Below are 144,179 nucleotides of genomic sequence, written 5' to 3' on the forward strand. Positions count from 1 at the left end.
CAGCCCCACAGTATAAGGGGAAAAAGCAATCGTACCTCTGTGACTTAGGCGATTTACTCAAATTTTCTAGAACTCCTCAATGTCTTCATCTGTATAAAGGAGATAAAAAGGCTTCCCTTGTATGTTGGTAGGAATTATGTAAGATGATATTCACAAGTGCTCTATATGTAGTTCTTGCTATGTAAATGTTCATTTCTTCCTTATGTCTGTCAAACCCACAATCATTTGGTGATGTCAAGAAACAAATGAAATATAAGAGACTATTTTAAATTGATATTTGTAAAATGTGCTTCCTTTATGTAGCTGGCAATAAATCCAAAATGTATGTCTACCCTCAAGAAGGATTTGTCTGCATTACAGATAAAATTGTGCCATAATTGTTTTCTTAATATAACTAGGGATTAGGCACATGTTACTAATCTTTTTACTTGCTCTTTCAGTAAATCATTTCAATTATCATTTGCTTTTTAAGAGGTTACCCCTAGTTTAAATACTTAGTAAAAGGCAATATAGTATATACCATTTAAAATGTTTAAAACTGCAATCGTGGCCCTTGTCACTTTTTAGGGGGGCGTGTTAGGAGCTTTTTTTATTAAAGAATCTGATTCCCTTAAACATTTTAACATTTAAGTGAGCTATCACAAACAAAAAGAAAAAGTAACATTGAAAGTTTCTGGTATAAGGGGAAAAAACTTGATTATGAATATAGACATTTTTTCTTTAGTGAAACTAAAATGCAAATTAAAGGATTCATATAATTCTTTTTATATGCAAAAAGAAACCTTACCACTGTCTCCCAAATACTGCTCTAACCCAGAAAAACCTGTCTGTGAATTTTTTTTCTATAGTAACACCAACATCCATCTCAAGGGAAAAAAAAAAAAAAACAACAACATGAATATTGCTCTTTGCAAGAAACCCAGAATGCATTTAAAGAAAGAAAAGAAATTACAGACACACACACACACACACACACACACACACACAGCCTCAAAAACAGAAACGAGTACACAAAAAATGGCTAAATGCATTTAACCAATCAGGTATTTTTAAAACATCCAGTGAAATTCCCATGGTGAGAGCTTCAATAAGTGTATGTATCATGTAGCAGAATCTATCATTTTACCCGGTCTAGACGATGATATGGAGTTTTCCACATGAGAAATATTACCTGTTTATTGACATGTACTACATTTTTGTGTGTGTGTGTGAAAGTTGTGAAGTTGCAAAAAGTTGTCAAATAGTGCAAATTTTCTTTAACACCCTTTAGGAAACATATCAGCCCTCCAGGCGAGCATCCTGCCCAAGAAACTTCACTGTGGTTCTGCCTAAGGGCCCCCAGGGTCTCCGGCTTTGGAGCCAGCGCCACCTTTCTGGGCGTTTACTTAGGCTGTCTTATGGTCCATCACAGCCCCACTCTCAGCAGCCAAGCTTTCGGTCACAGTGAAACAAGCAAGGCTTTGAAACCAAATCCATCCTTTACTAGTCTAAAAAGGTGAGGACCTTAAGCACTCTGATATCTAGTTTCCACATCTAGAAAACTGGCATAAATATTCCTACTTTGTAAGATTGTTTTAAGTGTTAGGAAAAAAACACAGGTATAAAGTCCCTGATACATTGTAGCTACTCAATACAAAGTGAGTATTATTATAATTATTGTTGCTATAGTGTATTTGCCACATTCAATTCTTCTCTTGAACAAATACTGTCATTTTAAACACTATATTAATGTATTTTAAAATGTCAGTTGCTAAGTATTTAGGGCCAAGTAGGGCTATTAATATACACAGAATAGCAGAAGTTCATTAGGTTCAGACACTAGTTGGACGAAGTCCAAAGAAAGTAAGTTTAAGGAAGAAATAGAAGCAGAGGAAGGAACTGTGAACTCTTTCCATCATCTTAAAAATTACAAAATAATAACAACTGACATGTATTTCAGCATTCCACTCCAGACGTAATTCTAACTGCTTTATGATATTAACTTATTTAATCATCCAAGCAGCCCTACAATGTACTTTTTATCATTATATCCATTTTACAGATTAAAAAATGAGGCACAGAGGAGTTTGTTTATTCATGGATAATGGTGAAAATAAGAGCAAAATCTCTACTCTCACGAAACTTACATCATATTCAAATATAAAGACAGCAAACACATAAACAAACAAAATATATATAGCGTTTGAAATAGATAAGTTCCAGAAAGAAAAAGAAAGCATAATATAATGACTCTGAGAGTGATGAGGGTGCTACAGAGACTAGATTGGCCAATGAATGCTGCTCTTCTTTTAAGTCTATACTCAAATGAAATCCAGAGTCGCGTGAGGGGACAAGCTGGGCAGATCCCAAATGCACGGCATTGTGGGCAAAGGGAAGGGCAAGTGCAAAGATCTAAGGCAGGAGTGTGTTTGAAGAGAGCAAGGAGTTCCTGTGGCTGGAGCAAAGTGAGCCAGAGGTTGTTGAAAAGACTGAGATTAGATTAAGGAAAACAAAACAACAACAAAAAAAAAACAAAACAAAAAACAAGAAGTCCCATCATGTAGAATCTTGAGTTCACTGAAGAATCAGGAATTCTGTTTTGAGTGAGAAGGCAAGCCATTGAAGCCTTTAGGGTGGAGGAGAGACTGAATCTAACTTTAAAATACAACTGGTTCTATCTGATAATGTAATGGTGGACACGTGTCATTATACATATGCCAAAACTCGGGGAATGTACAACACCAGGAGTGAGCCCTAATATGAGCCATAGACTTTAGGTGACAGTGATGTGGCAGTGATGGTAGCAAATGGACCACTCTGTTTCGAGATGTCGATGATAGTGAGGGAGGTTGTATGTGTTGGGGTGGGGAATATGAGAACTTGCTGTACTTTCTGCTGAATTTTGCTATGAACCTAAAACTGCTCTAAAAATAAAATTTATTTTTAAAAACGATAACTGGAAGCCTTGTAGACTTTAAATAATAAGGGGAAAGATACAATCAGAAAGATGATTTCAGAGATTATGGCAATATTCCAGGTGAGAAATGATGGTGTCTTTTATAAAATGATAGGCATGGAGGTTGTGAAAAGTATTAGATTCCGGACCTATTCTGAAAATAGAGCTGACGGTATATATTTTTTAATGGGTTGAATGAGATGTGTAAGAGAAAGTGAGGTGTTGTTCATTCAACACATGATTTTCAAATGTCTTTTATGTGCAGGTATTGGGAATATAGCCATGTAGAAAATCGACAGATATCTCCGCCTTCACAAAGCCCATATTATTGTAGGAGATGATGAAAATTATACAAAATAAGCAATATTTTACTTGATGTTAGACACTATTAAATGCAATAGAGAAAAAAGGAAACAGAGCAGGTGTACAGGGAAGGAACATTGTGGATGGCAGAAGTAGCAATTCTAAGTAGGATGAGAAGAGAAGCTTTCCAGGAGAAGGTGACAGATGAAAAAAGACTTAAAATTGTGTTTTACTGTATAAAGTTGGTGAAACATACAATAGACTCTGATCTTGGAGTCTGACTGTGTTAGAGTCTACACCCCACTGGGTACCGTGTTATAGTTTCCTCATTCGCAAATCAGGGATGGTGGTAAGACCAATCTCTTCATGTTGAAAGGATTACATGAGATTTTAATAGTACCTCCTTGCAGCAGCCAAGAAAGTTTATTTTTGTTATTTTTGTTAGAAAACTATAGCAGATTTTTTGAATGTTAATGTTTAATGCTCATAAGGATAAGGAAATATCTTGGTAAGGATAGGGCATAATTAATACAAGTAAGGGGAAACTTGTGTTAGGATGCTTTCAGGTCCATGCAACTGAAATCCCAAGTTAAACAATAAAGAGGTTTATAAACACCTGACAGGGAACCTGGATGTAGGACAGCAACCAGAGCTGGTTTACGTGGAGGTTGGGGATGCAATTGCTTCTCTTTCCCATCCTTGTGGTTGATTCTTTCTTAAGACATGTTGCACAACGGTGACCTTATATCCAGACATGATGCTCTCTAGAACTGTGCTCTTCAATAGGATGGCCACTAGCTACATGAAACTATTTACATTTAAATTAACCAAAACTAAATAAAATTCAAAATTCAATCCCTATATTGCTGATAGTATGAAAGAATTATAATTATTTTGTCTTTTTTTCTGTTTTCAGTTTTTCTTTTTTTAACTTTTTCTGATCTATGCTATATTCTTAAGGAAATAAACATTAAAAATACACATTTGAAAAGTACACACATATACACCTATATACTATATATAAGATAAATATGTGTAATTGAAATTATATCTTCTCAGCATGTACAATATGGAATAATCATTCTTAATATGTGTAGGAAGAATATTACACATTTCATATGATTACAGCAGAGAAAAATATAGGCATAGAATAAGACTGGAAAGAAATATATAGACAGTTAACAGTGATACTTTCTTAACAGTAAAATTGTTAGCGATAATTTTTCCTACCTTTCCTGATTTTATTAATTATGTATTATTTTTATGCTGGAAGTTTTTAAAAGGTCTTTAAAAAGAAACAAGTGAAGAGGAAGCAGGTGTGTATTTTAGGAATACTGGGCTTTACACTTCCAGGCTCATATGCAACTATTTCACAAGTAGCCTCCTGCCAATCCTTCTAGTGTGAAGAACAGTAAGGGAGAACCTTACTCCCTTAAATGCTGAACGTACATTATCAATATTTTGTGTTGCTTCTTACATGTTATAATGGATAGACCATTTCATAACTAAAGGTTTAATACCTTATAAAACTTAATTAACCTTTTCTAATAGTGTTGTGTTTTAGTAAGGTACACATTCGCATATAGATCTGGGTTTTTGAAACTCAAGTTAATAGAAGCCTAGGGCTTGCTAGGAAATACTTGCAGATCCTTAGAAGAGGACCAGCCAGACCAGCTGGAAAGGGGAAGGAAGGGCTTTGAGCCTCCGACCACCCACTTTCCCCAGAGCAGCTGTACTTTCATCTGCTGGCTTCTACATTGGATTGCTATGTAACATATTATCTATGTCTCCATATGCAGAAAGTCACTGTTTTAAATGGCGGAATGACTACCCAATGATCAAATTTCTGTCTTGCAGGAGGAGTGTTGGGAGATTATTTGGGGGAATTCTGTAGTTCTCTATGTTCAGCATGGTGTGCAGCTTTCTCTGTTTATGTACAAGTCAGACCTTTCTCCTCTGGTTACTGGAGACATCAGCTTCTGTCACAAGGCAATCTCATCCCTCAGAGTCCATTGTGGAAAATGTAAGGAAAGAGGCGAGACCTGCTTCTGGGCTCTTTTTAATGAATACACTGGTGCTCAGCATCGCAACCAATGTGGGATATACAAATGGAACAAGGCATGACTCTTGCAATGAACAGCTTACACTTCTCCGACTAGGGTGAAGAATTTAGGGCAGCATTAAATGAAGAGCTAGTTTATATTAGCTAAGATGTCTTAAATAAATGCAACAGAACCCAAACCTAAATAATAAAGAACTTTCTATAAACACCTAAGAAGGAATCAGAGTTAGAGTCATCAGGACTGGTTTGTTTAGAGGCTCAATGCTGCACCAAGGATGTGGAAATTTTTCCACTCCTCCTTTTTGTCATCCTCAGTGTTGGCTTCTGTTACCTGTTTGTGGCATGGTAGTGACCTTATATCCAAGCATGACACTATCTAGAATGATGCTCTTCAAAATGGTAGTCACTAACCATGTATGACTATTCACATTCAAATTAACTAAAATGAAATAAGAGCAAAGTTTAGTCTTCCAGTGGCACTAACCACATTTCAAATCTCAAGAACCACATGTGGCCAGTGGCTATTGTATTAGACAGCACTGAATTTTAGAAGAAAGGGTAATCATCTTCCTTTAGTTCTTTCTTAAGTGCCAGGACATCTTCCCCAATGCATCTGAGAAGGCCTATCTTTACAGATTTTTTTTTTAACCAGAATTAATTATTAAGTCCATTCTAGAGCAAAACTTTGACAAGGCAATGGGAATATTGTTGAACCCATCAACCCACCACAGATGCAGGGGTAGAGTCGGTATCCTCCAGGTGACATGGATGAATGGTGTGGCTGTGTTCCCGCATAACTTTATTTACACAAACAGCTGTGGGCCACATTTGGCCCTCAGGCTTTAGTTTGTGGACCCCTGTTTTGGTTCATGTGTCTGAAATTAATAGTGGGAGTTCTTTGGTTTACATTTTAAAGGTAAATAACTTTCTTCTTCTTCTGTCTGTATCTTGTGATACATATTCAATCAGAATTTTGGGCCATGGTTTTCAATTAAAAAATCAAGAGAGATTTGAACCCCAGAGCATACACGTTTGTTGAATCATACACATTCGTTGAATCATACATGGGCTCTGGAAAGAGTATTCTAAAAATTAATTCCTAATGAGAAACAAATAAGTAGTGTATATAACCATGATTTAAAAAGATAAACACAAGCTATAAGTTATTTTACCCACTATACCTCTAAATAACTGATATTAAGAAAAGCCATATAAAATCACTGTTCTGTAGAGAAATATTGGCAGCATCATAAGATGTAGCCTATTACTCATAATTGTACACTAGATTTTTTATTATGGTTTCTATATGCAAATACCTGGAGTAATGCTGACCTCTGAGGAGGTGGGTAAACTGATTCCTGACAGCAGCTGCACTTGTGCATAGGTGTGTCATGAATTTACCACACCCAAGAACTTCAGTGAGGGTCAATATCCCCAAATCTCTAAGAGAAATCTCTAGGAGTTCTATTGAAAAGCAAGCACACTCCATGAGCTTGGCTTCTCTAGCTCTTTTTTGGTTTGTTTTCATGGGATGTGTATTTGTGAAGGAGCGTCATAGGTACGAGGCAGGCTAAAGCTTTCATTCATTTAGGGAAAGTGATGAGAGAACTATGGAGAGAGGCAGTGAACGCCATGGCAGGAGGAGGGAAGACGGTGCATTCAAACATTCTCTGCAAATTTTGCAGCCAAAATAACTATTTTTTAGTTTTTTTCTAAAAATAAAAGTAAAAAAAATTGTGAAGCATGCCTACATCACATAAAATTGCAAATCATGACATATACTATAATATAGCTCATCTTCTCTGTGGGGCAGAATGTATATATCATGTTGCTTTCCCAGAATATTTATAGATTTCCTGAGAGTGACTAATTGTTCTCCACGATTATATTTTTAGTTGCCTTCTCTGTATCCACAGCTCTAAGAAATGTTAGACTGAAAAAAGTCGAGGCCTGCTGGCGCAAGTATCAATGAACTTCCATCTGTTGCTAGTGGTTTCATTACAAAAATGTGTGCATCTCTAGAAGAAAGTTTTTAGAAAGAAATCATGTTAGCTCCATGTCAATCGATAGCTTTACAAGTTACCCGTCATAGTTTATTTTCTATGAGCTCGGCCCTTTCAGGAAAAAAAAAGTAATAAGCCCTTGAAGCAATCTTACAAAAACTCTGGTAGGATATTGTATATATGAGAAGACTCTAAGAATGCAAACCCGGGAACTGAAGCTAATGAATTATCTATGGGTCCAAGTTCAAATTTCCTAGCTTTACTTGGGAAGATGAATATATTCAGAGAAATAAATGCCATTATTATTTGTCTGTTAGCAAATGGCATTATCAATAAATTTTACTTTAGAAGATGTACACATTGCTTTACCTAGGGTAGTCAAGAAAAAAAGTAATAGTCAGAAATAATGTAAATCCCAGTAATATATTTATGAAATATATTGTTTCTGTCAGTCTTTATTTATTATACTGTGCTACAAAGTCTAGACAGAATAATAGTGCATTCTTTGTATGGGCATGGATTTCAAAAACCATTGAATTTGCTGTAATGCCAATCCCTGAGTCTCATTCATGAATTTTTTACAGTTGGTTTTACATTTCTATGGAGAAAAAAATAATTAGCAGCACTTTTTCCCCTTCTAATTCAACTAGAATTTTGCCTTCAGTATTAATAAGTAACCTTTAAATTGACCTCTTAGCTATGTCTTCATTTTTTCTCTCTTGCTTATTCCTCACATTCCAATTTATCATGTAAATGTCAACAATTCCAAATATTTCCTTTCTAAGAACATTTCAGTGATACAGCTTGTGCCACTGTAAAAGCATCCATTTTCAAATCCTAATTCATTGCAGATCCTCATCTAGTTGCTGAATAAAAGCTGCCGTACCTCTAACCCTGAAGTTTTATTGTCCATTAGCTTAAATCCAACCCGATTTTTTTAAATGTAAAAGCCATCACTGAAAAACCTAAGCTTGAGGAAAAACAGAACTAGCGCTTTAAAAATCTGAAAAGACCAACTGACAGAGAATGAGGAATCTATTAAATCTTCAAAGATCTAGTTTTCTGCAGCCCCAACCTCCTTTGCTCTGGGCAACTCAAAATATTCGGCATTAATCATGCATTAGTTCCTCTTGGGCCAGCTTCCTCTCTCTTACCTCCTGAAATGCAGCGTGACATTTTCCGCCATCCCTGGAACGGATTCAGTGCACACTACCACTCAACAGAAGAATCTATATTTAAATTATGGACTCTCCAATAGTTTAAACATGTTTATTTCCCTCCTGCCTTGCTCTTGGTCTTGTCCAGAGGAAATTGATTTTTGCCTGACAGCCATCCATTTGTAAAAAGATGCTTTGTACAAACTTCTTTATCTTCTTTGCCGATGGCCTTATTTTCTTTGTGGTCTATTTGTCTGTCCTGATATTTTTCTGTGTGATAAGAAGGTTATCTACTAAATGGCAATAGACTCACTGCCAGTCGTGGCAGCTGTTCAATTTTAGATGATCTTCTAAATCATGTTAACTTTCCCGGGGAAAAAGACACAGTATGTGTACATTAAATGTGACTATTTTAAAATTTACATATTTCAAATATACAATCAGAACTTTGGCTTTCCATCTGAGGGACAGAGGAATAACATCTCCACAAGGAAAGGTCCTATTATCATTCTCATAATGTACCTTCTTGAGAAGCCTGAGCGCTTTGAATGCTATCTCCACCACTTATTTGAGTTTGGGAAGAATACTTAATTTCTATGTCCTCACTTTTCTATCCCCAAAGAGAAGATACAAATATTACCTTCTTTGCAGTATTGTTGGGAAGATTAAGTGAGTTAATATGTGTGAAGCTCTGACTTTGGTGCCTGGCATGTAAAAGGCACTCCATTAATGTTGGTTATTCTTATGATTGCAACAACAATGTTGTCTCAATGGCAATCAAAAACTTACCTTGGATTTTGTCCATGTGACTGATGGATTGGCATTTTCATTATCTTAACCATTATTTAGGATAGAATTGACTCAATTGTCTAGTGATGTTATTAAAGAAGTTGAGTGATACCCAAAAAAAGTCTGCCCAATATTATTGAATAATATTGAAGAACCACATCATCCTTTACAGTCAATATAGGCAACCAGGAAACTAGAGGGACCTTTTCCCAGGGATGTTTTCCAGACTGCATATGTGGTACAGTGCAATTGGTACAACTGTATGTGAGGATGTGGGCTCCTCACTATAATGTTAAATATAAATGTAAGTATAGGAATGTAAAAAACATAAAAGCTATTTTAATTGTGTGGGTGTGTTACGAAGGCATTCTGACAAAAATCGGAAACATTACTTTTATTCCATTAGTCATAGAAACAAGGGAAGCAGCTCTATAAGCAATTCTATAAGCATGGTGTTTTGAGATATAAAAATCTAGAAAGGAACACAGTATCATGTGAGTGCTAGGAAGAGGGGAACTGTCATCGACGCCTCTCTTTCCCTCCCACACCTGCTGCTGTCCTACCTGCTGTCCATTAAGCCGTGTTGACCCTGTGCACTAAATATCTCTTAAATCCATCCCCACTGTGTACTCTCAAGGATGAACCACCACATCCTGAGCTTGGATGACTGCAGCGGTCTCTCCAGTGTTGTCCAAATTTGATCTTCTCGCCCAAAACCATAACCAGAGAAATGTTTTAATACCTATCATTGAAGCATGGTTCTTCCTAGATTCTTAAACCTCATTGCCTACCCAGTGAGGTACCCAATTTTCACCTTGACGATGGGACCCTGCATAATCCAGTTCGGCTTCCTGTACAGCCTCATCCTGGGTCATTTCTTGCTCTATTCACTCAGCCATGTTGGTCTTCTTTAGGTCCTGGGATGCGGCTCACTCTCCACAATATTGATCGTATAATTGCTACCCACTCTTCAAATCTCAGCATCAACACCATTCCTTGCTACAAAGCCTTTCCTCCACACACCAGCACCCCCGTCACACACAGGCACACCTGCTATTTCTAATTTTACCAATCTGTGCTTCTTTTGAAATGTTCACCCTACCTGTGACTACTTGTTCACATTCTCCCCATTAGAATGTGAGATTGGTGGAGGCAGGCATTGTATGGGTCTTGTGGCAGCTGCTAGCCCCAGACTGAGCAGAATATCTGACATATAATTTTCCATGCTTGTTGAAAATGCATAAATACAGAAATCTAGAGAATGCCTAGGCAATTTTAACACCCAATTACTATATTGTAAAAGTGGCTTGAAGAACTAGTTTAAATTTGGATCTGAAACATGCCAGACCTATTCAACTAAATGAAATTTTAAAAAAATCAGTTAGGTTATTTGACCACTGAAGGGAAATATAATGGGGTTATTAAAAACATTGTCACTGTGGCTGGAATGCTACATTCAAATCTTGTCTGTGTGACTTAGATCCATCCTTGGGCTAATCACTGACATCTCTATTGCCTCAGTTTCCTCACCTGTCAAAAAATTGTGAGAATTAAATAAACAAAAATATGTAAGCCACTTAGAACAATGCTTTGTAACGAGCATAATAAGCCTAATAGTTTAGACACAATCATCTAGAAGGAAAACTCTCTCCTCTTGTCCTCCTATTAATAAGATGCTTCTCTAACTTGTTCATTTCCAAGCTAAAATATTAGGTAAATGAGAACTCTAAAATTGTACAAAGTGAAAAGTCTGAAAAAAAAATCTCTGTGACCTTTTCTTTGACCAAATAGCCAGATTGGTCTGGTCTGGACATTTTAGACACATAGAGTCTGTGACCATATGGCTCAGATGTGTGTCACCCAGTCAGATGGATGGGATGAATTTATGTTGGCTTTATCAGCCAGAATAGTGGCTCATCATGGATTATCTTTGCTCTCTCCTCCTGACTCACTGAGCTGAGTAGAGATATTTTCTCAGACACTGCCAGATTGCACGTGGCAGGAAATTTCCCACCAAGAAAGCAATGGGTGACCTTTTGAAGAGAAAAATCAAGCCCTTTGTCGGGAGTCCTGATAATCTGCCATTGTCTGGGCAGAGGTCCTCCATTTTAGTCTAACAAAAATATCTATGTAAACCTATTTCCATATATTTTTATGTGATAAGTTTATATTCTGCCGCATTAAGTGCTCAAAATCATCTTTCCTGGAAAAGTGACAGGAGTTTAACAAACATCACATTGATTTATAGTTTCTGAGTTTTTTAAAGAACATAGCTTCATCAGGTTCTTCAGTATGTTTAAAAAAATTAATGAAATGGAATCATTACTGCTTCCCCTTTTGCCCACCTCAGACTGCTTTAGAGAGGATGTGATCCATTGCCATGCTGCTAAAGGGAAGACGTGGTTTCCAAGGTAAACTTGCTCTTAAGAAATAATCAGATTTCTCTGGATGAATTTTGAAGTCTCTATATTTTAAAGAAGCAGCATTTCGAGTACAAAATTATAATTGGCTATTTCTGTCAAACAGAAAAAAGGCCTGTCTACATCGGTAATTAATTTTAGATATATAGTGATTCAAAAAAACTTCATCTCTTAAATTAACTGCATATTAACACATTTTGGTCAATGAGTTTATTTTTCTCTTCATTTCCAAAGATGCATTAAGTAATAGAAAAAAGCTTTTAAACAGTCTTAATTAACACCCTGAAACGACGTGATTTATCGGCATGAATTGTACATATGGCTGAAGTTCTTCCTGTGCCATATTTTCAATACATTAAAAATATTTTCTACATCATGATGTTTTATAAAATAATTCTCAGCGGCTCCAGGGAATAGAGCTATTATATCCTTAGGAAGATGAAATGATCCTTATTCCCCTGGGACTTTAACAGTGTTGAAGAGGTTTATAAGCAGTAGAAAATGGAAGCTAAAACCATTTACCTTAATTTTCTCCTGTGCTTCTAATTAAGCATCATAAAAACACAAAAAAAGAGCAGACACAGGAAGTAATAAATGTAAAAATATTGTATATCTTTACTGTACTTCAAATGCATATTGACCCATTTTGTCTTTAGAGTAATTGAACTTGGGAAATCATTTTATATATATATATGCACACACATTTTAGATCTATAAATATATATATACTTTTAGGATTGTCACGTTGGAGGCTAATAAAGGGCTTGCTACTTCCCTGAATTATTACTGCACACATTTTAGAACAAAATAAAGTAGATTTACTAGTGATGACATTTTAAAACAGGAACATTTGGATGATTTGGAAAAGTGAACCAATTCTGAGACTCAACTATTACCATGGTAATGCCATAGTTCAGAAGTCTTCATTTGGAGGTAATCATTGGGTGCTTTCAAGTAAAGCATAGATGATTTAGTCCTTTTTTTGCCAGAAAGGTTAAATGAATTCTATTAATAAATTGGAAAATGGGAAGATAGATATAATGTGCCAATAGGGCCCAATACCCATGAAAACAGTTATTATTAATGGTTCATCTAGTTTAAGTCTCCTCACCAATGGTTCAATTTGCTTCAAGCCAAGAGGGGCAGTTATTTTCCCCATTTCTGAGATGGTATATTGTTAACCTTCCAAAAAGTGAAGGATGCTAATTGATTCCTTTATCCAATTTTACAAATCATAACTTTTACTAATAAAGGAAAATATATTCCCTACTTATCCACCCAAAATGTATATGCATCAGAAAGGGAAAGAAAGGGGTAACCATACGTATTTCATTCTCTCCCTTGGAGAAGGAAAGTAGGAGGACAAAAACAAAACAAAGCAAAATAGAACAAAACTAAGATGCTTTGACAAGGCTCCAAGGAAATTTTATTGGCCCAGGAAATTTTATTGCCCTGTCTCTAAGTCACCTTTGAATGCGAACACTTTGCTTAAAGAGAGTAAAATAAATTCCTAATATCTTCCTCTATTTTTAGGGTTAAATATAAGATTTCCCATAGAAACATATAAATGTGTGTAACTCACAGACATCAAAGACATGATACCTCTGCTGGTGGTGGTAGAAGGGAATAGAGGCTTTTAAAAGCAAATCTGTGTACACTCCGCTCTTGATTGCATAGTATTTCCAGCAGACCTTATCCAATAAAAGGTCTGAGGAAATTTTGTAACTGTGTGTTTAACGTTTTAGGAGAAATAACCATAGCCTGAGTGGACATAAGCACATCACAACTGGATTGTCGTCTTCTGAGTGAATCGTTGTCATCCTGTACTTTCATAGACCAGAAACAGAGATGATGGTTAACAAAACTTCTATATATAACATCGATAAAGGATTGAGAAGAGAATAGGAACTGGAGTTATTGAGTTTACCCCAGTGGCATTTGAGAGGGTTTAAGACTTGCCTTCCTCTATTCTACACACATCCACTAAGAAACCCCTGAGTACAATTGCAAGGCAGTTGTAAAAAAAAAAGAAGGAAAGAAATAAAAATCAGATAATGTTCCCTCTGTGGCCATCTAGAAGAAAAGGTGGTCACCCCACATATAAATAGGCAAATAGTTCATTATAATTATGAGAAGTGTCTAAAATAAAGCTTTCTACAGGAGCAAAAATTACTGTTAGTTTTAGGAATCAGGGAAGGAAAAATACTTTTTATACTTGGATTCTCTTAATCTAGTGAAACACAACTATCTCAATCCTAATTAGAAATATAACAAGGCCTTGTGATTACTTCTTTTCATATTATCACATGGTTGCTATGAGTCAGGAATCCAGAGAACACTTAGATGGGCCCCATACTCAATCCAGGTGTCACCTAGGCTGTATTCTCAACTAGGAAAGAATCCACTTTTGATTTAATTTCAGGTTTTTGGCAGAATTTATTTGTTTGACTGAGAGCCCCAGCTTTTTACTAGTTGTTGAGTAGGTGCTGGTCCTCGTCGTGCGGGTGCTTCCGACACGGCTACCCAGTGCAGCCAGTCAGCAAGGAGAGCCTCCCTGCAGTCTACTAAGATGGGGCCTTATATAATGTCATGTTAAACCTGATCGATAAACTAACATCCCATGGCTCTTGCAGTGCTCTATTGGTTAGAAGTAAGTCAATAGTCTAACTTGCACTCAGGGGGGATGAATATAGAGGGTATAAACATGATGGCCACCCTAGAATCTGTTGACCACATTGCCTACTATTATATTTTACTGCAAAAAAAAGTCTGAAATAGTGGCTGGCCAAAATTTACACATCAGAAGACAAGCCTGAATTTAAACACTGGTCTCCAGGACTCTCTCAAGTAGACCTCACCTCCCATGTAGGGCATAGAAGATGACTTTGAATCCTGACTCATTGAAAATAGTTAATGTCCTCACAAATTAATTACTTCACTCTCCAAAAGTCTTCCAATATAGATTATTGGGGTTGCACTATCAGGGAATTGGAAACACTCAGCTTTTTAGTTCATATTTCTTTTTATTATAATGGATTTGGTTATACATATGGCTAACTTTTCAGATAGAATTACAGCCAGTAAGCTGGAACTCACTGTGGCTGAGACCAAAAGTTATTAGTGTAAAGAGAGTAGAAGTGGGGTTGACCATGTAGTATAGAAGTTTTTAAAATTTTGGTTGCCAATACCCTGCTATAAATAAAATTGTTGGTAGGCTCATGATATGTAAGTAAACATAATTCCTTATTCATTTATTCAGTTAACATATTTATTGAAAGGGACAACTCTGACTGACACTTCTGGGGCACTAAACTTGAACATGGTCTCTGGCCGTTAGGATGTTTGCATTCTACTGAGGACACAGGCCATAAACAGCATATAATGGGGTATAATGTGTGTGCATGTGTGTGCATGTACATGTGTGTGCATATGGTTGTGGGTGCGTGTGTGTGTGTGTGTGTGTGTGTGTGTGATTTTAGGAAGTTGTAAGTTATCAGAAGGAAAATAAAACGAGGTAAGTAGATAGACATTTCTTCGAGGGAGGGTAACCCTCTAATTAGAAAGCTGAATAAGAATATTCCTTTACAGAAATAGCATTTGAGCAGAGAGTTGAATGAAGCAGTGCTAGAATAACCTGTGTTTTATTCTGGGCAAATAAATTGCAAGTAGAGGCATTTTAAGCTTTTACCACCATGAAGAAGTAGAGAGAAGTGGAAACCAAAGATATAGACAATTCTTTTGTTTTATGTTTTATGACATAAAACATTCTACAATGTTTTATGACATTGTAGAATGGGAAAGGGTTTGTATAAGGAGAAGTTTGGCTGATATTGTTGTTCTTATGATGAAATGTATTATGACATATGTATGAAGTTAGAAAAACAATTCCCAAAAGAAAGAATACTTGATAAAGTAGTAGAGCAAGTGAAAACTTCAAACACAAAGGCCTTGAATAGGCAGAAGGAGGTGAAATCCACTTCACACATGCTATTGGGTAAGGATACAGGAGTTTACTTGCTGTTGGGGAAGGAAAGGTACAGAATGTATATGGCTCAGATACACGTAGGTTGGAAGCTTTGGTGAAAGGCGATTACTGGATCTATCCTAAATGCTTCTGCCTTCTCAGTGAAATAAGAAGCTAAGCCATCAGCTGAGTGTGAGAACAAGGAAAAGGTGTTGGAGACCAGAAATGTGAGAAAAGTTGAGAAATTGTTCTTTAGTGAATGATAGACCAAATTAAGGTAGGATTGTTGGTCAGAGCCAAGGGTGTGTGTGTGTGTGTGTGTATGTGTGTACATATACACACGATATATATATACAAATACACACATACATACATTCCTGACCAGAAATCTCAAAGGTGATCCATCAGAATGGTCGAGTATTTTTTCTGTAGCTGTATTTACCTGCTCTGGTCTCACCAGGGTGGTGCTTGGCCAGGCTTGTCCATCAGAAGGAGAAGGGACAAAGATGCTATGAGGATTTGCATGGGAGAGATTAATTCGAGCAGTGACCACTTGCTAGGTGTGGGGACACCAAAAACAAGGTTGAGTCAGTGGATTAGAGGTACCGAAAGGCTTGAGAAATTGTGGGAGAAACTTTCTGGGGTAAGTGAGTTGCAGAGAGGCCAGTAAGGAGAACCCTCAGTCTGCCCATCTTCCCTATACTGTCCCCCACGAATGGGGCTATGCAGGACACTTGGAACTGTCTGTAGGGTGGAGGTTACTTTAAATACTCACTTTAAGATAGTGAGTTGGGTGACAGCAACAGTAGTTAGTAAGAGGGTGCATTGCCTCCTGTGAATTTTAAAACAATAATAGAACCATCCCAAATCTGTTTTAAAAGTAAAAGAGGTAAAAACAAGAAAAAATGATTTTATAAATGGAATATCACACTCTCTTCCCTGTTATTCCACCATTTCAAACACCTATTAGAGATTACTTGTCCAGGGCAGAATAGGCCAGTTACTTTTGAGCAGAAACATGAGGTCACGTCACAGATATAATCAAATCCTGTTATTATCATGATGTGCAAGATACATGCACACATGACAAAAGACAGAGGTAAAAAAAAAAAAAAGTGAAATCTCAAAATTTTAGCATCTAACTGAGGAACTTACTAGTTCTAAGAACAAGTCTTTGAATACATGGAATGTTGATACATAACATATGGATCTGAATTTCAAGGGAATTGTCAGGGCTGCATTTCAGAACCTTAGCATGAAAGTCATTAAATGGTAAAAGACTGAATGGAATTAGCATGAAAGGGAGTGCATATAGAAACAAAAAGAGGCCCAAAGACAGAGTCTTTGGTGTCCCCACATTATAAGAATAAAGATGAAAAGAAGAAAGGAACCTGAGAAGAACCAGCCAGAAAGGTGTGAGAAGAATCAAGGCAGGTGGTGTCTTGAGACCAAGTGAAAGAGAATGTTTGAAGGAAAGAGAAATGGGGTAGGTATTCTTCTTTCTCCTTGCAGACCATTCCTCTTCCATAAAAACACTCACCTATGTTCAATCCTCCTGACAACACAGAAAGATGAGATATGTATATCGATTTTAGGTTTTAGAAATGTAGAGGTTGTTGAGTGTATTTATAGTAATAGATTTAACCATGGAGTGGAAGTGAATTTGATTAAAATGAATGTAAGAGAAAACCAGGAGGGAAAAATCAAATACAAATAACTCTGAGGCATTCTACTTTGGGGGAAGTGGGGAAGATGTGGGCTGGAGAGAGAAATGGGTTAAGTTTTTTTTTTTTTTTTTAAGAATGAAAGAAATAATAGCATGTTTGTACTCTGATGGGAATGACATTTTAGTGAAGAAAAAATGTGTTTATGCAAAGGAGATGGGAAGACTCACTTGAGCTACGTGCTTAAGTGGCCAAATGAGACAGCGTACAGTGCATGTGGGAGGCTGGGCCTCAGAGAAGGGCATGGCCAGGCCGCCCCCAGCAAAAGGAGAGGAGGCAGAACAGACAGGCTCACATGCAGTCGGCAGTGGGAGCCTGTAGGAGTCCTTTCTGACTGCTTCCATTTTCTCTCTGAAACAAAAACCAAGAACCCAGAAAAGTGTGAGAATAGTGGAGGCTGTTGGAAGTTTGAGGAGAGAGAAAGATGAGAAAGAGAAACATAAAAAAGAGAAAGAGAGTGAAGGCACTAGGAAACTACATTGTGGTTATGACTGACAGGCAGAGTAAGGGCTTTTTGGGGGTTTGTGATCATGAACTTAAAGTAGGATTTGCCAGCGTGGATGTGGGTATTTCTCTAGCCACGGTCAGTTCCATAAACAGTTGTGCAAGCATAAGGATGGAGGAGACAGAACATTGGTTTTACCCACACCAGAATATGGTTTTTCCAAGTAATTGTGATGGAGAGAGGGGAGGTTAAACATTGAAAGTGTCTACCAGGATGTGATTATGCTGATTGGTCATGGAAATTATTCTCATAAAGGGAAGAGAGAAGCAGCAAGGGAGAGAGGAAAGATAGAGTAGAATGAATGGGTTGCAGGCCCCCATGAGGTCATCAAAACATAGTGGGAACCAAGGTCTTAATAGGAGTGAATTAGGAAGATGGTACTTGGAGAGAAGGATGCTTTGATCCTTGGCCACAACCAGGCCCATGAAATGACCCCAGGAGGAATGGCTGAGTTGATGAGGACAAGCTTATTATAGGACAAGAATCCCAGGAACTGAGAGGCCATGCTGTTGGAAGCATCATCTACACAAGAGTTAAAAATCACTAAGAATAATAGCAAGACAAAGAGGGAACTGATAGTTGGTCAATCATGACAACAAGGAGTAAGAGGAAGCTTCTAATATGATACTCAAAGCTGGGTTTTCAGGAAAGGGAAACTGTCGTGAAGTGGGCATGAAAAGTAAGAAAACCATGGGCCTTATCTCCAGGCTGGGTAAATGCATGTAGGAGAGAAAAACAGCCCCCACAGAGAGGGCTGCTATGGAAGCGAGATCTTGCTGCCCATCTCACGGCTAAGGTTCCATTTCCTCTGCAACCCCTAGTTCAAATTCCTGGAAAATAAGAAGTGGTTGTCTAAATGCTTGTTTTGAATGTTGCCATGGCAGCTTAGAATTAGTGACTCCTTTGTCATGTCTTCACCCGTGGTCCATTTGTCTGGAGTCTGAGGTAGGAGATGGGGGTGGCTGGGGTTTTATGAGCACGTATGATTTGCTTATGCAAACTATGGCTCCCTAGAGACCTCTGCAGCATGTGAGATCCTGTTCAGAAAATAACTACAGTCAGGAAGTTATGTTGCATGCAAATACACTATGAAAAGTATTCTGTATTTTTTTAGGAAAAATACATCTTATTACAATTCTGTTGCACCCAATTAGTATCTGGCTGACGTGAAATTACCTTGCTCAAAAACAATTCTGTAAAAAGCAGTATGTGAGACAACATATTTGTAGTCTCTCCTCCTCCCTTTGTCCTCCTAATGGGACTTTCTGCATGCAAAATGTTTACCTTGGCTAACCTTTCAGTAGTAGCTAGGCCTAGTCAAGGCTGTGACTCCAATGCTTCCAAAATACTATGACTATTATGGAGCATAAAGACAATCACATTTAATTTGATTTGTCTTTCTACAATAGTGAACCCTACCTACCCAAAACCCAAATAACCAGAGCCAAATGCAATTGGAATAATTTTCTCATAATATACTCTTAGCAGAAACAGATAATTACTACTTCAACCAACACACACACACACAAATGTGCACATGCATGTGAATATCATATCATACACATACACACACAAAAATTTAAATAATAAAAATCAAACCAATCAAAACAGGGTAATTTAATTATACAGTTTTAAGTCTACTGTATGGCACAATGAATCTTGAAACCCAGAACTAAGGTTCAGGTACTTAATCCTCAAAAAAGATAAAAGTATAATCACTAAATTTTAGTTGTTTAAGCAGGAAAGTGAGCTAATTAAAGTAAATAAGATAGAAACAAACAAAAATGTTGACTTGTATTAAATCATAGTCCCCAAACCTTCTGTTTCTTTAAGTTACTGTGTTTTAATGCAGGATATTGCACAAAAAATGTGTTTTATTATATATGCACAGTTAAACTGTGATAAACGTTAATGAAGATAGTACATAGAATTCTAGCTCCCTTCCTCCTCATATATTTGAAATTCTTTGCAAAATTACAACTTATATTGGGAAACAGATTATCTGTTTTGGTATAGACTTGTAGAAAAAAGTGAATATTTATGCAGTATTTCTTTACTGACAAATGGTGCATATAACAAAAAGTCAAGAGTTTGTGTATGTGGTGAAGATGGAAACTTAGAGCTGGTGGTATAGATGCCAAATATGTGTGCAGCTCTGATTCTAAGTGATGTATTCTCCCCATGCAGGCTTCATGGACTGGGAACTCTGAAACTCCTCCAGCAAGAAGTGAATTTGGAAATTATGTCTGTTCCTTTCTGTGCTCATCTAGCACATATCCTTTACTCCTCTTAATTGTAGTCCAGTAGTAAACCCAAGTGAATGCAACCTTGAATCAAGACCAAATTGTCATCCTCACCAATCTTCACACCCACATAAGTTGCATGTTGTTGCTCTGATCTCATTCGTAAAGCAAATTAAATATATATGCAGACCTTTAGCTTAAACTAGTGGGTTTTGAACATTTTACAAGCAAGTGTCTGCTGATTGCTTCAGGTGTTGTGGAAGAATATAATGGTAGCAGGGTAAATATGGGAGAGCACTTCCCATAATGGCTTTGAATGATGATTTTCTCTATGTTGGATGAGGCTGAAGCATAAACGTCAAGGCTCTTTCTCTTTTAGAGATGGCAATTTGATCTTTGTTTTCTACTTATTCTCTAAGAAAGTTGATGAAATGAACACATGAATCACTTAGTACCATTTGTTTACATTTGTCATTGTGGTTGTAGTTCACAGAATCTCAATAATATTTTCACCCATTCGCCATGGGGCTTTCTTTCTCTGCCAATATATACCAGCAATCTTTTCAGTGTGTTTGATTTGTAAACATGGACCTTTGTCCTGTGTTTATGGTGTTGACTTCTATGTTAGACCAAAAGGCTAATAACAATAGCTGTTCCTTTTTAATTAACTCTTTTAATTGTTCATTGAAACTATGGCGATAGTTAGATTCAATAAATTTAAAACCACATAACATTTCCTGGCCGGGCGCGGTGGCTCACGCCTGTAATCCTAGCACTCTGGGAGGCCGAGGCGGGTGGATCGCTCGAGGTCAGGAGTTCGAGACCAGCTTGAGCAAGAGCGAGACCCCGTCTCTACTAAAAAAATAGAAAGAAATTATCTGGCCAACTAAAATATATATAGCAAAAATTAGCCGGGCATGGTGACGCATGCCTGTAGTCCCAGCTACTCGGGAGGCTGAGGCAGTAGGATCGCTTAAGCCCAGGAGTTTGAGGTTGCTGTGAGCTAGGCTGATGCCACGGCACTCACTCTAGCCCAGGCAAAAAAGTGAGACACTGTCTCCAAAAAAAAAAATAAATAAATAAAAAAAAAAAAATAAAAATAAAACCACATAACATTTCCTGATGTAAAACAGTAAGGTCATCCCACTACTATCTACTTCATAAATGTGAAACCTTCACCCTATGTGGTATCAATGAAATGTAAAAAATAGATTTTTTTTATAATAACTTCTCTTACATGATTCCTTTAATTGTTCATCTAAACAGTTCAAGATCCAGACATCAAGGTACATTCAGACAGCACAGAAAGTCTTTCACAGCAAAATTGCATGCAGTAAAATACTCCTTACAACAGAAAGCATTTAAGCTTTCAAAGAGAATCTCACAGTGCTTAATTCTAATATAAGTAAAAAACAAAATCCTAATTTTTATTAGCAACTGACAATGTAAAAAAACTTACATTAACAGAAAAGACTCTGATTTCCCACCTCTGTCTCCCAATTCTTTACAAAGGAGCAAAAAGAAGCAAAATACTGAAGCTGATCCCCTGCAGGAAGACATTGTTTTATTGGGTGATTTTCCAAAAAGTCCCTGCAAATATGTGGCCTGAAAAATTTATGACCTAAGTCTATTAATTAGAATTGGCATTCCTGAAGTTGATTCTAAATTCACTAATAAATAAATGCATATTTGTCAGCAATTTCAAATTCTAAGATGTTAAAATGTTTTCAATATACTTAAAGAGAACAAACTACCCATGTTTCCTCATCAGTTGCCTATATACTTTTGCTAATGAGAATATTTTAGAGGACAATGAGAAGATTGTGCAGAGACAAATTTCAATGAGTTTTTTTCCCCACCTGTGCCAACAGTCTAGGATTTCTTTTTTGTGTCCATTTATTTGGCAAAAGATACTGATTTTATTTGTGCCAATTCTTTTCCATGAAGACCTAGAAGATAAAGCTATTCCTTAGTTTTCTCATTTGCAAATGACATCCCATGAAGCGTTAGTCAGGCACTGAAATGAATTTCAAAGACACCTGCCATTATTCTTTTTCTGCTGTCTTTAAAATGAAATAACCTTCAAAGTTGCAAATACTCTTATCCAAAATGGGATGCAGATTCATTACCTAATCAAGAGAGTAGTGAAATACTTAAAAAGTGCAAAATATATATATATGTATATCGAGGCTGCAGACATGGTGTTATCCATAATAGACTATTTAATCAGGAATGAAACAACCACCATATAAGAAAGAGCTTTCCAAAAGCTGTCAGTACAAGATACATCAGAAAGTGACAAATTTACCATCTTACTGGAAAAAAAAACAATAAAATGACTAAAATATATAAAACAGTGTTTTACAAAACACTTTATATCAAGCAACAAAGGACAGTGGTCCTTTGAGAGGCTTATAAATAAGCATGAGAGCTACAATTTCCCCACTTTACAACATTAAAAGTTTCCAGGTTGTGGCATGTGGAGGAGGAACACAGGCAGAGTTCAGAGAAATTTTTGAGTTGAGGAGGAGATGACCAAGGTAGCTAGAAATTTCAGGACAGTGTTCTAGACAGAGAAGAACTTGCGAGAAAGAGAGAGAACTGTTGATATTTGACAGGGTTCTCCTTGGTATTCAGCTGAGTACTAATCAGCACTTGCATGAGAAAACTACCAAAGGCAAAAGAAAGAATTATCTGAAAAAATTAGAGGAAAAGTTCCCTGCAGTCACAGAGAAAAGAATAGTGCTTATTGTCAACAGCTAGACTAGAAAACCTCATAATTCACTGTGTATTGGTGAGAATACATAGAAAGGTCTTCCCTCATTAGTGATAAATAATTAATCCTCAACTGAGCACTGCTCCAGATCCACCTAAAAAAATCATATACACAAGATCTAAAATGTTTAATGTATCTCCAATTAATTTAGATTAATTCAAGAATAAAGGTCATGAATATTAATAAGAATACAAAATATACAGCACTCGCTCTTAGGAACTTTCACAATGTATGTCATTCATAAAACTATTACTAGGCATGTAGAAAAGGAGGAAAATATGACCCATAATAAAATTCATCAGCTGAACCTAAACTCAAATGACATAGGTGCTAGAATTTGTAATAAAAGATATAAAACAATTGTTATAACAGTATTCTATGTGCTATCAAGTTAGATGGAGATGTGGAAGATATGAAAAAAACCCACATCAAACATCTGGAGATGAAAACTGCACTGACATAGAAGAGAAATTTACAGGATAGGATTAATAGCTAGTTAGTCATTGTCAAAAAGAAAAGTGAACTTAAATACATGACAATAAAAGTAATTTAAAATAAAACTAAGAAAAAGAAGATAATTGAAAAAGTAGAAAATAATGACAACTTCAACTGGCTTTATATATGTGTCACTGGAGTTCTTGAAAGAGAGGAAAAACAGGGGTCGGGGCACAGAAAAAGTGTTTGAAGAAATGATGGTCAAAAATTTTCCAAACTCGATGAAAACTATAAACTTACAGACTCAAGAGGTTCAAGAAAATCAAGCAAAAGAAAAGTGGAGAACATGAGAAAATACATAATACTCAATTTGCTAAAAATAGTGGTAAAAGAAAAAACTGAGGGGAGAAAAAAGACGTGCCATGTAAAAAAACAAAAATAAGAATGACAGTAAATTAATCATTGGAAACAATACAAGTGAAAAGAGAGTGCAGTAAGCTCTTTAGAACACTGAAAGAAAAGTACTTGTCAGACTGGAATTCTATATCCAGCAAAATTTGTCTTTAAAAAATGAAAATGAAATAAAGACTTTTTCAGACATACAAAACTTGTTAGAATTTATCACTGGCACATCCACACTACCAGAAATAATAGAAGTCTTTCAGGTAGAAGAAAAATTAAATCATTGGAAATCTGGATCTATGCAAACAATACTAGAAATGATAAACACATGGTGGCATTAGCACCGAGTTTGGGATTGAAAAAAAGGAAGTCCACTATTACAAGTTCTTATTCTATGGGAAACATAATATAATATTACCTAGAAGTAGATTGTGATAAATCAAAGTTGTGTATTATAAACCCTAATACAACCAACTGAAATCACTTAACAAAATGTTATATTTATTAAACCAAAAAATGAGATAAAATGTAATCATAAAAATTATATGCAATTAATCTAAAAGAAGGAAACAAAAACAAGGAAAGATAAAAAAAAAAGCACATGGGACAAATAGAAAACAAAGAGCCAAATAATAGATTTAAACAAAAGCATATGAATAATATCATTAATGAAAACAGTCTAAATACTTCAATTACAATGGAAAGATTGTCATACTGCATAGAAAAGCAAGAACCAACTACACTGCCTCTAAAATACACTATATATGTATGTATATATATCATTTATTTTTTATTTGCCATATCATAGTAGTGCATCTTTTGGGGATACATGTGATGTACTGATAAATGCATACAATGGATATTGATCAAATCAGGGTAATTGGAATATCCATCACCTCAAACACTTACCTTTTCTTTGTGTTGGAAGCATTACAATTCTTCCCTTCTAGCTATTTTGAAATACACAATAAATTATTAATTATAATTTTCTTACTATACTATCAAATAATAGAACTCATTTTTATCCAACTGTAATTTTATACCCATTACCCGACTTTTCTTCATCCCTACTTCCCCTTCTTCTTTTCCCAGCCTCTGGTAACCACCACTTTACTCTCTACCTCCAGAGATGTAATTATTATTATTTTTTTTAGCTCCCACTAGCAAACAAGTGACAACAAGCAATATTTGTCTTTCTCTGCCTGGCTTGTTTCACTTAACATAATAAGTTCCAGCCAGAAAAAAAAAAATAAGGATAAAATATTGTCCTTGGATGGAACTGGAGATTTATATATATATATACACACACATATGCCATATCAATATTAATAAAAATTAATCTGAAGTGGCATATTAATATCAAATAAAAGTAGATTTTGGAGGAAAGAATATAACCATTTATTAAAAAGTTTATTTCATAATGATGAAATAGCTGAGTTCATCAAAAGAACATGACATTTTAAATTCTTATGCATCTAATAACTGAGCTGCAAAATACATTATGCAGTGAATGACATCAACATGATTACAGACTAGGAAGGTACAGGCCCTCCTTCCCCTCAAATGACACTGAGTTAAGAACAATATATGGACTAGAACAACTCTTTGAGAGCTCCAAAGACTAGTTTGTCAGCTACAAAATCCAGGCAGTTGTAGAACAATGATAGGATCCCTGTGAAAGAGCTAGAAAATATTGTGGTGTTTGACATACCTCTTTGTGACTCTCCTCCTATGCAGCATTGCAGGGAATAACTAGGAGGAAACCTCCACACTAGGGCTCCTCCCTCGTGGAGTAAACATGATGCATCCAACATTCTGGCTTGCCTCTAGTGGCCCAAGTGACTGGTTTTTGTCTGGTTTGAATTGAAGCACTGATGGGATTGGTGCCTTAGTTTAAAAGGTATTAACAAGCAGCATGTTGGAGCTGCAATTCTGCCGGCAGACATCAGGGGAGGGGCACAGGAGCTCAGAAAAGATTTGAGAAGTTCTAGAACCTCCATCCATTTTTATGAGTGAGGTCATTCCCTGAACAAAGCCAGTATGCAAAAACAGGAAAAGGTTTATATTCAAATGCCCAATCCAAGTCAAAAAAAATTACAAGGCATAAAAAGAACAGGGTAACATGGCATAATAAAAGGATCTAAATTAGACCCCAGAAAACACTTATGAGAGTCCACAGTTAAAATAATACTCAATTGTGAAATCCTGAAATATTTTCCTATAAGATTAAGAACAAGGCAAGGATATTGCCACTTTTATTCAACTTAATATTAAAAGTCCAAGCCAGAGCAACTAAGCAAGAAAAAGAAACAAAAGGGATCCATTTTAGAAAGAAAGAGTAAAAATGATCTCTACTGACAGATATCATGATTTCATATTTAGAAAACCCTGAAAATTTTACACACACACACACACATACACACACATGCACACACACACACAATTGTTAGAAGTAATAAATGAATTCAGCATAGTTTTAGAATTCAAAAATCAACACACAAAAATGAGTTGAGTTTCCATACACTAACAATGAACAATCAGAAAAAGAAATTAAGAGAACAATTTCATTTACAATAGCATCAAAGTGAGTGAAAAACTTAGAAGTAAATGTAACTATGAAGGTGAAACTCTTGTACACTGAATACTACAAAGTACTTCTGAAAGAAATTAAAGAAGACGCAAGTAAGTGGAAAGAAATCCCATGTTCATGAATTAGAAGAACTTAATATTGCTAAGATGCCTATGTTACTCAAAGAAATTTACAAATTCAATGCAGTCCCTATAAAAATCCCATTTTTTTTACAGAAATAGAAAAATCCATCTTAAAATTCATATGGAATCTCAAGGACTCTGAATAGTCAAAAGATTTTTGAAAATAAAGAAGAAATTTAAAGGAATCATACTTCCTGATTTCAACACATATTAAAAATCTACAGTAATTAAAACAATGTGGTCTTGGCATAAAGACAACAAACAGACCAATGGAATAAACCAGAGAGCCTAGAAATAAACTCTCACTTATATGGACAAATGATGCTTGAGAAAGGTGTCAAGATGACTGAATGGAGAAAGGACAGTCTTTCCAACAAATGATGTTGGAAAACTGGATATTCACATGGAAAAGAATGAAATTGGACCCTTATCTTACACCATACACAAAAATAAACTCAAAATGAACTAAAGACGTAAAACAAAACTATAAAACTCCTGGATGAAAATATAGGGGGAAAGCCTCATGACATTAAACTTGTCAATAATTTTTTGGCTATGACACTAAGAGCACATGTGACAAAAGTGAAAATAGATAAATGTGATGACATCAGATTAAAAACTTTTGTGCATTAAGGGACATAATCAACAAAATGAAAAGGCACCATGTGGAATGGTATAAAATATTTGAGAGTCATATATTTGGTTAGAACATAAAAAAAACTACAACTCAACAAGAAGAAAATTAAATAATCTAATTTAAAACTTGGCAAAGGACTTAAATAGACATACAAATAGCAAACAAGCACATGAACGAATGATCAACATTCTCACTAATCACTGAAAAAAGCAAATCAAAACCACAATGAGATATCACCCCATACTCATTAGGATGCCTACTATTTAAAAAAAAAAGCAAAAGCAAAACAAAGAAACAATCAAAAACAGAAAATAAGTTTTGGTGAGAGCGTGGAGAAATTGAATCTCTTGTTTAGTCTTCATAGTATTATAAAGTGGTGCAACAACTATGGAAAACGAGATGGAGGTTCCTCAAATTCTTAAAAATAGAACTTTCATAATGATCCAGCAAACCCACTTTTGGGTATTTGTCCAAAATAACTGAAAGCAGGGACCTGAAGAAATATTTGCACACCTAAGTTCATTGCAGCACTATTCACAATAGCCAATATTATTCAGCCTTAAAAAGAAAGGAGATCCTTTCACATGCTACGACATGGATGAACCTTGAAGACATTATGGTAAGGAAATAAGCCAGTTAAAAAACGTAAAAAAATATTGTATCATTTCACTTATATAGGTATCTAGAATAGTCAAATTCATAGAAACAGAAAGTAGAATGGTCATTACCAGGGCTTCAGGGAGGGAAAAAGAGGAGTTGTTTGATGGTTATAAACTTTCAAATTTGCAAGATGAAAAATTCTGGTGATCTATTTCATAGCAATGTGAATATATTTAACACTACTGAATATACCTTGAAAAATGGTTAAGATGGTAAATTTTATGTTATGTGTTTTTTACCACAATAAAAAAGTAAAAATACATTAATAAAAACTAATAGAATTAAAAAAAGAACTAGATGATTCTACAAATATGTTTTAATATTCCCTTTCAATTACTGATAAAAAATAGATAGAAAATCAGTACGAATGCAGAAGACCTGAATAACTATATAAATCAAATACTTGTCACTTACAGAACACTCTCGTCAACACTTGCAGAATTTATAATATTCTCAGGTTCACCTGTAGTATTTACCAAGATAGACCATGTTATGGTCCATTGGGATGAGGGTTTCAGGATCAGGAAGGTCCCAGAGGGAGGATTTACAATAGGGCATGAGGGGCCGGGCGTGGTGGCTCACACCTGTAATCCTAGCACTCTGGGAGGCCGAGGGGGGGTGGATCGTTTGAACTCAGGAGTTCAAAACCATTCTGAGCAAGAGCGAGACCCTGTCTCTACTAAAAATAGAAAGAAATTAGCTGGGCAACTAAAAATATATAGAAAAATCAGCCTGGCATGGTGGCGCATGCTTGTAGTCCCAGCTACTTGGGAGGCTGAGGCAGAAGGATTGCTTGAGCCCAGGAGTTTGAGGTTGCTGTGAACTAGGCTGACACCATGGCACCCTAGCCAGGGTGACAGAGTGGGACTCTGCCTAAAAAAAAAAAAATATATATATATATATAAACAAACAAACGAAAAAAATACAATAGGGCATGAGGAAACTTTTGGGGGTGACAAATATGTTCATTATCTTGATAATTTCAAGGGAGTAAGCATATGTCAAAATTTATTAAATGGTACATTTTAAAGATGTAAAATTGAGTTTGTATAAATTTTTCCTCAATAAAGCAGTTAACACAAAGATAATTTTAACTACTTTTATGGCAATATTTTGGACTCTGGCTCCATAAACAATTGCCAGAATTATGGCTTGAAAATCTCATTTTAGCATGTGATAGAATGAAAAAAGATAGTAAATGCTGCAACATGTGTGCCAATGGAGAATTTGTAATTCCTTCCACATAACTGCAATTTAAAGTTCACAAAATATTTGCTGTAAATGAGTCATAACTCAATGATCTTTTAGAAACATTTATATTCTTATTCATTCTTATGCAGTCATCAAATATTTAATTATATATGTGCTCTCTGGAAGGATGTATGTATATCATGTTCAAAAAATCAGATGTAAATTGTGTCTTCATGCCTTCATAGAAAAGAGTGTTACACAAGATAAGTAAAATTAACTAAATTATTCCAAATGCTTAAAATACATAACACAGAGCTTGATACTTAGCACATAATAATAGTAGCACACAATTTATAAATAAGGAAGAGAGTGATAAGTCATAAGAAAAGATCAATCCAATATCATGGGGAATTTAGAGCAAGAAAAGATTTCTCTCTCTCCCTCCTCAATGTGTGTGTGTGTGTGTGTGTGTGTGTGTGTGTGTGTGTGTGTAGGAGGGGTATGTTTGAGTGAGATGTGAGTATGCAGAATGCTTCATGAATTGGATGATTTTGAAAAATTATTGAAGGTTGCCCTACAGTATAGGGCTATGGGTCATATGAAGATAAACTCAGATAAATAGATGAGAAAAAGAGGAAAAAATGTTTAGGTCTGAATTTCATATTTTTCTTCTTTTTTAAATATTATTGATTTTCCCCCTCCTCTTCAATGCCACTTTTGTTAATAGGACAGAAAATGTATTGAAAATAAATAATTAAAATGCCAGTCTTATGGCCTACACCAAAAAATGGAGGTTTGGAAGTCAAATATATATATATATGAAATAAATATATATAGGAAAAAATATATAAAATATATATAATTGTATATATGAAAAAAATATATGAAATAGCCACATGCTCTTTAAAGGGGGAAGAAATTACAGGCACAACATAAAAGCTTCCCCGTACTGGGTTTTCTCATGCCTGCCATGGCTTCTTCCTGTCATCTGGGTACTCATTCTCCCACCTTGCTGACCTCAGTTCATGAGGCCATTTATTGAGCACAGTTTCTAGCTAGAAACTATAGATTACAGGAAGAGATTCACATTACTCTGGGAGTTTTGCTCAGGAGTTACCTTGGGTTTAAGGTTGTATTTTATTTTTTTACTTGCAGGTAATTATAGACCTCCTAGTGTGTGCAAAGCACTATTCTAGGCACTAGATGGGAAATGTCAGAACACTATAAAATATTCTCCCTATCAAAGAAGACTTCAATAAACAAAATGGATGATGGAGATAGTAGACCTTCTGCATCAAAGTAGTGAAGTACAGTAGAGGGGGAAAGAAACACTCAGTATAGAAGAGGCTTATCTCAAGGCCTGGCAACTTGTGGCTGTTAAAATTCCTTATGCATCTCCCTAGATGCACTGTCTAGATTATACATATGTATGTAGCAGAAATGGCCTCATTGAAGGGCCTTCTGAATACCCTCCTACCACTTTCTTACTTATTTCTTCTGAGGTGGAAACAAGATGCTCCAAACCACATTTCCTCTCCCATTGGCTCCATCCATCTTTCTCTGTAAGTTTAATTTTCCTAAATTCTTGAAACTATTTCATCGTTCTTCAATTTTATGCTTTCTTTAGCCAAATATACACAGCCATAGAATACTGAGGAGTAAAGCAAAGAAGAACAAAGTCACACACCTTTCAAATTCATCCACACCGTCACCTGAGTATTTCCAGATTTTAATGGAATGTACCAGGTTCACCCACACCTTGGCTCATGCAGGTGCCTCACTTCAGCATGCTCTCACCTCCCTTGTCTAGCAGGTTCACCCTTGTCACACTTCAAGACTTGTCCCTCTTGGGCCAGCAAATCTGGAGAATTTCTCCTCTCCCTCCAATATATGATGTTATTGATATGTGTTACCCTATTAAACTGCCAGGTTATAACTTACATTAGCATCTGTGCCTGGCACATAGCAGGCATTCAATAAGTATTGCACTGAAGTAAAATAAATACTATTTTGATAATCAAGCACCAAGAAGAGTTTTTAAAAGCTAAATAATTTAATGCAATCATCTGCATCATACAGAGTAGTGAAATTTTTCTCTAAAACATAATTGATTATTACCAGATAACCTCAGGTATACAGTTCAAGTAGCCGCCAGAAGATCACAAAGGTAATATTGTAAGTAGTTTCAAAATATTATTTTGGCTTACTGGAGAGGCAAATGTTTTTTCAAGGACCGCAATGGAAAAGGAGGTAATTCCAGATGCTTGGGGAATACCCTCCCATGTCCAGGGAAATGCATCAGCATAAAACCAGGATGCAGAGATGGTACCAGTATTAGGCTGCCTGAGTGCTAACCATGTGCTCTCAGTTGAGTTATTTAGACTTTTTAAACCTCAAATTCCACAACTATAATGTGAGAGGAATAATAATACACAAAAAATCAGCTGTTGAATGGATTAAATAAAATGACCTATATAAAGCAATTAGCACAGTACTGGTACATTATAAAATTTAAAAGCAAAATGTTAATTCCTGTTTTTATGACAGGGTTGGCTCCACACAATTTAGCAATCAATGGACCCTTCCCAGCTCCCCAGAAACTTGCTATTATGTGTCCCACAAAATCCAGTATCAACAGGACACAGAGTTAGAGCCAACTGTGAGGTCATAGCTATGTGTTCACACTAGTGAAATATGTTTCATGCTTTAGTTTTTAGAGGTGGGTCTTCTTTGCATTTTATCCCATAGAATGATAATAGATCGCATGTTGGAGAGGTCTGGAAAATCATGTCTTTCTATATCTAGCCCTTTGGAGATCTGATAATTTGAATGCTTGACATCTGCTATCTTTCCACTTATCTATCCCTACAATAATAAAATATGGGATTAAAGTGGCTCTTATCTCTAGTGAGAGTGGATATATTTTATATGCCAGTTCTTTAAAAGGGAAACTCTTTCAGGGCTTTACAAAATATCACTGAAGAGTTAAAAGAGTGTTTAGAAAGAACATGTCTGAGTATTACCTATTAGAATTACAATTTTACTGCTTTAAAGTAATTATAATTTTCATTGCAGGATCTATTAAAAAGGCTTTTACCTGACAGTAATTTTTCTTGTACTTACAGGTCATTATTATAATGAAGGGAAGAAAGGAAGGCATGAAAGGGAAATGGGACTATTTACCAGGTGTATCTGCAAAGAGGAAAGGAGACAAGAGGAAGTGCTTAGTACCTTAATTCCTACAGAGTATAAATCATTTCATAGGCATAAGAATTCTGCCCTGGCTTCTTAGAAACCTATGCATGCAAAGGATGAGCGGTTAATGTGATTTTACTTGATATTGATATTTCCTTATTAGATCACTTTATTTCAAATCTAATCTTAATTTTCACTTAACACTCTGAATAGATAACTATTTTTATATTATCATTTAGTCATGAAGAATGGGGATTTACATTCCTTTCTATTCTTATATTTATATAAACAAATCGGCATCTCTAAATACCAGATACCGTACAAGGCTCTTAAATTTATATATTATTAATAAATATCCTCATGATAAACATTTGAGTATGTGTAAATATTCCCATTTATACATGGGAAGAGAGATTTGAAATTAGGCAACCTTTCCAAAGTTGCCTGAATATTTATAAAAGAAGTAAACTCAATGGTAGATATATCTTACTCCAAAAACCAATGTTTTCCCCTGCCATAAACACTGCACATTCATAAACATGAAAATTCCCTGCATTTTTTAAATAAATAAATAATCCTAGCTTAGTTTTAAAAACCTTCCAGAGATCCACCATAGACCAAATGACCAAACATAGTCAGAGGTGTTTGCATGTTTGTTGTGGTCTTAAAGGAATCTTCAAACTACCCTAGAGCCTTGTGTATCCAATGAGTACAGTCTGGAAGTTAAATGAATGGTGTTATTATAATTGAGTGAGTAAGAGACTAAGGAGTAGGAACAAATTTGAGACTAAATAATATATTAGGCTTCTGAGGTATAAAATGGGAGGGCAACTTCCCGGGGAAATTTAGGTACAATGTCCTTCAGGCTCAGGAGGTTTTACATCTTTGTGTCATGGAATAAGCTATTATTTAAAGAAATAATGTATCAGCAGCAAGTGTTTCTAATATAAGGAAATAGCCATAGTTTCTCAAATTATATCTAGTATCATTGTTAACTAACAAGGTCATCCTTTTTCCATGCATTTCTCCAAAAGGAAATGTAGTAGACAAAATAAATATGGGGCAACTTCATGTACAATCATTAATGTTTGAAAGACAGTTACTCTAATTGATGAATAATCTAAAATATCATTTTGGTCATTTGTTTGAACTCTCTCATTTTTTATTTTTTAAAAACAAGGCTCCCCAAAGCAGGAAACTTAACACCTTTCCTCCATCATTATGGAGGTACTGGTACTTATCCCACTAAAATTAGGTGGCAGAGTGAGAGAGGAAGATACAATGTAGAGGCAGTGTGTAAGCTGGATAAACAGCCTCTCAGTTATCTAGAACTAGCTGTAAAACTCTGCTGTTGGCTCCATTTGTAAAAACTAAGATTTGTATCTAAGGACAAAAATTTTTCATTTGCTTAGCAAGTTGTATGCATTTGAGGGACTTATTCTTAAAAGAGATTCTAGAATTTCAGTTGAAAATGTTTTTTGAAGTAACTCAGTATTGACTAGGGAAGCCAGAGTGAGTAAACCACAACACGAAAATCTGGAAGATGGTCTCCAATTTATGTTTTCTGCATATGACCTACATTAATGAGGAAATAATAATCATGAAATTAGCTTTTATCTAATGATCTAGAACTTGGTTATGAAAAGTGTTACTGAAGACAAAGGAAACATTACCTCATGCTGGTGGCTGGGAGCCTCATGGGAACCGAAATGACCCAGGGCTGAGCAGCTGGTAACCGAAACCCATCTTGTCAATGTCAACTGTAGTCCCTCTTCCTAATTCGCCAGAGAAAACATGGCCACACTTTGCTTACAGTGTCTGGTGTCAGAATGACCAAACTATTGGCTGGCATCCCTTTAGGATTGTGGAGAGAAAGCCAAGGCACACAAGCAGGAGGCCCACCCTGTCAGCTGCGGGACAGAAGGAGTTGAAGAATGCTGAAATTATGAGTCATAGCTTTGAAGTATTCAGAGACAAAAATAGGACAAATAATTTTTTTTTAATTATTAAAAGAAGCTGAAATTATGCTTTCCTGCATTTTAGTTTTCAATGTATGGAGATCAAGGAAAAAAAAAATTGGGAGTTTCACCTTTTAAACTTTGGGAAAAGACCAATAAAAGCTGTTCTCTTAGTAAGCTATCTCCAAGACTGATTTCCTCAAAAAAGGAAAACAACTCAAGATAACAAACAGCTAATAAATGCTAGTGTAAATAAGATTAAGGGAGGACAAAGATAAAGGAAACTAGAACATATCAAAAAAAAAGAAATAAATGAGCATTTTCCAGAGCCTGAATACACAAATGGGCAGGCACATCAAAAAAGGTTCAATGAGAACCTAGCACAATGAATGGAAAACCTTGTACTTGGAAACATCACTTGAAACTGCAGAAAATACCCACAAAGAAAAATCTGATCACCTACAAAAGATAGGAGTCAGAGTTCCATCGAAATTTTTCTTAGAAGAGAAGGGCACTTCACTTTTACGACTTTCTTCCCTCAAAACCGGGACCCACGTCTCATCATGAGTAAACATCCAAGGCAAAATAAGGATACTTTACAAAATACCTGATCAGTATTCAAAAATGTCCATCATGAAAAACAAGGTAAAACCAAGGAACTATCACAGGTTGGAGGGGACCAAGGAGCAGTGAAAATTAGATGCAACGGGGTACACTGCATAGGATCCCAGAACAGATAAAAAAAGACATTGGTGGAGCAATTAACAAAACCCAAATCAAGTCTATATTTTAGTTCATCATGTTGTGCTGATGTTCACTTCTTAGCTGTGGCAAATGGAACATGACTACGTACGTAACATGCTAACATTAGGAAAAGTTGAGGGAAAGGTATACAGGAATACTTTGTACTATCTTAGAGACTATTTTTTTTTTTTTTTTTTTTTTTTTTTTTTTTTTTTTTTTTTTTTGAGACAGAGTCTCACTTTCTTGCCCGGGCTAGAGTGAGTGCCGTGGCATCAGCCTAGCTCACAGCAACCTCAGACTCCTGGGCTTAAGCGATCCTACTGCCTCAGCCTCCCGAGTAGCTGGGACTACAGGCATGAGCCACCATGCCCGGCTAATTTTTTTTTTTTTTTTGTATATATATTTTTAGTTGGCCAGATAATTTCTTTCTATTTTTTTTAGTAGAGACGGGGTCTCGCTCTTGCTCAGGCTGGTCTCGAACTCCTGACCTCGAGCGATCCACCCGCCTCGGCCTCCCAGAGCTAGGATTACAGGCGTGAGCCACCGCGCCCGGCCTATTTTGTTAGTCTAATATAACTTCAATATGGAATTTTAAAATTTATATTAAATTTTATCAGAAACACTGGATGCTAGAAGACAATGGAGGAATACTTTCAAAATTCTAGAGAGAAACTGATTTTCAATCTATCATCACAGTTTCAATCAAGTGCGAGGCTGAAATCATGATAGTTTTATAATATGGAAAACTGAAAATGTATCTTACACCAACATTTTCTTAGATAATTACTTTAGGATGTGCTATAGCTAAACAGAGGTACAAACTAATAAAAAATATGATATGGGATATAGAAAAATTAGAAACAACTTAGAAAAATAGTAAAGGGAATTCCCATGTAATAGCAGCATAGAAATCTGTTTGGATTGGAATAGAAGATGAAGTCTTTCAGGAATATTGCCTCTGGGAAAAAATAAATACAAGAAAACATTCTGATAAGCTACCAGATCAGATAGAGATGTGACAAATCAATACTTATGATAAAAGACAATATTAGAAAGAAAGATATAGAGAAAGAGAGGGAGGAAGGAAAGAGAAAGAAAAAAAGAAAGTGAAAAGCAATGAGAAATTCCAAGAAAACCAAAAGGTTGTATAAAAATGAAAATGCTATATGACCATTGTTTCCTTCTTGGCTCTTTCAAGAACTATATTTACTTAGCCACCCCACTGAAATCATTATTCACCGATTTTAAGTAAACTGGCATTGGAAGTGTGGTCGGTCCTCTGAAAGGACAAGCACCAGGTCCTAAGACAGCTACTGAGCCTAGACTTGAAGAATCAAGAAAAGCTTCCATCGGAAGTGATACGTAAGCAGAAACCTGAAGACTGACTAGGATGACAAAAGGATGTTGCCATGGAGAGTATTTAAATGAGAAGAGAGAACATTTGAGGAGATTCAGAAATGAAACATCTAATGTTTAAGGTACTGAAAGAATTTGAGACTAACAGGAATGTGGGGAAGTACTGAGTAGGCAAGAAGTACAGTCAGGGCCATATTATGAATTAACATAAATTTCTAAAGTTTTTAACCTTATTTTAAAACTAATAACAGAGTGATTTCAGCAGGAGAGTTGCAGTTATATAACTTTCAGAAATATTATTTAATACTTTGAATGCAGTGTAGACAGTGATTGGAATTGAGAAAGAAGGACGGTAGAGAAGAGTAATGACTTTAACAAGAAATAGTTTGGCCTAGATTAGAATAGGGCCAGTAAGAAAGGTGGAAGTGCAAGGATATAAGGAGTCCTTAGGGTGGAGCACAGGTAAGACTATTATTATTATTACTTGGAGGACAGGAAAATGGAGTGAGTAGTAGAGAAAAACTGAGTTGCTTTGTAGACGGAGGCGCCAATCACTCAATTCAGACAGCATAGGCTAGCAGTGGTGTTTGGGGGAGGAGGGTGGGAGAAGCTAGTGAACACACTTGTGGATGTCTAGGATATCCAAGGTAGGATTAGATTAGACAACTGAATATATGATGTCAAGCTCAAATTAGAGACATGGGCTGGAGATATACTTAGATAGCATCTGATAATGATTAGTGATTGAAGTCCTAGCAATGACTATTATGTCAATGTTCTTTTGAGGGTCATATCCTTCTATGGCTATCTGATATTTATTTTATGGGATAAAACAACTAGTTTTGAGATAAAACAACTAGTTGAGAATTTTCTACAGAAAAAATTCAGCTACAAATACTCACCATTTCTCTTTCATGTACAAACTATGTGTTAAACACCCACAGTGTGCGGGAAAACATAGGTAAATAATCCAAGGTGCCTGCTGATAGAGAAGACCCACATAACAAACTCTATCATGACACAAGGAGTTAAATTCCCCAACACAGGGATGCAATGTGCTCTGTGGGAATATGGAGAAACAAGGAAAAGGCAAATCTAGGCAGTATTATTCCAGTTGGTTATTATTTCATAGTGAGACAAATTTGCCGAGTATAAGCTGTTATATATTCTGCTACAAATTTAGATGCTCTTGGCCATGGGTCATCTTTACAGCACACCTATAGTGAAGTTGTATTTAATCTACCCGTTTAGAGTATTTGGTTCACAAAAATGTTTAACCTACCAACAGGAAATACCATATGCCTTGGGAGAACTGGCTCATTAGTTGATGAGCCTCCCTACCTGTTGCCTGGGCTGAATATCAAGGTAAAGTGATATGGAAGTCGATGAGGGGGCATTCTTCCAGGCAATACACTTGCTTACCTGTCTTCAGTTGAAAGAAGCTTCCAGCAGTGTTCTTTAAATTTAAATATCTTTTCTTTTGGGCCCAAAGATATGCTTGTTTGACTACATTATAGCTAATCTTCTAGAATGTTACTAACTGAAGTTATTGTCAATATCATATGATAGCTATTGAATGACAATATGCTGTGATGGTGTGTACTAAATGAAACAACTAATGAACCTCCTTGACTTTTACTTACTACTAATTAATTACAAAAGAACCTTTATTCAAGGGGTTTTAGATAGGGAAAAGGCCAACAGAGGAATGGATAAATGAAAATATAAGAGCACATAAGTCCATTTGGATTTTAGACTTAGGTCATGCTGGGTGATTAGTGAGATGGGAGTAGAATGAAGTCAGCTCAGGAGGCATTGTTGGGAGAGGAAGAAGAGGCTGGAGTGGAAGGTTCAGAGGATTCAGACAAAGGTATGTGAGGGAAGTTGAGGAAAATGGAGGGCTGCAGTTAGTAGGTGTGGGAAGGAGACTCGGAAGATGAAGAATGGACTGATTTGTAAATACATTGAGGCTCAAATTGTAATGTGTTAAGAGAAAAAGTTAAAAGCATTTAAAAATGTTGGTAGCTCCTGAATTGCATTCAAGTCTAGTAAGTTGATGTAAGAAATCATGAGAAAGCTCTTGATCTGTTTCAGGGAAAGGGTTGTGGAGATAATGGAATAAACATGATTCAGATAGATGAAGAGACTGGTTTTCTTCTTCACAGGAAGCAACTGAGAAACTGCTGAAAGAGACAAGGTTTGTTAGAACCTAAAGTAGAGCTACAGTTATAAATCATTATCAGGCAGACAAATATGAAATTATGTCCCAGCAAAAAAAAAAAAAAAAAAGGTTTTTAAAATAATATATGCACAAAAACATACATTGTAATAAAGATATGACTATGTTTATTTCAGATGTGAACATTTTAACCACACAGAATCAAAATCACCTTATCTGAAAGCAAGCTTTATTCCTGTAAGAGAGCATTTAGATTTGAAGCAGTTGAGTAGAGAAGGCATCGGCAAGGTTTGGAGGAAGACTGACTGGCTTGGCAAGGCAAAGGGGTTTTGCCATGAAAGTTATGTAAATAATGTCGATGTGGAATGGTATAACTATGGCAATTAGTTACGAAGTAGCAGTACAGGAGTGGAGAGAAATGGTTCAACACAAATTATTTTTTTAAAGAAAAAACATGAAAAGTGTTGGATGAAATTTTGAAAAAAAAAAAGAGGATCAGAAATCATGATTCCAAAGTATACTGCAAAAGCAGTGACACCATAGCACACATGCAAATGGATTATTTAAAAGAGAAACCAGGTTTTGGAGAAAGATGATGAGTTTGATTTTGAGCACATTGGTTTCAAAGTGACGATCAATCATCCAAGAAAATGGCCGTGTGGACAGTCAGCCAAATAGGACAGGAACACAAGATGTGCAAAATAGGGTCAAAGGTACTTCACAGAGTGAGTTAGCGTGTATACGTAGAATGTAGGGCCTCTCACATGCCAGGGTATTAAGACTCAATGAAGTAGAAAGGGAAAGTTAAAAAGAGAACAATGAACTTGGGAATTTGAGATCCACAGAGGCCAAAGAAGGTGAGATCTGTAGGAAGTAGTCATCACTCAGCTGTGGGAACTGACACAGGCATGATGGTGGCCAAAAGAGGGCCACGGTTGGGTGTTCCAGGGACCATCAGTCCTCCAGGGGCAACTGAAGGACACAATGAAATGGGAAAACAGAAGCTACGAGCGTCAGAGCTGCGGGGGAGCCAGCAGTAATGCTGGGACTTTAGAGGAGAAATTCTTGTAGGAGACTTCCCTACGTTTCCATCTTAGGCCAGAAGTTGTTCAGGACATGTTAGAGAGAAAGATAGATTTAAAAAAATGAGTAAAAGAGGTTGACGTTCCAACATTTTTGGCAAAGAAAGGTTTAGTTTTAGAAGACCAAAAATTCAACAGCAATATTTAGCACAAAAATAATATAGTATAGGATGGAATGTTTGTCAAGTTTCTGCTGAATCTGAGGAGCCACACCATATTACAGCTAAAGCTTTTTCTTTCTTGAATAACTGGTGTTCATAATACAGTGGTCCCCTTTTATCCTCAGGGGATACATTCCAAGACCCCCCCAGGAGATGCCTGAACCTACAAATAGTACAAAATCCTATATATAGGTTTTTGATCTATACATACATCCCTACGATAAAGTTTGATTTATAAATTAGGCACAGTAAGAGCTTAATGACAATAATAAAATAGAACATTTATAATAATATACTGTAATAAAATAATATGATGGGGTTTCCCTTTCTCTCTCAAAATGTCTCATTGCTCTGTACTCACCCTTCTTCTTGTGACACAGGAGAAGGTACAGTGCCTATGTGATGACATGAATGAGGCAAGTGACCTGGCATCATGACGAGCCAGGACTACTGTGGACCTAATAAGCAGGTCGGGTCTGCAGTTCGGGGATGCTGGACAAAGGGATGGTTCATCCCTCATCGAGAGACTGAGAGGGATGGCGGAGATTTAATCACACCACTCAGAACATCACACAGTTTAAAACTTGTGCATTGTTTACTTCTGGAATTTTCCATTTAATATTCTCATATCATGGTTGACCACAAGTAACAGAATCCACCAAGAGCAAAACTGTGGATAAGGAGGGGACTACCATATGGGAGGAGCTAGCATATTCTTAGAGCTGAAAAGTATGCCACTGGAATATTATTGATAGTTTTACCAATTAATTAACTAGAACACCATGGGTGGCATCATTGGGAAAGATGGTGTAGTTTCAATTTAAATTTATGCCTTTTAAGGAAGAATAGAATGAGTCCCCTGCTATGAGGTTGGTATAGAAGGGTGTTGTAGCTGTCAACAAAAACAGGAGAAAATGAGTGGTTTTAAAATTACTCAGTTCGCTATTGATATTTTTATGTATCCAAGAGGATATAGAGAATTACATTCCACATGTCATATCAAAGTCAATCCAGTTGGGTCTCTGTGTAACAGCAGAGAGCTGCCAAGAACCACTGTCAAAAACTTACAGGAAGAGTCTCAGTGTTTCTTGGGACTCTCTGCACCCCCATTTCCTGTCTTGCTTTTCTTGACTTCCTCCTTCCATCACTCCTTCCCCACTTTCCCCAGTTCTGCAGATTCAGCCCTTTGATGTCTCCTCAGTATTTCTATCCACAAGACATTGCATTGTTTCTTGGAGGAGAAGAGGGAAGCCATGTGGAGAAACTGTGGTGCACTTCAACTCTGTCCCTGCCTCATTCATCACTCCTTGCTGATCTCCAGCCAAGAGGCAACCTGGGGACAGGTAGGAAATCCTTCAGAAAACAGGAGTATACATGTGCTCCAGGGCAGACAGAAAACTCATACAAGTCATTCAGCACAGCCTGTCTGTCCCAGTTTCAAACAAAATCTTGTTTCAAGGCACACATAGAGAACTGCACTGCTTTTTGTCAGCTTTGTGTATTTCATTCATGGCTCAGAAAGTTACTGAGCAGTGAAAATCGGTATTTGGAAGAAAAAAAAAAAGGAACTACTCAGAAAATGTAAAAAAGGTTCAAAGAGGTTCCATTTTCCTCTGATTCTTCCTTTGGAAAAGACAAAGGAGTTATGGTCTTTTGGTCTGGCCAGGATGGCTACTAGGAAGTCATAATTTATCCGTATCCATCCCCAATGTGCTCAGTATTTATCACGCTTTTATTCAAACATGATGCTATTATTATTTTCCATTGGAATGGCTTTTAAAGCCCAAAGCATTCTATCAGGAAAGGCTAATGTGTAAGGGCCACCACAAACTCATTGAGGAAAAAAGTAACAGTTGTTTCTAAGACATGAGGATATCATTTGGAATAATTTCTCTTCCATAGAATTATGCTTCTCTGACTTGGAAAGGTGATTTCCCCTCAAATGGGTAGAGTGGTTCTATTTATACTATATAAAAATAAATACAATAAAATAGGCACAACTTAAAACATCCCTTCTTTATTTTGCAGCTATAAGCTGGAAGAGATAGTGATCCCAAGATCTTGTGGGAGTAAGAAAACATTTTATTGAGTGTCTTCTATGTACCAGACACTTTGCACAACCTTACCATATTGTCTGGATTTTATTGAACACAGTCTTTCCCCTATTCAGTGCCAAAATCCTGAGGTTTTTTTCAAGTCATACTGGTGCTGCATGAGATCTGGCCCCCATTAGAGAGACATATATGCATATATTATGTAAGTGTATGTGCATACATACACTAACACACATCTTTTGCATTTGCAATTTTTTTTACCCAGTTGCCTCATAAAAGATTAAAATGGAAGATTAGGCTCCATTCAGAATTTGACAATGCCTCTATAATAAATCAGTTCTCATCATTTGAAGAAGAACTATGAGGTGGGACAAAAGCTGATTTGGGATTCATACCGTTGTATACCTACTCTTTAAAAAAAAGATGCAATTTACACATCTGCAAATCTTAGGAAATGGCTTAGCAAATTTGCATGATTTGGGCACATGAAGCCATTTTAGCACACAAATTCCTTCCTTTCATCTATAAAGGGTGCAGAAAGGATATAAACATGTTTTTTGCAGATGATGTGAATTATTGACTGGCATAAATAGCAACTCACACTAAATGCTTCAGAAATGTGTTTTTTTATTGAGTGAAGATGGCATCCAGAAAAAAATAAGAAAGAAAAATTATATTTTGTGAGAGCTAAAGATATGGAACTCAATATACTGTTTGTGTGCGTGTGTGAATGTGTGTGTGTGAGAGTGTGTGTGTGTGCATGTGTGCTGTAGCTGTCATTAAAATTTTAGGGAGATCTTTGTTGTCCAATTAATGTTTATAGTATTTGTTAAGTCATTTATGGTCAGTGATGACAACATAGTGAAACAGACAAGTCAGATAACCTAGAAATGATTCACTAGACCTTCACTATTTATATTAAATAGATGAACCAAAAGGTAAATATGGATTTTTACCTACTAAGAGAAACTACTGGAAATTTATTGCATTTTAAAAATATTATTCAGTGTATTTTAAAATGAACCCAATCAGATTTTCTCTTAAAGGACTGCATTAGGATATCGTAAATAGTTTTCCTAAAAGTGGAATTTTTGCACCACAATTCAAATAATGCCAGACTGTAAGCTATAAACTGAAGTGTGACATGTGAAAGCTAGGAAAGCCCTTAGTGTTCACTTGGTTCAATCACTGTTTTACAGATGGAAACTGAACCCTGGAAAGTTTCAACAGGTGATGAAAGACCATGCAGGATGACTGTTACAGAACCTGGATTAAATCTGGTCTTTGCGAGTCGCCTTGGCCAGGGTCTACTGGTAATAATGTTCCACCATGTGTTATGCTACCTCCATAGGATGTTAGAGTTAAACTTTGAATCACTGGCAATCTGTAATATACATATTCTTGGTCATGAAAGGTTATTTACCCTCAGGACCCTCTCTGACATAAAGACTAGTTTGGGGTACATTTATAGGGAGTACATGGAATAAATAGTTCAGTTGATATAAATGCAAGAAATTATGATGGGATTGATTTTTTTGTCATTTCATTTCAAAAAACAATTTGCTACAATTTGTTGTAGCAAATCCAGTTGGGTCTGTGAATGATAGGAAATTTAGAAATTCTAAATCTGTTTTTGCTTTTTCCTCTTATTTAATATAGTGAATCAAACTGTTGGATTATAAACTCCATGAGGGTAAAAAACAGGTACAGGTGGTTTTATCATCCTATCATCAGGACTTGCACAGTCCCTAGAGCATAACAAACTCCTCTCTCTCTCTGTATATATATCAACAAACACACACACATACATATATGTGCCTACATATATACATACACACATATATACACAATAAATAAAAGCTTGAATGTGTAAATGACTAAATGAATAACTTATTTAGTAAAACCTAAGGATATGCCACAGTTTTGACATTTTATTTTCCAGAGATGGGATCTCACTGTATCACCCAGGCTGGTCCTAAACTCCTGGCCTTGAGCATTCCTCCCAACTAAGCTTCCCCAGTAGCTGGAATTACAGGCAGCATGAGCTTCTACACCTGGCTAATTTTTAAAATTATTATTAGAGACAGTCTCGCTGTGTTTGCCCAGGCTGGTCTTGAACTATCGGCCTCAAGCACTCCTCCTGTCTCAGGCTCCTTGAGTAGCTAAGACTACAGGTGTGAGCCACCATGCCTAGCTTGAAGTAAATTTCAAGAATCTCCTACAACCCAATAATTTCATTACAAGGTATTTATACACCAAAATTGTGTAAATGTATGTACCAAAAGACATGTTCAAATGTTCATGGCAGCATTGTTTGGAAGAGACCCAAATGGGAAACAGCCCAAATGTCAATCTATCAACAGTAGAAGGGATGAATTGCATTATAGCTATAGAATGGAACCTTATACAGCAATTGAAATGAATGAACTATTGCCACACCCAACAACGTGAATGAAACTCAAACCTTCTTGAGTGGATGAAGCCAGACTATGTAAGATTGCATTCTCTATAAGAACATTTACTTAAAATTCAAATAGAAGAAAAACTACTCTGTGGTTACCTTTAAGGGTTAGTTAGTGTAACCTAGAAGGGGCAGGAAGGATGCTTCTAGGGTGATGATGATGTTTTAACTCCTGATCTGATTCTAGCTACACTTGGAAAAATTCATCAAGCTGACTGTGCCCTTTCTGTAAGTTAACATAAAAATTTCAAAGAGATTCACTTCATGATTGTGTTACTTTCCACAAGTTACTCTCCTTACTTGTGCCTCAATTTCCTTATTTGAAAAATGGAGAAAATAACGCATACCTTTTAAGGTTGGCAGGAAGATTAGATTAGCAAGCAGAAGATGGGCAAAATCACCTGGAATAATGCCTGGAGCATGTGTTCAGTATTGGATTGTAGAAACAGTTGTGTTCACAAACAACAGGACACTGCAGTAACATCTGTTAATTACCTAACAGTCTTTTTAGGCCCACCTGGGGATTTTAGATAGTGATTTTCATTAATACCACCTACAAATAGCAATAAAACAGTGTCAAATTTACTGACAATCAGAAATTGTTTCTTTTTTATTTTTTTAATTGACAAATAAAATTGTGTATATTTACCCTGTAAACCATGATGTTTATATATATATATATATATATATATATATACACACACATATATATAGTGTGTATGGCTAAATGGAGCTAATTAACATATACATTATCTCACATAGCTATTTTAGGGGCTGTGTTTCTAAAAGTCTCTAAGATATATTGATTGACACTTAATATTTGACTTATTCATCCATTCATTAATTCAATCTGAGGATTTTTGGGGAGCTAGCTTTGTAGCATGTGCTGTACTAAGGGCTGGGATTACCAAGATCAACAAGAAATAATTTCTGACACAAAAATACATGTGAGATCTTAAAGAGAGAACACAGATACACAAAAAGTAGTATAACAAAATATATAGAAGAGTAAGACAAATACAGAGGTTTTGGTAGCACTGAATGAAATACTTACCAAGTCTAGAGATGTTTAGAAAAAAATACATGCTGAGATGTCTTTTGGTTCAAGATTAATTAATTGATTAATTAATTAATTTTAGCTGTGGTAAAATATATAACATAATATTTAACATCTTAACCACTTTTAAGTGTACAGTTCACTCTTATTAACTATATTTACATTGCTAGGCAACAGATCTCTGGAATTTTTTCATCTTGCAAAACTGAAACTCTTCGCCCATTGAACAACTTCCATTTCCTTCTCTCCCCAGCCTCTGGCAAAGATCATCCGACTCTCTGTTCCTATTACTTTGACTATTTCAGATATCTCATATATGAATTAAGTAGAATTAAGGTTTTTATTTTGCTTTTAATTGAGCATTACTTCCCCAATTCATATTAACGCATATACTTGTTTTATTATTTATATCATTCATATACTTATATATTTAATTATAATGCATTATAGGTAACATATATATAAACGTATGCATATGCTTATAAATGTGCATGCATATTTATATATTTAAAGTATTGGTTTCCAGAAGGGTTAGATAAATCTAAGGTTCCTACTGCTATATTGGACTTCTGGGGAAATCTGGATAATTGGCAAATGTTTCAATGTGAATCCAGGAGAATTCCACGTTCTCTCCGACCCATCTGATGCCTCTTTCAGAAACCCAGGGCTGGGAAGCTGCATTACAAGCTTGACTCATTCTTTTTAACAATGTTTATGTTTTTATTTTCTTTTTCACAGACAAAATAAAAGCAGAGGCAAAGGAAACAGCTAGACGTTCCCTGGGGGATTGAGAACTCTGAAGGCTGTGGAGAGAATTACCTGGAAGAAAGAATCCGATGAACTCTTCCCATCTCCTTTGCTCCTGCAACATCTCTTCCCTTCTCCTTCCTGATCTCACCATCAAGAACGACATTTGAAAATTTTGAGCAGCAGAAGCTTTTTTATCGAAAGCAAAAGTCATACGTACACCTAATCACATTAGGACCCAATACAGAAAGTTAACAACCGTAGCTTATTAGTATTTTTGTAAATTCAAATGCATGAAATTTCTTTATTTCAAAGTTATTTGATAATTATTATCAACAGACATTAATGCCAGTAATATTTTTTTACATGCTGAAATTTGTTTTATCACTCATTGGGGAGCATCTGAGGTATTTAATTAGATTTTTTTAAATGTTCCTTATGTATAAAATACGTTGAAACAAAAATCTGAAGACAACTTAGGAGTAATTGTGGAAGTTTTGGAATGGCGTGTGCATTGTAAGAGCAGAGTAGGGGTTTATTTATTCAAAGAAGAGGGAAATGCAGTTGAAGGAGTAAGGATTGAGTAGGTACAGAGAACTGCAAACAATTAATTGTTAGGGCATTGTGAATCTGACATTATTATCTTGAGATCCTGGCTGGAGAGTAATGTCATCAACCAAGACTTTAAAAATTATAGTAATAGAGGAAATGCATTTGAAGAAAAAATAAAACATTTAGTTTGCACACGTATAGCTTAAAATGCCTATGGGCAATTCAGGTGGCAGTGGCATATGTGAGTTTGAAAGGTGATGCAGATTTTAAGCCTAAAAGTTTCTCAGCATGGACTGCACATTAGGAAACTTACTTTTCAAGATTACTGAAGCTTAGATCCAACTTCAGATTGATTAAAATAAAATTTATTGAGGTGTGACCTGGACATTTTTAAAATTATTTCATTTAACAAAACCAAAACAAAACAGAAAAACAACTTCTGAAGTGATTATAGGAGCGGCCAGCTTTGGACACCACTGGTCCACAGTTAGTGTTAAAATCCTCATTGTATGGGTTGTAGGTGAAAACAGAGGGATGGACGAGGACATGTTATACCACTTCCTGCCTTCTGTTTGGCCTTTCGTGTGCTCTGGCCCCCAGAACACTGACCTGAGTAGATTGCGTCCATGGGCTCTCTTGTCCATGGGGTTTTGGTGAGCAGCATCTGTAGGAGACACTAAGAGAAAATCAAAGGCAGAGGAAAGTGGAAACAGGTGTTTATTCCCTGAGCTCCTTCCCTGCTGGGTCAAGGGATCATCAAAGGTAGAGCATCATCCTCAGTCAAAGGCCACAGTTCCAGCAGGTGTATGTCTTCATACAGCCCCTTCTGGGACCCTGGAGCTGCTTCAGGCCTGGGGAGGATAAAATCTCCCTACTGTTGCTCACTCTATAGTTATGAACAATCTTCAGTTGATTTCTCTAAACCCTGCTTACCCCTCCGTAGATAGTACCTTCATTAAACTTGCCTCGTTAATTAAAAGGCGGTGGCAGTGTGCCATCTGTTTCATGCCGTGCTCCTGCCTGATACAGTAGCATGAGAAGAGTTGTGGGCTGAAGATGGAACCCAGGGAGATGATGACCTTTCAAGGAAGAGCTGAGAGTAATGAGGGGCCAGGAAGGTTGTAGCCAAGGAGTCCAAGGGAGTAGAGTCTTTAAATGTAAGGACAGAAAAATGCCCATCGTATTTGAAAGGTCATGAAAGGCTTCTTCCTGAGAGAAGTTTTAGTGCTGTGCAGACCGCAAAAATCAGATGACGGGCCAGGGTGTGAATGCAGGTGAAGAAGTGAAGAGCTGTGTAATTTGGCAAATTTGACGACAGGAAGAGGAAAGAGTTTGGAACTTATTAAAAAGGAGCTGCAGAGACAATCAGTTGATATTGTCAAACCCCTATATGAAAATTAGTTATGCTCTATTTCTATTGCTTATAACAGACTACTAATAATGTAACCAAGAGACTTAATAGATGCAGTGCAATATACACAATTTGTGCTCTTAAAATTTAGATTTTTGTTAGCTACTCAAGGAAGAACACAAAAGAGTTAAGTCTTGACTTTTAACATAAGCAAAGATATAAAGAGACAAAATGAAGATGTACAAATAATCAGAATGTATGAAATGATGGTCATTCTTGGTAATTAGAAGGTTTATAAGGCAAACAATGATATAGTTTTTACCCTATAACTTAATAAAGATTTCAAAAATTGTAAATAGCCACTATTGGCGAAGTGAATAAACTCATTCATTCTCATTCAGGGTGTCAATGTATGCATCTTTTCTGAAGTCTTGTCTTTGGTCTTTGCAGGCTGACATTTAAAACAAAAATTAATTGCTTCACCAAAGCTCTGCTTTCATGTAGCCATATTCTCCTGCCAGGTTTCTTTCCCTTACGGATGCTCATAAGCACTTACGATCATGGTGATTTCAATTTTTAAAGTTTCTTTAATATCACTGGTTTTTAAAACAGGACTGATGGAAAGACCCATCCTACATATCCATTGAATCACTGAATACTATATTTTTAAGGTATCTTTGTATGACATATATACATATAGAATATCAAATTGTTTTTACTGATTCTTCACAAGTAGGTGCTCTTAAATAAAAGACATAGATACTTATAAAATGATGGCTAACATAAATCTCTGCTGTCATGCTATCAAATACCCCTAAAGCATATTTAATAAGTATTAGGAGGAGCATTATTGAAAACAAAATGTATTGATATTAAAGAATAACTATTTGCAAAACGGTAATATCATGAAATGTGAATATCAAATGAACACATCAAATATTTTATTTACCTCTTTAACTAATGAGAACACTAGTAAGTTGTTACAACCAGTTCAAAGTAGAATTTGAAATACTAAACACACACATTTATAGATAAATAAAGAATGCGGAAATAAATTTACAAATAGATGCAAAACTTGCTTTTTCCATGGAGGGTGGGGGGTGTTCCCCAGGACTCAGTACTTCTTTCCTGGGGTAGAATTCAATCGCATTTTTATAACCAGATGTTATTTTAATTGCTGTCGGTTATCTACAGCTTATGAAGTTGTAACTACCTCAAATCCTGTAGTAGACGGGAATCTCGGGGTTTTTTGTTTTGGTTTGGTTTTTAGTGGGTTTTTTTTATCCCATTCCAAAATCTTTCACTGCCAGTGACTTCCCTGAGAGTGATGAATCAATCTGCACCTATATCTGATGAGCACATCCATGACTTGTTAGCCTTCTGTGTCCCTGCTAGTCTCACACAACCCCTCATGCCTGCCTACCTTAACATTAGCTTTATCTCCCGTCAAATTGGATTAGTGATATCCATGTCATATGACTTTATATATATATTCTTTAGTTAAGAGCAAATAGTTACAAAGAATCAAGGCCCCCCTCAAAACACACATACTAAAATGGAAATGGGAACCCATGAATTTTGTTCCCAGAGTCTATAATCTTTTCAATTGTGTCATATTATGGTGAGAATAAAGTTCAGTGGTATATGTCCATAATCCAGAGCAGAAAAGCTAGCAAACTTTCAGATACCCCTGCTTCCTTTTTGCCAAAATCTTAAATGATATCTATAACCTGAATAAGAAAGTGAATTTTCTCCTCCCTTCTCCCTCTTTCTCTCTTTTGTCTTTCTCTCTCTCTTTTTTTCCCTTTCTTTTTGAATTCTTTACAGCAATAGAAAAGGGGAGGGACTTGGCAATATGTCAGTGAATTGCATCAATGTAGACAAAGTTAAGTAAGCAGGCTAAATTATCAAGATTGACTGTTTCCATCAATAAAATTAAATCAGGTAAATTGCCAGCTCTCCACTTCACAAACACAGCCTAAGGTGTGACTGAAGTTGTGATTGACTGGACAGTAATCACAGGGAAAATTCGCAGATGAGAGAAAACACACACAGTTCCAGAACACCAGACGAAACCACAGGCCTCCAGGCTTTACAGACTTCATGTTCTTTCACATTCTTACTTTGAGGTATTTACACCTTTAAATTCAGCCTTTCCTAAAAAATAAGTTTGCCTTACAGATGAAGAAGTAAGATAAAATCTGTTTAAAAACTTAGAAAGATGAAGTGAAAATGAATTTTAAAATGTAAAAATTCAGAAGCAAAGATAACCCACAACATTTGCCTGTGAAGTCACTGCCCTCACAAACAAGGAGCTTCCAGTTCAACTGTAAACACTTAGCAGTGCAGGGGAATTGGAAAATGCAGTGACCAAAACCACTGAGAAAAGCAAGCCTGTCGATAGAAAATGAGAGTCCTGCTATAAATACTAAAGAAAATGATATTCAAATCTACTCTCCAAAGAGGACACTGTGTGACATAATGAATATCATCTTTAAAAACATCTTCTTATAATTATTTCTTAAAATATCCTTCCAGACAAAGCAATGACATCATTCCAAAGTCCAACGTAGCAAAACTTTTTTTTTTTTTTTTGGAAAAAGGGGAGAGGAAGGAAATTAAATGATGTCCAATATATAGCTCTAGCTCTCATATGATCCGGCTTCATCCAGGAACAAATGTAAAACAGCTAGGATGGAGTGAATTTTATAACCTCCAATCAATTCTTCATAAATACCATTTTACTTAGCCAACCTTCAACTGCAATTGCATGACAGTAAATGTGAGAACTTAATTCCTGAAAATTGCATGGAGTGCTGGTCTTCCAACATTGCCAGTGACCTGAGAAACTGTTGTGTTAATAATCAACTGTACTTGGCTTTTTCTCTTAGATAATTTTATTATTCACAATTCTCTTTGATGGGTATTAGGTTTAGACAACTAACAAGCAAAGTATTTTTTTGAAAAATGATCTCAAACATATGAAAAATAAATGAAGCCTGAGAGTGATAAGAAAGGAATATATAAAAATAGTAGAAATTTTATTTCTCAGAATATACCATTATTGATTCAATACCTGTTAGTAATAAACATTTAGTTGGTTCACTTTTTAGTATAAACAATTTTGGTAAATAGTTCATTTTGTATTTTTTTTTACAAATTTGAATTTGTTATTTTGATAGCTATTGTTGTACTGATTTCTAATTCCTTGAGGAATGGCTGTCTTATTTTAATTAAATGATATACAGTGCATTTTAAACTGAAAAACAGAATCTTATATGTAAGCCTGAGATTGTAGCAACATAATGATGTCAGAATTTATCAGATGCTATCCCCAGAATCTATATTCAACTAAGCTAAAAAAGGATGAAGGAACATACAGTATTTATTCTGATGCCTGATGCCTGGTTAAGGAATTCCACAGAACCATCAATAGTCAGACAAGGATTTAACTACCACCCTATTGTTGGTCTTTCCAGTTTTTATTAGGTCATTAAATATGAAATATCCAATTTCTAATCAAAAGTGCAGTTTATTGTATCTCAAACAAGAAGCAGTACAATTAATCAAAGCATGCACTTGAACTATTAACACAGTTTTGCCATCTTAACTGTAGCTTGTTTATGCCAGCAGCGAAGAAGCCTGGAGAGCGAGTGGCCATGAAATCACCAAAGGTGTTTTCCATAGCTTGTTGAGAATGGGACTTTTCCTTGCAAGAAGTGGCCCAACATCTGGAAGAAGGGGTAGTCAGTTGGTGGAAGGTCTGGTGAATATGGTGGATGACAGAATTTCCAAGTCCAGTTTCTGTAGTTTGAGCAGTGTTGTGTGTGCGACATGTGGTCCAGCATTGTCTTGCAAGAGGATTGGCCTATCTCTATTGATCAATCATAGCTGCTTAATCACAAGCCTCCTTATCATTGTGTCCAACTGGTTGCAGTAGACATCCACTGTAATGGACTGACCAGTTTTAATGAAGCTGTAGTGGATAATACCAGCGCTGGACCACCAGACACCATTAGCTTTTTTTGATGAATATTTGGTTTTGAACTGTGTTTTGGCACTTCTTCTTTATCCAACCATTGTGCTGAATGCTTGTGATTGTCAAAAAGAATCCATTTTCATCACACGTAACAATACAGTGTAGAAATGGTTACCCTTTATGTCATGACAGCAAAGAAAGGCAAGCTTTGAGATGATTTCTCTTCTGAAGCTCATTTAATTCATGTGGAACCCGTCTATCCAGCTTCTTTACCTTGCTGATTTGTTTCAAATTGTCCCATACTATTGGAATAGTAACATCAAATCTTGCTGCTAATTCACACATATGTTGAGATGAATTTGCTTCCACAACAGCTTTCAGCTCATCATTATCCACCTTGGTCTCAGGTGGATAAAATCACCAGAATAGACCTCCTGAAACCATTGACATACTGTGCGTTCATTAGCCACATCCTTCCCAAATACTTTGTTAATATTTTGAGCTGTCTGTGCTGCATTGGTTCCATGACAGAACTCATCATAGTCAAAAATAACACAAATTTTTTACTTATCCATGGTTTCATAAAAATTGCTCTAAAAAAATTTGAAAGATAATCATAAGCCAAAACATTCATTTGAAAAACTAAGGATGCATATAGCCATCTAATCTTTGACAAAGCAGACAGAAACATACTCTAGGCAAAAGAATCCTTATTCAATAAATGGTGCTGGAAAAAATGGATAGCCACATGTAGAAGATTGAAACAGGACCCACACATTTCACCTCTCACAAAAATCAAATCACAGTGGATAACAGACTTAAACCTTAGGTGTGAAACTATTAGAATTCTAGAAGAAAATGTGGGAAAGACTCTTATAGACATTGGCCTAGGCAAAGAATTTATGAAGAAGACCCCCAAGGCAATCACAGCAACAACAAAAATAAATAAATTGGACCTGATTAAATTAAAAAGCTTCTGCACAGCCAAAGAAACTGTCATGAGAGTAAATAGACAACCTACAAAATGGGAAAAAATTTTCGCATGCTACACATCCAGTAAAGGACTGATAACTACAATCTATTTAGAAGTCAAGAAAATCAGCAAGGAAAAAATCAAACAACTGTATCAAAAAGTGGGCAAAGGACATGAACAGAAAGTTTTCAAAAGAAGACAGAAGAATGGCCAACAAACATATGAAAAAATGCTCAACATCTCTAACCATCAGGGAAATGCAAATCAAAACCACAATGAGGTATCACTTAACTCCAGTGAGAATGGTCTTTATCAAAAAGTCCCATAACAATAAATGTTGACGTGGATGTGGAGAGACAGGAACACTCATACACTGCTGGTGGGACTGCAAACTAGTGCAACCCCTATGGAAAGCAATATGGAGATACCTTAAACAGATACAAGTCGACCTACCATTCGATCCAGCAATCCCATTACTGGGCATCTACCCAAAAGAACAAAAGACAACCTATAAAAAAGACATCTGCACCCGAATGTTTATAGCAGCACAATTCACAATTGCAAAGATGTGGAAACAACCCAAATGCCCATCAACACATGAGTGGATTAGTAAAATGTGGTATATGTATACCATGGAGTATTACTCAGCTATAAGAAATAACAGTGATATAGAGTCTCTTTTGTTCTCCTGGAGAGAGTTGGAACCCATTCTACTAAGTGAAGTATCCCAAGAATGAAAAAATAAGTACCACATGTACTCACCATCAAATTGGTTTCCCTGATCGTCACCTAAGAGCACATTCAAGAATAACATTATTTGGGTGTCGGGCAGATGTTGGCGGGGAGGGGATGGGTGTATACATACATAATGAGTGCAATGCGCACTGTCTAGGGGATGGACACACTTGAAGCTCTGATTGAGGGGGAGGGGGCAAGGGCAATATATGTAATCTAAACTTTTGTACCCCCACAATATGCTGAAATAATAATAAAAATAAATAAATTAAAAAAAAACCTAAGGATGTACTTTTACAATAAAAATAAAACTAGAAGTGTCAAAATGAAATGTCAGAGATATCAACTGTCAAACTTATTAAAGTACTTAAGGAAATTGGACATTTCATACATAATAGCATAATATTTGTTCTTATAATATTAATAGAAAATTTGTATGATGTTGATCAAATCAGATTCAAGATCTAAGTCGAGTATTAAAAAAATCTCAGAAAATCAAATTAATTCCATTGTGGAATGGGGGTTTTTAGTTTCGTTAATGGCAACATTTTGTATGGCATTTTCATAACCAACAAACTATTCTCATTGTAAATTAAATACATTTATCCCGTAAGCTTTTTTAAAATTGATTATGGAAAATTCCTTAAATAACTTAAGTATCAAGTTATAAAATATACTGAGAAAATCAGAAAAATTCTTATTAAAGGACATTTTCTTTATAAATGAATGATACTTCTATATTCATAAAATATGTCATATTGTTGAATGATGCTAATTGGATTGATCAAGGGTTAGGCTTTGGAATACTTTCCTGGACAGTTTTGCTCCTCCAATTTTTTTAAAGTGTTAGAACTTGTTTGTGGGAAAGTTTTTATGGGGCAGGACTGTAAAGATTATAGGAGAAGGAAGGGAAACAAAGTATTTTAAAATTATGTTAATCTGCTTTAAAAAATAAAGATGTGAAGTGATGTGCACACACAAATTCTCTCTTATACACACCTACATGTGTGTGCCCACACACGTTATATATTAATGCCACTTCTAGAACAGAGATTAAAGGATGGTAGGAAAAAGAAGAATTATAGATAAAATCTCAAAGCTTGCCACATTTCTAGAAGGTAAAGATATCTCTGTGATAATGCTATCAAAAAGAAGCATTAGGTTAAAGAAGTGGGTAAATATTATTAGAATTTAATGTAAAAACAGGATTTTATTCCTACTATTGCCCCATGGTTTACTGTTTAACATTATGTTTTTCATTTTATTCATCTGTTAAATAACATTGTATGAATAGTTTCTCTCTAAGGTTTCCTTTAGTTCAAAATATTCTGATGTTGCACTTCAACCTACAGTTTATAAACAAATTTGGGCCTTTTAAACCTCCTATTACCTCATTTTTTGTAAAGAAAAAAAAACCCTAATTTTATAACTGACATTAAATCTTTGAATTAATATATTTACCTATTAGTCTTAACTTTGTGAGAGAAGAGGCTTAAGTATATATTTTTCAAAGAAAACAAATGAGTACTAATGATAAATCTTATATGCCATTAAAATGTACTCAAATTAATGAGTACAAAACACTTATTAAGCTCCCACTTAAATTGACAAAGTTTCCCAGTTGAATAAAAATGTTTAAAAATTGTAAAGTTTATTTCTTTGTGAGTCATACAAATCCATTAGTCTAATATTAAGATAATATATTAACAAGATATGGGAAACAATCCATGTTAATGTTTATACACTTAGCAATTTGACATAACCTAAGCAGTCTACACTAAAAACTATAAGTAAATTTTATAAAAATGACCAGGCTGGGAAGCTTTGCCAGTACAGTGTAGTTATTACTGTTTTCATTGTTTTATTTTCTTACAGCTAAAAAAGCAGGTGATTTTACATAAAAATCTGGAATGCTTGCCTCTCTCTCTTTTTTTTTAATTTCAGCTTATTATGGGGGTACAAAAGTTTAGGTTATGTATATTGCCCATGCCCCCCCACCCCGAGTCAGAGCTTCAAGCGTGTCCATTCCCCAGACAGTGCGCATTGCGCTCATTATGTAGGTAAACACCCATCCTCTTCCCCCACCCCCCACATCTGTCTGACACCCGGTTGGTGTTATTCCCAAATGTGCACTTAGGTGATGATCAGGGAAACCAATTTGATTGCGAGTACATGTGGTGCTTATTTTTCCATTCTTGGGATACTTCACTTAGTAGAATGGGTTCCAACTCTCTCCAGGAGAAAAAAGAGATTCTATATCACTGTTATTTCTTATAGCTGAGTAATACTCCATGGTATACATATACCACATTTTACTAATCCACTCATGTATTGATGGGCATTTGGGTTGTTTCCACATCTTTGCAATTGTGAATTGTGCTGCTATAAACATTCGGGTGCAGATGTCTTTTTTATAGATTGTCTTTTGTTCTTCTGGGTAGATGCCCAATAATGGGATTACTGGATCGAATGGTAGGTCTACTTGAATCTGTTTAAGCTATCTTCATATTGCTTTCTATAGGGGTTGCACTAGTTTGCAGTCCCAGCAGAAGTGTATGAGTGTTCTTGTCTCTCCGCATCCACGTCAACATGTATTGTTTTGGGACTTTTTGATAAGGCCATTCTCACTGGAGTTAAATGATATCTCACTGTGGTTTTGATTTGCATTTCCCTGATGGTTAGAGATGTTGAGCATTTTTTCATATGTTTGTTAGTCATTCTTATTTCTTCTTTTGAAAAATTTCTGTTTATGTTCTTTGCCCACTTTTAATAGGGTTGTTTGATTTTTTCTTGCTGATTTTCCTGAGTTCTGGAATGCTTGCCTCTTTTTTCAAAACAGGTCCATACCTGTCCATCCTGACAGCAGGTGGAAGCAGTGGAGAGACTTTCTCCTGAAGCCCGACATGTTCTCTCCAGCCCTCCGTTCCCTACGGACTCCTAGGCTCTGAGATGGACCACAGGACATGTCCAATTTTCCTTGACTTGGACTGCTGTTTGTCTTATAGTTTAGGGAAAATCAACATTTTTTTTTGTACCCATGTCTCTGTCAAAAATTAAAAAATGAAAAATAGACCAAAAGTGAGATGATATTTTATTGCAGATATTTTAAGCTAATATGTCAAAAGCATATAATTTTGAGCACTGTGATAAAATAAACATAGTGAGATCTATCACCAATATGTGGGAAAGGCATAGGATGCAAAGTTTTATGATTCAAAAAGGAAATTCCAATCGAATTGTTTTTTAATCCAATATGATGAATGAAGCTACAGTGAAAGCTTTACAAACATTTTGGCAATGATGAGTCTGTGAAGCAATGTTCACTATGTGTCACTCTCCCTGGTCACCAGTTTGGGCTCTGCCTGGCTCTGAGGCCCCAGATTCTGCAATCCCTGGTAGAGGACAACAATGCCTGGTTCTCTGTACCTGAGATTTTCTCTTTTAGTTTAATGTCATTTGCATTTTTAATCGATCATTAGCCTCTCTTCAACAGGTCAAAGTTTGATTCTAAAAAATTAAAAATACTTTAAAAGTTATTGCATGGGTAATGTTCAAATAAAGCCTTATTTTGCCACTATGCAGAAAGGGTTACTATATTCTTATATTTTAGTGTGTTTACTTAAGTCAAATAAATCTTGGGCTATATGGCTTATGTCTCTCCTGCCTTCTATCTTCGATACACAAACAATGCTGAACATGTAAATATTGAACCATCACAAAAATATTTTTATTAAGCAAAATGAAAGGCAAGTGGAAGAACCTGTTTCACTTTGTTTTTTTAGCACAAAATTCATCAAATGTTTTTCAGCAAATATCTTTGTCATTTCCCAAGAAATAGAAATAGTTTAAACTATGCCTTACCTTCCCAAGATACATTTCTTAATTTGATTTATTGAATTCAAAGTTGAATGGTTAACTGAAATTCTTGTCTTTTAATACTTAACCTCCTTAATTACTCTTAATAGAATCAGAGTGTAAAAGTTAAGAATGATTTTAGTACAAAATTATAAGAAACGTATAAGTAGCCACTATGCTATTTCTCACACTTTATCAACCAAAGTCACCTTGACTGTCATCTCCCAGCACAGAGACCTCACTCATTCCTAGGCAGTCCATTTCTGTAATGCACATTGTGGTTGTCAGAAAATCATTTTTTATATTGATTTGAATCAATCGATTCATGTTTTGCCCACTAGAATAACAGAAACCAAATATATTCTTTTTCTAGGTAATAGTCTTTTTCATTTTTAAAAGCAATTATTATAAGCTCATGAATTTTCTTTTGCTCTCTGCTCTTTCCCGTGTGCCTGTGTGTCCAGGTTGCATGCCCTTCCTATCCTCTCCTCCGATTCCAATGACTTTGTCCATGTCCTTTTCCATAGGCTCTGAGAATAGATTCTTCCCATGAGGTTTGCTCAGCCCGGTATGCGCTGGAACTAATGACTCATTTTATATGGACTTTGCAATGATCTCAGTGTCATAAAAACAAACTTCCTTTATTGGTCTTTCAAAGTATATTCCTCACTGCTGAGGCAGGTCTCTCTGATTCTACATTTTAAATTGATTTTTGAATTTAAATTGGGAGTTTTCAGGTCTTATACTTTTAGAGCCAAAAGGAAACCTTGAAATCAACTGGAGATTAGGATTAATGTTCCAGATCCACTGCCAAATAGTTATGTGGCTTCGAACACATTACTTAGCTTCCTAGTACAGCTCTTTTCTGTAATCTGGGAATAGCAATGTCCTCGTCTCCTACCTTACAAGATTCTCATGAGGATCATATAAAGAATACCTATCAAAGTCTTTTAAAAAAAGACATAAAACACAAGATATCATTGGTTTATATGTGTATCCCTATTCCACTACTTCCATATCATTGTCTTTTCATGACAACCAAACTTCTCAAAGGCTGTTGTGTGTTTGCTTTTGGCACCAACCCATATTCTGACACCAACTGGGAGTGCACCAGCTCAATTCAGTTCCGCTACCCAGAGTTAAAGAAAACCCCATAGAACAAGGGCTCAGTAACACAAGATTGCCCCCATTTCACAGGCCAGCTATAGAAGGAGTGTCCGGGGTTAACCACACTTCTGCCAGGCTGAGTAGAAATGCAGGGGTTCCCAGACCTCCCACTCTATGAGAACAACTCATGGAACTCAGGAAAACACCATACTTTAATGATTATCAGTTTATTATGAAGGACAGAACTCAGGACCAGCACAGTGGGAGAGATACATGGGACAAGGTGGGGGTGGTGAGTGAGAGCACCCACGCCCTCTCTGGGTACACTACCTTCCCTGAACATCCATGGGTTCGACAGCTCAGAAGCTCCCCCGAATCTCTTTGTCCAAGAGTTTTTATAACCCAATCTCCAGCACCCCTCCTCTCCCTGGAGGCTGAGGGGTGTGGCTGAATGTTCCCAGCCTCTAATCACCACTCTGGTCTTTGGGGTGTCCAGCCCTATCCTGCAGCTGTCTAGGGGCTCCACCCTAAATCACTTCATTAGCATAAACATGGGTGCGGTAGGAAGGGGTCTGTTATGAATAATAAAAGACACTCCCATCACTCAGGAAATCCCAAGGGTTTTGGTTAGCTCTGTGCCGGGAACTGGAGACAAACACCAACTATATTTTTTATTATATGACAGCTGTCAATACTTGCCAACATTTTCTTTTAGTCTCTCTTCAATGGACACCAATCTCCCTCTGTTCCTTCACTCCACTGAAACTTTTCTGTGGGTATTTTTCTCTCCCCTCCCACTTCACCTCTCAGGAGCTCAAAAGGAGGTGAGCAGTTAACCCTTCGTCTTCCATGAAGCACTCCCTCTCTCTGGCATTCTTATTACCACAATCTTGTTTCCCTTCTACAGTTCTGACTACTCCTGCTCTCCAAGGAGGCATATTGAGGGAAGAAATAAGATGTTACAACTAGCAATATGTGAGGTATATGTGCACCAGGAGACAGGATGCATTTGAATTGCGATGAACTGTGTTAAAGTCAGTTAAAATGGAGACCAGACCTGAAGAATCCCCAAGCAGACAAAACCAGTTAGGTCTCATGAGTGATCAACCTTGTTTGATTGGCAAACATGAATGAAACTTAACTTCTGCTGTTTGTTGTAAACATCTGTATTAAAGAAAAACAGAATGCAAGCTCAGCCAATCAAAGTAGCCAACAAACTTAGATAACTAGGGACTTTCTAACAGGATAGACCAAATAAGGCAATTGTATAACTGTAACCAGTCAAATGTATTCCTTGCTTCGCTTCTGTATCTTTCTGTAAAACCCTCCCCCTTGGGTTAATGCAGTGGAGCTCCTCAATTGCTTCCTGTTTGAATCTTCCAGATTCATGAATTTTCCTTTGTTCAAATAAACTCTTTAAAATTTGATTGTGCCTCACTTTGCTTTTTAACAACAGTAATTATTTGAATGTCTATGAAAGGAAACATTTGTATTACTATCAATTTTTTTTACAAATTTAAATTCTATCTCTACAGAATTGTAAAATAACCTAGTAAAAAACAACCAAAATGTTACTCTTCTATAGAATTGGATAATCACACAGAGGTTTTGCTGGGATGACTCCCAGCATTTCACGGCAAAGACATCCAGTAATTTCTTTTGCCCATTTCCAGACAGTTTCTCCACTTGTAATAAAATTAGTCTCTAAAGATAATTCTTGATTGGAAAAAAGCCAGTCTGATGAAGTTTGACCTGATTTAAATTAACCATATGAATATCCTTCAGTTTACTTGGTAGCTGTAAATCAATGAATTATTAAGCTACTACTAAGTCCAGGAAATGAACTTATCACTATGAGTTTTTACAAAGAATCTTACATTGGACTTTTAAAAATCTTTATTATTTGCTATCTCAAGACCAGAAAACCAAGCATAAGAAACTCTCTCCACTAGATTTCACTTGTGTTTCTTGCATTTGGGTGAAATCTTTAAATTGGCTAAGGTGCAAGATGTACCAGGAAGTGACTTGTGCTAACACCTGTGAGCCTGAGACCTTTTGAGCCAGGTATCTGAATGATTTTCCTGGGAGGGCAGCTTTGAGACTTTCGCTCCACACATAAAATCAAACGTATTCTTTAATAGTGGGCTTGTCAGACCTGATTAAATGAGAATCATTTTCAAATATGACTCCAAGTGAGGTCTTGAGTGCACAAATTGCCCGATTATATCCTAGTAAAAAGGAAGACAGATTCTTAGCTAATTTATACAAGTATCTACACAGTAGTTTCATAAAATATTAGGAGACTTAGTAAACCTTCTGACTTCTGGGGAGTCCAATGAGAATAAGATACCTTTTTAAAATGTTCCATTTCATTTTTAAAAGCAGAGTTTGTGAAATTGAGGGTAAGATTTGCTTCAAAAGAAAAAGGAAAGGCTTAATTATAAATCTTTTAGAACACAAAAACATTGAAAATATTCAGAAAAACTTGCATTTCTCTCATCAGTCTCACCTAATTAATTCTTGTTCTCACAGATCCTGCCTTTAAGGAGGTCTGTGTCTGGATCATGTATCAAATGTCCTGGAAACCCTGACTCAGTATAGTGCTATTGTCTGAGAGGCGGCTAAGTAACATCAGCTCAGAAGCTTGTACACAAGAGCCCATTCTGGAGGCACCAATAGTTAAAGTCACTAGTACAGACATTTCCGCAAAGCTAAGACTGCCCTCTTTTACTGAAGATATAAAGTATGGTATAAAGCTTATGTCAAAGTCTTTAGGTGAACATCAGAGTAAAGAGAAACTACTTGTAGATGACAAAGACTGAATGACTGTAGGCAATGTATTATAATAACCAATAATATCAGAACAGAGAAGAGGTGAATTCTCCATTGAGCCAAACTGCACAACAATTTTATGAGTTTGATAATGTTTCTTCAATGCCAAGACTATATTATGGACAGCCAGAGCATTGGCAAATCTCTAGGGCCTTCCAAGAAAGTGTATAGTTTTTGAAGTGTATATATTGATAATTGATATGAATGGGATTGTGTGCCCTGAAATTCATATTTTGAGGCCCCAATAACTAACATAACTATGTATGGAGATAGGACCTTTAAGGAGGTAATTAAAAGTTAAATGAGATCAAGGAGGACCCTAATCCAACACAACTGGCATCCTTATGGAAAGAGGAAGAGACACTAGGAGCATGGAGGTGGTGAGAAGAAGGCAGCTGTCTGCAGGTCAAGCAGAGAGGCCTCACCAGAAACCAACATTGCCAGCACCTGGATCTAGGACTTCCAGCCTCTAGAACTGCAAGAAAATAAGTTTCTGTTTAAGCCACCCAGACGGTGGTATTTTGTTATGGTGGCAGAGCAGACTGAATATTTTCCTATTCAGATTTGTCCAGTAAGGGTTGGTGATCTCTTCTGATTTGACAGCTCTTGCCATGCAGCTCTCACCTAGTGTCGAGCTGAGTTAAAAAATATTGAGCACATGAAAAAACATAATTATTTCCAGCATCTCTGTTTTTTATAAGATGAAAGAACAAATCTCTGTGAAATCCGAAAAAATTGTTTTAGGTAGAAAATATATGCAAACATTTCATTAAATTTTCTTAATTTATGATACAATGTTAGAAAGTCAAAAATCTAAAGAATTGTCAGAGGAGATTGGTCATTTGTTTAAGATAGGATCATGGGTACCTAAAAAACTATGGTTGGTTAACTAATTAATCCTAATGACATTCAAATATTTTAAAATAGAAGATTCTACAACTGTAAATAATCAAAGCCTCTTTTAAAAGCTGGAAAATGTTTTATTATTTTCAATAATCAGATATATAAAAGTCAACACAAAAAATATTCAAGTAAGACACTGATTCTCTATTATCTACTATGAGAATTTTTATTATACATAAGGTAAAAATTTAACATTTTAATTTTGTTTCAAACTCAGGTATCATAAACCAGGTCAAAATTCAGTTTCCAAGTTTTGTTTTTCTCTATGCTTTTTCATATTCTGGAAAATTTATCATTTTGTTTAAAAAAAAACCCTGCTCCCTTGTAGCTCTGACTTGGGTGGTGCGAAGACAATTTATGCAACCAAAGCATTTATACCCCAGTAATACTCCGAAATTAAAAAAAAAAAAACCCTGCTCCTTTTCTTTGAAAGACAAATATATACAAATTGATTTGATCATTGCATATTTTATGCTTATAGTAAAATATCACAAATACCCCATACATATGTACAACTATTGGGTATCCATAAAAATTAAAAATAAAAAAAGCGATCAAAAATATACACTTGTGTTTCTCCGACTCTATTATTCCTAGCATAGTCTCAGTCATCCATATAGGTTATGCTGATTTCACAGAAACACTGGGCTAGAGAGTGGATAATTGTGAACTGATGTCACACAGTATTGCTTGGCATACTATAGAATGTCATGAACACAGAACTCACACTTGTGGCAGCTCCATCCATTCCTCCACACTTGCTTGCCATGGCAAAAATGAATATGCTCATTGACATAGATGTAGCCAAAGACATAGGGCTTCTAAACAGCATATAAAAATAACAAGCAAAAATATAGAAACTTAATTTTATATTTAATAGTCAAGACTTCACTGTTATAGCTTAATTAGAAATTATTTTGGTTTCTAGGAATTATCTAATTTTTAAGTCAATTTAATACTAGCCCAGGTCTTCAGTAACCTAAAGAAGTTGGAAATAAGTTCAAGCTGTCACATTACAACACGTAGGTACTGTTGATATAAAGTTTATCACAATAACAATCCAATTTAATTTAATGCAATTTTCTGTATTTTAAGCATTATGTAGGAGTAAAGCTAGTTTTTAAGATCAATAGACCGATATAAGTTTAGAAATTACAGTTTAGCTATTATCACCATGAGAAATTCAAACAAAGTAAATTGAATTGTAGGGTCAAATTATACTCAGCATGAATAGATTAGTTTTTAAATAAAATTATTAGTGTAATTCACTAAATAATTCAATAAACTTATAATTTTAAAATGTTTCTGAACCAGAAATTTTATAAGAAGATTTTCAACTTTTTTCACCTTTATTTGAGTATCATTGACATGAAGAAATTGTAACTGTTTAAGGTGTCCAACTTGATGTTGTGATATTCTTGTACAGTTGCATAATCACCACAATCAAGCTAATTAACATGTCTATCACCTCGCATGGTTATCTTTTCTTGCGTGTGGTGAGAACACTTAAGATCTATCCTTTTAACCAATCTCAAGTATGCAATACCGCATTGAAGATGACATTTAAAAAATCTAGTGTATTTAAAGTATTAGGAGTTCATTTTTCTAATTTTCTTTGAATTATGAAACAATTTAGATTTACATGGTTATTTATTTCTATAAGCTAGTTGGAACAGCACTTCAATTTAAGCAGATAGGAAAGTTTTTCATCCACAAAAAGAAGTCAAGACCGCTCTCAATTACAGACACACAGATAGATTAGAGAACTCAGCTTCAGATCTGTCACTTCAGCCACAGGTCAAGAATATACACCAAGATACAAAAATTCATTGGTCTAGATCTCAAAGAGAGTTTATACTTCCCAATGTATATGAAATTCGTTATTGATCTGAGCTTACAAATTTAAAAAATAGACAATAGGACTAATAAGTCAGATTGTGTCATCTTTTACTCAACAGACAAATAATCTACAGAGATCATCCAATTGTCAGATCATAAAACCAAAGTCCTGATTGTTTCCTCCAATGATGAATAAATCATCAGCTGTTTCTTACTCCAAAACAAAACAAAACACAAACTCAGTAGAAAAAAAAAAAGTTAAACGAAGAGTGAGCAAAGTTAAATTTCTATTGACATTTTTGGTACTCTGTCTCTGGGAGGCAGGAAAAATTGTGCATAAATGTAAGCCATTTGTGATGAGCATTTTTTCAGCAGCACAGTTTACCTGGCTCTAAGTTAATTAGTAGTGCATTTTAGTAGATACCCTACCTCTAAACCTGTTAATACATAACGTTCAAAGAGGTAAAATCATGATTCTCATAGAAATATAAAATAAATATATGTCAAATTTTTATTTAATTGATAAGTGAATGAAACAGTAATATATTTAAATCAGTTCTCAGAAATTTATATTGTCAACCCAGAACTCTCCACTCGCACAAACCCTTCTAACAACTGCTTATTTGACGTTTCATCCAGATGTCTTAAAGGCCTCTCACGTTTACTGTATCCAAAAAGGAATTCATGATTTTCTTTTCCAAATCTCTCTCATTCATCTTCCTGAATTCCCTGCTTCTGGCAATGGTTTCACATTCTTTTGAATTATTTATTCCAGAAATCTAAGATTTTGAATACTTTCTCATCCTACACTTTCTCATCTGTCATCATATTCATTTTATGACCAAGTTCTGTTGATTCTACTTTCTTGCCTGCTTTTAACTTTACCACCTTCACCAGTGTAATTATACCACCATCACCATGTCACCTAGACCATACCATGTACACTAGAGCGTTGAGCATATTCTTACTCATCATTTTTACCACCCTAAGCATCCTCTTATCCATCCATTTTTTTCCATATATCAATCAGAATGATAGATATATGCCAAATGAAAATATGGTAATTTTTCCATTGTTAAAAAACATTTGATTTCCCGTTGCTCTTAGGATAAAGACTCAAAGCCTATGATTCTCTACTGCTCTTAGGATAGAGTCCCAATGCTGTGATAACCCATTGCTCTTGGTATAGACACCTAAGCCCTGACTAGGGTCTACAGGCTCTACTGTGCTGCCGGTGCATACCCTTTTCTCCTTCTCTTCAATATTGTTATCAACAAAGATTCCCCTAACAAAGATATTAGTTCAAGCTACACTAATATCTTTATGTGTCTCTCAACTTCTCACCAGGAGATCGTAGGAGTGATTTTTTTTTTCTTTTTACTTATAATGTCTTCCCTCTCAATCTCCTACTTTGCTGTCTTGGTTCCCACTTATAATCATCCAAGTTCATCACATTATTTTTACTTTGTCAGGGTTTTTATTTTTGATGATTCAGGCAAGACTAAATGACACCACCCCAATAGTACTTATGAAACATTGTAATCTTACATGGAATTTTGTGATTAAGTTTTTTTCTCTACCATGGCACAGTAAATTTCAAGAGGGTAGGGTCATGTCTAATTCTACTCAATATATTCCTAATGCATAGTATATTGTTGGTAGAGTGAGGAGTTTGTATTTATTTAGTGAATTAATGAAGAAATTGCTGTTATGTAATGTATATCCAAGTTTGATTCTATCTTCAACTATATCAATTTATTACTTCCAAATTTAGTGAATATATGTTATGATGTGATCAGACTTCAATAAAATTTTATTACAATAAGAGGATTAGTATGTCACATAATAAGAAGGCCAGGGCTAGAAAAGTTGCAGCAGTTTAGCCTCTGACTCAGATGGAGTTACAAATTAAAGTCTATCACTCACCATCTGTGTGAGCCCAGTTACGTATTTGCTGATTACTGAGACATCTTTTGAACTCAGTCTGCTCCATAGTAAAATGGGGATGAGAATATCACATTTCACACAGAAATTCTTTCAAAATTACTGAAATAATGCATTCAAACAAATTTTTGCGTACTGTTCAATCACTTCCATATTACCTATTACAATTTCCTTCAGTATCTTAGATAGTATTTATTTGGACCTATAGAGGGTTAACCATTTAAAAATCATCTACTGTAGCTTTCACCTTATTATATCATAAAGACTAGGTTCACGTACTGGTAACAGCAAATGTTACCATGGTAGTTTTAACACACAAAAAAAATTATTTATCTTGTGCAAAAAGTCCCAGAGTAGGCAGTTTGGGGACAATGACAGCAAGAACCAAATCCCTTTGTAACTCCCTGCAATGGTTTTAGCACTTTCAGGCAGGAAAGCCCAGGAAAGGAGGAGGAACATCAGTGCAGACTTTGGCTTACACGTTATTGTCCAGAAGTAACCATTCCCAATAGCGCAGGAGGAGGAAAATCAAGGTTTTAGCCCTTACAGGCTCTGTAGTAGAAGCAGTCAAGACATCATGGGAAGGGAAAAAGTTTGAGCCATGCTATATCCCAGGTGCCCATATTTGATGGTGATGGCCGTGCCACTTAGTGAGTGGGATGTGTAACTTGCTCCCCATCTCTGCAACCTGTGGGAAGTTATCTTTGCTTTAATTGTTATAAATATGCCAATCCAAATCACCACCTTGAAAAGTCTTGTGAAATGATCATTGTTTCATTTTGATTCAGGGTCAGACCTTCTGAAGATCTATAAACACAACTGAGGATAAATACCAATTGAGAGCTGAGGTCAAGTAGGCATTTTCAAGAATAGGACATACTTCTCATATTTGAATGGTGTAAGCAACTCTTCATTTATTTTTTTGAATCCTATAACAGCAATTTGAAAAGAGAGAGAAAAATATTGTCTTTTCTGAAGGCTGCCAAGACTAAAGCCTATTCTCATTTGTTAAAATAAAAAGAGGTAATAAGCTAAAATAAGAATACACTAACCTTATTCTTGAACCCAACTGCTTCTAGGAAAAGCACATCTATGAATGTGAAGCTAAGTTCAGTTATTTTTGCAGCCATTGCTTTTTTGTAAGCCCTAGTTATCTTGCAAGTTTTATTGATAATAAAACTTATTAATTGCAAGAACAACTTTCAGAATCTTTTAGTGAATAAATAGGAGTTTCTTATGTTTCTCAACATTCTTTCAAAGGAATTGCTCTGTAAATGAAACCACTCAGGGGATTAGATCCTTTCATTTTATCAATTAGACATACAGTTGTATTAAGATCGCCATATACTACTTGACATTCAAAAATTTAGACCACAGTAATTTCGTAACTGCAATGTTATGTGGACTAGAGCTTTCCATGCCCCCATTCTCTCTCCTTCATTGCCCTATTATCCAAAGCTGTGATACTCCATTCAAAAAATCACTGTTACTTTCTTTTTTGTAATAGCAAAATTTGAAGGGCAGACTACATGAATATCAGAATAGCTGGGACAACAAAGTCCAAAATATTTATTGTAAAAGTAAATGATCATGTTTGATTCAATATGTTGCTTCAAATATGTGAATATCATTTGGTCAATGTAGATATTCCTTATATACCTCAGTATTTTTTATATACTCCGATTGAAGATCTGTGATCATCTGTATATAGGCAGAATAATGAGAAAAAGTTACTAAAGTAAGCCTTATTCTTTTGTTCCTTTCCTTAATAATTTTCCCCTTTCATGGTTGTACCATTTTCTGGATTTTTATTTTTATTCTATCTTTATAAAAATAAACATTTAATTTTAGAATAACTTTAAATTTACAAAAAAAAAAATCACAGAGCGAGTACAAAGAGCTCTCATATACCCTAACCCAGCTTACTATATTATTAACATTATACCATTAGCATGGTATGTTTATTACAATTAATGAAGCAACATTAATATTTTTAACAAAAGTCTGCATTTTTAGTTTGAATTTTTACTTTAATTTTAATTGTACATATGCTTATCTGTTTGTATATAGACATAAAATTTGGATTTTCTATATGTGTATGTATTTTTCCAAGATTCTACACAGAATACCACAGACCTTTTGCTAATCTTGTTTCTTTAGGCTCCTCTTGGCTGTGATAGTTTCTCAGACTTTTCTTATTTTTGATGACCTTCATCGTTTTGAGGAGTGCTGGTCAGGTATTTTGGAAAATAGCCCTTTCTTGGGATTTTTCTGATAGTCTTGTCATGATTAGTCTAGACTTAGGGGTTTTGGAGGAGAAAGAGCACAGAGGTACAGTACTGTTCTCCTCACAATCATATCAGGGGTTCGTGCTGTCCACGTGACCTGCACCCACTGATGTTAACATTGATCACCGGTTGAGGCAGTGTTTGTCAGGTTTCTCCACTGTGAAGTTACTTTTTTCCCCATTTCCACACTGTATTTTTTGAAAGGAAGTCACTATAAGCACCCCACACTTAAGGAGTGGAGCATTACACTCTACATCCTTAAGGGCAAAGTATAAGTATAAATTATTTGGAATTAATCTCCATGGGAGAGCTGTCTATTCTTCTCAATTTATTTATTTCTTCAATCATTTAGTTATATCAAAATGGACTTATGGATATTTCTTTTGTGCTTTGGTTTATAATCCGATCCTACTTTATTTATTTTTGCTCAAATTGTTCTAGCTTTGGCCATTTCATTTAATACTTTCAATTGTCTGCTGTGCTCTTTTGACATTATTGCAACTCTTATCCTTTTAGTACTTTTCTTTCTCTCTGAAACTTCAAGATGCTCCAGGCTCATCTTGTATATTACCACATACAGCCCTAGAATTAGCCATTTCTTTAAGGTTTTGACAAATGCATAGTGTCATTTATCCACCATTACAGTATTATACAGAATAGTTTCACAGCTCAGAGGAAGCCACTGTGTTTCATCTGTTCAACCTTCCTGTCCCCACAAAAGCCCTGGAAACCATTGATTTGTTTACTGTCTCCGAAGTTTTGCTCTTTCTAGAATATTATATAAATGGACTCATAAAGTATGTAGCTTTTACAGACTGACTTCTTTCATTTAGCAATATGCATTTCAGAATCATCCAGATCTTTGTATATGTTCACAGCTCATTCCTTTTATCACTAAACAATATCCCATTGCGTGGACATATCATGGTTTATTTATCCATTCACCTATTGAAGGGCATATCGGTTGTTTCCAGTTTGGGGCAATTATAAATAAAGCTCCTGTAATTATGTACTCTGGTTTTTGTGTGGAAATAAATTTTCAAATAATTTAGTTAAATACGTCATAGCATGATTGCTGGATTGTATGGTAAGTCTATGTTTTGCTTTGTAAAAAACTGCCAAATTATCTTCCAAAGCAATTGCACCATTTTGAATTTTGATCAGCAATGAATGAGAGCTCATGTTACTTTACATCCTTGTCAGCAATTAATACTGTCAGTTATTTTGGGGAGGGGGGTTGACATTTAATAGATGTGTATTGATACCTCATTGTTTTGATTTGCATTTCCCAGTGACAAATGATCCTGGATGTTTTTATATGGTTATTTATAATTTGTCTTCTTCAGTGAGGTGTTCAGATCTTTTGCCTATTTTTAATTGTTATTTCTTTTGGGTGAGTTTTAAAAGTTTTTGTAGATTTTATGTATAAGTCGTTTATTAGATATGTGCTTTGCAATATTTTCTTCATCTATGGGTTGTCTTTTTATCCTTCTAACAATTTATTTCATACAGCATAAGTTTTTAATTTTAATAATGTCCAACACATCTTTTTGTTATGAATTATGCTATTGGTATTGCATTTACAAACTCTTCACTAAACCCGAGGTCATACAAATGTTCTTTTATTTTTTGTCTAGAAGCTTTATAGCTTGTATTTTGCATGCATTTGTGATACATTTGGATTATTCTTTGTGTAAGGTGTGAGATCTTATTCTAATTTTATTTATTTTTGCATATGGATGTCCAGTTAATCCTGTATCATTTGTTGAAAAGACTGTTCTTTTATCTCTGAATCTCTTCTGCCCCTTTGTTAAAGATCAGTTGATTTTATTTGTGTACAATGATATCTGGGTTTCCTATTCTAGTCCGTTGATTTATGTGTTTATTCTTTGGTTAATACTATGTTGTCTTGATTACTGTAGCTTTATAGCAAATCTTGAATGCTGGTAGAATAAGTCCTTTGACAGTCTTCTTATTCTTCTTCCATACTGTTGGTTTTTCTAGGTCTTTTGGCTTTCATATGAAATTTAGAATCAATTTGTCTCCATCTACAAGATAGCTAGCCACAAGTTTTATTGGCATTACCTTGAATCTACAGATAAGGTTGGGAGGAACAGACATTTCAATAGTACATAAATCTTCTAATCCATGAACACGAAATATCTCTCCATTTATGTAGATCTTGGATTTCTTTCATCATTGTTTTACTGTTTTCGACATACAAATTCTGTACGTATTTTGTTAGATTTATATCCAGGTATTTCACTTATTGAAAGCTATTACAAATGGTAAAGTTTAAATTCCAAATATTTGTCTCTTATATATAGGAAAGTCATGGACATTTTTATATTGGCCTTATATACTGTAACTTTGCTGTAGTCACTTATTACTTTAGGTAATATTGCTTGGTGAGGTGGTACTTTGTCCTGTACCTTTTCTTCTCTGATGCATTCAATAAAATTCATTGATTTTCACTTTGTCCTGCTTTTTCTTGTTGTAAAGACAGACAGGAGTGATGAAGTCCAAGCTTTCACATGTTAGAGATGAAACTAGAAGTCCTCACTTCCTGATTTTTAAAATTGCCTATTCTTTTGTTTTTCTAGTCATATGTGTTTTATTAATGTCTATCCTTGAGGTTTGAATTGTTTATGTAATGTATAATCCACAGAGGAATATAATTAGCAAATGTAAATAATTATTACAGTTCCAAAGACAATTATGTATGTACCCCACAAAAAGAATGAATGCAAACAATTTAGAGGCTACTTTTTATTTAAATTATTTTACACATTCCCTTTTTTGTTCAGTGAAACCCACTATGAAGTTTTTTGAACACAAGGAAAAATTTCTTCCAGCCTCTGAGCTATTCCTGTTTCTCAAGTGGAAACACCGCACAGCAGGAGACTGAAGGAAGATGTATTTGGGGGGGCGGGGGGGAGAAGTCAGTTGTTGGCCACATTTGACTGAGGAAACTCAGGCAGGCACAGACACATACTTAAGTGATTAGCACCTCAGTTGAGCTCAAATTAGGAGGAACAAGAGCAGCATTACCAGAGTGGGAGAGTGGCAGACAGCTACTCATTCTGCCTTGGGTATTTCTCTTCCATTTGACCTGAAACATCAAATTCTATTGAAAAGAATGGCCCATTTTCATGCAAAGCATTACTAAGACATGCTACTTTCACAGAGAATCTGGCCTTTGTCAGAGATGGTATGGGACAGTAGGAGTGACTTCTTCTAAGATGAAAACACATGGGGTAGAGCTTCAAAACCTGCAAGCCATGCATCATTCTTTTACTGAAGTTTCCTTAAAGTTGTTCCAGGCATTTTGCTGCCTTTGCTTCCATTTTTGGACTTGGGAGAGAAGGAGCATCAAAACATCTGCATTTGGGTCGAGAACAAATGTGTGTGCACAAGTGTGCACATACATACATATGTGGTTGTGTCCAAATAATAAAATTTAGTCATTTCATAGCTATAATGAAAAAATACTATACCCATCATGATATTATGTGCATGTGATATGCCTTTTTGTATTGATACCTACTCTGTTAAATCCTACTCATCTTGTTATAAATGAAGAAAACATATAGAAAAACACAATTAATATAAAATTTAATAATTATATAGCAATAGACTAAGTAAGTAGAGCTACTTTAATTTAGTTACCTATTCTACAGTGACATGACTATTGCAGTTATAAATCCTAGGAGGGACAAAATCTTTCTTATTTACATACTACATAAATAAAGTATCTCCTAAGACACTTCCATGATGTATTCCATGAATATTTCATGGATTCCATTATACAAGAAAATTTCTCTCCCTCTTCTTCCTATTAACCATCAAATATTGCATCATCCATGGGGCCTGTGCACTGGAGCAGTGATAGAAAACAAATGCAAAATGGGAAATCAGCACTGAGTGCTGATTACAAAGGCACATTTATATCAGGATGGGTCATATTAGCAGCAAAATAACAGACTGACTTATACTTTGTCATGAAGAAATGATCAGTAATATAGTCAAAAGAACTCTGGATCTGGCTTCTGAGAAGCTGGGCTTCAATCCATCCTTAGCTTTTTGTAGCTGTATTAGTTATCTATTGCTGTGTAACAAATTATCCCCAAACTTAGTGGCTTGAAACAGCAACAAGTATTTGTTATCGCTGACAGGTTCTATGGCTTAAGAATTTGTGAGTGGCTAAGCTGGATGGTTCTCACTTGGAGTCTTTCATGAGACTGTAATCAAGATGTCAGGCAGGGCTGTGGCCATCCACAAGGATGATTGAGCCTGGAGTGTCAGCATCACAGATACGTTATTCACATGGGGTTGGCAGAAGATATCCACTCCTCACTGGCAGCTTCACTGTCCTCATTTCTGGCAGCTGGCTTCCCCCAGGACAAGTGATAGAAGAAAGAGAAGCCAAGAAGACAACTATAGTGCTTTTTATGACCTAGTTTTAGAAGTCACACATCACCATTTCTACACCTTCTATTCATTGGAAATGAGTCACTAAGGTGAGATCACACTCCATGACTAGAGAATTAGGTTCCACCATTTGAAGTGAAGAATGATAAAAAATTTATAAGCATGTTCTCATACAGCCATCGTAGCCTATGATCTTGAGTAGTTAAACCTCTCCTAACATCAGTTTTCTCCACAAATGAAAATAACAATCCCTATTATTGGTGCTACTTGATAAGATCATGCCTGTGACATACATGGTAAAATGTAAGCTGCTGCATGAATGTAAAGTTGATCAGATGATAGTATCAGTGCACTGTCAGTGCTGTTTTGTCATAGATGTGATATCCAAATACATGTGGAGGACATCCCATTTTGTGACTTCCAACGTAGGCAGACCTGGTACTGTGAAAATTGCTGTAGAAAAAGAAACATGCAAATCTTTGATTGTTAAATTATACTGCATGTATAGATTCTGCTTTAAAGATAAAGAACAATAATTTTCTAAGGAAATATATTCATATCCAAATAATGATGTTAAAGAATCAGAATTATTTATCTTATTATTTTCAGTGGCTTGATCAAATACCTAGGTTCTGGGTTTTTTAGTTTGTTTTTCCTGTATGACAAGAAGTTGGAGACAGGCCTGCAGCAGCTGCAGATCTGCAAGCCATCAGGGGCCCAGGCCCTCTCTCTGTTGCTGTACAATCATCCTTGTCCTTGTCCTTGGTACCTTATGCTGCTCCACTTGCAGCATCAAGCCTGCATTCTAGACAGATGGAAGAAAGGCCAAGGACAAAAAGGTGTGTGGTGAATATGTCTGGCTTTTTTTTTCAACCTTTTATTTTGAAATAAATTTAGACTTAGGAAAAGTTGTAAAAATCATAGATTCTTTTCATGTACCTTTTCATCCAGATTCACTTAGTGTTGACATCTTCCATAACCATAGTATATTTATCGAAATCAGAAAATTAGCATTTACTACAAACTAATTAACTAAATGCTACTAATTATACTATAACTAACCGTAATAACTAACAGCTATTATTAACAAATGGAATCATTTATTAATAATAAAATGATATTAATAACATAAATATAATATAGAATATAGTAATATAGGACACTGATAGCAATGCTGTTGCTATTTTTAGTTAATAATACTAACTAATTTATAGACTTTATTAAAATTTTTCTGGTTTTACCACTAATGTCCTTTTTCTGGCTCCAAGATCCACAGTGCCTTTGTGTATCATGTCACCTCTGTAGTCCCCAGTCTTGCCAGTCCTTCACTCTTTTTGTATTTTTTGTGACCTTGAAACTTTTAAAGAGTGTTGGTCATTATATTGTAGAATGTCTCTTAATTTGGGTTTGTCTGATGTTTTCACATGATTAAATCGAGCTCATACAAGTTTTCAAATACAGTGCAGAGGTTATACTGTGCTTTTCTCATGACACGATATCAGGGGTACATGAGACATAGACCCGGATCATGGGTTTTTATGTTGTCTGCCAGGTGCCTTCATTCTAAAGTGACCATTATTTACTTCATAATTTATAACTATTTTCTGGGAACATATTTTAAGGCTATGCATATATCATGTTTTTCATCACACATTTCCCCACTAATTTCAGCACCAGTAATGACTTTTGCCTGCAACAACTATTTCTATAGTGTTTGTTTAGTTTGATGACTTCTATAGGTACATATAAATAAGCCAATGAGAAGCTACAGAAATTGAATTAATAGCTTATCCTCAAAAGCAATTATCTAGTTGGCAAAATTTTTTTTAAGGTTGCAATTTGGTTTCATCAGGAGAACCAAAAAAATAAAAATAAGGTGAGTAGTTTGAATTTCTGCTCATAAGGATAGTATTCATGATCTTCTAAATAGGAAAGCAATTAAATACATTTACCAGAGGAAGATCTAGATATACTTGCACTGTTCAAAGAGGATGCCAAAGCAATATGGCTAAGTTCTATTTGCAGGTCCCATAGATATGCCAAAGAAATGACAGAATTGCAATAGGCATGCATTTTATTAAGCTGGGAAGAGGACAAGTGGGTATGTGTCATGGCACAGCCATCGAAGCATGATGAATCAGTTTTGCTTCTTGTTTTCATGAAGAGAGGAAAAAACTGTGATTCTTGATTCATTCTAAATCACCATCACATTTTTTTTAACAAGTAACAAAATTCCATTACTAATTGGAAGATGAATTTAAGCAGAGAAAAGGATAGTGCAAATTAAGAATATGTAGCAGTTGTCCACCAAAGGCAATATTCCATTCAGGGACCCCAAGATAGATATTTTGGATTGTCTGTCTGTGCCAAAGTTAGTCAGCATTTGAAAGAAGTGGCTGAGCAGCTTCAGCAAAGTGTTTAAACAAACCAATCTTGATGTCAAAAGGTTACGTGCAGCAGAGGCTGGCGGTGATAATTCTACATGGATTAACACCACAGCTATTTCCTAAAATAGAAAAGACCTGAAACTAGTGTGTGAGTCCAGAGACCTTTCTTGTGTAAAGTGTAGATCAGACATTTATCTTTTTCTTTGAACTGATCAAGTGCCCTCTCATCGGTGCAGCCAGTGACCCTGAATGAACAGCCTGTGATTCAATCTCAGAACCCAGTTCTGCCCGTAGACCTCAGGAGGAGAAAAACAGACCCTGGACCTCATGCTGCGGAAGGCCCCCACTCTGAGCCTCCTGTGAACAGTCCTCCCACACCCCGATGTGAGGCAAGAAGTCCAAGGACACCACAGGCCAAAGGAACATGCGCACGATTAGCCTGTGCCTCTTTCTGCACAATGGTTCTAGAATTTCTTCCCCACATGGTCTGGAGCTCATTTGCAAAGAGCAGCTCCTTTTTTTTTTTTTTTTAAATTTTTTTTTTCAGCATATTATGGGGTACAAATGTTTAGGTTACATATGTTGCCTTTGCCTCACTCGAGTCAGAGCTTCAAGTGTGTCCATCCCCCAGACGGTGTGCCCCACACTCATTAGGTGTGCATATACCCATCTCCTCCTCCCCCGCCCACCAGCCTGACACCCAGTGTATGTTACTAATTATCAGGGAAATGAATATCAGAACCACAATTAGATATCACTTAAAAATCCCCAAAACAATAAATGTTGACATGGAGGTGGAGAGATAGGAACACTCACACACTGCGGGTGGGACTGCAAACTAGTACAACCTCTGTGGAAAGCATTATGGAGAAACCTCAAATAGTTACAAGTAGAACTACTATTTGATCCAGCAATCCCATTACTGGACATCTACCCAAAGGAAAAAAAGACATCCTATAAAAAAGAGCATGCTCTTGCCTGGATTCATCCTCTTGAGGTCACACCACACCATCACTACTATGTGCCTCTCTGTATTAAAAGGCAAAGGATATCACTAGACAGTGGGGCCGATATTTTTGACCACAAGCCCCCCACAAAGTGTGTGGCAGGGGCCAGGGCAGGAAGAGCAGAGAATTGACTGCAGGTGTGTGTGTGTGTGTGTGTGTGTGTGTGTGTGTGTGTGTGTGTGTGTGTGTGTGCAGGGGGCAGGGACTGCAGGATAGAAGCCTGTCCTGCTTACACCACCATATTCAAGTTGGGAGGCAGAGAAATCCATCAAGACTAAATTCAAACTTTATAAAATATATAATTGTCAAGATAGGAAATGAGGATGTAACTTTCTTAACATTGTTTCTTTTTTATACAAAATATTTTCATGTGGTAAAACATATCTAAAATACAAATATATATATAAAATATACATCAATTATATATAGAACATACATACAATTTACCATTTTAATCATTTTTAAGCATACAATTCAGTGGTATTAATTACATTCAAAATATTGTGCAACTATCACCACTATATGTTTCCAGAAATTTTTCATCATTCCACACAAATAATCTACACTCGTTGAACACTAACTTCCCACTATACCTTTCCCCCAACTCTTGGTAACCATTATTCTTTTTTATGTCTTTATAAATTTGCCTATTCTAGATACCTCCTGTAATTGGAATTCTGCAATATGTTTTCTTTTGTGTCTGGATTCTTTCACACAGCACAGTGTTTTCAAGGTTAATCCATGTCATAGCATGTGGCAGAATTTCACTCCTTTTTGTGGGTGACTAATATTCCATTGTATGTATGTGCCCCATTTCACTTATCCATTCATCAGCTGATGGACACTTGGGTTGCTTCCACATCTTGCCTATTGTGAATAATGCAGCTCTGAACATTGGTGTACAAGTATCTGGTTGAGTCCCTGTTTTCAATTATTTGGGGTATATACTTAGGAGTGGAATTGCTGGATCATATGGAAATTGTATGTCAAACATTTCTGAGAAACTGCCAAACTGTTGTTTCATTGGTTTTAACTTGTACTATTTGCACATATGGTATGTGGCGCTCCACTGTCGCCCTCGGTCCTGCAAATACTAGAGACAGGGCCTGACATTAGTCTGATGTATCTAAAGATAGAGAAAGAAGGGTCATCCTTGTAAAATGTTGCCCTTTCACTTTTTTCTCCTTTACTTCTTATGTTGCATAAGTGAAAAATCTGGGTTTCCATCAGTGTTCAAGCTTGGAATCTTTTGTCATATTAAAAAAAATTATCCAAGTCAAGCTGTTTTGTGGTGGTTCAGATCTGACTGAGACCAGGAAGTAACAGGAATGTAAAAAGAAAACTTGATCTTCTGAGGTTTTCTGTATTACAGTAGCTTATATAAAAATTAAGCCTTTAAAATGTTTGAGGTTCATATATCAATGCCATTGATTTTTAAAAAAATATTACTAGCTTTTTGGAAAGTAAAGAACTCAGTTCTTTGTAGAAATTTCTGTAAGTCTTTGTAGAAATTCTTTGTCTTAAATAATATGGCTTAAAAATGAGTCTTTTAAAACTGTGAAGGATGTCAGGAAGAAATGTGAAGAAAGAAGAAAAAGCAAAAATTAAAAGAAAGAACATGAGCTATGTTAGCAGTGAGACCCAATTTAAACTATTTGGGTCCAGCCAAAGCCTTTCAAACTTTTTGAAGCTCATACAGCATTCTGATCCCTAACAACCCATATTCTTGAAAAATTAACCAGAAAACTAGCATGAGCTAAATATCTTCATGTTTGAATTAGAGAACAGGGAAAGGTCTTGCTGCCTTCAGGGAAAGCTTTTAATCAGAATGTCTCTTCATCCTGGCTTTTGACCTTTCCTAACATCTGATTGTTTTTTCACACTGGTCTTGAAAGAGCCTCTGGCTCTAAGGAAAGAAGGATGGATATCTTCATCTTGCTTAGCATGGTTTATGTCAAGATTTTGCCCTTGTAAAAGCAGCTAAGTGTGCTGGTGACAGACAGAGAGGAATGATGATTCAAAAGTAGCTGCTTCTTTTGTTAAATTTTTATTTCAAAACAATTGGAAGCACATCACATCACAGCTATGAAAAATTTATGAGTAAATTTTTTTGAAATTATATTTTCTGATTAAAAACACATATTTTTCCAACTAATTTCCTTGCTTGTTTCTAGAAATAACACCATATATTTTGCAACCCCCCAAATAACCTTTATGCCCTGTAAAATTTTTTATAAGTATATTAATAAGTACCCATAGTCTATAACTAAAACACCCTATTTCTCTCTCTTAAAAATTCCTTATTTTTACAGTTTTTCAAAAAGCTTTCCAAATGACTACATAAGTAGATTGAAACTTTTATGTCAGCTTTGCAGAAAAATGAAAAAATAAAAAAAGAACTGAAAATGCTAAGTCATGGTCACATAGTAAGTGTGAAAGATGCTCACTCAAATGAGCACATTCTGATATATTTTCCCAAGAAAAGATAAATGCTCATTACATCTAGTCCCCACCAGGATGAGGTTTTGGGCTTAGGTTTTTTTGAGCATCTGGTAGGGTACGGATTAGGTCTAAGGAATTTCTGAAAGGTTTAAAGTAAATAAGTAAGATTTTCCATTAAATTTTTATAGAGAACCTCAAAAACAAAGAGACAATCTCTAGTTCAGATGGTCTTGGGTACTGGGAAAATATTAGCTTATTAGGGACTTCTCAAGGTGGTCAAAGTTTTATTGTCACATTCCAGCATCTCCAGTGCCTACCTGGTTTTAGAAAATATTCAAAACTTTTAGGTGAGGCTCTGCACACCTCCCATGTCTGAGAATATCAAGTGGTATTTCTCAAGGACTATGAAGACTTAGGAGCAAATTAGCCTGCTATTTGCGTAGTGAAAGATTGCTGAGTCTTAACGCATTCTGCACGAGCTTCTTGGGTAATCGTTAGAGCCCTGGAGTCTTCCTCACCTCTCTCGCCCTGTGACCCTCCTCTTACCCCTTTCCTGATATCATGTGGCTGTAATGATATGTATGTGAGTAAATCTGTGATTCTCACTGAAGTTTAAGAATCTTAAAAGCAGACAATAGTCCGTTTAAACCTTAAACTGTTTGGATTCTGGTATTGTTCCATCTCTTGGCATTTGATATGTTTTTACTGGTGACTCCTTAAGACAAAAAGTGGCCCTTGGAAAGAAGGAAGACTTTGGAGAAAGAGATACGGAGGTTCAAACGTTAGCTACCCATCAACTATGAAAATGAGGGCAGCTCTGTACTGGACTTATCACTTATCTTTCCAGTGGATCTGTTTTAGGAATAATCACTGAAACAAAAATAAATGTCAGTAATTGCACCAAGAGAATGGAAGTAGTTTTTCTTAAAAATGTGATGCCTAAGGAATTGATAGAACTTAAAAATGAGAAAATTTCAAAAATACACATCCCTGGAGGCAGAAATTGCATCTTACATGTCAGACATGAAAATCAAAGTCAGCTACTTGAAATATAAAACTAATAAATCTGAAATCTATACAACCAATGGGTATAGATATTGTTTTCTAATTTAGCACACATTTTAGGAAACTGTTCTGTTCTCAATCTTAAATTTTATATTCCCCATGTATCTTTTTTATGTTATTTATATGCTTATATACATATATACACACACATGCACACACACACATACACACAAGTATTTACCACTTACTCATTATATCAGAGGAAGTGGAATTTTGAAGCCTGAAATGGCCTGCAATCTTTTAAATTTCTCTTTTTTTTTCAATCTTTAAAATTTCTAACACAAAACTATACTTAACTGAAAACATTGTTGAGAATTAGCATAATTCTATGGGGTGACAACCTGAAAATTGTGACTTTATTCTGGTGGAAGAAGTCATTGCCCTTGACAATTTGCAAATATGTCTTTTCCCATTACCGGCTCTCATGTTTAATGCAAGTAATACTTTATGAGTTGCAGCCCTCTTCCTCACAAAAAAGCGAGTTTACAAAAGACGTGCAGTTCACATCATATCTACCTTTCTCAGCTCAGTTATACCCCTGCTCCCTTCTCTCCCCTCCTCTAGCACCACACTGTCCTCACCTGCCCTTCCGCCTCCCCCAGTGCTGTCTAACCAGAGCCTGCCACCGACACTCAGAGTCTTGCTTTGCCTCTGCCTGGCCCATCCTTCCTATTTTGGACAGATTACTTGACAAGTTTTAAAAGTCAACTTTCTTTACCATAGACTCTATTTTTCTTCAATCCTTATTTTTCTATTACCCTTGAGTAAAAATAGCCATATTTAACATTGTGTGTATTAATTATACTGATATTTTTATTATATAGTCCTTCTTGAATTGATTCATGGGTAGTTAGCTTTCAAACTCAAGGGTTCTCTGACTCTTCAACACAGTTCCCAGCACCATGTCAGCTACTAAGTTAAATTCATGAGCAGGGCACAATTTTGAGATCATGGAATTTCACAAACTTAAATGTTACCACTATGTTATCCATGCTTAATAAACGGGTTTTTTTTTTTTTTTGGTACTTCTTTCTCAAATATTCTCTCTCTCTCTCTCTCTCTCTGTCTCTTTCTCTCTCTCTCTTTCACACATACACACACACACACACACACACACACACACACACACACTCACTCTGTATACATGGTAACGTAGGCTAAAGCAAATGGAAAAGTTCCAGGTATTGAAATGACTGAATCACAAAAATATGTTATTGATCTCATTTGTTAGTCAATTAATAGTTAGGAATAAGATGGTCAAAAGACCAACTACCATGGTCACAGTCAATTCAGCTGAAGCATGTTGTCATGATCTGAGGTTCATAAGAGGAAAAGGTATGGCTAAGAATAGCACATAAGTTAAACCCCAAACCTGTACAATTACTTAAGTCATTGGGACAAAGTAGATGTGGAGTGTGAGAAGCCTGTACATAGTCTCATCTGGCATTCCCTTGGGGAGGTTGACCTTGATGTATAGTGATGGAAATCAAGGGGATTCTTTGTGACTAACTTTTGAAAAAGATGGACTTTTCTAGGAAAATGTAAACCAATTCTTAGAATTTGCATTACATAACTCTAAAAATTCTTATATAAATACTTATAATTTTACCACTATACCACTGTGGGATGCCTGCCATGAGATTCTGTGAGTAGTCCTAAAATGTATGTCTTGTTGGACTATATCCAAAGCAGACCACATGAACGCTGAATCAAGTCTTACACAATAGCTTTTCTATATATGTATGCATGTATCTATATCTACATCTATATTTATGTCTGTATCTAGCTAAAAGTAAAGCTCTACTTACTGATACGATTATATAAAAGAAAATATTAATGTTTGCTTGTGTCTATTATAATACTGTAAGTTAAAAATATCTGCAAAATAAAATATTGTTTGTTAACATATTAAGCACGCACAGAGAGAACATTTTGGTGCTTAGAAGGATTTCTGGGAACAGAAACAATTATTTTTTGTCAGGGGCCATACATTTAAGTACAGATCATTAACAATGCTTTCTTTAATATTTATTCAGTGAATGGTACATACTAACTCTGAAGGCAATTAAAATCCATAATTGTAATATGAGAAACTTTTGCTTAACTTAAATTTTTTATTATAAATGTGGCTAGCTTTGGATATAATCATGTAATTTGCATGCTCAGGGAACATCTGTCATGAAAAGCTTTCCTTATAGAAGACATTTATCAATGTCCTAACTTGTCTCTAGTTATCCTTGGTTATTACATGTCATGATAATCATCAAATAATTTAAACCATCTTAATTTCCATTTTCCCGGTTTAAGTTTTAGGACATTATATTTTTAAATATTTATAGTTATTTTATTATATAATGTGTAGAAATAATGAACAGCAGCATGAGTGATTTTAGAAGGAGACTTTAGAATTTCCCCAATAAATGGAATGTAATGGGCTCTGCTTCTTTGGGTATACTATTTCAAATATAGATTAATGAACAGATGGCATTAGCATGCTCATCATTTGATAATCTGGTTATTATATACCACGTGCCTCATGGATACTACCATCATTATTAATCAGGATGTACAAAGTTATGCTGTGATTACACATGATCTCAAAACCGCAGTAACTTATAATAAAGGTTGATATCTCATCTATGTTGCCCATTCTTTGCCAGTTGACTTCAGTTCTGCCCACATCCCCTTCACTCTCATACTCAGGCTGACGATACCATTTAGAAGATTGCTGATAATAAAAGAGAGAAAGAGCATGGTGAACTCTGTGCTTGTCTCAAAAGTTCTCTGTGGAAGAAACATGTTTCTTCTGCTCTTATTTCCTTGTCCAAAGAAAGTGAGATGCTAAACCTGATATTAATGGCTTATTGTTCAAGCAGTGATGCAATCTACCGATATGTCACAGAATGATGTTGGGGTCATATAAATATAATTCAATTACCCATTCTCAGTGTCCCTCAAACTTGTTTCCTTTACGTAATTCTCCAAAATCTAGTGTAAACTAAAAAAAATCCAGGTAAACTCTCTCATATCCAAAATCAATGTCCTCAATTCCACTTACTTTAATCAGAGTATGAAACATCAGATATCTCAGATTTTAATGGACTGTGATTTTTGCCTAATTATGTGCTGTAATTGTTTATATCAATCACATTATTTAGAAGGAAAAAGAGCCTCCTTAAACCTTCCAAAATACACACATACTCTTATGCCAGCAATGTTAGGAGGGAAGTTACAATGACTTAAGTGTTTTCCTTAGCAAGTGATATTTCAGTACATGGGTAAGGGAAAACCATTAAACTGCCACAATTCTGCTGGTGGTTTCTTTGGCAATCTCTCATCGTGTTCTGGCCTTAGCCTCTTTAGAGCAATTAGCTCATCAAATATCTATTTGGTAGTGACTCTCCATAGGGAAAACAGTAAATCTGTTCTACCAATTGCAGTTGCCTAAAATGTCCTTAAAGTTTATTTAATTAGAACTTAAAGGGAAAAAGGTTTTGTTGGTAGTGGTCATCCTTCCTAATACTCTTTAATCGAGAGCTGTCAGAAAACACTGATTTCATGTACCAATATATGAGAATTTAGGTGACAATTATCCTATGGAAAGCCTAGATATTTTTGTGCTACAGTTATGAATATAGAAGTTTTTTTAAATCACTCCAACTCTTCAAGTACTTTTTCCTCTAGCAGTTTCATTTTAGTATTCCTAAATTTTTTACCATTTTTTCCTGAAATCATATTTAAAAATATGGCTGTAATCAAAAGATTATTTAATTTGAAGCATATGTAATGGTTCTAGTTTACAACTATAACATCATTTCCGGAGTCATCAGTTCCTTTGTCAGAATATGAGAATATATTTTTCCATTTTTAGACGTTCTTAAATGTATGATAACCAAAACACAAGGGGTTATCATTATATGGTTATGTATGATATGGTTTTTTTTATGTAATGTGTCACATAAAGTATCTTATTTCCAGCTGAAGATCATTATTTTTTAAAGCAACTAAGGAACAAGAAATAGGGACACATTGACACAAATAGAGAGTAGTGAATTCAGATTGCACAGTAGAATGTTCAAATTAAAGCAAATTCTTCCATGCCCAATTACCTAATTTGTAATTGCAACTATTCATTGCACTTGATTCTTCCCTTCAGCTCCTTCCTTTCTCTCCCTCCCCACATCGCCTCCTTCCCGGTTTTTGTATGACAGCTTAGTAATAAACCCAGAATGCTTAGCTATTTCTTCCCCAATTTGCCCCAGCTTCCAAGGGCTATGGTCACGATTACATGCGATAATGGTACATTCAGAGCGAAACTAGAATCTTTGTAATCTCCTATTTCTCCTTGAAGGTTTTAGACATGAAAGACTATGTCTACCATAAGCAGAATAATTCCTATGTTCAGAGAGGTCAAAGACAAATTGTGTGTCTGTGTGTGTGTGTGTGTGTGTGTGTGTGTGTGTGTGTGAGTGTGAGAGAGGGAGAGAGGGAGAGAGGGAGAGAGAGGGTGAAGGGTGTGATTGACTGATTAAAAAACATAAATTTTAAGAACTGTCCCCAATTTGTTTCCTTTTTCTTGTTCTATTGTGGTAAAATACATGTAAAGTTTACCATCTTAACCATTTTAAGTATACAGCTCAATGATATTAAATATTAAATAAAATATTGTGCAATCATCACCACTATCCATCTCCAGAACTCTTTTCATCTTACAAATCTGAAAGTCTATGTCAATTAAAAAAATTCCCATTTCTCCCTCCCACCAGCCACTGGCAAACAGTTCTACTATCTGTCTCTACGATTCTGATTACCCTAAGTACCTCATATAAGTATAATCAGACAGCGTTTACCTTTTTGTGAATGGCTTATTTCACTTAACATAACATCCTAAGGTTCATCCATGTTGTAAGCTAGGTCAGAATCTGCTTCCTTTTTAAGGCTGAATAATATTCTATTGTATGCATAAACCAAGGTTTGCTCATTTATTCATTGATCGATCAATATTAGGACTGATTCCACATTTTAGCTATTGTGAACAATGCTGCTATGTTTATGGATATAAATATCTCCTTGAACCCCTGGTTTTAATTCCTTTGATTATATACCCAGAAATAGAATGGCTAGATCATGGTAATTCTATTTGTAATTTCTTGAGGAATAAGCATACCATTTTTCATCATTTTATATTCCCACCAGTAGTGCACAAGGGTTCCAATTTCTTCATATCCTCATCAACACTTAATACTTTCTATTTTTGATAATAGTTATCCTGAGTGTGAAGTACTCATTGTAGTTTTGATGTGCATATTTATAATGATTAATGATGGTGAGCAGCTTTTCATGTACTTATTAGCCATTTATATTATGTATATTATTTGGAGAAATGTCTATTCAAGTTCCCTGCCCACTTTTAAACAGAATTTATTTTGTCGTTATTGTCAAATTTTAAGAATTGTCTATATATTCTAGATATTAATCCCTTATCAGATATATGATTTACAAACATTTTCTCTCATTCTGTGGGTTGCAGTTTTAGTCTGTTGATAGTGTTTTTTGATGCACAATTATGAAGTCAAATTTTTCTATTTGCTTTTCCTTTGTTGCCTGTGCCTTTGGTGTCATAGCCAAGAATTTGTTCTCAAATTCAATGTTGTGATGATTTTGCACTATGCTGTCATTTAAGAGTTTTATATTGTTAGGCTTTACATTGAGATCTTTGATCCATTTCAAGTTAATTTTTGTGTATGGTCTTAAGTAAGGGTCTACTTTATTCCGTTGAATGTGGATATTCAGTTTTCCCAGCACAATTTGTTGAAAAGACTATCTTTTCTCCACTGAATGATGTTGGTACTGTTGTCAAAAATCATCTGACCGTATATGTTTGTGAGGGTATATTTCTGGAATCTCTCTTCTATCCCATTGGTCTATATGTTTGTTTTTATGGTAATACCACACTGTTTTGATTACTGCAGTTTTATAGTAAGTTTTGAAAACAGAAACAGTGAGTCCTACAGGGTTTCTTTCTTTCTTTGTTTTTCAAGATTGTTTTGACTATTTGGAGTCTCTTGATAATCCACAGAGAATTTAGGATGAGTTTTTCTATTTCTGCAAAAATATTATTGGGATTTTGATAGGGATTGCACTAAGTCTGTAGATTGTTTTGGAATGTATTGATATCCTAATATCAATGCATTCTTCAATAAGGTTCTTATTATGATGAGATAGTTTCCTTCTATTTCTAGTTTACTGGGTGTTTTTTATCATATAAAGTTGTTAAATTGTATCAGATACTTTTTCTCACATCAATAAAAGATGATGGTACATTTTTTGCCTTCATTCTGTTAATGTGGTATATTATACCCATTGACTTTTATGTTGAACCATCTTTGTAATCCAGGAATAAATCTTACTTAGTCATGGTGTATAATCCTTTTAATATGTTGCTGAATTCATTTCGCTCATATTTTTTGAAGACTTTTTGTTAATGTTCATAAGGGATATTGGTCTATAGATTTTTTTGTTGTTTTTTAGTTTTTTTGTTGTTGTTTCCTGTGGTGTCTTCATCTGGTTTTGGTATCAGGGTAATATCAGCTTCATAGAATGAGGTAGGAAGTGTTCCCTTCTCTTCAATATTTTGGAAAAGATTGAGAAGGATTGGAGTTAGTCTCTCTTTAAATATTTGGTAGAATTCAGCAAGGAAGCCAGCAGGCGCAGGACTTTTATTGTCAGGGTATTTTAGTAATTCCATCTCTTGACTAGTGAAATGTCTATTAAGATTTTCTTTTTCTTTGTGGGTTAGGCTTGGTAGGCTTTGTATTTCCAGGAATTTACCACTTTCATCTATATTATCCAATTTGTTAGTATACAATTACTTAATAATACTCTCAGGTAATCTGCATGCATATAGAATTAGTAGTAATGCTCCCATTTTTGTTTTTTATCTTATTAGCTTGAGTCTTGTCTCTTTCCCTCTTTTTTTGTTTAGTCTGTCTATCCAAAGCCTTATCAATTTTGTTGGTATTTTGAAGAGTCAATTTCTGGTTTCATTGATTTTCTTCATTATTTTTCTATTCTCCACTTTATCTCTTCTCAGATATTTATTATTTTATTTCTTCTGCTAGTTTTGGGTTTAGTTTGTTCTTCTTTTTTTATGTCCTACAGTTATTAAGTTGTCTGATTTAAGATATTTTTTAAAAAATCAGGATAATTTTTTAATTTATTTTTAGTTGACAAATAATTGTACATATTCATGAGTAAAGTTTTCCTAGTAGCACTGTTTTCACTGTGTCCCATAAATTTTGTTGTGTTGTTTGTTTATTTTCATTTGTCTCTAAGTGTTTCTGATTTCCCATGTGATTTATTCTTTGGTTGCTTAAGAGTGTGTTGTTTAATTTCCACAAGTTTGTGAATTTTCTAATTTTCCTTCTGTTATTGATTTCTAACTTAATCCCATTTTGGTGAGAGGAGATATTTTGTATAATATATATATTTTAATATATTGAGATTTAATCTGTAACTTTATGTATGCTCTATCCTGAACAGATGTCCCATGTGCACTTGAGAAGAATGTGTATGCTTTTGTTATTGGGTAGAATGTTCTGTACATGTCTGTCAGACCTAGTTGGTGTATCGTGCCATTTAAGTACTCTACTTTATTTCGTTACTTAGCTTCTGTCTGATTGTTCTATTGGTCATTGAAAGTGGGGCAATGATGACTCCAACTATCGTTGTAGAACTGTATATTACTTCCTTAATTCTGTCAAATTTTGCTTCATATATTTTGATGGCCTGTTCTTTAGTGCATACATGCTTATAAGTGACCATTAATAAGTAAGCAATTTTGCTATTTTTATATGCTTCATAGCTTTTTTTAAACTTCATTTTCTCCATGGTTGTCTTCTTTTGTGTTTGGTTGATTTAGTTGATGTTTTAGTAAAACATTTAAATTTTTTTCTTGTTTCCTTTTTGTATATTCTTTTATCTCTTTTCTTTGTGATTACATTTACATTTAGCATGCTAAAGCTATAACACTCCAATTTGAATTTATGCCACCTTAACTTCAGTAACATACAAAAAATTTTTTCTTTTAACTTTTCCACCCCCTCCCCTTTCAGTTGTTCATTCTATAAAATTATGTATTTATACACTGCATGTCCAAAAATATAAACTAGTAATTTCTGATGCATTTATATCTTAAATTATGTAGAAAACAAAATGTGAAGTTAAAAACCATAATTATAATAACATCTTCTAGACTAATAATTCTTTTAATTTTAATGTCAAATAATGTGTAAAACAGAAAGTGGAGTTACACAGCATTGTTAACCTTTTAAATTAACTTATGTATTTCTCCTTTGTGAGATCTTAATTTGCACACAGCCTAGAGTTGTCTAATGTTCTTTTTTTTTTTTTTTTTTTTTGAGACAGAGTCTCACTCTGTTGCCCGGGTTAGAGTGAGTGCCGTGGCGTCAGCCTAGCTCACAGCAACCTCAAACTCCTGGGCCCAAGAGATCCCACTGCCTCAGCCTCCCGAGTAGCTGGGACTACAGGCATGCGTCACCATGCTCGCCTAATTTTCTCCATATATACCTTTAGTTGTCCAGACAATCTTTATTTCTATTTTTAGTAGAGACAGGTCTCGCTCAGGCTGGTCTCAAACTCCCGACCTCCAGCGATCCACCCTCCTCGGCCTCCCAGAGGACTAGGATTACAGGCGTGAGCCACTGCGCCCAGCCTAATGTTCTTTTATTTCAACTTGAAGAAGTCCCTTGAGTATTTCTTATAGAGCAGGTCTAGTGGTAAAAAACAATAACCTCCCCCAGCTTTTGTTTATCTCAAATTTCTTACTTTTTTCCATTCCTTTGAAGGACATTTTTGCTGGATGTAGTATTCTTGGTTGGCAGTATTTTTCATGTAGTTCTTAGTATGCCTTGGTATTTTTATTTGAAAATCTGGACATTTGAATCTAATAATGTAACTCCAAAAACTAGATTTGCCCCCTTTCCCAGGGTATGTTGCTTTTATTTTTTATTTTTTTGTTTGTTTTTTAATTTTTGTAGACTGCCTCTATGCCAAGTATTAGCCTGAGGTGTAAACTTTTTTTCTTCTCTGGTATTTTTCTGTGTTTTCCCACTGTGCATGTGTGGTGACTTTCTAATTTCCCTTGTGTATATAGATCTGCTTTTGAACGTACTTTTCCTCAATGTCTGGCTCCCAAAAGAGGAAAAAAAGAAAATAAAGGGAGAAAATATAAGGTACTTCCCCCTTAAATACCTTGAAAGCCACCTCAGCCAGGGAAGAGGGCCTTGCAATAAAAGGAGAGGTGCAATAACAATGGCCACTGCCTCTTTGTCGGCACTGCTGTGATCAATAGCATCAATCAGTGATCAGAGCCCAGATCTCTGATATTTGGTGGGCAAGACTGTTTTTTCCCACCCTGGTTTTTGCAGTCTTTATGGTAGCTGCTCTAGGAACAAGTGCACCACTGCTTGCTATGGACTTGACAGCTGGGGGCTGAATAGCTGCTCCTGTGCTAAGAGGTGAAATTGACCAAAATTAACAACAATTTACAGTCTAAACCTTCCCCTGGTAGTTGCATGCCCAAGTATTACCCTAGAATTTGCTTTCAATAGACTCCAGAATTTCAAAATATTTATATCAGACAGATTCTGCTAATGCAATTTTTTTTCTGTGTGAGCAACCAGATTTCTGGTGTTAATTACTATACCATCTTCCCAGAATCCTCTCTTCCCAAACTTTTTATATCATCATTTCTGTAGTTGTGGTCAAATAATCTATCTTTTAACCACTTCTCTAAGTGTCTCTTTGCCTACCTTAAGTTTTCAAGCCAGAGTTAGCCCTTTGTATCCTCAGTTTAAAATGAAGTCACCATGAAAACATTTGGTTCTAAGTGTGGTTCCCATATAATTTATCTTCCAAACCAGAAAAAAAGTGAGAGTAAAAAGAGGTGCTCTTAATAATTCATCTGTGGAAATAGATGTGGACTTGAACTATCTGAGACAGTTTTATTTTGAGGAACATTTAGAAAAAAGCATGCTTTGGGAAATTTCTTTAGGGGATGCAACTAATATAATTCTGTCAAATTTTTGCATCAAAATCTTGACTTTCATAGTGACATGACATTTATGAAGTCCAGGTACTCATATGTAACAACTCTGAAACATTTCTTTGCTAAGGATTTTTATTTAGGTCACAATAGCTTTAGACATATTGAATCCATATAATGTCACATAAATTGTAGTCATTTTCGTATTTTATTTATTTCTATATATTTAATATATATGAAATACAGTGGTTTTCTGATACTAACTTCTAATTCATCTCCCTCGATAGACTGGTAAAATTTCCTGCCCAAGGCATATTGTCTTTTTATGCCATCCAAATTTTTTCAGTCCTTTTCTATAGGTCCCCTGCTGTCCTTGTTCCATACCACCTTGGATAGGATTGTTAGAATATGTTAGAATAAATATTATGTTAGAATAAATATTAGAATATGTTATGTTAGAATAAATATTATTATTTTCATAAAGTCTTGGTTTTTCTCATTGGAAAATTCTCAAATAAAACCTTATAACCAAGTCTTTACAATGCTATTGCCAACTTTGCTTCTTTCAAGAAAGAGCTTTTGGCCGGGCGCGGTGGCTCACGCCTGTAATCCTAGCTCTGGGAGGCCGAGGCGGGTGGATCGCTCGAGGTCAGGAGTTCGAGACCAGCCTGAGCAAGAGTGAGACCCCGTCTCTACCAAAAATAGAAAGAAATTATCTGGCCAACTAAAAATATATATACAAAAAAATTAGCCGGGCATGGTGGCTCATGCCTGTAGTCCCAGCTACTCGGGAGGCTGAGGCAGTAGGATCGCTTAAGCCCAGGAGTCTGAGGTTGCTGTGAGCTAGGCTGATGCCACGGCACTCACTCTAGCCCGGGCAACAAAGTGAGACTCTGTCTCAAAAAAAAAAAAAAAAAAAAAAGAAAGAGCTTTTGTTATAGGGCAATTGTGCAGTGGGATGGATGTGTGTGTCTGTGTGAAACATGACATTTTAAATGCTTTGTGGAGAAGAGTAACCATTCTGTATTTAATTGAATGCTAAATTGGCTTTCCATTTGGGAAAAATTTAGATGCTATAGTAATTCTTGTATAAGAGCATTAAACATCTCTCCTTAAATAAAGTACCTCAGGGGATGTTATGATAGCTATAATTGTTTATGAGGGAAATATTCACTCCTGAAGACCTTGGGTATTGACAAGAACTTGGAAAAAGAACAACAAGAAATATGCAACTGTGCTTCAGCAGGGGAAATATAGTTACATTGCAGGGTCATTGGACTTTAGTTATGGATTGAACAATCCACGCAATACAAAGAAATATACATAAGCATAATCAAAACTTTGTGAAATATGACTGTTCTATTTGAATTCAGCTTCTAAACAATATACTCCAAATAGATTTGATATCAAATGAATGTTGTAACTATCAGGCTTGCAATTACCTGACATGTATTATTCTATTTTTCCCTTAACTAGCAGGAACTAGCCACAGAGAATTCTTGCCCAAAAGGCACTTTTTTCATTCTGGGTGAACTACAGCCTTTCTTATTTGCAGTCTATGATTGTTGCACCTTCTTTATTTACTGTTTTTAGATGGGCTAAAGAACTCCCGTGTGGCCCTAACCAGCTGTACCTGCATGGCTGCTGTCCAATGCCCCACATAGGTGCTCAGTGTCATGAGAATTAAGATGGTCCTGAGAAAGTGTCCTAATTCATGCCACCAAAAATTGGTGAGCCCTTGTCTTCTGTGGAAGAGGTAGAGAATTCCAGTATCAAAACATTATTTACCATCATATCCCTCAAACTTTGTTTCTTAATTACTGTGCACTACGACATTTTCAAATTAACTTTCTTGCCTTATAAATTTTATTAATAGATATGAAGTGTTTGTATTTGTGACTAATTAAATCCCCACGTTTTCTTTGCTTGTTCCTGCTTTGATGAGCTACTGTGCTATGTTTGACAGATAGTAGAAAAGGGATTGCATTGGCCAGATATAAGAAGACATATTTGCAGTGACATGAAAAGAAAAGAAAAATATGAGTATGATAACAGACAGTGACTTCATGGACATTAAAAAATTCTGGCTCCCAAATAGAACATGTGTTTTATCAATAGGATGTCAATGATGTGGATGTTTTACTTACTTTTCATTTTGTTATACTTGTTTGGTTTAGATGTGGCTTTTGACCACTTCTGTATAATCTTAACAAAGTAAATTTAACTACATTAAAATCATCCTAAAAATAATTTGCTGTGATGCATTTTAAAGGTCATAATATCTGTGATGACAGCATGTTTTTGTAGTTAGATCTTGGGAGAGGCAGCAGGGAGGTCTGGGAGCTAATGCAAAATTATCCTACTAGCAGAGTCTTCTGGGGCTGGCCATTTATCCTCTGAGTCCTGACTGACCCCTTAACTTTCACACCTGTCATTTTCCCAAAGATACACCGAGCAGAAAGTGAAGCTTATCATTTTCAGTTCTGGTAGAGGAGATTATTTCCATGCAATCAGGGCTGTGAAAATGAATGAGCATAGCTTCAGACATTTCTTTTATAGAAACTTAGCCTTTGGGTTTAGGGCTATGTAAAATGAAATGGAATGTAGGTAATCGATATGAACTCAAACATAAAAAATATCCTCAAGTAATTCAAAGGTATCAAAGGTTCAATGGTATAAAAATACCTCTCCAGTCCTGATGATGAGCAGAAAAGAGAAAGCCCTTGTAAATGGCTCAGTGGAGATGACAGGTCTAAGTCTAGGTTTCTGTGAAGCTCAACATTGTAGTAAAAATTCTGAAAGGTACTCAGAAAAATTTCTTGTGATCATGTTCATGTATTCTGTACATAATTAATTGTATTTTTTGTATTTTCTTCCAAAAATTGTCCATGTAAAACTATAACTTTAGAAAGGCTGACTGTTAGTTTTTACTTTTTTTCCCCTCAATTAAACCACCTTTTCTTGGTGAAAAGAGAGTTTTAAAATATAATGGAAGCGAGAGGTATTAATTTAGAGAGTTACTAAAACCGAAAATTAGAGAAATATAGGTAATATAAACTAATGATATCAAGGTAATTCTTTTCTGTACTAATAATACTGGACCTTTCTTGGGCAAATGAAGGTGAACGTTTGTTAGCATAGAGGACAAAAAGGAGGAAGCAAAGACGCCAAGATCAGAACATCGCTCTGCACCAGCTGCTTCTATTTATAGCAGATTCACTGCAAAGTAGTTGCCACACAGAGTTGTAATTCTTTTTCTTTTGACATGCATGCTTTCTTACTAAAAGTAGAAAGAAAAAGAAAAGAAGGAAGGAAAAGGGAATATTTCATCAAATAAAATAAAATTCTTTGATGATTTAACATCATGAAGAAGTTATTATTATATTGAGCTTGACCTGGATCTCTAATGCTTGTCATTTAGCTCTTGAAAATATGCCTGTTTTCTTAGATGATAGTCTCAGGGATTCGAACTCAACTTCTAGTACAAAGACATGCAGAGACACAGGTGAATGCAGTCTGCTTATTTCTCTGAAGTCAGTATGACAAAGCTCTTTTCTGCAGGCATCATTGCTTAGATGTATTGTTCGAAATTCTGTTCACATATGCACATTAAGTTGTATGACAAGGCATGCATTAAACTAGCTCGAATATTGTCCACATTCATTATGGTTTTTCCCCATGACTTTTTCCTCCCAAGGTGCTTGATGTTGGAGAAAAGAAAAGTTAAGACTCAAAGGAAGTCTTTGTTAGGACCACAGTAATTTTTTTAAATCCCTATTCCTTTTACTTTCTTAGCTTCAGTAATCCTTGAACAGAGAACCTTGCGTTTTAATTAGGATTTTTTCATGTTTAGGGCCTTGAAGAGCAAAAGTAAAACAAGATGTTCTATGGATGTGTGTGAAAGAATAGAAGAGCAGGGTTTTTTTCTTTGGGAGTAGCACGTATATTATATAAGAGTAAATGACAAACTTGAGATTATATTTGTGATATAGAACCAAATGAACTACAAGGGAAGCAGACTATTTTGAATTAGATATATTAAATTCATGCTTCATGTAAATCAGCAAATATTAAAATAAATTATGTAAAAGAAAAGAGTAGTAGAAATAATATTTCTTAACCAATTTTGCAATGGTTGCAAACTAGCTTGTCATGTGCCATCACTTAAATATTAGTCCAGTCTAAGCAAGTATTTTTCATTTTTAAGAGTCTTGGCAAAGGTGGAGAGTTTGCCAATAAATGAATTGACTGGCCTTCTAAAAGTCTTTACTTATACATATAATTACAATTTTTCCACGACCATGCTATGAATTATTAAAAGAATATTGACATTTTGCTATATATTTTAATCATTTTTAAATCACATCTCATAGTGGGAATATTATTAAACTAATTAAACTTTTGTTAAGTAAATTTTCAACCTCGGCTAAATTTATTAAACTATGTTTATTTCAGTTAGGGGATAAGCTTATTTTCTTTGAAATAGGATCTTTGAAATCAATGTTCACGTGATTCTTTATACATAAAAAAGTTCTGTTCATGAAATAAGAATAAATAACCTGTGGTTTTAATATCACCTCTTTTTGAATGTATATTTTAACTTGAACTGCATATATATAGATAGATAGATCTAGCTATGCACAGATTCAGGCACATTTTTAAAACATGAATCTATCCCCCAAATCCTATATAAATATATATATCAAATGTGTAACATATATTAAAGCTGCCAGACCACAAAAGATGTTTTTTATTCATGTATCCACTTATCATTTTGGGTGTGCCAAATTCCCATTTGTTTAACAAGAGTAAAAGGAAATGTAAAGTATTTAGACCATCCTCTTTAGGATCCACTTGGAACACTGTAAAAGGCAGGAAAATATTGATCTTGGACTTCTGCGTGAGTTTGCAACACTTTAAATTTGTATTGCTATTCTCATTGCATCCATGACTGTGCTTGAAGTTTGCTGCCTTATAGGAGGCAACGTAATACTCTTTCACCAGCACCATTTTTATAAGGTTTTGCCTGCACAGTGCCAATGTGATTCTTCACTAAGCTACATAAAAGAGAAGTAGGGAGATGATCTACCGTTTCATCCAAAGAATGTTTCCCGAGTTCTGTTGCTCCTATGAATTCCTCGTATCTTTGTAATGAACTCTTTCTTCTAAAAATTGATTTAGCTGGGTTGATTATATTGCATGATACTAAGAAAACCTAACTGCTGTAACAGTCTGCTGTCTGCATCATGGCAAAATATTATGTGAGTGAGGGGCACGTCCTCCCTCAGCACCCACGGCAGGGATCATTAACCGAGGCTGGTGCACTTTTCCAATGAGAACAGATGTAACCTTGGAATCTTTCTCAATGCAGTGCTCCAGGAAGCTATTACACATTAATCTGTACTGGCATGGGAAAAGAAATTTATTTGGCATGGCTGCCACGTAAAGCTTATTTTCTTTTGCCTTTTACCAAGGGTTCTTTTTAAAATGAAATTGTTGTCAACCAATGAGTGCAAAAGTGTTTGTGATGACATTTTTTAAATTTGTATTTTAAAACCCCCTTCTCTCCCCCTCAGCTACAGGAGAAAAATATATGTAGAAATAAAGGGAAAACTTAAATGATCAAAAGCAAAATGACCACTTCTATGCGCCAAATATCAAGAGGAAAGGCAGTGATAAAGAGACCCAAAGCCCAAGGCGCACCATGACCTGCCTCGAGCCCAGGCAGGCTCGGCTCCTCTGGGGTGCAGAGGAGTGTTAAGCATCACTCTTAAAGTGAGCGTTCAGCCACACTTTCACTGCTTAAAATGAGATACTAGGTTTGGGCTCCCAATCTGAGTAATGATAGTGAAAAACGGTGCTACAGGTCATTGCCTGGGATGACGACTTAGGTAGTGAGGTTGACTTTAAAAAGAGGGAAAAAGCAGATAGTCATACAGTCAGGATTGGGCCGGGTTGCCTGTTGGATCTTGTAGAGGGCCTGGTGTGTCCCACTATCACAGGGAAAAGGTCTGCACTACCCTCAGACATGGGGCAGGACTAGGGACAGCAACGCAGGCAGGACGGAGGCAAAGCAAAACTAGAAGACCTGCATCTCTAATAAGAAAAAGTAAGATAGAGGGAAAAGAAGACAGTGAGGTTAATGTACTCTAGATAAAAAAATAAACATAATAAAACTAATACGATAATATAAAAAGACTTTAAATATGTTAAATAGCCTGAAAAAATAAAGACAGAGTCAATATTAGTTTCCTATTGCTGCTATGGCAAATTACCACAGACTTAGTAGCTTAAAACAACACAAATGTATTATTTTATAGCTTCTAGAGGCCACTGGATTCTTCGGCTCGTGTCTCCTCCTGCATCTTCAAAAGGGCTTCACCACAATCTGGGCTTCTTCCATCCCATCTGTCCTTTGTCTCTCATGTTTCTACGTCCCTCTTATAAGGATTCTTGTGACAATAGTGGACCCACCTGGAACATCCAAGACAATCTCCCCATCTCAAGATCTTTAACAGTGCCCAGAAAGTCACTTTTGCCATGGAAAATAACATATTTACATACTCCAGGAATTAGGGCAAGCACATTGGGGTGGGGATCATGGATGCGTCTACTGTAGCAACCATAAAAAGAATGAAAAAATTTATAAAATAAATCTACATAGAAATAAATTTGTGGCCACAGAAAAAATCAAGTAGATATATTAGAAATGAAACAAATACAGTCAGAAAAGTGACTTAACAAGTTGAGTGTTTCCAGACTGGACAGTCGGGAAATAATTCACCTAGACTATAGCATAGAGAATATGCTGAAGTATATGCTAATGAATAACACACAACACAAATCACATATAAAAGAAAAATTCAGAAACTTCAAAATAAAGAAAATAAAGAGAAAAAAAGAGAGAAGCAATATTTGAAACAAAGTGAAGAATTTTCCACAATTGAAGAAAAACATGAGCCTTCAGATTGAATGTACATGTCTAGCACTAAAAAACTACTTGGAAATAAATCCATACAAAGGCACAAAGTGATAAAATTACAGAACATCAAAAATCCATATTCCCTTTCAGTTAGGAAGAATAAATTCAAAAGATGTATTGCACAGTATGGGGACTGTAGTTAATAACACTGTATTGTATTCTTGAAAATTACTAGGTTAGATTTTAAGTGTCCTTGCCACCGAAAAATCTAATAAATACATTAACTAATGCATATGTTAATTAACTCAGTTTAGCCATTCAACAATGTATACATTTTTCAAAACAAAGTATTGTACATGATAAATACATAAAGTAATTTAAAAATTTTAAAAAATGTTAAAAATGAATTAAAAATAAAAATCTATATTCTTAAAACCTAAACATGATAAAAGACATTCCTCACAAAGGAATAATAGATTTCTCTTCAGAAATCTAATTTAACAAAAAGACAATAGAGAATACTTTCAAAATGCTTTGGCAAAAACAAAAAGAAAATAACCACAACAAAAAAAAAAATCTGTGAATTTAGAATTCTATGCTCAGATAAAGCATTAATGAAGATGGTTAATTACAAAATGAGTACAAAATAAAGTATACTATATCTTATAACTCAATTCTCATCTGGATTTACTTTATTTTTCTGATAGTATATACAGTATTTCTTCCAGGAATGTTATATTCTTTTCATGTCTGAATATACATGTTTCTCCAGGAATTAATTTGAAGTGTAGGAGGAATAAAGATATTGATGATATAAATGAGGATAGGGTATCAGGCCACACAAGAAGAGAGAAGTAGCCTATCTCTTGCCATGGAGTTCTTGAGTTGACAAGAGGACACGCAATCTCTAGAGATGTTGACAAATGAGACAAAATTTATTTACAAATTAAAGGGATTGTGTAACATTAAATAACCAAGATCATAGCCTTGGTAACTTCTAGTTTACTGGAATGAATTTATTGTACAGCTATTGTTAAAGGATGGTTAGATGGGCTAGAAAATAATTGGCAAACATGTTGATTGCATTAAGCGATTGCATTAAGCGGGAAGTGCTGTTGAAGGCACCGTGGCTCCTTATTGAATTAAAACACTTTGAGTATTATTAGGAAGATAGCAACAGAGACATTTCCTTTGGACCAGGAACAAGGACCTTAATATGTTCTACTGACTGTCCACATGCTCATTATCTCAAGTTAGTGTTTCTTGTATATAGTGTAAGTGTGTTAAAATATCAAATAGATTTTAAATTAGGAGCCGATTCTAATAACCCAATTAGTAGCAACATGAATCTTTGAGTTTAGAAAGATTATCTTGTAGACTTGTAAGACAAAGTCTAATGAAGTCTGAGATCAATTATAGGTCTCTTTCATCAACTAACTGGGGTGGAAGAAATGGCCACAGGGGTCTTGCACATTTGTGGCTTGTACAGGACTTTGCTGATAAATGTTTAACAATAGGTTCTCATGGGTGGTCAGGGAAGATCTTCTTTGTAGCACCTACCGATTTCCCTGATGTAAATATTCCACCATGGCTGATCAACCACAAGATGGCATTGAATTCTGAGCACAACTGGCTGTCGCTAGTTGGTGTGAGCTAACTCCAGAATATCACTGGTCTTGTGACTTAATTCTGAAATCAGTACCTAAAGTAGTTGCCTTTCGGTCCCCCGTAGGTGAGTAAAGTACAGGTATGAGAAAATTTAGAGTTTAGATTGCTTAATATTTATGAGAATGAGTTTAAAAGAAAATAATGAGAATGGTCCATGGTTTGCATATTTCAGACTACGAGGACTGGATGAAGGAAATTGGCTGTGCTTGAACCTGGGAACGAGGCAGCTGAAGGGTGATTTCATTATGGAGGGTGTTTTTACAGATGATAATTTCCCATTGCTTTCTAATTCTAAATTTCAAATCAAAATAAACCTAGCTTTAAATTTTCCCCTTTCCTAACCATTGATGTGCATTGCTTTAAAAATTATTTTGGGAAAATAAATGCATTTTTCCAAAAATAAAAAGGATTTTTTAAATTAATAGGCAGTTGATCCAGTTTTTAGGTTATAAATTCTACCAGCCCTTTACAGGACATGGAGGATTAGGGAAAGGTTTAAGGGAAAAATTCTGAGGCCAAATAAGCTAGTGGAATTGAGAAATATGAGAAGGCAGGAACTATTTTAACCAATAACCGAGCCAGGAATTTCAGCTATCTCCAGCCACTCCTGCTCCCTCTCATGTAATTTCTCACACTATTTTATGAATTCTAACTCCAGAAATTCTCTTAAATTTTTCTTAGCCTTTCTCTTAAGTCACTGGTCTACGTCAAGCTATTCTTTAAAACATTGAAATCTGATCTTATTTCTATTGAAGTAAGCAGAGGAGAGAATTGTTGGTCAGATGAATAACAATTTTGTCACCAATTCAACTATTTCCCCCTAATTAACATTTTATCTTGAACTGTGCTTCTCTGGAGGTATTTTAAGTATATCCTAGATGTACTAAATGCAAGATTAAGCATCTTCTGCACATTTTCCCATTGTTTCAGTATGAAAGATTATACTATTTCCAAGAGCTTACCGAATATGATTGGCATTGAAACTCCTGTGTTGTGATGCTCTTAGGTTTAATCACACTGAATCTTTTGCCTAAAAGGCAGATTTTTTTTCTATGTAAAAGACATCAGAGTCTATGAAAAAATTTTCAATTCCTCTATATAATTATTGTAAATTTTGAAAATAATTTAGGGCTGGGCCCAGTGGCTCACGCCTGTAATCCTAGCACTCTGGGAGGCCGAGGCGGGTGGATCGCTCGAGGTCAGGAGTTCGAAACCAGCCTGAGCAAGAGCGAGACACCATCTCTACTAAAAATAGAAACAAATTAGCTGGCCAACTAAAATATATATAGAAAAAAATTAGCCGGGCATGGTGGCGCATGCCTGTAGTCCCAGCTACTTGGGAGGTTGAGGCAGTAGGATCGCTTAAGCCCAGGAGTTTGAGGTTGCTGTAAGCTAGGCTGATGCCACGGCACTCACTCTAGCCAGGGCAACAAAGTGACACTCTGTCTCAAAAAAAAAAAAAAAAAGAAAAGAAAATAATTTAGGATCACTAAATATTCAGGGAAATCTCTAGTGAGAAAAATAAATTTTGTAGTTCACAGACTAGACTGAACAGACAACCATCTGTTCAACTTAAAATGTTTGTCTCAAATAATATTATAATTCACAAATGATGATGGATTAAGTAACTTCATTCATTATTTATTAATTCACTTATTAATACAAATCTTTTAACCGATTAATACAAATCTTTCAGTTTGTCTGAAGCATAAGTGTGGGAGATATACTGAAAAGAAAACTAACATTTGATTTTCTCCTAACATGTGCTAGATTTATGTGTATTACATTTAAACAGATCTTTAGGTCAGATACTACCTCTGTTTCAGATGAAGAAATTGAGTCTTAAGTTAAGTAATTTAGTTATAGTCACAGAATTTAACTGTGAAGAAACAACCCGAATCTAGTTCTTACTGGCTTCAAAATCTTTTTCTATGATGTCCTGTAACTTCCTGTGGGGAAGTAGAATATGCAAATAAGGTAAGTAGTCCTTGCTTTCAAAATTTTTAGTATAGATGGAGAAAAAGACATATTCAATTACCAATATTGTTTAAAAACAAAGTCTTTGATTTAAGGCATAAAAAATATTAAATGTGAACTAATGAAAATAAATGTTTTTAGAGATCAAAAGGGAGAATGACACCCTTTGTAACCCAAGGCATTTTAGAGATTCAGTTTTATTTATTTATTGTATATATTGAAATACCCAGTTCTCCATACATACTTACATACATCCACCAATTCATCCATCCATTTATCAGTTGATCCATCCATTCATCCATGCATCTATACTTTCATTCTACATTCATACTTTGTAACCACTTTTTAAGGCAGGAGATTAATTTATTCAGGTTATATAGTTAGAGGTATTTTGAGACTACAGTGTGGGTAGATATAATTTTATTATTTCCTTTTCTTTTACAAGTATATGCAAATCATGTATCTCTAAGACATACTATACAGATAATTGAATTTATAGACAAAGGCATATTTTTATGGTCAGTTTGGATTTACTAAACACACATGCACGCAAAGCTAGAATAAAAAAATGCTTCAAATGTTAACTAAAATAAGGGCAGGATTGATTCAATCAGGAAAAGAAAATGATCAGTTGTGTTCCAATAGCAAACAGCATCAAAATCTCAGCAACTTAACACAACCAAACAATTCTGGTTTACACACTATCCACTTCAGCTTCTAGAGACATAGCAAGAAGCTAATTAATTGTCTTCTGTATTTTGGCTTGGATGACCAGCTACTTCAAGACTGTGGCACCTTCATTTTGACACAATCCTTTAAGGTTCAAGGAAAGAGAACCTGGATAATCAAGACTTGTCTCTGAAATGCGTCCTCTTGGAAATGATGCACATCACTTCCACTGACATTTTATTGGCCAAAGCACATCACATGGTCACACCTAAACCTAACCTCAGGAAGGCAAGGACATGTAATTCACCCATTTTTTCCAGGAAATATAGGAGATGCAGAAATATTAGTGAACACTAGTAATGACTATTAAGCTGAAAAACATGGTATAATTATTAATATTTAGGCCCTAAAGAGGTATATATGAGGATAAAAGATATTTAAAACACAAAAGTTTTTACTAAGAGAAAAAACCATAGACTTTGTCTTAATTTAGGCTGATATGACAGAATACTGTAGATTGGGTGGCTTAAATGAGAAACATTTATTTCTCACAGTTCTGGTGGCTGGAAAGTTGCGATTAGGGTGACAGCATGGTCAGCTTCTGTCAAATGCCATCTTCCTGGTTGTAGACTGCCAACCTCTCTGTGCATTCTCACATGGCAGATGGCAGAGCGCACTCTGGAGTTATAAGGGCACTAATAGCATTGATGAGGGTTCCACCCTCATGACCTAATCACCTCCCAAAGTCACCACCTCCTGATAGCATCACATTGGGGGCTAGAATTTCCAAATATTAACTTTGAGGCAACACCAATATTCAGTCCATAACAAACCTGGAGTTAAAATTCTGAGTAGCATAAATTTTTCATCTCTTCTCAAGTCAACACAAGTAGAAAACATTCCTTTCCATTCAGTGCTTAGAATCTGTCTTGGAGAACAGGAAAATAAATGTTATACTACACACACAATACACATATATGTATGCATGCATGTATGTGTATGTATATACATATATGTATATGATACATATACTGCATCTAGCACTAGCAGGTAATTGCTTTGTCAGTGCATATTTACTATAGTTTTCTCTTTAATTCATAGGGAAGAGTATTTTTTTAATCAGCTGTTAATATTATATATTTTTAAGGGTCCTAAATTCTCTCAGTTTTTCCTTGCAAATAAGAGTAGAATAGGAAGAGTTTTACTGTTGACAATTGTGCCCTCAAGTGTTAACAATATCACAAGTGTTTAAGAAATTACTATACTGCACTACAATTAATAACATGACCTTTGTTCTGTTTATACGTACAAATAGTATACACTGACAGAATTTTTTCTGAGGAAGAAATGCTTGATAATAGCCTAATTCCCTAAAAGAAGTATGCAGTAGTTCCTAAATGACCTTACCTTTGGAAAAAATTAAATAAAAGACACATGCATTAGAGATCAATTTCCTGATGTTCAGTTTATATTCATCATGCTGCACTATCCAAGGACACCTTTCTTGTCCTGTCATTTGATGGAAATGATTTCCATGTGTTTTACGATTCCACTCCATTCTGCCTTAGACAATACAGTGACTTTAAACATTTCAGCTCTCCAATTGACTGGCTGACTATGCCTTGTAAAAATTGTCTTTTTCAGAGTACTTTAAATTGTTAAGTAAGAAGTAGAAAATAAATTTTGGGCAAGAATGGCAGCATTCACATTACAGAGTGATTTCACATTTCAATATTATTTACAAACATGACATCAAATATTAGTGGTTTTATTTCATTTTTTATAAGAAGGATTCTAAATATGATGTGACAACGTAAACTCTGAATTTCCTCGTTTTTGTCAGCATAACCCAGATTTTTGCTATACAGCTCTGAACACTGCCGTGTTTCTAACTTTTAAATAAGAAACAGGTGGCTAGTAACTCTACAACTTGACTGTCATCTTTTGTGTGATATTTTGGTAATGCTTAAATGTTATGTTTGTAATTGTCCAGAAGCATCTTATTTTCACTTTATCCATTCCATTAAATCACACATTAATGAAAAATTAATAAAACTGAATATTAATAAAGCCTTACTTCCCTAAGCCACCTTCTTAAAGAACTATTTTCACTTTTGTTATTGATTTGATATCAGTCACATCAGAGTTCACAGAACAGGTTTTTGCAGGATACTTTGAGATTCATCATTCCTTGACACACCTCAATTTGTGTTGGAATCATTGATGCATGATCTGAAACTGTGGTCCTTGAAAGTCTCTCTCAATAATGGGGTTCAAATGCTGCCCTGCTCGATCTGCATTAATTCTCTGGAGCTCCAGATTATTGACTGACACTTCAGAAGCATGAAAGAGTGTTCTGTAGCCTTCAAAGAGTAAACTTCAGTTGTGTGGGGATGAATTTTCTTGCAAAGATCATTTTGCACCCTGAATTTCCACATAAATTCTCACAGGTTTCCTAAGTCCCGTTCATTTGCAATCCCACCAGTTGTATGTAAAATGGAGATGATTTTAAAAGTGATGTCAACCTCAAAAACAGTATGAAAAGTTGGAAACATATAGGCAGATGTAGTGTCTACATCAACTTATTTCCAGGCTCTCACATCAGTGTATTGCTCCAACAACGGCATACTTAATTAATTCTTTTTTTTTTTTTCCTGAGACAGAGGCTGGCTCTGTCGCCCTGAGTAGAGTGCAGTGGCGTCATTACAGCTCACTATAATCTCAAACTCCTGGGCTCAAACCATCCTCCTGCCTCAGCCTCCTGGGTAGCTGGGACTACAGGTGTGCTATAAAACCAAGCTAATTTTTCTATTTTTAGTAGAGATGGTATCTTGCTCTTACTCAAGCTGTTCTTGAACTTCTGAGTCAAGCAATCCCCCCACCTCAGCCTCCCAGAGTGCTAGGATGACAGGCGTGAACCACCATGCCTGGCATTATTAAGTTTTTAACTGTTCCTCCTGATCATGTCTTGGTATTTGTCACCAGCCTGAAGATGGTGAGGGTTTCAATAAGACCCTTAGCATCATCTGAGGGCAAATTTCTATTTCCTTCGGATTTCTCGGATCCTCCACTGCACTGTAATCTACACTTTCTACCTGGTTAAAATGGAAAATGTAGAAGAGGGAAGTAGAAAACTATGCAAGAGACTATCTATGAAGTTAGAATGGAGGGTCAGGTGAAAGAAGGGCAAAAGATTGAGGAAAAGAAGGGCCGGGAACCACATGGACTGATTATTGCTGGGGTTTTAATCAGAACTTTTCCCTCCATTAGAATTTGGAAGCTGTGGAGAAAACAGACCGATGGAGCCTCCCTATACCAGTTTCGTTATTGATATTAACAGCTCACTACTGTGATCATACAATTGGGCTTTCCAATTTTTTTTCCCTTGAATTAAATGTATTACTAAATTGGCAAGCGTTTTTCCTAACAACTGTGAAGTGCTGGCCTTTCGAAGTTTTTAGCACTGAGAAGCAAAGAACAAGAATCTCCCAATGGTGAGGATGGCTCCAAAAAATAGTGAAACTCAAATTAAACTGAGTCAAGCTCTAGTTATTCTGTTAACAGAGAAAGAACACTCTTATCATGGAAGTCGTGAGTAGGGTACAAGAAGCTGGTCTTCCCCGGGAGTGGGAGTGGGAGTTCTGTCCTCTACCATTGAAATACGACAAATATTGGACAAGTAGCACTTCCCATTCAATAACACACCACAAGAGACTCCTATGATTGTTTCTCAATGTACTAATTTAAATTTGTTCATAATATTCCCCTATTGTTTTTTTGTTTGTTTTCTATTTTCATATTTCCACTATTATTTCCTTTCTTTTACTTATTTTGGGTTTACTTTGTGCTTTTTTTCTCCCAAAATAAAAGCATAGGTAATTGATTTTAGACTTTACTTAGTTTCTAATGTAGGCATTTAAAGATACAACTTTTCCTCTTACAACTGACTTAGCTTCATTCTAAAAATCTTATCCTTCAAATTCTTATATACTCTATCTTCATTATTATTCAATTTGAAATATTTTCTAATTTACCTGTGATTTCCATTTTTACGTATAGATTATTTAGAATTATGTTGCTTACTTCCCAAATATTTGGGAATTATTTTAGACTTACTATTGTTTGTAATTTCCAATATAATTTCATGGTGGTCAGAAAAAAAATACTCATTTGATTTCAGTCCTTTTACATGCATCACAATTTGTTTTATAGTTGAGATTATGATCTATCTGGGTGAATGTTTTCTATGCATTGAACAAATAACGCATATTCTGCAATTGTTGGATATAATGTTCTCTATGCATCAGACTATTAATAATATTGTACTGGTCCTTATTAATTTTTTATCTGGCTGTTTTATCAACTCCTGAATGAGGCTTGTTTAAACTCTGACCATGACAGTAGTTTTTTCTGTATCCTCCTTTAGTTCTTTAAATTGTTTATTTATGTATTTTGAAGACTTGTTTTCACATTTACCATGTATTTAATTAATTATTTTTGTTTTAAAAATGCCCTGATATTGTTTTTAAAATATCCAGATATTTACCCTTTTTGGGACTTTTCCTTCCTTCCCAAATGGTATTTTTCTCTTGAGCCTGAAGACATTATCTTAACATTTATACTACAGGTCTGCTCTCAATGATTCTCTCAGGTTTTTCTGATGAATATGTAAAAACATATATAAACGTGTGTGTGTGTGTGTGTGTGTGTGTGTGTGTGTGTGTAGTGTTTTTAAGGCATTCTCTCAGAATATAGAATTTCATTTTAATAATTTTGTTTTCCTTTGCTATCTTTCAACAAGTGCTTCACTAAAAGCCACTACTATACAATTCATCCATGTAACAAAAAACTATTTGTACCCTCTAAATCTATTGAAAGGCACTTCATAGAAGATAAAAACGGGGGGGGGGAAAGTCCCATAGTATTCTGGCCTCCATGAATATATATAATGTGTGTTTTTTCCTCTAATCTCTTTCAAAATTTTCTGTTCATTATCCATTTTTGGTTTCCATCATCAACTTGATTACATTTTCCTAGCTATTGTTTTATTCAAATTTATTTACTGAGTCTTGCATATGTGGGCTGATATATTTCATCATTTTTAGAAATTGTCCCCTAACATCTCTTCGAACATCTTTTCTACCTCATTTAATGTCCTTTCTTCCCAGGAGCCTTAATGTAAATATGATTGAGAGCATAATGTTTCCCACAGATCTCCAATGCTCTCTCTCTTTCATCTCTTCTTTTCTTCCTCTTCCTTCTCTCCTCCTCCTCCTCCTCCTTCCTCTTCTTCCTCTCTCAGCCTCCCCCTCCTCCATCTCTCTCTCTCTCTTCTTTGGTTTTTCTTTATATTTCAATGTAGATTATTTCTATTGATTTCTCTTCAACTTTGCCAATTCTTTCCTTTTGTGCATTTAATTTACTGGTAGACCCATCAGATTAATTCTCCTCTCAATATTGTATTTTTATTTCTATCATTTATATTTTGCGTTTAGTTGAGTTTATCTCTCTGCTGAAATTATTCACTTTTTCCACAGAAACTAACAACCATTTGGGCTAGATTTTCTAACATATCTATTGCATTTATTATAAATCTCTTGTCTAATAATCTTAACATCTATATTTGGATCCGCTTCTGTTTCTCTCTCTCTCTTATTTGTCATACTTGTCTTTTTACATATTATAACTTTTGTATATAGCTTCTTCACATCTTATAAGTTTTTTAAAAATTTTAGACTGAATATCAGGAACAAAAGAACAATATGGATAGAAAGTCATAATATTTAGCTCTACAAAAGATACACCCCTTCTTTCAGCTACTAATGTGAGCAGGAGGGAGGTTAATCAATTGAATCCACCTTAATTTCTGTCAGGGCTTTGTTCCAGTTTCCATCATATTCAGCTCATTACTGGCTTCAGATTACTTGAGAATGGGAGCAAGACCTTCCATTTATCTGGACTGGAAATCTACGTACCAGTGAGACTAAGATTTCTCTTGGGGCTTCATAACCCAACTGCTGGCTTTCTGAGTTGGACATTTCTCCGCTTTACTCTCTTGTATCTGGATTTTGGGGCTGGTGGTGATGCTCTTTTATCTCCAGTTCCACACCCACATTTTTATAACTCAGTATATCTGCTGCCTTACTGATTTGTGCAGAACATGAAGTATACTCATTGGAACCCTGGCGAGCTTTAGAGTTGTTTTTCATTGCTCTCTCGCTCCACTCCCAGTTTTTGGCAGCAACTTTACTGCCTGGAGCATTTTCTCCTGGTTCTTTTTACCTGCTCCTAGCCTGAGGTCAGCTCCATAAGCCTCTGTGGGGATTGTTTTCAGATTTCTTGCCTCACCCCCAAACTTGGGTGTATCCTACGCACGCGCCCCCACTGGGGTAGAATGGTGCATGCAGATTTCTTTTTGACTGAAGGTCTTTGGGGATCTAAGTCATCACATCAAACCTTATAGGCCTTTAAAAATATGTTGAAATTTTGACCTGTTTCCTCACACCTCTTGCCTGGCCAATTCCTCCTTCTCCCATCATTCCACCCAGGATGAAGGCAGCGTTAAATTCTTCTCTTACAGGAAGGCTCATCACTTTTTAGATTTTAGTTCATTTAAGGTTTTGTTTTGTTTTGTTTTTTGCATCCTCAACTCTTCATTGCCTTTTTTTTATAAACTATTTTTAATTTATCTATCTTATGTTCATTTTTAGTTCTCGTGCTAATTCCTAACCAGAAGTAGAAGCTCCTAGTTATTATTTATAATGTGGTCTACTTGCTATTTATAAGGGTGGCACATGAGTCCAGTGTGGAAAGAACCAGGAAAAAAAGTTACTGACAGACACAATGTTGTCTTAAAAATTGCCTTGCCTTTGGCACTTAGACTGTGCTGTTTATTCAATCTTATTGCGTCTGGCACTTTCTCATCACATGAGTGCTTTGCCTTCCAGGACTACCATCCACATAAATACTCTAAGGGAAGAAGTTTATCAGGTGTCTCAAAACATGTCTGAATCCCTGTTTAAGATCCAACTGAGAATCTCCATGACTTACTCCAGCCACATCCCCCCACCATGGATTTGAGGATGTATTTAACAAATTTGTAGATCAAGCTATCTGGTTATCAAAGAATTTATATTGGGATGGATTTTCAAATCTTGTGGGTTCTGGTCCAGGAAGGTAGTTGTTTGCTGATGTAGATGTTTCATAGAGAGTTCAGGCAAACATATGGATGTTGAAACAGGGAAAGGCCCTAAGAAAGGAATGATGTAAGTAGACATCCAAAATGAGCAGATGTCAAGATAATTACTACCATTCATATAGGATGGGGATGACTAAAAGTAATTAGTTGGACAACATCTGTGCAATGATGGTAGAACTCAAACTGGAAATGACTGGGCAAAATTAGTGGTAGAAATGTCTATATTTGTCTAAATATAGAACAATGTAAATAAACATGTATATCTACAACCTGTAGATGCAATCAGCTAGAAAAATCCTTCCCTTTTATAGTAAAATAGAGATAAAAACAATTGCCTTGATTCTAATGCCACACACTGAGAAAAGCCAGGGTCTCTTTGCAAACCCACGCTGCTGTCTATCCCACCAGGGTACCTGCCAGTGGCTCATGTTCTCGTGGGCCACTCCTACTCTAACTTTTAGACTTGTGGTTCGCCCCTTGCAATTCATATTTCCTTTATATTGTCTGTGTTCTATTTAGCCACCTGAGTCTCAGAAAATATCTCACTGTCCATTTCTGGGAAAAACCTCACTCTTTCCTTCTTTTTTTTTCTCACCAGCCAGCACCATTCCTCTAAAATACACATTAACTTTATTCAGGCTTCACACAGACTGCATCTCTGCTATAAAAGAGTATGACCACAGTCTGTTTTGCCTAGCAAAAGGAGAAGCTCTGTTACTGAAAGGAATCCAATCTTCCTTCCAAGTTGATAAGTCTATGCTCCTGCCCTCTCTTTGAAATAATTGCTTTCCCCTTGTATCATTAATTACTAATACAATAATATTGTCACTGTTCTAAATGCTATATATTTACTAAGACATTTAGTACTCCCAAACACCACTTATAGTAGGTACTTCTACACCTTGTAGTCCATGTTTAGAGATAAGCAAAAAGAGGTTTGAAAAGGTCATGTATCTAATAAGAGTCAGGAATCAAACCTAAGGAGCCTGACCTCTGAGCCTAAACTGTTGACCTCTTTGCTATGTCACCTCTTAATCTTTAATGGAGAATTAAAGCAGATGAGGGGCTACTGTTCTCCTTAGAAATAGCAGAATACATGTTTCATTAAGTACCTAACACTATTTTATGCTTCTTCCTAAACACTGGCTATAGCAAATAAATGTCAGAGACAGTATTCATAATTAAAGAAATTTGTGGTTTTGCACAATGTAGCATTTTTAAGGTTTGATCGGAGATAAAAATGCCTCTCCAAAAAAATGTGCCTTTTAGTAATAAAACATCCATGTGGTTCTGTGTATTGGGAAGCAATAAAAATAGCACAGTAACAGCCCATTTGACCTAATATAAAATTATTATTCTACCAAAGAATTTAGTGATGAGATTAAATCCATTAATTTCTAAGTGATTAATTTTTCTATGTTTCATTAGACAATATTAGATGAGGTCAATTTGCATTTGTATATATGAAAACCAATATCAATTGATCTGTGATGACTAGATACTATAACTATTTTTTCAAATAACTAGATGAATGCATAATAGTTTTTTATGTTTGTATACCCATGTAGTTAAAATTGTTTATATCAGTTAGGAAAGTTTTCAAATATAAAAAAAGGAAACCTGACTCACAGTTTTTTAAACAATTAAGGGTCTTTTTTTTTAATTTTTTTTTATCCTGAATGTAGGTAGCTGTTGGCATTGGATTAGTGACAATGATGCCAGGTCTGAAACCCAATGATTGCTGTTGCTTTAGACTTTATGTCCATATTCAAAACAAAAAAAAGAGAACAGAAGAAAAGATCATTTATTCTGCTTCAGCAGGAAAGCAAAAAGTCTTCCTAGAAATCCTCTCTGCAGTCATATATTTACACCTTGGTGTCAGAAACTTGGTCATGTGTCCATGCTTAGGTATAAGAGAGTCTTGGAAGGTGGGAACACAGGAATCATGTTTGGCCAGTTGTATTTCATCTCCTGGGTATGGTGGAGATTGATATTGGAGAGATAATAAACAATTATTATTACTCTAAGTGTTACTCTGAAATATATTATCTGATTCTGGAAATTTGTTATGAAAAGTTATTTGATATTCAATAGTTATAGTGGAAATTCAATACAAAACATAAGTTGCATATTAAATGGATAAATATCAGTTTTATATCTATAGTAATCTTTTTTCTATATTGGATGGTAATATTTACTGATCCATTAAGTCTCTTATCATTTCCATTATATCTTCATCAATGAGGGAAAAAAAGAGTAGTTTATTTCCCAATCACAAGTAGAAGTATCAGGTTATAGTTAAATCATCAGTGTTTCTTTCTGGAACCACCCCACCCTGCATTTTGATTCAAGAATGGAAGTAGTGTTGACATCCACGGAACTTAAAGCAAACAGCAATGCCAATCACATCACTTCTAAAATATAAGCACATTTCAAATTTATGTGGATTTTAAACAATCTGTTTTCTTTGGCTTGTAGAAAAACCACCAAATTGCATATTGCATTAAGAACAAAATGTTCTTTAATCAGCATCAAATTACAGTCTTATAGTAATAACACAATTATAGAGATGGAATATTAAAGTTTATGAGCATATTCTTTAGAGAAAATATCCAAAGACACCAATGTTTTTATTATTAAAGAGTTTCTTTCCAGTTCACTGGATAAATATAAATATTAAAAATTTGGTTTTATTAAGATTAAACTCTAAGTTTTTTTACTTCTGTATGCAAAGCATACAAAAAATGGTAACTACATCTTGGTATTATGGTTTGAAAAATCTGGCATAATTTGAAAGCAACTTTCCATCTGGCTGGTACAGTAAGCTAATGGAATTAGAAGAGTTGGTCTCTGTTTCCTGATGTGAATGATTATGATCTGTATCATTTTTCTGGTTTGAATTTATTACTATTTACATTTCTTTTCTTGGTATATCTGTGTGGATATGGACACAGGAAGACATTTCTATCATACTATGGCTTAACAAATAAGATAGAAAAATATGCGTATTTTGCATGTCTGTGTATTTTGGACGCACTGGTGCTTGCCTACTCAACAGTGTCCTTTTTACTTCTTGGCACCCTCCACAGTGTACCCATGTATTTATGGAAGATGACGTTACTACCAGGCCGGGCTGAGTCTCAATTATCCAAAGCCAGTCTTGATAATCCCAGTAGACGAGAAAGGGAACACAACCCTGTTCTGTCAAATGGAGGTGAAAGAAACTTTGCTGGAAGGCTTTTCAGGAAAGTGTTCTTTTGGCAAATAGAGAGAGAACAGTTTCTTTTCTTCTCCTGGATAGGGTCACGGGTGCATGCAATCCCTGGCAGTATGGTGCCCTTGAGAGCATGAAGAGAACCATGTCTGGGGGACAGCCAAATGCAAAGACACAACCCTTGAACCACGTTCCTAAGGACCCTAACAATAAGACAGAATACTTTTTTTCTCATTATTAACCTATTTTCCATTATTTGTAGCTGTGTCCCAACTAACACAATTAGCCATATTTAAATATTCTGAAATCTATGTAAGTTCAAATTAAATTTAGATTTTTGTTTTTTAGTGATCAAAAATACAGAATTTGTGTGTTTGTGTGTCTGTTATATTATTACATAATACCTTGAAGAATTTTGAAATAGATTCTAGTGGTTACCTTATATCCTGACTATTTGACATTTTTTAGGTTTTAATAACGTCACAATAAGTTTATATGCAGATTTTTTATTATAGAAACTCGTTACATTGTCCATAATGTATCAATGTTAAATTATATAGTTCTTTTGATGTTGTTATAACAGATTTTTGTCGTTGTTTTTGTTGAGACAGAGTCTCACTCTGTTGCCCGGGCTACAGTGCTGTGGCGTCAGCCTCACTCACAGCAACCTCAAACTCCTGGGCTCAAGCGATCCTCCTGCCTCAGCCTCCTGAGTACCTGGGACTACAGGCATGCACCACCCTCCCTGGCTAATTTTTTCTATATATATTTTTAGGTGTCCAGATAATTTCTTTCTTTTCTTTTTTTTTTTTTTTAGTAGAGACGGGGTCTCTCTCTTATTCAGTGTGGTTTTGAACTCCTGAGCTCAAACAATCCACCCACCTTGGCCTCCCAGAGATAACAGATATGTTTAAGTTATTAAACATGAAGGAAATATTATAAGTAATTGACTTCCTATAGAGTTTATATATATTCTTGATTATTTGGTAGTGTCATGTTGTTTCATACTTCAAGATAACCAATTATTGGTAGTTTTAAACCAATGACTGTCTTTGTTCCAGAGCTAATACAGAATACAAGGAGTGTTGGTAAAGTATTCTCTACTAACATATTAGCACAATTTTTGGATAATTGACTTTTTGTTTTAAGCATTTCTAAAATAAAATTCCCTAAAACCTCAAGGAAAAGTACTTTTAAAAATACTAATTTATATAATTTTACTTACTGTGGAAGCTTGGGAAAGTAGTGATTTTAATATAATATTTTTATGTCTAAGTTTATACATCTGAAATTAATAAATTGAACACAATTAATAGCATATGGTCATTCTTAATCTACAGAGTCATACAAATATAAGCACACATTAAAATCATCTAGTGGATCCTAGCTGCACCTCACAAATTCTTGGGTAGCTTTTAGCAAATGCAACATAATGAGCATTAACCCAGGCATCTAAGGGCCTGGGTAAATCATCATGATCTTCAGGGAACCTGTGAAGAATTCATGGACCTGTAACTTGTCTTAAGAAAAGACTACACGAATGCTGAGAGAGACAGAAAGAGAAACATGATACAGGTGCACTCTTCTCCACTTATTAACAGATTCTCTTCCACCTTTAGTAGAGTGCTACTTGGGAAAATGTACTGACTTCATATTCTGGTTTCTTTCGTCTTTGGTTTTGACATAGCCTTGGTGTCAGGAAATTCTTCCTTCAAAGCCTCAATCTCTTGTGCTCAAATTTAAACACATTTCCTTCTCTGTAATCAGTGAGAAGAGAGCAGCTGGTCACCATCTTCCGTGCACTAAACCTTTGAGCTTTTTCTTCTGAATAAATGATCCTACTTCATAGAATCGTAAAATTAGAAGGGGCCTTGAAGTCATCCCATCCTTTCTCTGCCTTTAGACAAGACTACCCTTCCCTTTTACCATCCCGAATGGATGAGCAAATTCATCCTATTTTTAAAAGACATCAAGAGAAAACTAATCAAAAGCCTCCAACAGTCACACATTCCTCTGATGAGAAACCCTTACTTTCAGGAAATCATCATCATTATCATCAAATAGCATTTTCTAAACACCCACATGTGCAAAATATGTTTATGTATTCAGACCCTAAAGAGGGGCCCAGAGGCCCTGAAGAAAAGGTTGCAGAAAACTGCGAAGGTGCACAAATAGCACTAGACTCTGTGCAAGGCCCTGGGAGAGTCCAGCTCGTGGCCATCCCTGACCTATAGCCAGTTCATCAAAGACAGATTATTTTTAAAAGACATTCCATAAACTCCAGGGGATTTTCATTTTTTTTTATTTAGGAAAATGGCCTTATAATTAAATAATAAATCCATTTCATTTTCTTCCATTTAAATATTAGGACTTAGTAACTCCTGTCAAATTCAAGTGTAATGACCGAAGAATGAGGAACATAAAGATGCAATGTATTAAATCTGAAACAATCTGTATTAAAATCTTAACATTTTCAACATGCATAATACTGAATCAATCGCCTCTATTACATAGTGGGGGGGGAAGTTGTCTCTGAAAACTTTTAATTTTCTCTCTTCTCACCCGTTTCTGGCTTTTCGTTCATGTTCCTGGAGAGCCAGAGCTCCAAGGCTGCCCTGAGAGGTTTAAAACTCCCATCCACAGCTGAAATGCCTCTATGTCCTCTACTTCCCCTTCCAGTCTGGTAACTCCCAATCTCAGAGTGTCATTGCCTTCTGCTAGGTTTTATTTGAATAAAGTAATTTACTTGGAGGCAAGCCTTCTCTTCATTTAAAAATATTTGATTAAAGGAGAAATTGTTAACTCAAATTTGCTAGTTGAATGGGCTGGTTCCTGAGGCGGGGTGATTTTGACCAGGGTGGTCCTCTAAGTTTGCCTAAACCCCACCTTTATGCTTTCTGCCTGGGGTTGAAGCACGCTGACTAAGTTCACACATCATCCATATTCTCCTTCCTCTTTGTGGGTTTCTCAGCTACACCCCATTGCTCTCCTTTCGAGAAGCTTCATGTAACTGTGAAAGCAATCACAGCGCTCAAAGTTTAGGAGCTGGCCCTGCCCTGTTGATCCTGAAAGGGCCCTAGCCAAAATTTATGTTGCACCCCAACAACCTTCAAATATTTCGCTGCCCAAGCTCAAGAATTTGTTATGGTGACAGTTGCTGTTCAGTTTTGACTTGGGCTTTTAAAGTGCAGCAGGCAGCCAATTCCATGTATCATTGCATAATTCCTATACCATGGGGAGTAGGTACTATCTAGCAAGACGTTACTACAAATATAAAATATATTAATAGAATATACAACAGTATGGGCACATAGCTCTTTTTATTTCCAATAGATATTTCTGTTCTATTCCCTCAACTTATTTAAAGCTTACATTTTTCTCTACCAATGATTAACATGTTTAATCTTTTCAGGAAATGGTAAAATAGTAAACTGCTCTGTTAATATGATTGAATATCTCTTATATTTGAAACACGAGAAAACAGCACTTGGTGCTTTCATGTATTATCACATTTAAAACTCTAAATTACATTTTAGCCAGGGCCTGTGGCTCATGCCTGTGATCCTAATTATTTGGGAGGCTGAGATGTGAGGATCACTTGAGGCCAGGAGTTTGAGACCATCTCTGAGCAGCATAGCAAGAACCCCATCTATTTTAAACCTCCATTTATTTAAAAAAAAATAAATTAAATTGAAAACCTCCTAAGGCAAAAATATTTATTTTCTCTTTTTTCTGACAAATTGAACCTCCTTTATGATAAACTGAATTCAAATGCAGGCATCTCTAATCCCAGAGTGCCTGTATGTGCATTTATGTTATTAATTTGGTTTAAGAATCAACAAAACTAAATAAATGCTAGATTTCTAGAATTTATCAAAAAAACTCCCAATGATTGACTATTTGTTACTGATTTCCATATTGTAATATGCAGAATAGAAGTTTAAATTTTGAGATCAGTATATTCTCATTTGACCTTGTATTTCCACAAAAGCCAATCTATCATTAAATGTACCCAGATTTTTCACCATATCCTTTAAATGTTTTCCACTATTTGTCTGTTCTCTGAATCAGTCTTCATCACTCTCTTTAAGAGCTATACTCAATAGTATACTTACTATATTAGTAGTTTGGGAAGTACTATATCATATTATATTACTATTTTTAAGTATTACTTCCCTCCGTGCCATAGACTGGGATTTGATTCCTTTGATTTCAATTTCCCAGCAGCATCCAGACATTAATACTGCTTCCAGTGTTTTGCATAAAGTTGGGAATCTTCACTTGTCCAACCAGGTCTAAGCCTCATGATGTCATTGCTGACATTATCATTATTAGAAGAATAAGCGGATCTACTGCACCTGCCTTCCATGACTAAACCCTCAGGGAGCCATCCAAGTGTCTGTTTCAGACAATGAAGGAGGTGTTCTGACTTTGTTTTTCTTTTGTGCTATAGGCAGAAATTGTAAACCTACAAAAATAAAAATAAAACAAAGTAAAATAGAATTACAACTTCTGTTTAACCCATTTAGGATGTGACATTTTAAATATATATGTATCTATGAAGAAATATATATTTAAAAGTAATTTAGAACGGGACATTTGTAAATAAAATTCATTCTTCTTTGTATAAATCCGTAGTCTATTTTTCAGACCTTAATATACCATAATTATTGTCCTTAACTATTAGCATCTACATCTGTAAGAAAGAAAAATTATTACATTGCAGAGATGTGGAACTTAAGATTTATTTGAAATTTTCAAAAGGATATCCCTCAATGTAATATATTTCTATAAGAACAGTACAGACCTTTGTCTTAGATATTTTTGTTAATAAATATTTTCAATTGTTATGAATTAATATTTAGATTCAATTTTGGTTCCACACATCTGAAGTACATTGGGTAATACAGAGGTTGTTGATTTCAATTCAGTTTACTTTAATTTCTTTAAGTTCATGAGTAGGCAATTTGGATAAATCTATAGGAAATAATCTTCTGTTTCCTTCTAGAATTAGAACTATTTCCTTCTGTACTTCTAGAAGTACTCTAAGGGAACTGCTAAGTTCATGGATATAATTGTCTGAGTGAATTCTGTAATCCATAAAAATATAGAAAACTCTTGTCTTTGAGAATAAGTGATTTGAGTGAATTCTATTATCTATATTATCATTTTGTATTTCAGTGCTGTTATGTGTGAACAAAAGCAGTGGCTATAGTCTTTAAAACATTTTCAAGAATTAATAATTGCAAATAATCTTTTAACTTCTTTATAGATAAATTTGTCTAAGTATGTGAGATGATTTTAATACTTATCTTTTTATTTCTTGTCTTTTCCCGTCCTGTTAATGAGCATAAATGGATTCCAAAATATAAATATTCACAGGGGAATATTAGACCATTGTAAATTCAGGTTGCATCCATAGTTGATAGTAGACTGATGGTGAGAAACTTCCCTCACTAAATGTCAATCAAATTCATCAACATGAGACTTCTATAGGTCTGCACAACTGGAAGAAACAGTCACTCTTGTTTCATTGTTATGTAGATTTATGTTGGTTCTCAATTTAATCCACAACTAGGGCTGGAACCATCCTTGAAAGAGATTAGATGATTAGATTCTTTTTAATGTAATTGTGAAAATTGAACTCTATGCTTTTCTTAGATACATCTTACATATTTGTGGTCATGCAGTATAAACATAAGAAAATTTTTGGTCAGTCAGTATAATCTTCTTTTGCAAGCAGTATATACTATTCTTATATGTACAACAACAAAATTATATCTGAACAATTGAGATCTAATCCAGGAGAATGTCAGGTAGGTTCACAACATTTTAGTGCCTTAGTCCACTTAAATCATTTCAGCCATCACCTTCAAAACCTTCTTTAAAAGGATTCACCATCACCTGTTGTAAAAACTGAATTTGAGCAAGATGCGTTTTATTAATCAAATCCATGAGGCAGTCAAGACATTACTTCTCTTGGGATGAAAAGGAAAAGAATGATTTCACAAGCAGATGAAAATTACATATGTAACTCTACTTCTCTGGGTAGGATCCAGTACATGTTTAATCTTGAGTTTTTCCATTTTCAAAGGCTTGCCAAGTTAGCTCTCAAACATTTCATGAAACATGTTGCTGTGAAGCTACATCAAACACTAGTCTAATTTCTGACAGGTTACTCTATACAATTGCACATACCTGGCCTACGAAATAGGGTAAACTAAAACTCACCAAAAAAAGAATAAAAAGTCTCGTATTACAATTCTTAAGGATTTCAAAAATCAATGATCCTTCAGAAGGAGAATAGGCCATTTATCATTACTGTCACTTTGATGTCAAGAAAAAAAAGAAAAACAGAAAAACATTGCCAGCTTTAGAATTTACAAAGCACCTTACTCTTCCATTATTTCAATTAACACTCACAATGTCTCCTGCAGCCAATATTAATATGGCATATTATAATAATTCCATTTGAAAGCTGAGAACTTGAAAAGAACTTACATAATTTCCCAAGGTCATGTAGATGATACATGATTATTCTAGGATTCCATCTCCAAAAGAATGAGAGTGAAATCTGTTTTTTCCATTCTATTTCCATGTAGAAATGTACTAACAGTACATCTAATTACAAATCAGAGAATAACCTTTATTTATTTAAGTAACCTTTATTTATCAGGTTTGTTTGTTAATTAAATGCATCTACTCTTAATCTTATTTTATGCATATCTACTTATTTTTACATACTTAGAATGGCATTAAAGACTTTGGTAGGTAAATCTGTCCTCTATAGAAAATGTATATTATCTTTATTCTAAAGGTGAATGTTGTCATCATTGTTACCTGACTGAAGTATCTGAAGAAAAAGAAAATCATGATTGTATTGCTTGTTTTCAGAATGAATTCTTCTGTAGAAGCACATCTATGAACCTTAATCTCAGAGTTGGAAAATTGATCTAAAATGCTATGCAGTGCAGAATAATTGTCAGTATTGTCAGTTATTAATGATATTCGGTGATGCGAAACAACTAAATAAAATAAGAGTGAAAAATGACCCTATTTAATTGGTGCTTCTGGGAAATTTAGGTAGGTGTCTGAGGTCACTGAAGAAACTGGGCCAGTTACCAGATGGTGTAATCAATATCTCTTTCAATTCTGCAAGTCTGAAATATATGGTATTTTAAATACTTTCTTTGTGTATTACATTAAATCAAGAAATAGTCTCTTGGCTTCATGTTTGAGGTGGCAGCGTAAAAGTATTCCGGTTTGAGTGCTATGGTATTGCCGATCCCCGTACGTCTATGGCATTCTGATATCAGACCCTGAGGAATAAACAGAAAAGGTTCATTTCAGAGAATGTAGCATTTTTTGGAGAAAATTTAAGATTATTTTTTAAATTTTCTCTAAGTATTTGTGTCAGCAACAGTAGATAACTTATGCTGGTATTAAACAAAGTTTGTAAATCAACTTATATAAATCACAACACCAATAGGAACAAAACAAAACAAAACAAAACCCTAAACTAAAAAAAGGCCTGAGTGTTTGGATCTGACCCAAAATGACCATTAAAGTTGTAAATTTTCCCATTAAAGTGATAAAAATGTAAGCCATTTCTCTACATCAGTGGAAATGCCAACATAATTCTGAGTAATAACATCTCTTCCAAGTGGTCTGATATTTTGATTCTAGTTTTTATGAGCATGAGTATATACTTGATTTTCAGGGACTTGTTGATAGATGGTGCTGAATTGGAGGGCTACCCAAATCTAAAGGCATTCTTTGCTGCTGTCCATGTGCTGGTACAATGCTTTTTCTATTTAGTAGATTTCATTTATCTAAAATGATAAATTTTCTTAGTAGATGTATAGCCCAAGTGAGTTATCTTTTTCCAGATACAGTAATGGTTATTAATGGTCTGCCCTCACAGTTTTCTCTGATGCCCTTTACGGCCATTCAAAGATAGGCATTCGGTACATAACTGAGGACATTAGGGACAGAGTACTTTGCTTTGGGACAAATTGAATCTAGTGACTTAGCATCACCATCACTCTGCGTAAGAACAGTTGACTCCTGTACACATGATAACTCTTACCCATTCATTAGTGGTTCTGTTGGTCAGACAGTGGGCAGATGGGGAATAGGAAGACACTGTTTTCTGAGAGCTTCACTCTAACTCCTGGCTAGACTCCACAAAAACCATGTGCTGGTTTTATCACCCACAAATGCAGAGTACTTCTGGTGGAATACTTTGCATATTCCTCAACGACTTCTAAAATGCATGTGAAGTCACCAAACATCATTGAAGGTTCTGAGTAAATGGTTAGATTTCCTTCCTTCAATCTTTCAGTTTTGATGCATTGCTTCTTGTTTTTGTTGCTTTCAAGCTCTTTGTCTGCAGAATGGAAAGAGGAATAGCTCTACACTATGCCCAACATTTTTATTTTGAAAAATTTCAAATCTATAGTAAAATTAAAACTAAAGTACAAAGAATACTAATGAATACCTTTCACTTATATTCACCAGCTGCGAATTTTTCCACATTTGCTTTTTTTGTGTCTCATTATCTCTGTCTCTATCCAACTACCTACCTATGCATCTACATCTGTAGGTCTATTTGTATTTTACACATACACACACAGGGCTGTATTATTTTTCTAAACCCTTTAAATGTTTATTGTAGAAATCATGACATTTTTATCACATATATGAAAATCAGTAATAACAATAATATTAACTGATATAGAGATTGACTTTTGTTGCAATTTCCCTTTTTTTTTTTTTTTTTGATCCAGGGTGAAATCAAGAATCAAGGCTTAACACGTTACATTTGTTTCTCTCCTCCTCCTTCTCCTCTTCCTCCTCTTCCCCTTCCTCCTCCCCCTCTCCTCCTGTTCTTCTTCTTTTTAAAATTTGGTCTCTTTAGTCTTTTTCAATAGTGAGTAGCTTCTTGTTTGTCTGCATGGTACCTTGGTTTCCATAACATTGAAATTTTGAAGAATCCACAATATTAGAAAGCCCTGCATTCTAGATTTGTTTCATTGTGCCCTTATGTTAAGAGGTACTTAAAATATTTTTGGTAAGAATACTACATACGTGACATGTGTACTTGGGGCATCATAACAGGAGTCACTTAATTTTATGTTGTTCCATTGTTGGTGAGGCTAGTTTTGATGACTTGGCCATGGTCATAACTGCCAGGTGTCTCCATTATAAAGGGATGTGTGTGTGTGTGTGTGTGTGTGTGTGTGTGTGTGTGTATTTGTAAATAGTAAATGAAGAATTGCTGCCTTGTGACAATGTGGACATCGTTTTTCCTAAAAATTTTCACCTAGTGGTTTGTATCATCTAATAGTGGTCCTTGCCAAAATCAGTTGTTATTATGGATTGCAAAATGGTAATATTTCTAATTTTGTCATACCCTTCATATTTATTAGCTGGCATTCTTCTGTAAAAACTGTTTCTCATTTTATATATATATATATATATATATATATATATATATATATATGCACACACATATTATCATTCTAAGTTATATATTTAAGCTATTTTAAGCATCTTGAAAATTTTAAAGAGATGTACTAGAGTATATTCTGTAATTTCTATGATTTCTTATATTAACACATATTTTGGTATATTACATAAAATCACAAAATTCTTTTTGATTTGTACATATATAATTTATGTTTCCTTTCAAAGCAACTCGTTAAAGTAGAAAGGAGTAAAATTCACTGTGCCTTGAGTTTCAATTTTCTATTCAAAATGAGAAATTTTCTATTCTGTTTGTCTGCAGAAATGGATCATTCATTCACTCAGTCAACCTTTCCTGAGGTCCTGCTTCCACCAAGGCACTGTGTTAGCTGTAAAATACTGACTAAACTTGTGTTTTAACCTCCACTCATGAAATAAGAAATGTGTGTGTGTGTGTGTGTGTGTGTGTATGTATGTGTATACATACATATAATTTCCTCAAAATAATCATATGTTCTGAAGGCCAATAAACATACATTTCTTCTGGCTACAGGTGACCATGTCACTTGCATTTATTATAACACATTTTTTATTCATGGAATTTAAATGAAGTTTTAACATCAGAAACTTCCATGGAAACCCAGTTGATTTATGACAGTACATAATATGCCTAAAAGGCTTTATTTTTTCCTTTGAGGATTTATTATTTCTATGGAAAAGATTTAATTTTATAAAGATTTAAAATATAGTTTTAACTAGCAAAATGTAAAGGTAATTGTACCCATTCTGTAATCTATTATCATCATTTGATTAGACTCTCATAACAGTTTTCCTCAAACAACATTATTAAGAGAGAATAAAAACATCATCTCCTTATTGGATTATCTTGTTAACTTGGTTTTGCTTACTATTTTGGTGTCTCTTGGTAAATTTTTGGAATGAATAATGATAATTGATATAGTCAAATCTAATACAGGATATTTATAGCCTATGCGATAATAAAGATACACACTCTGGGGACTATTACAGAGATACAAATACTTGTTTAGTAAAATATTCATCAGACATAGCAGATGGAGAAAGTACAAATTCTGGAGTAAGAGACATAGGGATTACATTTTTCTCCTTCATTTGTTAGATCTATGACTTGGTCAAGTTTTTTAATTTCTCTGAACATCAATTTTCTTATCTCTAAAGAGAGGGTAGTAATGTGTCATAGACATTGTAACAGGCTGTTAAATGCTAGAAAGGATGTGTGTAATGCCTGATACATAGTAGTAGTTTTTCTTTTGAATCCAGGGGTGCTTGCAACTAAACCACTTTAGAGGTGAATGGTCCCATATTCCCCTGAGCCAAACTCCAAATTCTAGTTGAGCTTTATTCATACACTCTTAAAAATAGTAATTCTATTTATTTTACAAATGCCATGTAAACTGAGAGCTCAGTACCAGGATCTTAAAGATTCACTTTAAAGATCTGATTTTGAGGTATAAATTTAACTGTCTGTAATCTTTAGATGCAGAATCCAAGTTCTCTACAAACTTTATCTTGTTCCAGTCAGGAAAACAGCTGAGTGCCTTCATTTTTTTTTCCGTCAAATGTTTTTATTATCATATTTGAAGCTTTTGATTAAGTTGGCATTGTAAGAAACTCTTTTCTATTTTCTTTCATGTTATTCTTGACAAGCCCAAATCGGTAATCCTGGCTGATATTACAAGCTCCTGTTTTTGGGTACTTTCATTTATCACGAAATGAGTCACTTTGCTGTTTTTGTTTCCACTTTATACTGAAATGCACCAACAGAAATATTACAAGAATGTGCGGTTGCAGCAAATAAATTCTCATGCCCATCTGCACTGTGTCTCCTCAGCCAATCTAGCCTATATAACATCATCTTTGAACAATAGAGAGTAATGGCTGGGGATGAAAGAACAGGTTCAGATAAAACAGAATTTTCCACCACCCCAAATACTCTACATTTAATCTGAAGCCAAATAATCTAACATAAATTTGTTTTTTATGGCCTTTGTCCTGGTCTCTTCCAGTAGGAAAGTTTTTGTACCTGGTACTTGTTTGCTCTTTTTTTGTTGGCTTTTACTATTTTCTTAATTTTAAATTCTAAGCCTCTGAGCATTTTGTTTATAAAAAAGATTCTCAATTTTCTACTTTTTATATGGTTTCTTAACCATTTTCAGTTTTGCTCAGAGCAGAGTCTATAAAATGTGTTTACATGCAAGAAGAATCTTTTTAGATCATTATGTTAAAACTATAAAAAAATGAAATTTAATTATTGATATACAAAATGTAAAGTGGGCAATGTCATTCATTCATTTCAATACAGTCATACAATTAAGCCAATAGAGAACAGAAATTATATGAAAATTCCAACTCCTTGATTTTAAATGATAACAGAGGATCTGTTATCTGAAAAGGAGAAAAAGTCTTCATAGGAAAATGCAGAATCTGTTCTAAAATGTTTAAGGTAACAGCATAATTCTTTTGAAAGAAATTTTTACTTGGAAACCTAATATAGAAATAAAAGCATAAAAGGGGAGCTTTCTATTTAAAGTGTGGGGTGTTGGGTGCCAGGTCCTACCTCACTGAGCTTTTTCCGAATGCTGAGGTACCATAGTCCCTAATGCTGCCTTCTAGGAGCTCAGATTGAAACCTCTTGCACCAGGAACAACTTGATATGAAAACCATGAAAGGAAACTGTCGCGCCGCACTCGCCTGCAAGGACGACGCAACAAACTGGAGTTCTTCCAACAGCAGTTTAATGAGGCATCTAGTCTAGTTACATGGCGAGAGACCCCGAACAGGAAGGACAGTGGGCTTATATACCATTGCAGGTAGTCGTGGCGGGAAGTGATTGGTAGAGGGCCCTGACAAGGCTCCCAGCAATGATTCTATTGGCTATGTGCTCACCCGTAATCAGAGACCGCTCCCAACAGCTCCCCCTTTTGTTTTGCAACACAAGCTTTGGGGACTCCAACCTCAAGGTCCAGATCCAGGGGGTGGAGTCCCTGAAGCAGGTGCAAAGGCCACCGTCTCCCGTGCAATGAGCAGAGACTCTGGGAGGTGCAACGGCTGGTAAGGGGGTGACACGCCACAATCTGGTGCAATGGGGAAACCCCTCAGAGTGCATGGGCCATGTCACGCTGTGCGAGAGGGGCTTGACCTTCAGAGCGTAACATTTGTAGCCAGATGCCAGGGGATTGACCACACTCGAGGGCGGCTAGGGCTTGGGTAACCACCACTCGGTCCCTGTGGTGCTGCGCACGAACACGCAGGAACCCCCAGATCACGAAACCTGCTCCCAGGATCCCCATGAACCCTAGGGACCCCAGGCCAGCCCAGTCCCGAAGTCCTCGGACTATTGACTGAAATGTAGGAAAGAGACCATTGGTCACTGTCAAGTCCAGGCGTGTGGAGTTAACTGCTGGGTCAAGGCGGTAAATTGACTAGACCAGTGTCCTGTCAACATAGCAGATAATTGACGAGACTTGTTGGCCGCGGCGGAAGCATTATCAAACGGTACCGCGGTAATGCATAGTCCTGTGAAACGCCATTCGCAGCCCAGCTGTGCCAGCTGCCATAAGGCATCTATTTGCTCCTGGACCAAGTCCACACGTTGGTTCAGTATCATGATACCACCCTTCAGATGCGCGTTGACGGCGGATTGTGTGTCCAGAGCTATAGCCACAGATGCCGATAGGTTGTTCAGCATCTGTGCTGTCTGAACAGAGCCTACCGCTGCAGCCGTAGTGGCTGCCAGTGCAGCAGTCACTGCCAATGTGGAAATTACAGCTGCAGTAACGCCAAAATCTCTTCGCTGTCGGAAAAGGGTCAAGAAGCTAGGAGCCTCCACCGGCCAAGGAATATGCCGAGGCATACGGGCAACAATTGCCATGGACTGGCTGGAGGCATTCCAGCAACGGGCATAGGAGCAGTTTGCCGTGGAGCAATTGAGAACACCAGGACCAGAGGAAGTAGCAGTGATCCAGATAAAAGGGGGCCAGAGGCAAACAGGTGTGGAGGGGAAAGACAGATTACGCTGCTGAATAGCGTGGACCAACGTCTCAAATGTTGAGGAGGAGTTCCATGTAAGATTGGCAAGGCCCAAAGAGGCATTAGTAGCGAACAGCCGGGGGAAGATCTGGGCATCATGGGTCACCGGCATCGGTCTCGGGAACACCGACAGGATGGCCCAGCGCCGGTCCGTCGTCACCGATGCGGCCAGCAGCAGAAAGGTCAGGAGCAGCAGCATCCCTGGCAGCGGACGCCCCATCATCTGCATCCTCCACATCCGCCAACCGCTGCACTCGCCGCGTTAAGCGTGCCGGGACCCACACTGGATCAGGAGTGTCCTGCGGGAAAACACAGACAGCTCCCCTGGACCGGCTCACAACCGGATCCGGGCCTTTCCATTTGTTAAGCAGGACATCCTTCCACAAGACCTGCTCTGATAAAGGGGAACCGGGGTTGGCGTGGCGGTCCGCAGCAGAGCACCCCTGATCATCCAGCAAAAGAAAATTTAAAGTGAACAAGGTGAGAGAGAGCACAGGCTTAGGGGTACGTAAGCCCAAAGGGCTCATCCCCGTCTCCCCCTTTTGTTTTTTGAGATAGGCCTTTAAGGTGCCATGGGCACGCTCTATGATACCCTGGGCCTGGGGGTTGTAGGGAAGGCCCGTGCGGTGCTCCACGCCTAGGCGTGTGCAGAATTGACGAAAAGCTTGTGAGGTATAGGCAGGGCCATTGTCAGTTTTGATAACCTGAGGTTTACCCCAGGCAGCCCAAGCCTCTAAGCAGTGGGTGATGACATGACTTACCTTTTCACCTGTCAAGGGAGTGGCATGAATTATGCCAGAGCAGGTATCAACAGAAACATGGACATAAGAAAGAGTGCCAAAGGAGGAGTAATGAGTGACGTCCATTTGCCACAAGTGGAGTGGCCGAAGACCACGAGGATTGACACCTACATGAGGTGCAGGACGAAAAGGTGCACAGGCCGCGCACTGCAGCACAATATCGCGTGCGGCTGCCCGCGAGAGGCCAAATTTGAGACGTAACGTCAGTGAAGGAGTATGGTATAGAGAATGAAACTGGCGAGCTGCCTCCAACGGAGAGCCAACCCAATAAGCGTGAGTGGCATGATCCGTCAGGGCATTGCCGCGCGCCATGGGGCCCGGCAAAAGGGAATGGGCCCAAATGTGCGTTATAAAAAATGGGGACCGGCGCGAATGGATGGCAGCACGAATAGCACAGAATAAGGAGAACACCGTGCTGCGAGAGTTAAGAGAATGGGCTGTTTCCAAGTGACGGACAGCCTGAACAACATAAGCAGAATCAGAGATTATATTAAGGGGCTCTGGCACGGTTCGGAGAACCAATTCAACGATAGCACATTCAACGTGCTGGGGAGAAGAGTAAGCGAAGCGGGCCGTAAACACCTGATCATTGATTACATAGCTACCGGTGCCTGTGGATGACCTGTCAGTATAAACAATGGTAGCCCCAATTAGAGGCTCAGGGGAAGTCAGATGAGGAAAGATAAGCTGATTGCGAAGTGCAAACTGAAGAAGGGGATGTTTAGGGTAATGGTTATCTATGTCTCCTGGGAAGATATAACAGAGTACTGCCCAAGAATTTAAGGAAGAGCAAAGGACTTGAGTCTGGGACTTGGTGTATGGGCAATGAATAACTGTAGGGTAAATACCGAAGTGGGAAAGGGACAACGAAAGCCCAGATAAGGCCAAATCCGCAACCTGCGTAGGATAATGTTCTATAGCACGCCGCGGAGAAGCATGTGAATGAATCCACAGCAAAGGCCCGTCCTGCCAGAGTACTGCCGTGGGCGCCACGGGAGAGGGCAAGAGGCACAAGGAAAAGGGGCGGTCCGGTTGGATGCGGACCAACTGAGCTTGCTGAAGAGCTTCCTCGACCTTAGCGAGAGCCTGCCGAGCCTCAAAGGTGAACGAACGGGGGGACAGTATATCAGGGTCACCCTCCAATATTTGAAACAGAGGGCGCAGCTCAGAGGTTGGGAGATGTAAGAAGGGGTGAATCCAATTGATGTCGCCAAGTAATTTTTGAAAATCATTTAGAGTGTGCAGAGAATCTTTTCGAATTTCAATCTTTTGGGGTCGAATAGAAGAGGGACCGATACGAGCCCCCAAGAAGGTGTCTACATCGCCTTAGGCAGTTGTTGCCAGGCTCTTATAGCCAATTGATTAATCTGGCCATAGACCTGAATGGGAAAATTAAGCTGATTATTCTGCCAACGACCCTGTCCTAAGAGCATATCGGCATCCCAGGCAGGCTGGCCCTGCTGCGCGTTCTGCCGAGCTTGATTAATACAGGCTTCTTGATATATGGATTTCCAATCTAAATATTGCCCCATGGATAGACAGGCCCGCGCGGTACCAGCCCAATCACTGGGGGTCATGGCATGCGCACTTAGCCGTTCCAGTAGGCCACGGGTGTAAGCGGCATTGCACCCATAAGCCTTGACAGCTTCAGCCAAAGCTTTTAGTTGCTTGTAATCTAGGTGTTCGTGAAAGCGATGTTGATTAGCGTCCTCAAAGACGGGGAAAGCAAACTCCCTCTGTATCTTCTTTCTAGCTCGGGGAGGCACAAACGAGGTTCCGCCCTCCATATTTAGAGGGGCGGGTCCCGCAACGGGAAAAGGAGGGGCAGTAGCGTACGGGGGCGGGCGATTACGCTCCGCCTCATATCTAGCTGCCGCCTCCTCCAGCTCCGCCTTCTCCTGCGGAGACAGCCCCTCCTCCGCCTCGCGAGAACTCGAACGGGAAGAAGAGCGAGACGATGAAGAAGAACAGGAAGAAGAAGGATGAGAGGAAGAAGAGGAAGCCGACATGTGGAGGGAGGCCATTTTGAGAGCCACCTCCTCCATGTCCCTTTCAGGCGGCGGGCGTCCCCGCCGTTCCTGTTTACCCGCGGACTTACGTTTCCTTTCCGGCCTTTTCCTCGGCCACCCCGGCCGAGCCGGACCCACTTTGTCTCTCTCAGACATACTATCTTGATAATCACTGAGTACTTGCTGACCTTCCCGGACCGGACCGCTGCAACGGTCGTCCTCTAAACAGGAGCGCACCAGTGCCCACACAGGGAGAACACACTCCCAAAGGGGACCAGACTCTCGGGCACGGCGAAGGTCCTGCTCTAGCTTATCCCAACTCGGAATCGTTAAAGACCCCGAGTGGAGAAACCATGGGGCCACCCGGTCCACGTCCTGCACAAAATGGCGCAGGACACGGTCAGGGATAACTAGGAGAGTTCCCCATGGGGTAGGTCACAAGCACCCGGTGCCGGCGTCAGAAGAGGGCAGGGGTCCAAAATAAAACCGCCCCAGCTGCTGTGGTTCTGAACTCACCTCCAAAGAGGTCGTCTCCGCTGGTGCGAGAAGTTCCCGGGTTTCGGCACCACTTGTCGCGCCACACTCGCCTGCAAGGACGACGCAACAAACTGGAGTTCTTCCAACAGCAGTTTAATGAGGCATCTAGTCTAGTTACATGGCGAGAGACCCCGAACAGGAAGGACAGTGGGCTTATATACCATTGCAGGTAGTCGTGGCGGGAAGTGATTGGTAGAGGGCCCTGACAAGGCTCCCAGCAATGATTCTATTGGCTATGTGCTCACCCGTAATCAGAGACCGCTCCCAACAGGAAACATACATAAAAAAACAATTCACCCTCCACTACCTCGCCTGTTAACTGCCAAAGGTCCTAAAGGATGATCTTTAAATCAGTTCTTTCAAGTCTTTGGAAGGGTCTCGATAGACATTCTACTTGGGCACTTACTAGCCATTTATTTGCCTTGAGGTGAGCTGGCTAAAGTAAAATTCTGGATTGAATTGAGCTTCCTACAGCTGTGCGCTCATATTCCCAACAAGAGAGAATTGCTTTTTCTCTGTTTGTGTAAAAACAGTCAACAATCAAGTCTAGGTTCATTCCAGCTTTTGTTAGTTTCCTGCACTTCACGGATAATCAAATACTTAATAACAAAGCTGATGATTCTTCCCTCGAAATTGTTGACTTTTGCCTTATAAGGTTGGTAGAAGTGAGAATGTGTATTTTAAATTCTGAAGGCAGACTTTGTGTATCCATAGGGAATAATATATTTTATCTTATTTTCTCACTCTGTACGTATTTGAATAAGGACCATTTAAAAGTTCTCTCACATCAATAGAAATAACTGAGCTAGAAATTGCTTATTGAAAAATTTATAGGCATAATATATATTCAAAAGAATGATATGATATTTTTATTGTTGTGGAATAACACAGAGGGAATCATAAACATAGAGCTATCTAATAATGAGCCACATAATTAAAATAAGAAAAGTTGAATGTCTTATCAGTGGGAAAATAAAATCAGTCAGTGACCACAGATTACTGATATCATTGAAGAGGTTCCTATATTGAGTAGGAATCTAAGCAAGATGATCTTCAAGGTCTCTGCTAAATCTATGATTGTATCCAAAAGATACACCTGGTTTGCTTATCAAAAATGATGCCAAGGTAGCAGATACTGACTTTATTTACTTGTACTCAAAATTTTGGTAATCTTTGATAAACTACTTACTTAGTAGAACATTTTGTTGCAAATTTAATACATTAACCTTACTTATTGCAGTTGGCAAATTAAATCCAAGTCTATATTATGGCAAGTCATGAAATAAATACTTTAGAACTGTCATTTGTATTAAACAGCTGTAAAAAAAAGCAGACTGTCAAATATTGATGATTATATTCAAAACTGAAATTATTTAGAATAACATGCAAGTTGGTTTATAAATTTTATTACACACACACACAGAATAAAAACAAAAAGAAAACCAAAATTTTCTTTAATAATATTTAAGAAAAAAACTAAGTTTGGAAAAATCTAAATATCAGCACTAATTTCAACATCATGGGTTTCCCAGTGTAGTTCATGTTTAGTATGTTAACATAATATTGATTTTAATAGAGAGACTCGCCGTTTCTTACTGACTTAAATATGTGTAAGCAATAATATATCTATTTAGAATCAATTATGACTAATGAGGCCGGTGTATCGTCTGTCTTGATTGCTTTCCAATTTTGAGTAAGTCACTTTGGTAGCTGCATTAGCTGTCTTAGGCCACATGAAGATTACTTAGTGAATTAAGCAGTGCCCTGGTAAGCAAAAAGAACTCATGTGACTTCCCATGAAACTAATTTATAATTAGGAGTTATGAGAAACCATTTGAGAATTATTGTTTCTGAATGAATTAGCAGAGAATTCTGGTTTAAAATCTTCCAATAGACTACAATTTTTGTTTTTCCAATTTTATTACATTTAAATTTAAATATTTTCCCCAAATATTTTTGAACAGGAACAGTCATTTGATTTTTTAAAAAGATTGGGCCAAAATATGCAAAAGTCCCTTTAGTAATACATTTTTAACTGGAATTATAATTAGTCATAAGGGGAAAGCCATTTTAGTGGAAAATAAAATTCAAACAAGCTAAACATTAACCACTGAAGTTGCTTTTTGCCCTTTGCAAATTCTTTCTACATTATATCATTCTCTATATATTTTTGAATGCATATTTCCAAAGAAATTACTTTTTGGTTAATATAAAATTCTAGGCAATTAGATGCAAAAGTGTAGTAAAGCAACATTAAAGTTGCCAATTTAAACACAGAGAAGCAAAACAGCCCAGGAGTTAAAGTTCTGACAGCTTTTTAAACTAGCACACATGGCCAGTGCCCACTCAGTACACAGAGACACACCCATTTTCACAGTCACTGAGGAGCTCTAAGAGTTGATTTTGAAACATACTTGAAATTACCTTTTGTGGGAAAATAACATAAATCTGAGATAAATTCCTGACTATCCATACTTGAAAAATATTTTTCCAAAATGATGAAGAAATGAAAATGTTCTCAGCATGATTACCTAGGATAAGTAATTTGTGATGCTGCATTAAGGCATTTCTTAGGGAAAATTCATGAGTGACATTTGATGACAGCTATTTCCAGGGTTAGAGATTTTTTTTGTTTTAAATGAATATGTAAGTTGTTAACAAAAGAACTTTCACGTGTAAACAAATTGATACACTACTAAACCAAACTCTCCACCCATTTTGCCTCATGTGGCAACCTGCTCCGACCATCCCAGCAAAGCCTAGAAGAAGCAAAAATCTGTATATATTTGACAATGTGACATTTTTCTATACATAGATTTTTATTGTAATGTCCGACTGTTTTTCACCTCCAAGTTTTGAGTTGCAATTTAGACACAAATCCTGAAGCCAAATCTTGGCTTGCAACTGGATATCATAGAGCAAGTTTTTGTGATTCTGTTTCCTCACATGTAAAATGGAAATGATAAATCCTACATAATGTCCTAGTGAAAAGTAAATAGGAGAATATAAAGTATTATGAATAAGGCCTTATATAGGAAATGTACAAATTCCAAAATGACATTGGGATAATCATCATTTTATTATAGCGAAGAAATTGCCAAGGATTTTTAAAAATATGGTTCTCTGAGAAGTCTATTTATAATAGTAACATACATCTAGTGACAAAATGGATGGAATATACAGTCAGGATTTCGTAATAGGATCAGGAAATAAAATCTACACAGAACTTTTCTACCCTGCTGCTAGTGTCCGGTTTCCTCTTATTGCACAGACATTCATCTTCCCCCATTCCCTGTTTTCTGTCTCAAATTTACTCAGAAAATACCTACTGGCAGTATCTACTATGTGCCACACACTCACAGATAATAGAGTAGTGAAGAAAACCGTGATTCCTTTTTCCATGGTGTCTGTAACATAACAGATGTAATGGAGGGCATTCTTGGCTTGCGTATTTGTTTGTTTCATCTATTTAAGAGATGGTAAAGGGAAAATGTGTATTATAGAAGCATATTCTTCCTTTCTCTGCTAATGATAGTAAAAGTTTAGTGGTATGGAAAGGGTGAAACAGAATATGGAGAAATTATAATAAAAAATAAGAAAGATATCCATGTCTAAAATAAAACTGTGAGAACAATTTTATAACACAGACCGAGAAAATTTCAGAAGAATAAAATTTATGTATTTTCCATTGCCCTATTAAATCAAGCATTTTTGTGTTCTATGTTCTCATTCTGTCCTTACATATATAACTGGGCATTTTGAGAGGACTTGGTTGGACTGCAGACATTAATAGCGTAGACAATTTCCACCCCTCCTCTTCCCTCTATATAACTATGGCAAATCTGTTTTTATTTATTTGTATGTTCAGAAGTTTTTGTGTTTATGACAGAGAAAGAGTGGGAAAGTTTAGGGAAGAAAGACATGAAGGAATTACTAGGCCAAAACTGAAGGGAAGCTGAACACAGAAACTGGTATTGCCATGGGTTTTGTCTCCAACTCGGAAAACACTGAATTTTTATACTGAGTGACTTATCAGACCAAGGGGACAGAAAGTAAAACCAAAAGCCCTCAGAGTCTTAGAGAATATGATAGCAGACCTTACCAATATTAAGCAGAAAATTCAGGGATCTCCCTTCAGATAAGTTTGAATCAGAAGAAAACCAGGGATTTGCAACACAGATGCACATTGCCTTGTGAAGTTTAAGAATCCTCAAGCCATGAATTTTGTCTAAGGTGGTCTTAGGTTGGTAATATCCAAAGTCAATCTTTGGAATAAGGCAGTTTATGCATAGGCTTCAGATTATTCAAATCATTTTCAAACATGATGTGCCACATACAGTACAAGTTAATCCAGCACAGGTGAAAATTACTCTGTGCATGGGAATGAACAATAACAACCCACAAAGTCTACAGATATTGAAATTACCAGACACAGTCTAGAAAATACTATACTTATTCTATTTTTAGGGAAAAAACTAAATATACACAAAGAAACAAAGAACTGTTTATAAGGTGATCTAAGATATTTGAAAAAAATCAAAGGGAAATTTTGTAATCTAAACAACCAAAACAAAAAAGTCAATGTATGAAATCAGCAGGACATTAGAAATAGATGAAGATAAAATTAGTGAGTTAGAAAAGACTGGAAAAAATTCTATAGAATACAGAAGAGAAATTGAGAGACATGAAGGACAAAGTGAACAGTTATGATATATATTGAATCAGAGTCTTTGCAGGAAAAGAAGAGAGAATGGATTGGATAATATTTGAAGAAATAATAGTTGAGAATTTTCCAGAGCTGATGAAAGACACCAATACTCTGATTCTACAACTGCAATGAATTCCCAGTAGTATAAATACAAAGAAATTTTGATCCTGGTGAGACTACAGACCACCAAAATCAACTGAAAATTTTTAATGCAATCAGGGAAAAAAAGAGATTATAAGAAATTAACCTGAAAAGAGAAACATTTAAATCAGTAATTGAGTTCTTAACAGCAATATAAGCTAAAAGAGAGTGGAATGGTATGTTCATGAACTGAAATACAATAACTCTGAATCTAATGTTTGAATTTCTTTCAAGTATTAGAACAAAAACTGCACACTATTTGACACAAAAAATGCAGATAATTTACCACTGGTAAATCCACATTACAGGTAATTCCAAATTATGAACTTCAAACAGAAAGAAAGTTAACAGTGATGGAAGGTCTGAGATGGAAGAATAGGAACAAACAAATATTGAGTTAAATATATAGATAAATCTAAATAAACTTTGATTTAAAAATTAATAGCAATTCTACATGAGGCAAGTAAAAGTGAATAAAACATAAAGTTAAAATGCCTTCCATCAGAGCATATAAGTGAGGATAGAAAAAAGAGAAAAGGATTCTACTGTCATTGTATTGTTCAGGAATATATAGAAACCAATTTATTTTAGACTTTGATAAATTAAGGATATATAATAAAATTTCTAAATAAAGCATATAAGTATGGTATGCAATTCCCAAACAAGTTGTGAAAATATTGTTGGGACAATATTATTCAACCAGGGAAGCAGGACCACTAAAAGAAAGAACACAATATTATGAGATGTCAGGAATCCCAGGGAGAGCATGAGCTGAAGATTGAAATTGACACATGGGACATCAGGAAGGGAAGATTCAGGAAGAAGAAAGATCATGGCAGACCCAGCTGCTACTCAGTCTCTGATTTTCAGCAAGAACTAAGTCTCTCTTTTTAAAGAGTTTCTACCCAGGAGGCCCAGGAAGAGTAATATTTCATTTGGTCAACTCAAAATCAACTGATTTGGAACTTCAATCCTATCTTCAGATCCCTTCACAACAGCATGAAGACTGGAGTGTGACTGACCTCCAGAAGAGGTGTGTATACTAACTACCAAATGGTCACTGACTCTCCCTTAGGGAATCTCTAACTTTACTGGAAGGTGAATTCCAGGAACTGCCCTTCAGCCAAATCAAGTTAGCACACAAAAATGCATCATGACATCCAGGTTAAGAAATTATGAAATAAAACCAAGTAAGTCAAGATATTACAAAAAAGAAATAACAGATGAAAAAAACTTCATGAAATTGAAAACAAAATAGAAAGGATCAGTAAAACCCAAAGTTGGCTGACAGCAGAAAGATGAGTTAAAACAAAGAGAGAGAAAGGGAGAGATGAGAGAGAGAGAGAGAGAGAGACAAAGAGAGGTAGAAATATTTGGAAGTAATAAATCAACACCTAAAAGTTATACACTCAAAAAAAATAGAAAATTTTATAAATTCCTAATGCTAATAAACTTGAAAATTTAGATTAAACTGATAAATTCCTAAATATATCTTACTTAGACATATTGAAAAACTATATAGTCTAGAGTCAATTAGAAATTTAAAAAATTAAAGCAAGTAGTCAAAAGTCTTCTGTGGGAAAAAAGTCATCCCCATATTACTTCTGTGAATATTTATATAGCAAACATCATATGTATATATATATCATTTCACATAGATATCATTATATATACATGTAATTTAAGTTTCACATACACACTAATAAATATGGAATTCATCTTACTATTGACGACCAACATAACCTTGTTCCAATTCTTAAGACAGTAGAAAATTAAATAAAGGAAAATTATAGTCAATACTAGCCACACCATGAATGTAAAAATTATAAAGCACCCATAAGTAAATCAAATCATCCATACATCATAAAAAGTGATATACATCTAATCAAATTTGGTTTATCTCAAGAATGCAATGTAGATGTGACATTATAAATTTAATCAGTGTACTTTACCACATTAATATATTAAGGATAAAAATTATACACATTTTAATAGATGTAGAAAATATTAACAAAATCTACTATCCACTTATTTTTATTATTAAAAAGTCCTTTAACAAACAAAAAATAGAAGATAATTTCTATTCTACAGATAAACAATATCTTCAAACCAATCCATAGGAAGCATCATATACAATGGTGAACCAGTAAAGGCTTTCCTTAAACTGAAGAAGAGGAAGGATGTCTGCTATTCTCACTCATATTCAATATTATAATGTGCTAGCTATTATAATAAGGCAAGAAAACTAAAGCGTTCAATGTTTAGGAAGTTGGAAATAAAATTTTCCTTATTTACAAAGTGCATAATGATGTTGGTAGAAAACACAAATCGATATAAATCTACCTTTGTTAATAAAGACAGATTTTCACCAAAAAGGTAAGAGAAAAAAATTAGGAAAGCATATGAAAGCCATTGTGGAAAATATAGAGAGAATACTATGAGTGAAATAGCCTTAGTAGATATGATTGCATCTTCTAACACTATTCTACCTATAAGAAGTAAATGAATAAGTTAAAATAGACATATACATGAAAAATTAAGAGATTAATACAGAAAATATGGATATGTATTGAACACATAGTTATTTATTAAAATTTAAATGTGGCATTTCAAAAAGTAGGAAAAATATTTATCAAATGGCAAAAGATATACTGTGTATATTTTAGAAAAATAAAATAAAGCTTGAATTCAAACTTATACCTTATACATTCCTCCAACATCAATGTGTGAATGTAAACAAAGGTACTAGAGTAAAAGATGGGAGTTGTTTTTGTTTGTTTTGCTTTTAGTGACCATATAGTGAGGAGAGTCATTTTGAGCATAATACATGAAAATAAAAAAGAAAGGAATTATATACTTGACTACATAAAATAATTAAAATTTTCCATGGTAAAAATATGTATATACTCTTAAAACAAAATTGAGAAAAACTGGAACATATTAAACAAATAGATAATTTTCTTAACACTTTAATATATTAAGGGGATTCTAAAAATTTAGTAAAGACAATTCATAGGTAAAGGATATGGATATAAAGCTTCCAGAAAGTTTTTTAAATACATACAATGATGTTCAAGCTTATTCATACAAAGAGAAATAGGAAAATCGAAGCAAGGATAGTTTACCTATTATTAGGTTGGCAACAAAAAGCAAAGCCTTAGCGTTACACCCTATTCTAAGAGAGAAAACAGACTGTTACACATGAGTGTAAATTTTCATAGTCTTTATGCAGGACTGTTAGACAATATCCACCAAAATTTAAAAAACAGATGTGTTTCACCTACCAATGTAGGTAAATAATCTACAGATTTATTTCCACACATGAGAAATTAGATAGGAACAAGATTAATTACTGAAGCCTCATGTGTGTTGCTAAAAGAATAGAAATAACATCCTGGTCAATCAATAGGCAATTGAATAATTATTATGAGACATTTGTTCAATGAAATATTAGGTATCCATTAAAAAGAATAAGGCAGCTCTCATGTATACACGTGGAGTTATATTCCAGATGTAATTTCGCGAGCACATTGCTATTTGAGTGGGGAAAATATGTTTAAATGTACACACACAAACATATGTGTGTAAATTTCGCAGTTATTTCTGGAGAGATGCTCAGGAAAATAATTGTCCACGTGGAAGAACACCAGGTGCTAGGGAATAACAGCCAAGGAGGGGGGGTTATACTTTTTCTACCCTCTCATACCTTTTAAATCTTTCTTCACGTGTACTATTATTCACAAGATAAATATATTTTTAAAAGTTGGTGTGGTTTTATTTTTTAATTTTAAAACATAGTTAAAATTAAAATATCTCCATAGTTAGAAACCACATACATTGGGGAGTACTGTGATGAAATATTCCCATTTTACAGTTGGTTATATTATGGTTCTGAGAGTTTAATTATCTTCTCCACAACATCCAAATACTGAGTAAGAATTTAAATCCAGATATCTCTACAAAATCCATCCTCTTAATTATCTTGTTTAATAACTTCATAACATATTTTTTTAAATTCTAAACATCTGGTGCTGTAGGAAATGTAGTGCTACAGACTGTATCTTTGTTCCCCCTAAATTCATATGTTGAAAACTAACCCCCAAAATGATGGTATTAAGAGATGGGGTCCTTGGTAGGTGGTTAGGTCATGAGGGCAGAATCCTCATGACTGAACTTAGTGTCCTTATAAAAAACATTCCAGAGCACTCTCTGGCTGGCCTCTTCCTTCCACCATGTGAGGACTCAATAAGAAAGTTGTCTATGAACCAGGAAACGGGCCCTCTCCAGACACCAAATCAGCCTGCATCTTGATCTTGGACTGTGTAGCCTCCAGAATGTTGATAAACAAATTTCTCTTGTTTATAAGACACCTAGTCAATGGTATTCTGTTTTAGCAGCCCATATAACTAAGAGTTGCAACAATAACAAAATCCAACAAAGAAGAGTTGTATTTAATTGTTTTATTAAAAATTTGTTATGAATCCCTGCTATGGTCTGAATATGTGTGTCCTGCTGAAATTTATATGTTGAAACCTACTTCCCAGTGTGATGGTATTGGGAGGTGGGGGCCTTTGAGCAGTGATTAAGTTGTGAAGGTGGAGCCCTCATAAATGTGATTAGAGCCCTTATGAGGGGCTGAAGAGACCACAGTTCTCCCCTTCCACCATGTGAACTTACAGATGGGACTTCACCAGGCATGAAATCTGCTGGCACCTTGATCTTGAACTTGCTTGCCTCCAGAACTGAAAGAAATACATTTCTGTTGTTTATCAGGCGCCATGTTTATGCCATTTTGTTAGAATAGCCCCAAACAACTAAGACAATCCCCTAAACCAAATACAGTGCCTAGTACATGGCATATATATTCAGTAAATATTTCTTGAATGAATAAGTGAATAAAGGAAAAATGAATGTCTATTGCCTTTGAAAGTTTTTAATGTGCAGTATGATATTGAATTCACTTAAGAATTATTTTTATGTTGCACAGAAGTAATATGGTAGCATTTTTTTCAGATTTACTGAAATTTGATAAATATTATATTTATTTTACGTAAATTCTCGAACTAAAAAAAATGTTTTTCTCTCACTGTCCAGGTAAATTAGTAGAATACATTTATTTCAAATTTTAGAGTAATGTTTAACTGTATTAGATTATGTATTTATAGATGCAGACTCCATAATACAAGAGAAAATATGTGAGCTTTTTATCCAGATCTTATTATTAAAATCATCAATGATCTCTACTGTGAAGGTGTAGCAACATGACATTACCTTCAGAAAGCTTCAAAGCAGCAAAAGCATGTCACAGATCCAAATGCAGCTCTGAGTGCCAAGAATATAGCTAATATGCATGGGAATCATTCCAAGAAACCCATATGGCAATGTGAGTTGAACATCTTTTACAGCAGCAATTCCATTCTAACCCGAGTTCTTTCCCTTAAATAGCACCTCTTTTATTTCCTGTAGTCAAACTGGCTGTACGGTCCTTACTCTTGCCAAAGCCCTTGTCTGGGATGTGCATCTCCAGGAACTGAAGTGCTAAACCTTTCCTTTTACTAGCCTGCTCTGCCAAAATCCATCTTGACACACCTTAAATTATATTAGATCAAAGGCTGAAAATTATATGCCATCAAAAGTAGAAAGATAAAATGTTTATCTACCACATTAGGGGTGTGTGATGTTTTTAAAGCACTTGATGTTTGAGTGAGACATTATTAAATGTCTCTGCAGTGCAGCATGGCTCACTTCCTTGGAGTAGTTGATAGATATATTGTAAGAGGCTGGTGGCAAATATGAAGTGGCATATTCAGTATGTGCTTAGGATGTTTATGTGTTCTCCGATTCTCGTGGTGCTCAGTCTAATTGGAAATAAGGTTTACGTGGTGAGAGCGGTGAAGCAACGACAGGGCAGTACTATAAAAGCGAGTCCTGCCGCTGGCACACCATTTCTTTTAGTGGATTTCTACATATTTGGAAAGTTTTCTAATTTCTCCTTAAAAAATAGACCCATAAATGTCAAGAGGAATGTTTTTCTTCCTAATGGAGTTTGCTTGCCAAACTGACTTTGTTGCAGTGTCTGTAGGTGGGCTAAGGTTAAAGGCCAGTGGAATTGAAAGAATTTATCTTTTAATTTCCTTAAAAAAAATAAACAAAATATAAACAAGGCATTGTGTATCCAGGCTTCAAATTGGTAAACAGATGATGCTATCATCAAGCATATTTTTGAATGAATCTTTGATGGAAGTCACTGAAATGTGTAAATTGAAATAATCCTCCACCCACTCCCAAACATACATTGAGATTACAAAATTAACAATTTGTGTTGAGGCTGAAATTAAAAATTTCTAGTAAAACTGGGCTATTATATGTTCTTACCCCTGGTTATGATATAGGCTTAAAAATATATGAACCTCTAGGAATATTTTACATATCTGTGTGTTACTTAAAAATGTATTTCAAACTCAACAATCATATAATATTTTCTACTTTTATGGTTTCACAGTAACTAACTAAATAAACATTTTTCAAACATAATTAGATTAAGTTTCAAAAAATAAGTAATTTCAGCATGAAAATCTCAGAAAATTCACTTAAAATAATTGTATTAATTTATGTGCTGCAAAGAAAAAATGAAATCTGTTTGCTTTAACAATTGTTTCTAAAATGCATCAATTTACCTATAATTTCTTGGGAAGATAAACATTCTCAAAATTGCTTTGGAAGTACCTATGGAAAAATAAGTTTTTTCATATAGTCATCTTGAAATTCAAGTTCTAATTTGAAAAATTATAATGATAAACTTATTCATTCAGTTTTCTTTAAAAAAAAATAAGACTTACTCCCAAATACATGTTCGGTTCTGTATTATTCATAGGGTAACTAATAAAATTCAGGATGGCATGGCTCAGACTTCTTTAATACACATAGGATTGAGTGTTTATTCCATGAAGTTTGTTACATTGCTTAAAAGAAATGAGACCAATATATAATTGCATATATCAAACTTAAGGAAAAAAAAACTCACCACCATATATTTATTTAACCCTTGCAATAAGATGCTTTTGAAGTTACACTGTGAAAAATGCTAAGCATTATTAAGATGCTTATGGTTATGTGATCACAAGAGATACATAAATGATTTCAGCACCTGTGGTGGGTGTTCTTGGGTTGGTGGATAAAATGCTTTGGGGTCCTGGGAGATACCTAAGACAGCTAGAGGATGCTTCAGGGAAGGTAGGACTTTGGAATTGGGGACTTAAAATTCTTTATGAGCAAAGACATAGCTTGAGCACAGGCATGGAAGTTTATTTGAGTTCAACATATTTTGATATTTGGAAAAGAGAAGAAGTTTGGTGCTATGGTTTGGATATTCGACCCCTCCAAACTTCATGTTGAAATTTGATCTGCAGTGTCAGAGTTGAAGTCTAATGAGAGGTGTTTGGGCCATGGGAACATATCTCTCATGAATGGCTTTGTGCCATTCTTGCAGGAATGAATGAGTTCTCATTCTGTTCCTGTGAGAGGGGTTATTAACAAGAGCCTGGCACACACCCACTCTTTCCTGACTCCTCTCTGGCCATGTGATCTCTGCACAGGCCAACTCCTCTTTGTCTTCTGCCATGAGTGGAAGCAGCCTGAGGTCCTTCCATTGTTGGTGCTGTGTTTCTTGTATAGCCTGCAGAATTTTGAGCCAAATAAACTTCTTTTCTTTATAAATTACTCAGCCTCAGGCATTCCTTTGTAACGACATAAATGCACTAAGACATTGGTGTGGTTGGATTCTAAGTTTTATGGGAGAGAATGGCCAAGGATGAGCCTAAATGGAGTGTTTAGGAGTAGAGTTTGAAGGTTTTCCAAGTGTATGCTGAGAAATCAAGGGTTTACTTTTGAGCTCGAGCTAGGGTGAGTGCAGCCAAAGTTAGTTGGAAAGGTGACAGATTCCATTCTGATTTGGAAAGATAATTCTGCTGATAGGGAAAGAGTAGAATGCCATAGGGAGAGTCAAGAAGATCTTGATTGCAATGGTTATTGTGAAAGATGACTTTGGTTCATGGAGCTGAAAAAAGAGGTGAGTGAGAATAGGCAGTTTTAGTTGGTCAACTGGACATCAGAGATGATATACAGAGAAAAGGCAGGGAGAGGCCATCTGGGCAATGACATCATTAGCCAAAATTTGGGAAGATCATTTTGATAGATTAGATCAAATGAAATCCAAATGAAATTGCCTATATGGGAATTCACCTATTGTGCTTCATAGGAAATTAAGATATTTACATACTAAAGATAAAAAATGAAAGTATAATAATTATAACTTTGCTTCTCCCTATAGAAATTAGTTTAAACAATAAAAAAAACTCACACTGTATTTTTGAAACTATTTAGCAGGATATTTGGCTTAATTTAAATGACTCACCCATCAGATATTTCTATTGTGCTTGATAAATTTCCAGTTATTTATTTTTTTGGACAGCACAGCAAGGGGTTTTCTTGCCTGAAAGGACAAGAGGTTGGATAGAGATAAAAACCAGAGGCAAAGAAAGTCCAGACACAGAAAGCACTGAGTGAGCTGAAGCACAGTCTGGGATCAGGGGCAGAGCCATGGGAGTGCAGCCAAAGCTGCTTCCAGGCTGCCCTAGATGTACAGAGCCAAGAGGGAGAGGCTTCCAAAGCCATCATCAAGAAAGAGTCCAATTGAGTGGCATGGGAAAAGTGCTGGCAAGGTAACTGGGCCACGAGAACAGGCCAAAGGGAGATCCGAGAAGCCAATGAGGCAAGTCATAAATTCATTACTGTAACTTTACAGCTCCTATCATAGAAACAACTTTGATGGTGGGTGGGAGCTGATGTCTTCCTGTGAAATATACTCCACCTAATTATCCTCCTGCAAGATACTGCACCAGCGCATTCATGTTGCCTGGTGAGTTTGCCTTGCCTTGTCTTGCCTTTGCCAAGGGTGTGATCCAAAAATAGGGTGGGATGATATGAAATGGGTGGTGCTGTCAATTACCTACATAGTTTGCCTCCTGAAAATCTCCTTTGGTATTTGGACCACAGGAGTGTGAAGGAGCCCTTCATCCAGGTGAATCAGAGCTGGAGGCAGAGGCTGACCCTCCTCACCCAGGGCCTCTGGGATTTCTGCTCTGGGCATTGACCTGGGCACAGAAGCAACAGTCTAGCAAATACAGAAGCATGGATAACTTTTTTTTGAAGTTTAGCTGTACTTCTGATTTCTTTTTTGTTTATTAAGGGATTGACAGTGAGAACTACATTTCCTACTAGGCTAGGTCTTACTTCACAGCTCTCAAATGTGTTAAACCTATTTGAGGATCTCCTTTGAATTCTCATCAAGCTCTCCCTGTGCCTCTGAAGATGTGGAGCTGGACCTCTGGAGATGTTCTGTCTGTGATGCCAACCCAATTAAAAAGCAAAAGCAAAAACAAACAGTTATACCAGACTTTTCGAACCCTAAAACATCAAATCTCCTCTTTGACCTTTCAGGGAAAATGAGTTATTTAAATTAAAAATAATTTATTTGCTGTTAAATAAATTATTGGCCAAATAATTTGGCTCTATAATCCAAGTGTAGTAATCCTATGTGACTAACCCTATGTTTCTGTGGAGTTCTACGCTTTGATTTTATAAATTCTAGGATATTTATTCAGTTTAATTTTTTTCATATCTTCCTGTTTACTTGAGTCAAAGCAGGCTCATCCACAAAAATCACATTCAAATAATTCTGATGAGCCACTTAGTAAGACCTTAAGTTCTCCACTAGCTTCCTGGTATCAGTTTGGCTTTGAAAGCCAACCTCAGTCTTTAAGAGCTGCTAGTGAAATGAATCTCCCTTAAAGATCTTACAGTGAGTTACAGAAAGTTCAATTTCTGACTCACTCTGGTATTGAGAAGCTGTTCCTTAAGGTCACTCCCTAAGGCTAAAATATCTCTCTTAGGGTTAGCACTGTATAAACATTGACAATTGACTTTCTCTCCAGTTCTCCGTTCTTTGGTCTGGTTCTTCAGTTTCCAAGTCCACATAAATACACTAGTGTATAATGCTCTTTATACATCCCAATTTCATGATATCTTTCTTATAGGATTATTTTCTCAATTTGTGATTAACTCGTCTGAAGTGATTCATGGAACCTTTTTAACCACATTGTTATACGTTTACCATTTTATCTTGAATTTGATGTTTCTATATTAGAAGCAAGAAAAGGGGCCAACATTTAGAGTTTGAACAGCAGAATTTGAATCCACTTATCATCTTTGAACCAGTTATCTACTGCTTTTCAACAAACTACCACGGCACATAGTGGAATTGAACAACAACCATTTTATCATATTTCTCAGTTTTGTGGGTCATGAATTGGCAGGACTCAGCTGGGTGACTCCTCTTATGTGTTAATTCATGGAGGCCACACAGAGATGTGCAGCTGGTGGACAGGCTTGTCTGGAGGGTCCATGTTAGAACCACTCATGTGTCTGGCCCTTGGCAGGGATGCTAGACGCCTGGGCCCGCCTGGGTCCACCTGGGACTGGGAATTCCAGTAGCTATGTGTGACCTCTCCAGCATGGCAGTGTCAGGTCAGTGGCACTTCTCAGATACCAACCGAGACTGCGGGTGAGGGTGTTCCAAGGCTGCAGATGTAAAACCGCTCATGACGATTTCTGGAAGTCCCAGAAAATTACCTCCCGTGGACTCCATTGGATAAGACAGTCACTAACGCCAGCCAGCTTCACTTCTCAACGGAAGAAGTAGCAAAGAATCTGTGCCATCCTAATCTCACACACCTGGGTGATTCGGGGACTGGTTTTTTTTTTTTTTTTTCCTTCCTACTCTAATTTTCATGATTCCTTAAAGGAGAATAAAATGGTGAATGCCAACCTCATAGAGTTGTTATGAGGATTGAATAAACTTCATGATATTACATGATTGTTTTTACATTCCTTATTCACTTGTTCCTATTGAAATTAATTTTATTTCTGCTCTCCATTTTAATTATTCATTATCCTGAATTCGGATCCCATCCTCAAGTTGGTGACAGTTTATTCTTCATGAATTCTTGCATTATATCTCAAGTTTAATAAAATCCTTTTAATTCTGTCTATACTATCCTCTGGCGGGGTGTAGC

This window comes from Lemur catta, chromosome 13 (assembly GCF_020740605.2).
Source record: "Lemur catta isolate mLemCat1 chromosome 13, mLemCat1.pri, whole genome shotgun sequence".
Lineage (NCBI taxonomy): Eukaryota > Metazoa > Chordata > Mammalia > Primates > Lemuridae > Lemur > Lemur catta.